The 144,179-nt window shown below is 42.3% G+C and overlaps 1 protein-coding gene and 1 pseudogene across 2 annotated transcripts; one reads left to right on the top strand and one right to left on the bottom strand.

Moving 5' to 3' along the window:
• Window positions 1–59,595: 59,595 nt before the first annotated feature.
• Window positions 59,596–121,537, bottom strand: RNF182 (ring finger protein 182). 2 transcript variants are annotated; one of them, XM_078055714.1, is made up of 2 exons: window positions 121,458–121,537; window positions 59,596–61,909 (listed from the first exon to the last, which is right to left on the bottom strand). In XM_078055714.1, exon 2 carries the CDS (start codon window positions 61,697–61,699, stop codon window positions 60,956–60,958), a length of 744 nt encoding a protein of 247 aa, XP_077911840.1. In that variant the 5' UTR covers window positions 61,700–61,909; window positions 121,458–121,537; the 3' UTR covers window positions 59,596–60,955. The 2 variants fall into 2 exon arrangements, with proteins under 2 accessions (XP_077911840.1, XP_035956042.1); XM_036100149.2 differs by lacking the exon at window positions 121,458–121,537 and adding an exon at window positions 74,514–74,591.
• On the top strand, window positions 79,494–80,075 carry LOC118540828 (rRNA-processing protein FCF1 homolog pseudogene; annotated as a pseudogene).
• Window positions 121,538–144,179: the final 22,642 nt, after the last annotated feature.

The raw sequence follows: 144,179 nt of genomic DNA, 5'->3' as shown, positions 1-144,179 counted from the left end.
GAGCTTTAATGTGGGGTGAGAAGCAGTGTAAACACTCAAGAACTGTTGTGTCCTTGCCACTTGTAAGTAATTATACGAAAGCCACAGCCTTTTTACTGCAACAAATGACAACTCCGTATAAAACGGACAGTTTAAATAATTCAGAATGAAACAAACAATTAACCAGCCCCGGAGAAGGAAGCGCTTACCGGAAGCACTTACTGAGCCTCAAGTGGGTGGTCTACATCCCATTCTTTCATTCAGCAAGTGCTGATATCTCTCCAAACACCTGTCTTCGCTACATCATTCTACAGCCCTTCTCTCTGCTGCTCGTGCAAACACAATTCTTCCTCTCCACCCCCCCCACCCCACCCCCCAGCCAAGAGAACACTGCCCATTACCAGGTTCAACGACAGACGTCTATAGAGGCAGCTGGGTCTTCAGTAGTCCCCTTCTCGCTTGGTATTGGCAGTCAGTTTGGGCTCCTCCAGGGCCTTATCCACGCAGCTCAGGAGGCAGAATGAAGTGACCTCCCCAGGCCCGGAGAAGAATCGCTCATCAGGATGGTTCCAGAGCCTCTCTCTGGATGCTTAATAATAAATACTTCTGGTGGCGTTGCCCTCCCCCTGATTGTGACACACGGAAGGATGACAGAAATCAAGGGGGCCAACCTGGTCACAGAATGACTGCCCCTGACTGCAGCTCTATTCAAGGAATTGGTTCTTACACAGCCAGTTCAAAGAAGGGCACATGACAAATCTCTCAAAGGTCAGTGGAAACAGGCACAATCTGTTTTAAAGTCTCAGTAAAGGAAAAAAAAAAAAAAACCCACAGGGTTAGAGAACATACAAGATTAATGATCTCCCCACAGTGCAGGGAGAAATCAACACCAGCTGGGGGATGGATCCGTCAGAGGCAATGAACGCCATGAGCAAAGGCTGTTGATAAGTTCATTTGGTGCAGAATTTGAAACATGATTTATAGATGCACACAGCACAGAGTATCCCTCTTCGCAGAGTATAAATACCTCCAGAACACTCATGGTCCAGCTGCAGAATTCAAATCTTTGTGGCTTCTTATTTTGCCCTAACCCTAAACCCTTGTTGCCATACAACTGAAAGGATATGAAGCAGAATAATTGTTAATATTGGGGGGGGTTAATGGGCATTAAGGAGGGGCACGTGTTGGGATGAGCACTGGGTGTTATATGCCACTAATGAATCGTTGAACTCTACATCAAAAACTTACATTGTACTACATGTTGGCCAACTGAACATAACGAAAAATAAAGAGAAAATCAAGTAGTAATAAAGGAAATGTGTGTGTAATATGCATTTTTATAATAAAATCTTCTCAAAAAGTCAACTTCTTATTTACAAGGACATTTGTTTATTCCAATATTTTAGAGGTTGAAATACACCAAGTATGTATTATTTCCATGTACTTGCATAATATATTCATTATATTGAAACTGAAGCTGATGGGAGATTCTAATTTAAGTTTTGTTGATACGTTGGATGGCACACATTCCTTTTCTTTTTTAAAGATTTTATTTATTTATTTGACAGAGAGACACAGCGAGAGAGGGAACACAAGCAGGGGGAGCAGGAGAGGGAGAAGCAGGCTTCCTGAGGAGCAGGGAGCCCAATGCGGGGCTCGATCCTAGGACCCTGGGATCATGACCTGAGCCAAAGGTGACGCTTAACAACTGAGCCACCCAGGCGCCCCAAGACGGTACACATTCTTAACTTCCCCACTGTGTAAGGCCAAAATCTCTATAAATGGTGACAGGATTTCCTATAAAGAAAATAAATTCAAACTGTGTTGATATAACTGATTTTAAAATATTTTTTCCCAGACATTAGACTGAATTAACTTTAGAACTTAAATCCACAAATAATCTAATAAAACTAGGGTTTGAATCCATAAGTCATCTAAATGTAGACAGCATTCAACTTCCTTCCCCAAAGCTTTTATCAGAGCTTATCGTGTTCAACACAGTGAATGGCCTTGCCTTCCCCGTCTCCCTGCACATCCTCGTGATCACAAGGGGTCGAGGAACAAAAAGTTCATTGCCCACAAAGGAAAGTGGGAGACAGCAAGAGGATAAAGATTACCCACAAATGAGGGCAGCTCTGCCCAGCTGAGGGCCAGTCAGGGGCCTAGCATCTTCGGATGTGGCTAGAAGTGGATTATCAGTTGGAGATTCGGTACAGGGCAGCAAAACCTAGGCATCCAGATCACCCAGCTGGTTGATGGGTTGGAATCCAGTGTGGCTAATTCCTCTCCCAAGCAAAACAAAAACAAAAACAAACACAGACTGTGGCTAGGTGACCTCCAAACCATGAGTTAGCTCCAGTCCCAACTACATTGCAGCCAGCCCCAGCAACGGAAATCCAGATGCGTTACGGGGGCTTTCTCAGTAATAGTAAGCAAAAATGAAATCTCCAGTTTATGACTTTAGCCCAGAACGTTTTTAAAAATGGCAAAAAGAGGGAATGGCTTTATGCTTAAGAAATGAAGTGTACCACAGCTCATGTATGGTCAGCTAAAAATAGGTAGCTAGGGGGAGCCTGGGTGGCGCAGTCGGTTAAGCATCCGACTCTTGGTTTCAGCTCAGGTCATGATCTCAGGGTCGTGGATTGAGCCCTGCATCAGGCTCTGCGCTCAGCCTGGAGTCTGCTTGAGATTCTCTCTCTCCCTCTCCCCCTGCCCCTCCCCCTGCTCGTGTGTGCACACACACTCTCTCTTTAAAATAAACACATAAAATCTTAAGAAAAAAAACAAATAGGTAGCTAGGTGATTTTAACCTGAAATTTGTATTGGAAAATGAGAAAAAGAGGGGCTCTCTGAAATACCTAGAGTTTCCAGATCTTGGGGAGAAAGTTTTTTGGAGAAGTTTCAGATAATATCTTCTTCTTATAAAATATGAGTTATAGGTATAAGTGGGGTGTGTGTACATTGTGTACCTGTGGACGTGTGTACATGTGGACGTGTGTGTGTGCACATGTGTGTATGTGTGTGTGTGTACAGAGAGAGATGCTCTTCTCAGTGGCACGTCCCCTTTCTCTTTCCATCTCTTTGTGTTTCTGTCCGGATGCAGCCGGCCATCCCTCCCCTCCCCTACACCACGAGGCCCACTTCAACTTCTCCTGATTGGCTATAAACCAGGCAAAATGAACTTTAATCTATTTTTTAATTCGAACAATTTTTAAAGAATCTTACTCTCCCTGATGTTTTTTTCCCCCTGTGGCTTCAGGAGCCCTTTACAGAGATTTGGTTCTCCCACCTCCATTCTGCTGAGACCACATCATGAAACCCCGAGAGTGGGGATGAAATTAACATTCCCCCATTAGAAAAGAGAAAAATAATCAAATGTTGACACTTCAGTATTTTGTTTACATACACAATGGATTTAGTTTCTCCAGAGCTCACTTACATCTCAAGTCGCCCTGACATTTGTGTGCCCACGTCCACACTGGCCCTTCAGCTGGGAAGGGAAGGCATGCTCAGTTGTCCCCTGGTGATGGCAGTGAATACATGAAGTATAACAAAAAGCTACTCCCTCCCAAAAGAGAAGCACTGGGGTGGGCGGAGGGGCTTGTGGCCATACTTCCAATTTTAAAAATCAGTCCTGGAGCGCCTGGGTGGCTCAGTCGATTTAGCATCTACATTCGGCTCAGGTCATGATCCCAGGGTCCTGGCTTCGAGCCCCGCATTGGGCTCCCTGCTCAGCAAGGAGTCTGCTTCTCCCTCTCCCTCTGCTGTTCCTCCTGCTTGTGCTCTCTCTCTCTCTCGCTCTTGCTCTCGCTCTATCTCAAATAAATAAATAAAATCTTAAAAAAAAAGAAAAGGTTTGGCCATCCAGAGCTAGGGGGTCCATCCTGAGGCCACGAGGGCTACCAAAGCAGCCTTTATGATCCCACTGTTCACGTGGAGCCTCGAGACACACCGCACGGTCTTCCGGGGAGGGAAGAGAAAGCCACATCCTGGCAGCCTAAGGAACTCTGCACTGACATCTTGGGAATTCGCTGGGCCTGCCTGGGGAGGGTTGTCGATTCCAGGCACAGACCCAAGAACTAGAAAATGTCAGGCTTTGTTGAGCCAGTCCCTCTCTTGACTGAGCACGGGAGTCTGGAGGCCATACAAATGGGCAACTGCTTAAAGCTGAGCGGATCCAGCAGCCTTTCTCCAACCCAGCAGCGGGAGCGAAGAAAGAGTTAGGAGAGAATAAATCCCTTCCAGTCATCTTCTTTCCCTCAGGTAGGGGAGACATTACTTTTCCATGCACATGAATTTTTCCCAATGTGAATGATGAGAACCCGTGAAGAGCCACACCCCAGTCTTGCTCCCTACTTTGCTTTCTGCAATTGTTTTGGGCGGGGGGCAGAATTGTGTGTACGTGTGCTTGTGTGTTGGTGTATCAGGTTCTTGGGGCTGTCGTAACGAATCCGCACAAACTGGCTTGAAACAAGAGAAATGTATTCTCTCACCATTCTGGAGGCGAGAAGTCCCAAATCGAGGTGTCAGCAGGGCCATGCTCTCCCCGAAGGCTCTAGGGAAGGACCCTTCCTTGCATCTTCCAGCTTCTGGTGGCTCCAAGCGTTCCTTGACTTGTGGCTGCTCACTCCAGTCTCTGCCTCAGTCTTCATGTGGCTTCCTCTCTTCTGCGTGTCTGTCCATATCTGCTCTTCTTCTGTCTCTTTTGAGGACACTTGTCATTGGATTTAGGGGCAATTTGGATAATCCAGGGTGATCCTATCTTGAGATCCTTCATATAATTACTTCTCAAAAGACTGTTTTACCAAATAAATTCACAGTCACAGATTCCTGGTATCCACCTGGTGTCCACGTCCTTTTTTTGGAGGGTAGGGGGGTGGGGGAAGAATACCATTCAACACATTCCAGATGGCAAAAGATAACAACAAAATGAAAAACTATTTAGGGTCCAGGAATAAGGAACTGGGATTTATAGAACCGTTCTCCCAGTCTGCAAGGTATGAGTCCTGCCCTTCCTTGTCTCCATACAGAACATCAGAACAGGGCCCCGCACACCACTGCGTCTTTGGAATGTCTCAATGTCGATCAGTTGGAGGCCTTAGGATCAAGAGGACATAGGGCCCCGCACCAAACCTACACCTCTGTTGGGTGGTACACCATGGAAGCATCAGTGTTTATAAGGAGATGGAAAACCCTTCTCCTTCTTAAAGTAGGAAAATCAATTGCCTGTGAGGAAGCTAAGGCCTTTTTCTCCAGGGCCAATTCCTCAAATGGGTACCACTGAGAATGGTACCTCTTGAGAATAAAGAATGAAAAATATGTTGTATATTTTGAAGGGCTCTGTAAATGCAAACCTTCTTTATATCATCATGCCATGATTCAGAGGAAATAAACACCCCTCTGTGCCTGGAGATCCCGAGGGTCAGGGCCCGTGGCAGCAACAACGGCAAGCCCCCACCCCAGGCTCAGCGGGGATGCGCGCAGTGCTGGCATTTCCCACCCATAACCTCTTATCATCTCATTTTCCTTGTTTTTAAATGAAAATAATCACACCCCCTTCTCCGCTTGCTCTGCGAATTAATGAGTAAAATATGTGTGTAGGACCTAAGGTCATAGAGCCAGGGCGTGGTGGCTGGGGACTCAGCCCCGGACCTTTCTGACGCCAAAGCTGGTGAACTGAACTACAGTGTGTTTTTTTTTTTTCCCCTTTAGCGTGACTGCACAGCAAGGGACAGTTTCTACCAATGGGAGACTCTTTTGCACTCTGGGGTATCATCTTCTTCCCCTTTAGGTTTTCCACCTGTGCACACTCAAGAGTCTTTTAGAAAAATAAGGAACAGGTAGATCCTCAGAGGGTTAGACTTGGTGACGTGAAGGCTATTCCTAGCGGGGTGAATCTAGCATTCTCTGGCTTCATGAGCCCAAGGTTCTAAGCCATGGTTTAGTTGTGCCTCCAAAAGGTTTTGTGGAAAAGGGGCTGTAGGACATTCGACATCAGGCTGCTCTTCCAAAGGTATTTCTGGAAACCCCGTTAGGGGAGGGAAGTCTGCAGAGAGGTTCAACCTGGTTGGAGAGAGGGAAATCAGAGTATAAATAAGAGCATAGAACCACATGTTAGTAGAAGTGAAAGCTATCAGGAACAGGGTGCACAGGGGAGTAGAGAATCAGGTGGATGTGCCTTGTTCAAGCCCCAGCTCGAGTCCACCCACCTCCTTGAGGCTGACTTCAGGGCCTGCTGCTATGCTGGCCTTAAAGGAGGCTGGTCTTAAAGGCGTGGCCTTTCTGGTGGCCAGGGGGCAGCTGACATCCTCTGTGTCCTTTAGCCAAGAATTTGAGACAGTGACTCTAGGGTGGGATGCTATGCATATAAAAGGATAAAGAATTGCTAAGTAAATGTGCCTGATGCCCAAGTGCCCCAGAAGTCACATGCTGGCCCACAGGAGTCACATGCTCAAATAACGCCCTGAAAACAGTGGGCCAAGGCCTGTGTTCTAGGACTCCCCAAGCAACACTGTCTGGTTCTTGTCTGCTCCTCCAGCCCACATCCTGTCACCTCCATGGACTGGACTCTAGCTTTTCCAGGGCTTCTGTTGTTTCCAGAACCACCTTGCCCAAGCTTGAACCCTGGACCATCCCTTAATTCTAAATATAGATTGTAATGATCGGCAGGGTTTGGGTGGAAGCTTCGGTTGCTCTTGGAGCCAATGGGCCAAGCCTTCCCCCAGTCTCCACTGGACACTGCTCTCCCTAGGCCCTATTCTATGACTGTGATGAAAAGCCCAACCTAGCTCCCCAAGGACTATGTCTTTCTAATTTGGAGTCCAGATGGGTCTCTTCTGAGGCTTCCATAGAAGGGGGGAAAAAAGTTGTTTCTAGAATGAAATCATATGAGATTTGCAATTCTGTCCTCACTGAAGACACTTTAATTATGTAAAACATTGAGATTCTTGTTGTCTTAAACCACTTTATTCCAGAAAACGATCTGGGATTTATGCGTTTCATAACCAAAAAGTCCATTAAAGTGTTATTCTGCATGTAATGAAGAAGTCCGTCCTCTATGGAGAAAAAGAAACGCTACAGGTATCTTCAAAAAGAGCGTTCCTTCTCCTATATTGCTGTTTCTTAGGAAATGAGAAAAAGAATGCTAGACTCCCCTGGAGCACTCTGTTATATGCAAAGAATGAAGGAATGGAAGGAAGGAAGAAGGGAGGGAGGGAGACAGAGAGAGAAGGCTCTTGATCAATTTACAGCACTTGATCATATGTATAGTATTTTAGTTCTTTTGATTACTCATTTGTCTCTCATACAGCAAGCAACTAAAGACAGAAACTGTCTCTTAATCAATTGTATATCCCTGTATGTTTAATTGGGCTTAACAGGTGGTCAGTGAAAGGTGGATGGATGGATGGACAGATGGATGGATGGAAGAGTGCATGCATGCATGGATGGAAAGAAGGAAGAGCATGGATAGACGGATGCAGGGATGGATAGAAGGAAGGAAAGGCATGGATGAATGAATGGATGAATGGGTGGATGGATGGAAGAATGGGGGAAGGAACAGCATGGATAGATGGGTGCATGGATGGATAGAAGGAAGGAAAGGCATGGGTGGATGGATGGATGGATGGATGGGTGGATGGATGAATGGGAGGAAGGAACAGCATGGATAGATGGATGCATGGATGCATAAATGGACAGAAGGAAGAAACAGCATGGATAGATGGATGCATGGATGGATAGAAGGAAGGAAAGGCATGGATGGATGGATGGATGGATGGAAGGAAGGAAGGTAGGAAGGAATAACATGCACAAAATAATGTGTTAAGGTAGACAATTATTTTTTTCCTTCCTTCATACCATTTGAAATGAAACATAATTCTATCAGCCTTTATCTTTTGTTGGTGATTTTCATGGAGGCAGGGTGTTGGGATAGTGTACAAATTTCCGGGTTGCATTTGGGGGCCTGGTGTAGCGTACAACATGCAAGTTCTCACCACCAGCATGAGAGGGACCGAGCTGCCAGACTGCAGATCCTGGAGGAGAAACCATGTGGGATATTTTTTAACCTTCCATGCCTAACATCCATCTAAGCTTTCATAGAGTGAAGAGCTCTCTCACATAATGATCTCATTTGGATTCTCCCGGCTGCCTCCCAGGAGTCTACACTAGACATCTCCAATCTGCACAGGAAGAAAGTGAGGCTAACCAAGTTACATGACTCATCCAAGGTCAAGCAGTTGGAACTTGAGTCTAGGTTTTCTGACTCTCAGCCCAGGATTTATCCCGTTTCACCACAGGTAGAAATACATTACCGGTTTGTGTCTTCGTGTCACAGAAAACAATGGTCTTTGTTCAGTTTTAAAGTCTTAAGAGTCTATATGGCCAAAACAGATAGCAGTCACCGACTTGATGCATCAACAGTGAGAGAACAAGCTCTCTCCTGCTCCCTGGGCAATAATTCTACTTAACAGTCAACAGAATGTTGAAAAGTGATCAGACCAACTGGAGACAAAACACAAAGTATACTTGCACTGCCAGTGCGGGAGAAGCCCTTTGAGGATGCCCCTCTGAGCATCAAGCTGGTGAAGGAAAGGCCCCCGGACCAGGGAGTGGGGAGCCCTCTTGTGAGCCCTTCCAGTCCACAGTGACCAGCTCGTGCATCCTTGGTCAGGCCACTGTCCAGCGTGCAGGAAAAGAAGAGCAAGATGAAAGCAGACTCCCAGAGGTGGTGTGGGGAGGGGGTATGAGGCTGGGCTGCCAGGCTGCACTGGGACAGGATCGTGGGCCTGAGGGAGAGAACGGGCACGTGTGGGCCACCCTTGCTTAAAGGTAAGCTCCGGGCTCTGGTGATGCGTGCCCGCACGTAATGCCGCCAGGGCATGGCTCAGGGCAGAGACTTCAGTGTACAGAGAAGCAGAGGCTATAGGAGTGAGAAATGCGCTAAAAGCCAAGCAGGGTCAACCTTCCCCACCTCCATCCTGCCCACCCCCACCCCGAGCCCCTGGTGGGCCCTTAGGTAGCTTCCTTACTATCCTGCCTGTAAGATCCACTAGCCCCTTTGTGAAGAAGATGATGTGGCAGAAAGAGAACAGGTTTCTGACTCACACAAGCCTAGCTAGCTGCTGGCTCTCCAACCCCTGGCTGTCAACTTCGTTCAGGTCGTACAACTCTGCGGAGCCCGGTCCCCGCATCTGCTTGGGGGAAGATGGAAGTACTCCAGCGTTGAGAAATACAAACCCTCTCTGCAGCCTTCGAAGGATCTGGATAAATGGAAAGCTTCAAGCACTCATCTAAAGACTCCTTAACCCCTTCAACACATGGAGCGCTCACCACGCCAGGTGGCGGGTTGTGCGGGACGCGGTGGAAGAGGCCCCACAGCGAAACTATTCCTGATTGAGAGTAATAAAAAGAAGTAAGACGTCAAGGCAGGCATGCAGTGACCCAACTGTGATTAGTGTCTCCGAAAAATAATATCCCTGAAAAACGGTATTACAAATTAGGAATCCAGTTGGCAGCAGGATTTTTTAAAAATCGAACTTGTACACTCAGAGCTAGTCCTGCTTTGCATTAAACTATGAAATGTGACTCAGCTGAATCCTGGGTCACCGGTTTGCACACTTGCTTTCTGATTGTACCCAATTTTCAGATCTGGATTGTCTTAGCAGTACCATTACTTGGAGGCTCCACAGAGCTATGTGTTTAAAAAAGAAAGCAAGAAAAGGGGGAAAGGAAGGGGACGGGAGGGGGAAGAAGGAAGACGGAAGGAAGGAAAGAAAACAGAAGAAGAAAAGAAAAGCCTCTCGATTTCGTGGGGCGCGTGTTCCTTCTGCTTTCAAGTTCTACCAATTCGCTCTAGCACAGAGTTTTCTTGGCAGCTTTCTGCTTCCCATCACAGATGGTCGGGGAAAGTCTGACTGTTGACTTTCTGGCTCTTCTTTCTTATTTCCTCTCCCCACAGCTAATTTAGGAAAGTCTACATGATACCAGGACTGTCAGCCCTGCCTCATTTCCTGTGCCTTCGCCTTCTCCAGCCACCCACAGCCATAGCTATGACCCGTCCCCTCCCGAACCGTAGCCCCGACTTACAAAACAGGAAGAAGTCAGCATCCTCGGCCGCACAAGCCAGCGTGGCATGGAATTAAGTGACTGCCCCCCGGTGGGGAACCAGTGACCCTGAACTTCTGGGCTCCTGCTAGCTCCAGCTACCTCAAGTCTGAGCACCCCCTGCTCTTGCAACTGGATCCACTCCATGGAGCTGGGCTACTCCTTGGCCCTGCCTACTCCCCCTCGGTGCCAGTCCCTCACTCAGCCTAGGCAGGGCAGTCCTAAAGTCTGTAGTCCATAAGCCATAGCTCGGCTCCTACCCCCTCCCCCGGTGAAGGGCCACTCTCAACGTCTGTCAGTAAGCAAACAAGATTCCACAGCCGAAGTGGACCTGTCTAGGATTACAAGCACCGCCCGGGACCAGCATCTCTGCCTGGATACACCCCTGAGCCACACGCTCATTTCCTTCACTTAGCTTCCAGAAGGCAGTGAGTGGCTAGTGCCCCAGGGCAGGCTGGGCAGAAGAGAACCTTCTGCTGGATGGGGGGAAGGGGTGATGGGAGAGCAAAAGAGATGAGGCAGGACACTTCTCAGCCGTTCCTGATGATGAATACCCAGCTGGGTCTGTGGGAATGGAAAGAAAGTAACAGCCTCCTCGACATTGCAGGTAATGGGACAGAACTCCTTACCGACGGCTGGCATGACAGGACCCCCCGCCCACCCCTGCGGCCAGGGAGAGGCAGGGAACCCTGAGGTAGGTGGCTACCCAAAGCTAACAGCTGCAGCTGGGCCCAGACTAGAGCCTACTCCTTTAATAAAGGACTCTGTATTGGGGCGCCTGGGTGGCAGAGTCGGTCAAGCATCCGACTCTTGGTTTTGGCTTAGGTCGTGATTTCAGAGTCGTGAGATCGAGCCCCGAGTCGGGCTCTACACTCAGCTCAGAGTCTGCTGGAGATTTTCTCCTCCCTCTCCCTCTGCCCCTCTCACTTGTACACACTCTCTCTCTCTCTCAAAATAAATAAATCTTAAAAAAAAATAAAGGACCCTTTATTAATACAGCTCGGACCCATGACTCCCCTGCTTAATGACTTCCGATGGCTTCCTACTGTTTGCAAAACAGCTTGTTCCTCAGCTTCCTTTACAGTGGGGATCGATGTTGTGTCAGGGCTCTCCAGAGAAACAATCAAGAAGTGTGTGTGTGTGTGTGTGTGTGCGCGTGCGCAGGCGTGCGCACGCGCAGAGAGAGAGAGGGAGAGAGAGCATGGGCATGCATGGAGAGAGGGAGAGAGAGATTTTGAGTTATTGGCTCATGTGGATACAGAGGCTGACAAGTTCTAAATCTGCAGAGTGGCCAGCAGGTTGAGACCCAAAGAAGTGATGTTGCAACTCAAGGCCAAAGGCAGTTTGCTGGTAGAATTTCCTCTTCCTTGGAGAAAGCCTGTCTTATTTCCATTAAGACCTTCAACTGATTAGATGAGGCCCACCCACATTATAAAGAGTAATCTGCTTTACTCAAAGTCCACTGATTTAAATGTGCATCTCATCTAAAACATAGCTTCACAAAAATATGTAGAATGGTGTTTGGTCAGATATCTGGGTACCATGACCTAGCCAAGGTCTCACATAAAATTAGCCATCACTACCCTGGTTCTCCAGTTTCTTTTTCCAACACGGGCCCTTTTTCTGGCCACTCAGAGGCTAGTAACTATTCCTCGGGTACACCAGGACCTGAGTAGCCTTGAGTAGACCTTGTCCATCCTGGTGCACTCCCAGAACGCTGTTTCTGTGTCTTAGCACATTTCATTGTAATGGGGTGTGTACCTGCCTGTCTGTCCACTGGATTTTTCTACATCCTCAAAGACATTTTCAGTCTCTTATTCCTCCTCATGCTGCCGGCCTCTAACACAGCAGCTGGAACTCAAAGACCTTCAGCGGCTGTTTGTGGAACAAAAATGAGTCCAGAAAGCTAAAGACACCCCCACGAGGGATGAGGGCGGATGGAATTAACCGAGGTCTGAGATGGACGAGGAGAGGAGAGCCCAGAAAGCCGCAATGATGCCCAGATTCACTTCTGGCTCTGGAAATCACAGAAGGCTTTCTCGAGGAAATAGCGTTTGCATTGTGGCTGGAGAATCATGCGATTTCAACAGGTAGAGATGGGGGAAGGGCATTCCAGTGAACGAAGGCCTTCAGTTAGATCACAGAAGTGGGAAGATGCGGAGAATGTTCAGGAAAGTGGACAGGGTTTTCTTAGAAGGCAGGCTACACGAAGGTGGGGTGGGTGGGTGGCTGGGGTGGGAAGGAAGCCGGGAAGGCAGCAGGGACCAGATTATGGCAGGCAGCCAGGCCAGGCCAGGCTCCGTAACTACCTGGATGGATTCAGATGCGGTGGTAAAGCTTCAGAGGCCGTCTACACCCGCAGGGGTTGGGCAGCGACCTAACGGTTGGAGCTGGGCTGTCACTGCTGCCTCTGCCGGGCAGGTTATTAGTTCGAGGTCGCTAATGTGCCAGTCCTCAGGGGTGAGCTCACTGACACGTGAGTTAGGTAAGGGCCAGGGGTGGGCGCGGGAGCCGCCTTGGGTGTCATTCATTTGCTAACCCCCGACGGGGCCATAGACCCGACTGCTCCAGTTGCACTTGGTGGTGTCATTTAGACACTGTCTGAAAGAAGTGAAGGAAAATGTTCCAGAAGCTGGGAGACCCAAGCCAGGGCGAGGCTTCAGTCCTGGCCGCAAATGCAAGCCGGCAAAAGGGTGGGCGGGGTGGCTTCACCAGCGTGGTTCGGGACGCGCGTGGGAAGGCGGGCTCCGGGGCCTGCGGCTGGAGCGCGCACCTCCGCGGGGCCCGGGGTGCTGGGCCCCAGTGGCCTCGGCCTCCGCGACGCCCGGGGTGCTGGGCCCCAGTGGCCTCCGTGGGGTCCGGGGTGCTGGGCCCCAGTGGCTTCGGCCTCCGCGACGCCCGGGGTGCTGGGCCCCAGTGGCCTCCGCGGGGTCTGGAGTGCTGGGACCCGGTGGCCTCGGCCTCCGCGGCGCCCGGGGTGCTGGGCCCCAGTGGCCTCCGCGGGGTCTGGGGTGCTGGGACCCGGTGGCCTCGGCCTCCGCGGCGCCCGGGGTGCTGGGCCCCAGTGGCCTCCGCGGGGTCCGGGGTGCTGGGCTCCAATGGCCTCAGCCTCCGCAGACTCGGGATGATCGCGGCCTCGCCCGCCGCCCTAGGCCTCCGGTCCCTGCGCCGCTGGGTGCGTGCCCCCCGCCCCCCCCCCCCCCCGGAGCTCGTGCAGGCCGCCCCGGGGCTCACTCGGCCCAAGCAGCCGCAGACAGGCGCTGGTGGCCGGCTTCTTTGCGGGGCTAGTTCCCGCACTTCCCCAGCCTCGGATCCCCACCCCCAGTTCAGTCTCAAACATGGTTGCAAAGGAAGAGCTCCCCAAACACCTGTTTCAAGTGACTCACCTGACCTTCGGCCTCCAGGGAAGAGCGAGTCCCCACCACGCAGCTCAGTTGCTCGTGGATATTCGATTTTCAGGGGGTCTCACTCCCAAGAGCTGTCGGGAATGCGTTTCCGGTGGCCTTGGTTTCATGCGGGCCCCAATCCTGCAGGACATACGGTCGCTGTTCTCTGGGGCCCCCCACCCCTGGTCAGCCAGGGCCGCAGGTGAGCCCCCTGCACTTCGGACGCTGGGGGTCCCGGGTGGTGTGGGCCAGGGCCGGACCCCGGCCCGCGTGTGGCGCCACTTGGCGTCAGGCTCTGTGCCTGAATGCTCAACGCCAGTGTTTTGGGGTCTAGGGCACAGCCTGCCCCACTGTGTGCGGTCCCAGGCAGGGAGATGGCAGGTGCTTGGTTCTGGCCCTATTTTATTCCCAGCTAGGTTTTAAAGCCGGGGCTGCAGTGCTTTGATGGGATGGAAGCAGAGCTTTAGGGAGAAGAAAAACAGCAGAGGACCAAATATTAAGGTCTATTAAGGTCTCTCAGTGAGGAAAAAATAAATAAAATTATTTTTCCATATTAAAGAAAAGGAGCGGGGGATCCCTAGTAGGAAATTAATGAATGAAGGTCTTACTAACCATGGAAGTATTTTGTTACTCCCTACAGGTTGCATTTCACAATTATTACCTCTCTTCCTTTAAAAAAAACAAAAACAAACCAAAAAACCCAAACCTGGTCAAAAGTTAGGATACATTGTCTACCTTCGGTCTTATAAAGCTTTACAGAGGCAAACCTTCTCAGAAAGATCATGTGGCAGTTTCTCTGAGCTCTGCTCCTTCCAGTAAAACCGCAGGTAGCAGGTGATTCCAGGGGATGTGCTAGAGGTCCCCCCACTTTCTAGGATGAAGTAGTGGAGCATTCCAAACTCCTCCTCCCGGCAAGAAAACCAATGAAAGCTGATTGAACCACAACAGCAACAAGGCTGGATTTTGACCCCTAAGAGCGAAGGGGGTACGGGAGCTCTGTAAGCAGTAAGGTCCCTCCAGCTCTGCCCCCTGCACTCCAGAGCTCCCAGTGTGAGGGGGACCACACGGGGTGCTAGAACAGGAAGCGTAGATCCTTCCCGAGTTACGCCCTGCACTGCATCATCGGACTTAGTTCTTACTACAGCCCCAAAGGTTAAAGATGTACCATGATTATCTCCATTGTTTGCATAAGAAGACAGAGCCCAGAGAGGTTAAGTAACTTGTCCAAGCTCACACATCTGGAATTAGAACTCAGGACTGTCTAAGCCCAGAGCTAGAGACCCAACCTTTCTTTAACTATCTGCCTCGTGTTCCTTTCTGTCCCGGCCCTGCCATCTGGCCCCTCAGGAGTGGGAGGGACAGGGTGAGGAATGTGGTTCAGAACCTAAGTGTAAGGAGAGAACCAGGGACACAGATATGAGCAAACCATACTCCATTCATTCCTCTGGCAATGACACCAAGGTTAACCAGCAGTCCTCTCCGTACCCCCGGGAGTGACCCTCTCACTCGATGACTCCAGCTAGCCGTAGATAACCTTTTGCCTAAATACAAGAGTCCCCCTTTATCTGTGATGTCTCTTTCCACGGTTTCAAGCATCCACAGGGGGTCCTAGAACGTATCCTCAGTGGATAAGGGGGGAGATGCTGTATTCTGGGTATTACAAATGTAAAAGGAAACCATCACACCTAGTGAGACCCAGCATAAGACAACCAATTTAGTACATGTGAGTCTCCCTTCTCGTCTCTTCTGGAAGGTGCAGGGAAACAGACGATAATCTCCTAACGGTGCTGTTTTTCTTCATCTTCTCTACTCTTTTCTCTGTTGAGCTACCTGGACAGTCAAAGGAGTGGGAATTGTCAGGAACAAAAGAAATATGGAGGAGTGTCCTTTTCAAATGTTGAATCACTTCCGAAGACCAGTTGAAAAGGCCGGTGCATAAATCTGCACCCTTTGGCCAGGCTGTGTGGTTTGCCTGCTTCTAGATACTCCGTCCAGAGACCCGACAAATCCTGGTCTCCGCTTGGTGATCTGTTGAGCTGCCCCAAGAACAGGTACTCAGCCTGATATGCAGGGTTTGTGTAAATCAAGCAGAAGTAACACGGGGCCGTACACTTGGCATCTTTGTTTCCATCAGTTGAGAGAGTAAGTGCCTCCATTCATGCAAGCAAACCTTAGCAAGGCTTCCTTTCAAGCCATCTCCTGTGTCCCTCATTTTCTACATTGTGTTTATGACTTTCCAAAAGCTTGGTGGAGGGAGAAGCTAAAGCTTCCATCCACTCTCCAGGTGTAGGTTATATGATACCTGGCAGCCTCCTTCCTGGCAGGGTGGTGGGAAGGCAGAGAGCGGTTTCTCATGACTGAGAGCAGAGGGGTGTCAGGATGGCTCAGTTGCTGGTGGTGCTTTAACCAAAGACTGAAGTCTCAAAAATCACCCTGCCTGTGCACGTCATTAATCCCTAATGAGAAAACAGCATTTACTTATTCCACGTGGTCTCGGGGGAGCACAACTACAGAAAATCTACCCTAATGCACAGAATCAAAATGCTTGCCTTTGAATGGTCACCTCTTGTGTTGTAGTGGGTTTGGCTGTGTCCTGTTCCTGGGGCTGCTCCAGTCCTGCCCCCTAATCTCTTCTTGGGGGAAACATACCCACACATAGCTGATGCTTTCTCTCTGCTATAAATCAAAAGAATTAAAGTGCACCAGAAAAAGGAGAACTTTGGAGAAAAAGTAAGCAGCTGCCAGAGCAATTTATATAAGAGACACACACTCAAATATTGGTCTACTCCCAAGATCTACAAAACCTATTTATAAATCCGCAGTTGAATTGCTTGTGAACGCCTTTGCACAAATAAATGCTGACCAGGAAAGATTGGTTTGAAGCCGAAAAAAACATTCTTAAGGGACAAAGGATGATCTACAGAAGGAGAGAAATAATTCGTAGCACTGTTTTCACCAGGCCTTCTCCGCCGTGCTGCCTTGAGTGAGTTGGTGATGAAGTTAATTTCAGTATTCATTTGTAGCAGACATCTACCTACTTTTTGTTTATGCTGCGCGACTTCTTTTGGGGAAATGCCGTTCCCCACCCACTGTGATTTCCCAGAGCTGGCATTCCTGTAATCCTGTCGCCAAATGGCTTCCAGAGATCTTGCCTCTTGTGCTCACACCCTCATGTAGCCCCCCCGCCCCCCCAACACGGTACCAGAGTTGGTCTGTGTGACCAACAGAATACAGCAGAAATGATGTCTGTCCCTCCCAAGATTAGGTTATAAAAGACTGCAATGCCATACTGGGCTCTCCCCTCCTCTCTCCCCCTTCCCCACCCTTCCCCACTTTCCCCTCCACTTCCCTCCCCTCCTTTCCTTTCCTCTTTCTTTCTTAGATCAGTCACTCTGGGGGAAGCTAGCTGCCATGTGGAAAGGCCATTCAGGCAGCTCATGGGTGAGCTCGGAAGTGGATCCTCCAGCCCCAGGTGAGCCTTGGGAAGACAACAGCTTGCCTGCAACCTCGCGACACACCCTGAGCCAGAACCGCCCAACCCAGCTGCTCCCAGATCCCCGTCCCACAGAAATCATTTGAGATGATAAAGGCATTAAGCTGCTAAGCTTTGGAGTAATTTGCTGGGCGGCAACAGATAACTAATACGTTGGCCCATCAGATTATACCAAACTCCCGAAGACCTCAAACACTGTGATTGGTCCAGAGGAAGAAACACAACCTAAGCAGAGCCAATCAGAATCCTTTTCAAGAACTGATATGGAGACTGGATGACAGAGAGTCAGGCCATTTTCTTTGGAATCTCAACCAGAGATCCTACTCTCTAAGGGGCATTTGAAAGTTGAGGGGTGAGGGGAACATATTTCGTAGTCAGGGTGTATGGAACCACTCCTGGCATTTGATGTCCCTGCAGTGCGTGGGACAGTCCCACGCAACAAAGAATGACCAATTCCAAATTGTTGGTACCTCCACATTGAGAAACCCTGGGCTAGAACCTTCGTGGCTTTATTTTGTTTATGTGTTTGTCTGTTCATTTATTTGGCCATATGGAGATCTTCTATGAGAACAAAGTAAATCTGGATGTCCGCAGAAACCAAGATATACTGAAAGAAAGATAGAGTCCTGATGATAGAATTTGAATCCCTGAGTTCACGCATACCTGAAGCTGGAAGTTGTACCCTTTGATCTTCCCCACTGCACGAGCCAATACACTTTCTTTGATGCCCAACAAAAGAGGTCAAATTGGGTTATTGATATTTGCCACCAAAGGAAGCATTCCTTTGTCGTCATTCCGCCATCCATTCATGCACATAATATTTATTGAGCCTTTACTTTAGGTAAACCACTGGTTTACATCCTGCAGAGACACAGTTAAAAGATGGCACATTCCAGAACGACAAGGAATTAACTAACAATTATAATACAGAGTGATATGAGATATTTATACACACCTCACATTTTTTTTTTAATGCTAAGAAAACACAAAAGAAGAAAATCAGCCCAGTCTAATGGGAGGAGGAGGTAGTCAGGGAAGATTGGCCCCAGATGTAAAAGGAAAGTGAGACCTTCTAAAGGACTGTTTGGGAATGCCAGCAGAGAGGGTAGAGGAGCCTTGCTTGATGAACAACAAGTGACTCATTGCACAGGCCAAAGCTTTTAATATATCCCAGCCCTGGCTACTGAGGCTGAGATCACAGCGGTTCACTTATGGGCCATTTGGGAAAGCACAAAGTAATAAGACAAAAGAGCATCGATCCAATAAACTGTCCCATATAAAGCACTCGGGTCTTTCTCTTTCTCCACTTCTTTATGATCTCCGGTATTTCATCTTGAGAAATAAGTCTCCATTATGAAAGCAACTCCGTTTTCTTAAAAGGGATAAAGAGAGTAAGATAGCCTTTCCCCACCAGACTCAGGTCAAAGTAGGCAAAATCATTTTCCTCACACCGTACATTATTACATCTCCTTCGCCCGGTACACAGAATTGTGGCAGGCGGTTACATGCTGTGAACTGGCGGGTCACAATGACTCCCCTTCCTAGTCCCAGATAGGAAAGAAGTAGTGTTGTTGCATGTTAAGGAGGCTCTCCATCTCTTGGAGGCACTCAGACTGGGTCTTGGGTGTGAGTAGAGAGAGGAGCAGCCGCTGAATTTCTTTTCCAGAGACTTCCAAACATTCCCCAACTGGCTCCCCAGCGCTGGAATGTCCAGGTCCTCCTTCAATCACATCATATTAACCAGGGGTCTATGAGGACAAGGCATTATTCCAGGCACCACAGAAAATGGGGCCAGAAAGATACGGTCCTTGTTCTCAAAGAACATACAGTCTTCTTGGGGGGGTGATCATGATATGACAAGAATCAGAGGTGGCAGAGCTGGCTGAAGCAAACGGGAGAAGGGCTAGGAGGCAGCTCACGGCTGCCGGGCTGGGCCTTGAGCCAGGCCTACGGAATAGGTAGAGTTTGATCAAGAAGAGAGAAGGAAGAACATTCTCCTTAGGCCAGAAAGATCAGCACCTGGAGAAAGAAGCCTAGCAGCCAAACTGAAAAGTCAGAGGGTGTGTGCTGGGGAATAGGGTTCGTAGAGCTGCGCGAGCCAGACTGGGGGAGGAGTCAAGGTCGGGGGCGGGGGGGGGGGGGGGGGGGGCTCTTGGTCTGTTGCTCTCAGCCTCAGATCCATGCTTCGTCACCTGCTCCATGATAAAGGGGCTGTAAGCGGCTCTCCTTTGCAGCAAATGCAGTAGAAAGCTTTGTCAATACAGAGCTCTGGGTCCAGCAGGAGGAAGGACCTTGTCCTTCTGGTTCCAGTGCGGGATGTTGCAGTCTCCTCCCCACCCCACCGGGGCTGCCTGGCCCCCAGGGGCTGGCCCCAGCCCTACACCCAAAGCTTGGCACACAGCCCCAGCCCTGTGGTCACGCACGGGGACCACCTGGTCACAATGCTCCCGATGTAGAACCTGAGCTCCCCAGTCCTTGAAGTGCCCTGTCAGGGAGCAGGCTTCTGACACCCCACTGCCCTCTGTGACCTCTCCTGCCAACCTCGGCCCGCCTCCACCATTGCCCAGCAGCAGCGGACAAGCAGAGAGCATCCCCCCACCCAGCAGGCTGTGGTCACACCCTCTCCAACATTGTTAGAAACCCAGCCTAGGAGCGGGGTCCCCTTCCAAGCTTGTCCTCCCACAGATGCTCTCCATTAGCCTTAGGGAGTTCTGTGGGGTTCTTTACATCTGTGTAACACCTCCCCTGTTGTAGTTAATACATCTTTATATTAAATTTCCCACATTCAACCAACAGTGTGGTCTGTTTCCCATCTAACACCGGCGGGCAGAGGAGTCTAGATGGTGTGCCGGGGGAGGGGTGCTGAGAGCAGGTGCGGGGAGCATGGCGAGGGGAGCAGCAGGTATGAGTGCTGCTTCATTCCTGTCTATCTGAACATCTCAGAAAGTGAAGGAGACAGAGCACAGGTGCAGGGGAGAGAGGGGAGGGGAGCATAAGAGGCACAGTCTCTGGGGTCTCCACCAGGCTCCCCAGCAGCCCACCTACCCACCAGCCTCCAGGGACCCCCAGGGACACGCTGCGCCCTGCAGATGCAGCCTGAGTGTCAGCACGGTGAGGTGTAGGGACCGCTGAGTCTCCCAAGGGCTTGGAGAATGCATTGGAGCAGGGGTGAATGGAGGAGGGGGACAGGGCAGAGCTGAGCTGACTGGCTGGGGGACCAGACAGCCCAAAGGAAGAATGGACAGGGGCTGGAGGCAGACGAGGTCGAAGCCACTAAGGATGGGGAGGAGGGGGTCACTAGTTCTTTCCAGGAAACCTTCCTTAAGAAAAGAGGACATGGAGGAAGGGAAGGACTGGCCCCTCCCGGGCATGCACAGCCCCAGCCAGTCACTGGCCTCTCTCACCCAGTTGCTGGCTTATTAGTAGGAGACTAATGCCGACTGCATTCGAGTATGGTCTTAGGGAGGAAATGCAACACCCCCAGCTCCCTGTCTGGAACTGACAAATGCTCATTATGTTGGAAAGCAGAGAGCAAGGGATGGGCACCCCAACAGGTAAGCTTGGCCCCGGGGGGGAGGGAGAGGAGGGGCAATGGGCCACCTGCAAGGACAGGGCTCCTTGGCCACATCCAGTCCTGGGGCGGGGGAGGAGGGGTCTCTGCGTGAAGACAAGGTGTCAAAAAGAAGGGTTGGACTTTAGCACAGCTTCTCACAACTTTAGGGCTTGTGGGTTTTTGAAATTCCAAACTAATGGTACTAACACCTTTTTGGATGTTACTGTTCTTTTTCTCAGGGCAGGGTCACTGTATGGGGTTATTCAAAGGATGTGAATAAATTTTTTTCATGGCAATCCGCTGCCTTACATCGGGGTGGGCAGAGGTCACCCCGCTCTGCGGGCGACATCCAAAAGTCAGGAGAAAATGAAAATGTTACCTTTCTCTGGGGACTTCCTGCCTCTCTCTCTCTTTTTTTTTTTTTTACCTATGATCTTAGAGAATTCCCTACAGGTTAATTAAAAGCTTTACTTTCCAGCCTCTGGTGTGTTGTGCTAAATGTATTTGTTGGTTTGGACGTCAACAGCAACTGATATTTGTGAATAGCTTATGCAACATCAAAGAGTAAAAGATGTCACAGTGAGTAACTGCCTCACCTTCAGTGCTTATTAAAATAATCGAATTCTACATAAGAAGCACTTTATTAAAAAGCTCCAGGTGGGGGAGCCTGGGTGGCTCAGTCGTTAAGCGTCTGCCTTCAGCTCAGGTCATGATCCCAGGGTCCTGGGATCGAGCCCCACATCGGGCTCCCTGCTCGGCGGGAAGCCTGCTTCTCCCTCTCCCACTCCCCCTGCTTGTGTTCCCTCCATCGCTGTCTCTCTCTCTGTCAAATAAATAAATAAAATCTTAAAAAAAAAATTTAAAAATTTAAAAAAGCTCCACGTGAATGAATACATTCAAACAATGCAGACTTTTAAATAAAGCTCTCCTCTATTCACACTTGTGTATTAGATTATGATCACGCATTGACTGGGTCAAGAGTAACTGACAAATATTATGTGATTAAAAATGATTATATCTAAGTCTTTGATAGAATCTTCTCTCTTGGGGCGCCTGGGTGGCTCAGTTAGTTAAGCATCTGCTTTCGGCTCAGGTCATGGTCCCAGGGTCCTGGGATCGAGCCCCACATTGCACTCCCTGCTTGGCGGGGAGTCTGCTTCTTCTTCTCCCTCTGCCCCTCCTCCCCACTCATGCCCTCTCTCCCTCTCTCTCTTAAATAAATAAATAAAATCTTTAAAAATAAATAAATAAAAAATTTTTAAAAAGAATCTTCTCTCTCTCTCTCACACACACACACACACACACACACACACAACCACCACCCCAGATAAGAGGCTGAACAGATTCATTCATCACACTCTATCATATACATTAAAAAGAAGAATCAGGGTATTGGTCAAGAGTTTCAGTCTCTTAAGCCAAAATTCTAAACTTCGTTCAGATTATAAATTTGCTGCTACTGCTGATGATGATAATTTTTTTAAAGTTTCAAGACAAAAACAGAAATTTTCATTAAAATGCCCTTTAAGGGGCACCTGGGTGGCTCAGTCGGTTAAGTGTCCAGCTCTGGGTTTCAGCTCAGGTCAGGATCTCAGGGTCGTAGGATTGAGCCCTGCCTTCGGCTCTGGGGAGTCTGCTTAAGGTTCTCTCTCTCCCTCTGCCCCTCCCCTTGCTCACTCGCATGCACGAGCGTGCGCACTCTCTCTCTCAAATAAATAAATCTTTTTAAAAAAATTTAAAAATGCACTTTAAAACAATTTTCCCTTTGAAAAATAGCCCTAGTCAAACTTATTCTAAAACCCGGCATTTCCCAGGAAGAAGGTCACGCTAATTAAATCTGAGTCCCTTGGTTTATCAATAAATAATTACCATTAAAAACAAATTTCATTAAGTCCTTCTCCAAAGTTCTGAACCCTCCACTTCTATTAATTAGTTAACGATTGTACAAGGTATTAGGGACCCACTTGGAAACGCTGGAGGGAATGTGAGAGTCATTTGGCTCTTGCTTACTGGGCTTCTGCAGTGAGTCAATACGTAGGGAACAGGGAACGAGGACCCAGCTTCGGTGGCATTGCTGGGACCACCAGAACCCGGCCCCGGCTCCTGCAGGTAACTCCCTCCGCGGGCACCACCATCCCATTGATTCCACCACCCCTGCCTCATGTCCACTTTGGGCCAAAAGCCATGTGTTTCTGGCACATCCTGGGGCCGTGTCAGCCTTGTTTGCATGCCAGGCTTCGCCTCACGTATTCAGCCTACCCCTGGCCCACGAGGCAAACCACAGCAGGCTGAACACATGCCCAGGAAGCATGCTTGCTTTGGAGCCGGGGAGCTGGCCGTTTCCTTGTCCAGGAGTGAATCCAAAGCCCTCTCAAAATAAAAAGTAATGGAAATCCTGTGGAAAACCAGAAGGAGAGAAAACATGAGAAGGATCAGTTATAAGTGGCTGAGAAAGTGACAAGTAATCATAACCAAGTGTGTCTTGAGATTTATTTTTTTAAGATTTTATTTATTTATTTGACAGAGAGATACACAGCGAGAGAGGGAACACAAGCAGGGGGGAGTGGGAGAGGGAGAAGCAGGATTCCCGCGGAGCAGGGAGCCCGATGCGGGGCTTGATCCCAGGACCCTGGGATCATGACCTGAGCCGAAGACAGATGCTTAATGACTGAGCCACCCAGGTGCCCCATGTCTCAAGATTTAGAATCCAAGAATCTCGGGACTCAATGGAACCTTTAAAGTTATCATATTAGGTAAGGTAACTGCGAGCTGCTAAAACAAATAAACCCAGAAATCTGAATAACTTAACAAAATAAGAGTAAATCCACACAGGAGGTAGGGAGAGGTGGTTTGGTTGGTATCTAGGAAGAAGAGGAAACAGGTTGATGAGCAACCAGCCAAGCTGGACGATGGTTCCGTAGGACTCTTTCACACGTCCCCGTAATCACCTGTAAGCAGATGGCATTCCTGTCTTTGAACACCGGCGGGGAGGAGTGCCTTGTCCCTACCTGGAAACCAGGTAGTATGCTCAGGGTCCAAACAAATGAGCAAATGAAAGATGTGACAGTAGGGCAGGTCCTGCCTGGGGCTAGATAGCTTTCCACAACCTATAGCAGAAGAGAGATACACCAGCTGGCTTTAATTCTGAACTGACCCCAGTATTGTCAGAAATGCAGGCTCTGCGATCATAACTTTGAAAGCTAGTCCAGTTTTCTTCTGGAAGACCTTGAGCAACAGAATCAACAGAGATAAAGACCTAGAGCACTTTTTGAGAATTTAAGGTTGAGTGAATAACACCAGATCATTGGTAAAACTCATTACGTAATCAATTCCTGTGTCCTCAATTGTTTGCAGGAACGCTGGGACGCTTTGTAACCTGTAAAGGTCTAGGCACAGGTAAACAATTGTTATTGCTAATTTGTATCAACAGGTATGTATTAATTCAAATTACTTGTATAATAAGTGTACTAGTGAATTCACTATTCCTTGGGAAGACTGAAGAAAAAAATGACAAACACACACCCCGCCAGCACGTCCTGCCGATTCACTTCCGCGTCTGCAGATGCTGCCTTGTCCTCTGGGCTTCCCAATGCTGTGCAGCAGCCCACCGCCCCTGGTTTCTGATTCCCTGTACAGGTTACTGTAACTAAATGTGATCCTCTTGTGATACCTGCCACCTTATTGCGGATTGATCTGCGGGGCAGGGCATGCTGATTCCTGCCACCGACCGTAGCTGTTGCATGCTACAGACAGGGGAACGAGGGGGTGTTAACCGTGGTGAGCAGCAGGATAGAAAAATGCAGCCAAGCGCTCTGGGGTAAAGAGGGAAGAGTCTACTTGAGCAGCACCCACACGCGTAACATGCTTTTCCTGTCCTACATCGGGGGACCCTCTAAATCTCACGCCGGAGAGCCCCATTCTCTAGAGGGCATTCACAGACAGCCGTCGCCGGGCAGAGGGCAAGAGCAGTGCTTGCATTTGAGCAGACTCATGTCTCTGACTTTCCTGCACGCCTCAAACGTGTGCACAGGCTCAATGGGGACAGGGTTAGTGAGGATTTCGGAAATACAGCAGGCGACACCTGAGCAGCCTTGGCAGCACTGGGGTGGGGGTGGGGGTTACAGAAAGGACAGCAGAAGTGGGAGCCACCCAGGGCTGTGACCTTTGTTGCAGGGGGGACTGGGTGTCTGCGAGCTTGGGGTTGTGTCTCCCAAAGGCGGCCAGTGGGAAGGAACATAGCCCTGAGAGCAGGTGCAGGAGAAGACCTGAGGCTGTCATGCCACACATTGGTCTCTGCTGTCTCCTGTATGACTTAAATAAAGGTGCCATACTATGGAAAGGTAATGGTCTTAACGGGGATTTCATGGAAGCAACTTACTCTCAATGATGTGGACGTGTCCATTTGCAGCACAGTACTGAAAAATTTTTCTCCCCTTAAAAACAACAGTGGGGGCGCCTGGATGGTTCAGTCAGTTAAGCCTCTGGCTCTTGGTTTTAGTTCAGGTCATGATCTCAGATTCCTGAGACTGAGCCCCGTGTGGGGCTCCGTGCTGAGCAGGGAGTCTGCTTGAGGTTCTCCCTCTCCCTTTGCCCCTCCCCTCACTTATTCTATCTATCTCTCTCTCTAATAAGTAAGTAAATCTTTAAAAACAACAACAATAAACGTCACTCCAGCATTTATTTCTCTAGCTTGCCATGTGTTAGATTCAATATAACCAGAAGCATCTTTGCATGCTATCTGAGGCTAAAGGCGGCTTCAAAGATCTCAGTAATATTGAATACAAATGTCTGAGGGAATGCAAATTTTTTATCAAGCCCACAAGAATTTGTACAACAGGAAAACAGAAAAAAAAATTTTTTTCTAATGGGCTCAGAGCATTTTAACGCATTCCAGGTAAACTACTAACAACTTTATGTGATAGGACAGGTAGAAACCAAGGTACCCATTTTACAAATGGGGAACAAGAAACCCAGAAAAGACTTTCCCAAGCCCAATGGCACACTGTGCAGGGGAAATGAGGTGACAGGATCCCGCTGCAGACAAGCACCTCAAAATGTTTTCTGATGATGATAGGAAATTAAAGGCCTCTGAATCAAGGCTGAGAAAGTTGTCAACTCCCCTAACTTTCTTTATTGACTCTCTAGACACTGCCTTTATCTCAGAGAGATGCTTCAGAGTGCAAGAAAGGACTTGTTGAGCAGCAATGAAATTGAATCAGTTATCAAAAAACTCCCAAAAAACAGAAGTCCAGGACCAGACGGCTTCCCAGGTGAATGCTACCAAATATTTGAAGAGGAGTTAATACCCATTCTTCTTAGACTATTCCAAAAAATACAAGAGTAAGGAAAACTTCCTAATTCATTCTATGAGGCCAGTACCATCCTGATACCAAAACCAGATAAAGACACCACAAAAAAAGAGAACCACAGGCTAGTATCTCTCATGAATATAGATGAAAAATCCTCAACAAAATATTAGCAAGCTGATTCCAACAATATATTTAAAAAAATCATACCCCACAATCAAGTGGGATTTAACCCTTGGATGCAAGGGTGGTTCAATATTTGCAAAACAATCAACCTATGTCTCATCAATAAGAAAAAGGATAAAAAAAATGATCATTTCAATAGATGCAGAAAAACATTTGCAAAGTACAGCATCCATTCATGATAAAAACCCTCAACAAAGTAGGTCTAGAGGGAATATACCTCAACATAATAAAGGCCTTATAAGAAAAATCCACAGCCAACATCATCCTCAGTGGTGAAAACCTGAGAGCTTTTCCCCTGAGATCAGGAACAAGACAAGGATGTCCATTCTCACCACTTTTATTCAACATGGTACTGGGAGTCCTAGCCACAGCAATTACACAACATAAAGAAATAAAGGCCATCTAAATTGGTAAGGAAGAAGTAAAACTCTCACTATTTGCAGATGACATGATACTCTATGTAGAAAACCTGGAAGACTCCACCAAAAGACTACTAGAACTAGACTAGACTAGACTAGACTAGACTACTAGAACTACTAATGAATTCATTAAAGTTGCAGGATATAAAATCAATGTACAGAAATCTGTTGCGTTCCTATACGCTAATAATGAAGCAGCAGAAAGTGAAATTAAGAAAACAATCCCATTTACAATTGCACCAAAACAAGAAAATATCTAGGAATAAACTTAACCAAGAGGTGAAAGTCCTGCACTCTGAAAACTTTAAAACATTGATGAAAGAAGTTCAAGAAGATGCAAAAAAAGGAAAGGACATTCTATGCTCATAGGTTAGAAGAGCAAATATTGTTAAAATACCCATACTACTCAAAACAATGTACAGGAATTGCAATTTAATGCAATCCCTATCAAAAAACCAACAGAATTTTTCACAGAAATAGAACAATCCTAAAATTTATATGGAACCACGAAAGACCCCAAATGGCCAAAGCAATCTTGAAAAAGACAAACAAAACTGGAGGTATCACAATTCCAGATTTCAAGTTATATTAAAAAGTGGTAGTAATTAAAACAGTATGGTACTGGCATAAAAACAGACACATAGATCAATGGAATGGAGGAGAAAACCCAGAAATAAACCCACAATTATATGGTCAATTAATCTTCGACAAAGGAGGATTGATTATCCAATGGGAAAAAGACAGTCTCCTCAAATAATGGTGTTGGGAAAACTGGACAGCAACATGCAGATGAATGAAACTGGACCACTTTCCCACACCACACACAAAAATAAACTCAAAATGCATTAAAGAGCTAACTTTGAGAACTAGAACCATAAAAATCCTAGAAGGGAGCCCAGGCAGTAATGTCTCTGACATCAGCCATAGCCACAGTTTTCTAGATACGTGTCCTGAGGCAAGGGAAACAAAAGCAAAGATAAACTATAGGGACTACATCAAAACAAAAAGCTTCTGCACAGCGAAGGAAACAACAAAACTAAAAGGCAATTTACTGAATGGGAGAAGATATTTACAAATGACATATTCAGTAAAGGGTTAGTATCCAAAACATACCAAGAACTGATACAGCTCAACACCCAAAAGACAAATGCACACATTTCTCCAAAGAAGACATACAGGTGGCCAAAGACACATGAAAAGATGATCACATCACTCATCATCAGGGAAATGCAAATCAAAACCACAATGAGATATCACCTCACATCTGCCAGAATGGCTAAAATCAACAACACGAGCAACAACAGGTGTTGGCGAGGATGTGGAGAAAAAGGAACCCACACGCACTGTTGGTGGGAATGCAAACTCTTGCAGTCCTTGTGGAAAACAATATGGAGATGCCTCAGAAAGTTAGAGATAGAACTACTCTACAATCCAGTAATCACACTACTGGGTATTTACCCAAAAAAATATAAAAATACTAATTCAAAGGAATACAGGCACTCTGACGTTTATAGCAGCATTATCTACAATGGCCAAGCTATGGAAGCAGCCCAAGGGTCCACTGATAGATGCATGCATAAAGAAGATGAGGTATATATATATGTATATATATGTGTGTGTATATATATATGTGTGTATATATATATATACCAAAAAACATATATAATAAAAATATATAAATATAGGGGTGCCTGGGTGGCTCAGTCATTAAGCATCTGCCTTCGGCTCATGTCATGATCCCGGGGTCCTGGGATCGAGTCCCATGTCGGGCTCCCTGCTCCGCGGGAAGCCTGCTTCTCCCTCTCCCACTCCCCCTGCTTGTGTTCCCTCTCTCACTATGTCTTTCTGTCAAATAAATAAAATCTTAAAATATATATATATATATATAAATACATATGTATATATAATACATTTGTATAAGATACATATAAATATAAATATATATATATTACTCAGCCATAAAAAAAGAATGGAATCTTGCCATTTGCAACAACATGGGTGGAGCTAGAGAGTATAATGCTAAGTGAAATAAGCCAGTCAGAGAAAGACAAATACCATATGATTTCACTCGTATGTGGAACTTAAGAAACAAACGACCAAAGGGGAAAAAAGACAGTGAGGCAAACCAAGAAACACACTCTTAACTCTAGAGAACAACGGGCTGGTCAGCAGAGGGGAGGTGGGTGGGGGGATGGGGGGAGATAGGTGAACAGAATTAAGGAAGGCACTTGTGATGAAATAAAATAAAATAAAATAAAATAAAATAAAATAAAAAACAACAAAAAAGAAAGGACTTGCTATTACATAAAAAAATGGGCATGGAGCAAACATGCTCTTGTGATCATTCTACAGATAGGGAGACTGAGGCAGAGAAGGCAAATGGCCTCCTCTGAACATAGCAGTAGCAGATGGCAGAGCCAGATAGGACCTCAGCTCTGATTCCTCCCCCATCCCCCCCAGGCTGAGGGACTCAGAGCTGCACCCTCTCTCTAAGCCCCGCTTCGACAGAAAACAGACAGGCAGGACTAATGGCTGTTTTGGTTAAATCTGTGTGATATCTGCTCAGCCTCTGCTAGGAGATCTCATTGACGTTTTGATTTCTAAAATGTCAAAACATGTAAAGGATCATGAAGTTCAAATTAAATCTCAGGCGAGTTGGAGAAAATTATCAGTTTTAAAAAGAGAAGACAGAAAGAAATAAGAAGGAAAAAACCACCCCACTTAGTGCCACTCACATGTGACAGCAGGAACCACCGTGGGCAGGGCTCTGTCTTCAGTGACAAGATCGGGCAGCCCCCCCAACCCCGAAAAGGCCTCCACTCACCCCAGCCACCACCAAAGCACTTGGTGAAGAAAATTACCAATGGCAGCCTCTGGAAAACGTTTGCAGAGGTTGCAGGGAGGGTGCATGATCCAAAACGGTATCATGGGAACATTCAGGAACATTCAAATGAGGGTGTAAGACAGGTGGGGATAACTCTGCTTCCCGAGGTACCTACTTCACTCATTTTGCTTTGCCGGGCCCGGCTGAGGCACACCGAAAATGAGATACAAGAATCCGAGAGAACAAATCAGGAAATCTTTTGTGTATTTGAAAAAAAGCAATAGACTAACAAGACGAATGTTGACACACCGTGATCAGGGTGTGCGTTCAGCTCTGTTTCCGCAGAGAGCATGGCGTCTTTTGTTTCAAGAGCCCAAAAGGCAGATCTGGGTGTGGAACTGATGGCCCCTTGGTGGCAGGAGAAGACCAATGGGGTGACCAGTGGGGGTGCCTCCCAAAGCAGGGGAGGGCACGGAGGGGCCTCGTCTAACATGCGTGTGCAGGGTCGCTGCGGACTTCTACCCATCTTCAATTTTCAGGTCAGTTTGAAGATAGAAAGGGGTCTTTTTCTGTCTGAAAAAGAAAATAGGTATAGGGAGTAAAATCTCAATGAAGTGCAGAACCTGGGATGCAGAGTCCCCATTCTAAGGTGCAAATTACTTCCTCTGCTTTGGGCGTTCCTTTGTCTCCCGTGGAGTCACCGTGGGATCCACCTTTTATTTGGGACCAAGAGCAATTCCAGTGATGAGTTACAAGAGCCTTGAAATTCTACAGATGAGGGCACCTGGGTGGCTCAGATGGTTAAGCGTCTGCCTTCGGCTCAGGTCATGATCCCAGGGTCCTGGGATCGAGCCCTGCATCGGGCTCCCTGCTCAGCGGGAAGCCTGCTTCTCCCTCTGCCTCTCTATCTTTCTGTCTCTTATGAATAAATAAATAAAATCTTTAAAAAAAAAAAAGAGAAATTCTACAGATGAGTCCTTGCTGGAGGAAAGAGAAGACACCAACCTTCTATTGGCAGTGTATCCCTCAAATTTAGGGAAGTAGATGTCTGTGGTCCTTATTTTTATGGAAGTGTCAGGGAGAGCAGGAAGCATGGCTATGTGCCCGTGACTGTTGATAGAAACACCCGAGGGATTCTCTTAGTGCTGCCCTGATGACTTAACCACTGGGGCGCTCTGGGCTGGTCACCCATACTCATTTCGAAAGTAGCCCAGAGTCCTTTGTTCCGGTTATAACATCAGAATCTTAATAAGAGGATTTTCTTTCTTTTTTTTTTTTTTTTAAAGATTCATCTATTTATTTGACAGAGAGAGAGAGGGCACAAACGGAGGGAGCAGAAGAGGGAGAGAGAGAGAAGCAGACTCCACGCTGAGCAGAGAACCCGACTTGGGACTCGATCCCAGGACCCCGGGATCAGGACCTGAGCCGAAGGCAGACGCCCAACCGACTGAGCCACCCAGGCTCGCCATAAGAAGATTTTCCATTTTACTCATGTTCAGAACACTTTAACATGGAGTTAGTCACCAGGGCAAGAACAGCAGGTTTTTCTGAGAAAAGTCTCAGCAACTGGGCAGTGTTTCTTAGAGCTATCAATGGTTTCTCCCCATTCCTACCTGGGAGGATTGGCATTTTCCGTTGCTATGAAGATTTGCAGTGGAGTTGAACAAGTGCCCTGGCTTGTGCTTTCACTCTGGAATTTGAAATAAGATTATGTATTCTGATGTAGGCGTTGGATGTCACACAGCTCTGCATAAAGTAAGAGAGCTAGTAAGCCGGGCGCCTAGGCTTGTTCCTCAGATCTTTCCATTCACGTTCCCGCAACTCACTGATTTCCAGCAACAGAAGCCCCAAGTTTCTTTGATTAGGATGATTCAGAAGACAGCAACCTGCATAACTGGCCTCCGTCACTTAGCAGCCTACAGGATAATTCTGCGCCTTCAACCTGAACTCCCATTTTCATCCAAACTTGGGCTCCTACACACAACTTCATGATGACTATGGCATATGATCTGCACTGGAAGTGTCATGGGATAAGAAATGAGAAAACAGGGGTGCCTGGGTGGCTCAGTCAGTTAAGTGTCTGCTTTCGGCTCAGGTCATGATCTCAGGGTCCTGGCATCGAGCTCCGCGTCGGGCTCTCTGCTCAGCGAGGAGTCTGCTTTTCCCTCTCCCACTCCCCCTGCTCCCCCTGCTTGTGCTCTCTTTCAATCTCTCTCTCAAATAAATAAAATCTTAAAAAAAAAAAAAAAAGGAAATGAGAAAACATGGCCCCTCCATACTATTTCTCATACAAAGCTCCACAGCCCAAAGCATCTGTCTTCATAGTTACTCAACCAATACCAAGTGAACGGCTTCAACTGGCAGAGAACCAAGTCCAATAGGTTATGTGACTCATAGCACAGCCTTTGAGGAGCAGGAGCTCATATCCTTGTGCCTCAGTTTACAAAAGAAAGATACAGGATGAAAGAAACACAAGTTATCTGAAAGACATTTGGAAAATACTGGCAGTTATAAAGCAAAGAAATTAAAATTGCCTTAGTCTATGATCTGTCAATAACTACCGTGAACATCTTGCCTTAATCTACTCCAGCTCTTTTTCTGATTTCCCCCCACAGTTGAAATTGTACTAAATACATAAACTTATTTCTTGCTTATTTCCTTTTAACATTAGAAGAAGAATATTCCCGGGGTGCCTGGGTGGCTCAGTCATTAAGCGTCTGCCTTTGGCTCAGGTCATGATCCCAGGGTCCTGGGATCGAGCCCCGCATCGGGCTCCCTGCTCTGCGGGAAGCCTGCTTCTCCCTCTCCCACTCCCCCTGCTTGTGTTCCCTCTCTCGCTGTGTCTCTCTCTGTCATATAAATAAATTAAAAAATCTTTAAAAAAAAGAAGAATATTCCCTCTATTTCCAGAGAAACCCTGTGGGCATGACGTTCTCCTCATTAGTCGTTTTGCCTTCATCCTCCTGTGATAGATTCATTCATCACAGTTTAAATGCTTTTGTTTCAAAGTTTCATTAGTTTCTGATTAAGTAAAGTGATGCTCTGGGGTTGCTGAGTTTCACACAAGTTTGTCTTAAAATCTTGAGAATAAGATGGATGGGATAGGACCATCCACACACACACACACACACAGAGAGAGAGAGAGAGAGAGAGAGAGAAGGTTCCAAGGGTGAGCAGCTGACGTTGATGGGGAAGAAGCCTCACACACACATACACACACACACACACACACACACACACAGGGAGAGAGAGAGAGAGAGAAGGTTCCAAGGGTGAGCAGCTGACGTTGATGGGGAAGAAGCCTCCCTTCAGATTGGAAAAAGTGCCAGAATGTCAGGCTGGCAAATGCAGAGCCGAAGAGACAGTGGAAGGATTATTGAGAAAATCAAATTTACTGCTGATCTAAAGACCAGATTATACTTCTATTAAGTATGACCAAGTCCAAGAATCTCTAGCTGAGAGGTAAGCACGGTCGGTAGGCGGTTAGTCCTCTCTGTTGGTAAAGGAACCCAGGAAAGTTAAAGGATTTCTGAAAATCAGGGTTAACACACTACACGTGTTCCCTCTAAGCCCAGACATGGGGAGTAGCTGGGTTAGATGAGCAATCACTAATAGCGTAAGTGGCTATTAAGCTTAATTAGACTTTTCTATTTCTTGAAATCTGATCGAATCACAGAGTCAGAAGTTGTTGTGGGTTGAATCACTTTTGCCCCCAATTCAGGCTGACGTCGTCCTAGCTCCCAGACCTCAGAATGTGACTGTATTTGGAAATCGGGTTGTTGCAGACGTAATTAGTTAGGATGATGTTATACTGGCGTAGGGTGGGTCCTGACCACTACGACCGGGGTCTTCATGCAAAGCGGAGATTTGGACACAGAGACAGGCGCACATGGGAGCACCACGTGCAGATCCGAGTTACATTGCCACAAGCCGAGAACATGCTAGAAGCTGGGAGGGAGCCTGGAACGCACGCCTCCCTGGCACCCCAGAGGGAGCGTGGCCCTGCTGACACCTTGATTTCAGACCCTCGGCTTCCAGAACTGTTGTCGAAGCCGCTCGGTTTGTGGCAGCCCCAGGAATACAGAATAGGGAAGGAATCCTGGAAGTGCCTTCACCCACCTTCCTATTGAAATAATGCAGCTCTCCCTCCCCGTATGGATAGGCGCTCACTTCAGCCAACCTCCACGGGATACTTGGAGGGATGCAGAGGCCACTGTTCTTTCGTGGGGCAACACATTCAGTTATGAATAGTTGCAATTATGTCATTGGGTGGGGTAGCATGCTTTTGCAACATAATTATCAGCAAGACTGACTGACATTAAGTTTTGCCATTTCTATTTCTTATATAAAGTTCTCTTTAACGTTCGATACAAGGGTAATGCATCGAAAAGTATGCACGAATCTTCAGCCTAGCCTATAACCCAGGCACCCTCGTTTGCTCAGAGGGGGCAAAAGTACCAGGTGCTTCGATGGAGGCTCTGGCCTCCCTAATACAAACCAAAAAGGCAAGAACACCCTTTCCACTCTCGGCTGCTGCCCGACACAGCGCCCGTGAAGAACAAGTCAATGGTAACAGATTGGCCAACTGAGTCAGAAAAAGCACAATGCACGAGCCAGAGCACAGCATCTTCCTTTCTGGCTACAAAAGATCAGGGGAGGAAACAGAGCTGGGAGTCACGGAGTAACGCCGGCAATGGGAAAATCCCACTGGAGCAGTCAAGAGGGCGTGAGAACCATCTTTGATGCATTCCATGACATTCTTTATTTCCAACAAGCCACATTTCCAGAAGGATGGGGAGCTAGACTCCTGCCATTTCCCCCTCAGGCCATTCAACAACGGCATTTGTTGAGAACACATCAGCCGCCGTAGAAAGAAACAACTGGAGCCACAGGGCTGATTAACTCTCAGGAGCTAAGAGTCGGTGCTTGGAGGCTACATGACTCATGCTCGGAGATCAATGCTTTAGGAAGAAGTAACAAGCAGATTTCATTTCCAGAATGCCTGGCTCGGGATGCTGATGAGAAATCCTGTCCCTACTCTGTAATATGGTCTCCCACCAGCACCCGACGAAGAGATCAAGCCATCTCCTAGTGGGAAACAGAGTCTGTATTTTCACCCCTCGGGCCTATTCAGGATGTTCCAAGCCCCTCTCCACTGGGTGCGCCTAGACCCCTTGCTTCACACACTCACCTTCAGTAAAATTCAGCAAACGTTCACTGAGTGGTGTTCACTCTGGGCAAGCCCCATGCTAGGATCTGTAGAAGCTACAAAAAGAAGATCCAACGCCCTGAAGGAGCTCGGGGAGGAAGCAAGACGATTACTCTGTCTTCACCGGCTGACATCAGTTCGTAGGCTGACGTTTCTATTTCTCTTCCATAAAGCAGGCAGAGAGACCCCAGTCCGTATTCTGGCACCAGTGTTTGCTTGCTGTGGGACACGAGGCAAAATCCTAGGAGGGATTTCGCCCAATGTGACAAACTTGATTTGGAAATTCATACGAAAAGCCAAGGATCAGCACTGGCTGAGACAACTGGAAAGGTGACAGCCAAAGTTAGGGGTCTTTCACTGCAAGATACCAGATTAATGGCTGTGTGGAGCTATCGTGATTAACACAATGTGGCCAAGGGGGTATCACAGCAGAAACACACCACAGTGTGAGAGCTTGTGACGGTGCAATCGCGGCATTCAACCGGAATCAAAATCAATCGGAAATCATGGACTCTGAAAAATGGTGTTGAGACAACTGATTGGTCCAAGGAAAAAACTAATTTCATCCCCCAAATACTGCAGTTTTCTTCTCCTTCTGGGCCCAGGAGGGGGCTGCAGTTCGCTGCCTCCTCTGAAGTTAGACGTGGTGGGCATGTGACTTGCTTTGGCTACTGAAATGTGATCAGAAGACACAAGTGTCACCTTCAAGCGCGGCCCTAAGCGCCAGCATGACTCGCCACATTCGCCCACTTGCTTCAGGGATCCCGGAGGCCGATGGGGGCTTATCTAGATAGGGGGCTGTGATGAGCAGAGACTCTGCCCACCCACCGTGGGCAACAGTGTAAATGAGACATAAATTTGGAATGAAACCTCTGGAATTTGGGGTTGTTTCGTTAGGATAACCTAGCCTCTCCTAAAACAAAAATAAACCCAAAATTAAACTCCTAGTGATTAGGGGCACCTGGGTGGCTCAGTCGGTTAAGCAGCTGACTCTTGATTTCAGCTCAGGTCATGATCTCAGGTTGCGGGATCGAGCCCTGAGTCAGGATCCACACTCAGCGGGGAATCTGCTGGAGATTCTCTCTCTCTCTCCCCCTCTGCTCCCCCCAAATAAATAAATAAATCTCTAAAAAAAAAAAAAAAACCCTCCTAGTGGTTAAAAACCTGGATGTGGAAATTTTAAAATTTTTAGAAAAGGATACAGGCAAAGATCTTTATGACCACAGAGTACAGGAGGACTTGTAAAAGTTTTTTAGAATTACAAACCATAAAGGAAAAGATCAATGTATTTGACTGCATCCAATTTAAAATCCTCTGTTCGCCAATAAACACCATGCACTGAACAGATGAGCCGCAGACGAGAAAGGATACTGGCAGTGTGTATAACTACTAAAAGATGAGTGTGAGACATACATAAAAGCACCCTGAAGATCAATAAAGAAAAGACAAACAAGCCAACAGGAAAAAAAAATGGGCAAAAATATGAAAAGACAAGAAACACAGGAAAACGGCTGAAATCATTTAATCCTTGAAGAAATGCACAGTGACGCGATTTAAACCATTTCACACAGTCGGTTTAGCAGAAATTAAAATCTTGCTAATACGTAGGATTGTCAAGGATGTAAGGAAAAGCTGCACTGAAGAGCAATTTGGACAAATCTAGTGAAGCTGAGGACATGCATACCTCTCAACCCAAGAATAATCATTCTCCTCAGTGCATTTCCTAGGAACCCCTGCACTTTTGCACAAGGTGACATGTAGTCGGGAACATGCTTTGCAAGCTTGTTTTTAATGGCAAGCAATTAGAAACAATTCGAATATCCACCACCAGCAGAGTTGATGAGTAATGTGTGATACATAGGGTAGAATATATACCATCACTTGCAACCGTGTGGATAAATCTCAAAAACACAACTTTATTTATTTTTATTTTTTTATTAACATATAATGTATTATTTGTTTCAGGGGTACAGGTCTGTGATTCAACAGTCTTACACAATTCACAGCGCTCACCATAGCACATACCCTCCCCAGTGTCCATCACCCAGCCACCCCATCCCTCCCACCCACCTCCCCTCCAGCAACCCTCAGTTTGTTTCCTGAGATTAAGAGTCTCTTATGGTTTGTCTCCCTCTCTGGTTACATCTTGTTTCATTTTTCCCTCCCTTTCCCTATGATCCTCTGTCTTGTTTCTCAAATTCCTCATATCAGTGAGATCATATGGTAATTGTCTTTCTCTGACTTATTTCGCTCAGCATAATACCCTCTAGTTCCATCCACGTCATTGCAAATGGCAAGATTTCAGGGGTTTTTTGATGGCTGCATAATATTCCATTATATATATATATATATATATATATATATATATATATATATATTCTTTATCCATTCATCTGTTGATGGACATCTTGGCTCTTTCCACAGTCTGGCTATTGTGGACATTGCTGCTATAAACATTGGGGTGCACGTACCCCTTCGGATCACTACATTTGTATCTTTGGGGTAAATACCTAGTAGTGCAATTGCTGGGTCGTAGGGTAGCTCTATTTTCAACTTTTTGAGGAACCTCCATACTGTCAAAGACACAACTTTAAACAACAAAAACAGTTAAGTTGTAGAAAGTCGTGTGGTGTGTGTGTCGTTTATACAAAGTGTGAAAATACGTACACTTTAATAGATACGTACGCAAGCAGCACATGGTAAGGGTATGGAAGCCTGTGTGATAACTATAGTCAGAGAGAGTGGGTAATGGGGTCAGGAACATAGGTTTCTGATGCATATGTATTGCTTTAATTATTAAGAAAAATTGAAACTAATATAGAGCAAATTTAGATTGGGTTGAGATTGGATCAAGTTGAAAGGGGGTCACAGATGATCATCATGCTGTTCTCTATTTTTCCCCTGATGGAACACTTTTTTTTTTCCATGATTTTCCAAGACCTCCTATGAGCAAATGACAAGATAAACCTCAGAGCACTGTTTTACTCACCACCCCACTCTCATGTTAATAAACTTAAAATTAGTAAACCTTAATCCTAACATTTCTGTACCTCTTTTGAATAAGCCAGTCTCTTAAGACAGAGTTTCTCAAATGTGGCTACACATGGGAATCTCTGGGGCCCCTGAGTCCCAAACCCAGAGGTTCTGATCACAGGCATACCTTGGAGATATTGCAGATTCGGTTCCAGACCACACCCCAATAAAACAAATTTCACCATAAAGTGAATCAAATGAATTTTTTGGTTTCCCAGTGCATATAAAAGTTGTTTACACTCTACTGTAGACTATTAAGTGTGCAACAACATTATGCTAAAAAATGCTAACCATCATCTGAGTTTCCAGCAAGTGGTGATCTTTCTGCTGGCAGAGAGTCTTGCATCCATGTTCCTGGCTGCTGACTGATCAGGGTGCTGGCTGCTGAAGGTGGGGTGGCTGTGGCACGTTCTTAAAATAAGACAGTAATGAAGTTTGCTTCATCCATTGACTCTGACTTTCATGAATGATTTCCCTATAGCTTGTGATGCTGTTTGATAGCATCTTACCCACAGTAGAACTTCTTTCAGAATTGGGGTCCATCCTCTCAAACCCTGCCGCTGCTTGATCAACTAAGTTTATGTAATATTCTGAATCCTTCATTGTCATTCCAACAGTCTTTGCAGCATCATCACCAGGAGAAGCTTCCATCTCTGAAAACCACTTTCTTTGCTCATGCATAACAAGCCTCTCCTTATGAGATTTGATCATGAGATGGCAGCAGCTCAGTCCCATCTTCAGCCTCCACCTCTAACTCTAGTTCTCTTGCTGTTTCCACCACACCTGCAGTGACTTCCTCCACTGACGTCCTGAACCCCTCAAAGTCATCCATGAGGGTAGGAATCAATGTCTTCCAAACTCCTGTTCATGTCAATATTTTGACCTCTTCCCATGAATCCTGAATGTTCCTACTGGAATTGAGAATGGTGAGTCCTTTCCAGAAGGTTTTCAATTGACTTTGCCCAGATCCATCAGAGGAATCACTATCTATGGCAACTCTAGCCGTACAAAATGTATTTCTTAAATAATAAGACTTGAAATTTGAAATGACTCCTTGATCCACAGGCTGCAAAATGGATGTTGTGTCAGCAGGGATGAAAACAACATATATCTTGCTGTCCATCTCCACCAGCTCTTGGGAGACTGGGTGCATTGTCAATGAGCAGTCATATTTTGAAAGGAATCTTTTTCTCCTGAGCAGTAGGTCTCAACAGTGGGCTTAAAATATTCAGCAAACCATGTTGTAAACAGATGTGCTGTCATCTAGGCTTTGTCGTTCTGTTTAGAGAGCACAGGCAGAGTAGATCTAGCATCATTCTTAAGGGCCTGAGGATTTTCGGAAAGGTGAATGAGCATTGGCTTCAACTTCAAGTCAGCAGCTGCTTTGGCCCCTAACAAGAGAGTCAGCCTGTGCTTTGAAGGTAGGCATTGACTTCTCCTCTCCAGCTGTCCAAGTCCTGGATGGCATCTTCTTCCAAAAGAAGGCTGCTTCATCTACATTGAAAATCTGTTGTTATTGGGCGCCTGGGTGGCTCAGATGGTTAAGCGTCTGCCTTCAGCTCAGGTCATGATCCCAGGGTCCTGGGATCGAGTCCCACATCGGGCTCCTGGCTCAGCAGGGAGTCTGCTTCTCCCTCTCCCTCTGCCTCTCCCACTGCTCATGCTCTCCTCTCTCTCTGTATCTCTGTGTCTCAAATGAATAAATAAAATCTTTAAAAAAAAAAAAAAAGAAAATCTGTTGTTATTTGCAGCCACCTTCATTAACTCTCCCAGCTCGATCTTCTGGAGAACTTGCTGCAGCTTCTCCAACAGCACTTGCTGCTTCACCTGGCACTTGGTGTTACAGAGATGGTTTCTTTCCTTAAACCTCATGAACCAACCTCTGCCAGCCTCAGAATTTCCTTCTGCAGTCTCCTCACCTTTCAGCCTTCACAGAACTGAAGAGAGTCAGGGCCTTGCTCTGGATTAGACTTCGGCTTAAAGGAATATTGTGGCTGGTTTGATTTTCTGTCCGGACCGCTCAAACCATCTCCATAGCAACAGTAGGGCTGTTTTGCTTTCTTACCATGTGTGTGTTCACTGGATTAGCACTTATAATTTCCTTCAAGAACCTCTCTTTTGCATTCACAACTTGGCTAAGTGCTAGACACAAGAGGCCTAGCTTTCAGCCTATCCTGGCTTTTGACATGCCTTCTTCACTGAGCTTAATCATTTCTAGCTTTTGACTTAAAGTAAGAAACATGCAACATTTCCTTTCACTTGGTCACTTAGAGGCCACTATACAGTTACTAACTGACCTCATTTCAATATTGTTGTGTCTCAGGGACCAGGGAGGCCCGAGGAGGGAGAGAGAGACAGGAAACAGTCAGAGGAACAATCAGAACGCACACAACATTTCTCAACTAAGTTTGCCATCTTATATGGGCAAGCTTTGTGGCTCCCCCAAACACTTACAATAGTAACATCAAAGATTACTTAACACAGATCATCGTAACAGATATAATCATCTGAAATGCTGCAAGAATTACCTAAATGTGACACAGAGACATGAAGTGAGCAAATGCTGTTGGGAAAATGGTGCCAATAGACTTGCTGGATGCGGGGTGGCCACAAACGTTGAATTTGTAAAAGAAACAGTATCTGCAAAGCACGAGAAAGTGAAGCACAATAGAATGAGGTATGTTTGTAAACTGACCTGAGATGTGGCCTGGGTGTTAAGAGCGTTTAAACCTTCCAGGTGATTCTAAGTGCAGCCAATGTGGAGAACAACGGCTTAGGAGAAATGGTGGTTCTAGAACTCAGGTTCTAGAATCCGTGAGGTTCTCCAGCATAATGCGGATAATAACACTTATTTGGGGGAGATTGTTAGAAGAATTAAAAAAGAATGATGTGTATAAATTACCCAGCACAGTATCCGATTTATAGCAGTAATAAGCAGTTTTTCTCCTTAAGATTGACAAAATTCTGCTGCGTTTTATAGAAGTGAAAATTAATTACTGTCCTGGATGATCTTACAAGAAATGAACACCAAGCAGATTGCCCAGATCCCGGGAGTGGGCTGAGCGTCTTCACACCATCCTCCGCCCTGTGCCCTAGTCTTCCCTCTCTCCTCCTCCCACTGTGAAACAGCCTGTAATCCTACTGCTCTCTCAGCCTACCTTATCCAACCGTGCTCGGAATTTTGAAAAGCCACAGTGGCATGTTTATACCCAAAATACAGCCCTTCAGCCAACAACTTGGTCTGCTGGACTCTCAATATTTCTTCTTAACTGGTATCATTTTCTCAATGTGTCAAATAACACCAAGGAAGTGATGGGTGGAAAATGCTTTCTTCTTTCTTTTTCTTTTTTTTAAGTCTTTTACAATAGAGAGAAAGATGCCATATTACAAAGCCACAATCTTTTAAACTACCTTACTCGTGGATGAGACTTCTCTTGACTTCAGAAGATGGGACTCTATTTTCAAGGTCTACTGTTTCTCGTTCTGCATATCATGTATTACAAAAACAATATTATATATTCACCATTTTCAAAACTGCTTGTTTTTTCAAATCCCTTCTTTTACGTATGTGAGAAGAGAGAAATGAGGAGTCTAGCTATCCAAGCGATAAGGGACTATATGCATGTAGGCTCTCAGGTGGTCTTGCTGACCAGACCACATTCTGTGCCTAAAGCAAATGTTTAGTGTGTCTACCATATACTAGATGTGCTCAAGATAAAGCAGTGCATAAGATCTAGCCTCTATTCCTCACTGATATGTGGAATTTGAGAAACAAGGCAGAGGATCATAGGGGAAAAGAGGAAAAAATGAAACAAGAAGAAACCAGAGAGGAAGACAAACCATAAGAGACTCTTAATCTCAGGAAACAAACTGAGGGTTGCTGGAATGGAGGGGGTTGGGAGGGATGGGGTGGCTGGGTGATGGACATTGGGGAGGGTATGTGCTGTGGTGAGCACTGTGAATTGTGTAAGACTGATGAATCACAGACCTGTACCCCTGAAACAAATAATACATTATATGTTAATAAAAAATAAAAATAAAGACATAGCCTCTATTCACAAGACACTGGTAAGACATTTTTGAAGACTAGATATAGGCTTAAAAAGATAATTCATGGGGCATCTGGGTGGCGTAGTCGGTTGAGCATCCAACTCTTGGTTTCCACTCAGGTCATGATCTCAGTATCCTGAGATCAAGCCCTGCATCAGGCTCTGCACTCACATGGAGTCTGCTTGAAATTTTCTCTCCCTCTCTCTCTGTCCCTCCTGCTTGTACTCTCTTTCTCACTCTCAAATAAATAACTAAATCTTTAAAAAAAAAAAAAAGATAACTCATAATACAAGACGGTTAACAATTTAAAGCTAACCATCTGGAGAGATGATACCTGTGAGAATTCTGTGGAGAGATCAAGCTGCGTGGTGTAGTGAGGAGATCATTGGGGCAGGGAAGAGTGCTTGATCTGGACATTAAAGGATGGATGGTCTGCAGCCCAGAGGTTTGGTTCCAAAGTCACTCACCCCTTCTTCATTGCTTCTAGATCCCTGATTATGTTTGGATTGCAATGTGCCCATTCTGGAAAATAAGTCATGTCTTTATGGTACTCCTGTTGTCTTTGCAGTTGATGGATCTAGGGATGGGTTTAGAGTACAGTTTTGCTCCAATTCTGGGAAATATTATCTTGCTGTCTGCCCCAGTCATTTTTTGCTTGCTTGGATCCCTGTCCTATGAAGATATGATTCTGAAAGCTGAATCAGCCCTCTAGTAAACATTATGGGGGGTGGGGGAGGACATCACCACGACAATGAAGGTAGTAGAATACAAGGATGAACAAGTCTGGGTCACTGGTGATGTTGCAGAGCCCTTCTGTCAACCTTGGGACTGCTCACCTCCACATTTTCTGTTATGTGAAATAACTATGCCTTTATTATTTAAAACACTTGAGTTGGCTATTCCATTACCAATACAGGTGGCTCGGGAATTCCAAGGAGAACAGCAAGAGCTATTAGCATGGTTGGGGGATGATGAACCGACGAATTTTATTAAGTAAACTAGAGGGCTTGATCAAAGCAATAAACACTGAAATCTTGTGAGAAAAAGCACAACATTCAGAACCAGATAAACCTGGGGTCCAATCCTGGCTTTGTCATTTATGATCTATGTGACCATAGCAAGTTCTCCCACTTCTCTGCATCTAGAGTTCACATCTGTAAAATGGGCAAACTTATTTATACCTTGCAGTGAGTGTTATTGTGCTAAACACTTATAAATAGCAGGTACTCTATAAATGATAACATCATTATTATTAGAAGAAAAAATTGAAAAGTTAGGTTGAAGCCAAAATATGGAAGGCTTTGACTGTCAGGCTAAAGGAAGCCCTTTACTGATAATAGGAAATCCTTGAAGGTTTACATTTTGCAGATTTTATATATACATAAATATATAAAAACATATATTTATTTTTTTAAAGATTTTATTTATTTATTTGACAGAGCGAGACACGGCGAGAGAGGGAACACAAGCAGGGGGAGTGGGAGAGGGAGAAGCAGACTCCCCATGAGGCAGGGAGCCTGATGCGGGGCTCGATCCCAGGACCCTGGGATCATGACCTGAGCCGAAGGCGGACGCTTAACGGCTGAGCCACCCAAGTGCCCCAAAACATATATTTATTTTAAGTATTAATGCTAGCCAGATTAACATGTCCTCACACTGAAAGACTATTGACTGCAGTTCCTAGTATACAATACAAAATGTCCAGCTTTCAACAGAACTGCCACAATTCACATGCAGAGAAATACAAATGACTCTATATCTATTAAAGAAATTGAATCAATAATGAATAACCTTCCAAAAACAGAAGGCACCGGCTTATATGGTTTTCTGGTTATTCTACCAAACATTTTAAAAAAGAAATTATACCAAATATCCACAATCCCATCCAGAAAATAGAAGCAGAAGGCATACTTCTTCACTCATTCTATGAGGCCAGCACTGTTCTAATATCAAAACCAGATAAAAGGCATTATGAGAAAGAAAAACTACAGACCAATATCTCTCATGAACATAGATGCAAAAATCCTCAACAAAATATTAATAAATCAAATCCAATGATGTGTAAAAATTATATACCACAACCAAGTGGGATTTATTACAAGCATACAAGGTTGGTTCAACAACCTTGAAAAATCAACCAATGTAATCCACCACATCAATGAGCTAAAGAAGAAAAAACATACAATCATACCAACTGATTCTGAAAATGCATTTGACAATATCCAATACCCATTCATGACAAAAACTCAGCAAAGTAGGAAACGGGAGAATTACCTCAAGTTGATGGGGAGCATCTAAAAATTCTACATAGCATCATACCTAATGTTGGACTGAATACCTTCTCCCAGAAATGGAGAACCATAAATGTAGTCAACTCATCATTGACAAAGGAGCAAAGGCAATTCAGTAGAGAAAGTCTTCAACAAATGGGTCTGGAATAAATAGATGTCCACTCACAAAAAAAAATTAAAAACTACCTTAAACCTTTCACAAAAATTAACTTAAAAAGGATCATAGACCTCAATGTAAACCACTGAACTATAACATTTCTTGAAGAAAACAAAGAAGAAAAATCTAGGTGATCTTGGATTTGGTGGTGAGTTTTTAGATACAACACCAAAACCACAATCCATGAAAGAAACCATTGATAAATTGTGCTTCATTAAAATTAAAAACCTCTGCTCTGAAAAAGACAGTGTTAAGAAAATAAAGAGACAGGCCACAATCTGGGAGAAAATATTTGCAAAACACATGTCTGATAAAGGGCATGTATCCAAAATATACAAAGCAGTTCAAACTTGTGCAGTTCAAAACCATGTTGTTCAAGGGTCAACTGTGATATTGTTGTATTATAAATATCTGAAACAGCCTCTCGGAAGAAGGTGGCGGAGGGAAAGATGGTGACATAAGACACTTAGGAAAAAAAGCCAGTAAGAATAAAGCAAAAGGGGGGCACCTGGGTGGCTCAGTTGGTTAAGCTGCTTTCTCTTGATTTTGGCTCAGGTCATAATCTCAGGGTCCTGGAATCAAGACCACTGTCAGGCTTCACGCTCAGTGGGAAGTCTGCTTGAGGATTCTCTCTCTCTCTTTCCCTCTGCCCCTCCCCCCCCATGCTCTCTCTCTCTCTCTCAAATAAATAAATAAATCTTTAAAAAAAGAAAAGAATAAAGCAAAAGGAAATGTGCAAAATCAAGGTATGTGGTTAATTGATAAAGTTGTATTCCACGGGGATATGGATTAACAATTCTGATAGTGATATACATGTGTACTGGAACTGACCAATGAAGCACATAGATGGTGGGTGGTGGTGGCCAGATGTCTCACCTCTGGAATGGGATTTAGTTGTTAAGCAAAGGGAGGAGACTAGAATGACCCATGCGGTGACGGATTGGCACTGGAGACAATAGTATGAGTTCATGTTTAACTTAATGTATAGATGGTTACATATGAAATATTTATAGATTTGTGTATATACAAAGGTAGCCTAGAAGGGAGCCTAGAAGCTAACAACACCCCAGTCATGATAGCATGGTTCGTGCCTGTAACTCGGTTTCTAGTATCAGTTGCCAGTAAAAAGACCCAGGTTCTCTGGGAAAAGGCTGATGTTAGGACTGGGGCAGGAGATGTACAAGATGAGCCTGGAACATCCTATAGGGCCAGGAACTAAGGAAGTGCTCAAAAGCTAAACCAACCAAAAATCCACAGTGAAGGGGGTACGTCAAAGAGAAACAAGAACCAACTAAAATAATTCCCAATGGCCCCAAATGGAGCAATTTGAGAAACCAAATAAATAAAGTAGCATTGGATTAAAACCCAAATTATAAAATACATATCCACGAGTCCATACTGAAATAAATAAATGATTGGATAAATAAATGAAGAACAGACAAATCTCCCACAAAGAAAAATCTCAAGTAGTTGATGCCGATCCTCCACCCTCAAGGCTCCTGCTCCTGAAGTGTGAGCTGTCCAGAGTAACTTCCTTCCAAACAGGACAATATGGAAAGAAGGAAAAAGAATAACTGTACACCTGAGAAAGCTGACACAGAAATCTCAGCCATGTAATCAAGGTCAATATCGGCCAGGATAATTCATAGTATGTACCACAATATGATGTGGTGAAATTAGTACTTTCTCTCCATGGTCTTCCACCCAAACGCCCAAAACCCCAAGTCTAATCATGAGGAAAATGTCAGACAATTCAAAATAGCTAAAACTCTGAAAACAGTCGAGGTCTCCTTAACACTACCAATGACCCTCAAACAATGTGGGGGTTAGGAACACCAATCCCCCGTACCAGTAAAAATCTGCATATAGCTTTTGATTCTCCCAAAACTTAAGTACTAAGAGCCTACTGTTGACTAGAAGCCCTATCAAAATATAAACAGCCAGATAACACATATTTTGAAGATTTTATTTACTGATTTATTTGAGAGAGAGAGTGTGTGAGCTGAAGGAGGGGCAGAGGCAGAGGGAGAGAGAGAATCTCAAGCAGACTCTGCATGCTGAGTGCAGAGCCTGACTTGGGGCCCTATCTCACAACCCTGAAATCATGACCTGAGCCAAAATCAAGAGTCAGATACTTAAATGACTGGGCCACCCAGGCACCCCAAAACATAATTCGTATGTTATATGTACTATATACTGTATTCTTACAATAAAGTAAGCTGGAGAAAAGAAAATGTTGTTAAGAAAACCATAAGGAGGAGGGATGCCTGGCTGGCTCAGAAGGTAGAGCGTGCGACTCTTGATCTCGGGGTCATGAGTTCAAGCTCCACGTTGGGCATGGAGCCTACTTAAAAAAAGAAAAGAAAACCACATGTAAGAGAATATACATTTAGAGTACTGTACCATATTTATCAGAAAAAATCCACTTATAAGTGGACCTGCACAATTCAGACCTGAATGATTTATTCCAGGGTCAACTGTACTTGTCAGTCTCCCTCAAATTGTCAAGGTCATCAAAAACAAAGAAATTCTGAGAAATTGCCATAGCCAGCAGGCACCTCTGGAGACTGACTGCACGAACTTGGATGGGTTCCCGGAAGAGAAAAAGGACATTACGGTAAAACTAAAGAATATTACTAAAGAATTAGGGCAAAAGCAAATAAAGCATGAACTGTAGTTAATAATAATATAGCAATATTGGTTCATTAATTGTAACAAGTATACCATATTAACATTAGATATTAAGAGGGGAAACTGAGCGGAGAGTATTTGGGAATCCTCTCCATTATCATTTACATTTTTCGGTAATTTTAAAGCTTTTCTAAAATAAAAAAAAGTTGATTTAAGAAATATTTAATTGGGACGCATGGGTGACTCAGTGGGTTAAGCGACTGCCTTCGGCTCAGGTCATGATCTCAGGGTCCTGGGATGGAGTCTTGCATCAGGCTCCTTGCTCAGCAGGGAGTCTGCTTCTTCCTCTGCCTGCCACTCCCCCTGCTTGTGCTCTCTCTCTCTCTGACAAATAAATAAATAAAATCTTAAAAAAAAAAAAAAAGAAATATTTTCTCGGGGCTCCTGGGTGGCTCAGTCAGTTAAGCATCTGCCTTCAGCTCGGGTCATGATCCCAGGGTCTTGGCATCAAGCTCGGAGTCAGGCTCCCTGCTCAGTGGGGAGTCTGCCTCTCCCTCTCCCTCTGCCCCTCCCCCCCACCCATGCTCACTCGCTCTCACTCTCTCTCTCTGTCAAATAAATAAATAAAATCTTTAAAAAGAAAAATTTACTTAATGCTGTTTAGAAGCATGGCAATACACATCTCTCAGAGTCTCCATCCCAAATCAACAAAAAGCTAGGATCTAAGAACGGGAGGTCAGCCAGTCATAGAGAAATAAGCTAGGAGTTGAAGTGCACTATTTAAGTTATTAACATAATCAACAGAAAAATCACCAAAAGCATAACCAAGAAAACTGGAGAGAGATTAAGTGAAACGTAACATAAGTTAAGTATTTCCCCTCTTAGAGAAGGGAATCAAGTACTGTGTAAGGTAGATACTTTTTAAAAAAAAAAATTTTTTTTAAATAGTAAAAAAGGAATACTTCTAGAGAGTAGAGCTGAGTTTAGGGAGAGAAAACTTTTATTTTTCACATGGGAGCGCCTTGCAGTCGGCCGCTAGCTGAGGATAATTGGGACGCTGTGACAACTGGCTGAAATAACGCACCCGAGGCAGTTCGCCCCGAGTGTGGCACGTGGTCCGCGCTCGGTAAATCCCAGACAGGCTTGTCTTCGCGGGGCTTCCAGAAATGCATGCTACAGGGGAGGCATCGGGGCTCAGATTCCACAGAGACCTTAATTCACAAGCACAAGGTAACTTAAGAAGTGCAGGAAACAACTTTATTGCTCAGCAGAGTGCATTACTTCACCTTTAGTACCGTGAAACATACAGGGTATTAAAATTCCACAACCCGGTGGGAAGCTGTAACTGGCTGGTGTCAATGTCAATGTCAGATACTTTTAGAGACAACAGACTCCAGTCTCACATTTACCTGCATAATTGAAAACAAATGATGCCTGACAAATGTTTAATTATTTCTGAATTTTATATGAGAACGATGTCAGCATCGTGCAAAATGAGAGTTTGATGAATAACTTGGCCACGGTGAACCTTTGAAAAGAAAAAGACTGGCTTTGATGATCGGAGATTTTCAGATTATGAGGTCATTAATCATCACAAGTGTTATGTCTCATTTCTGCTAGAGAGTTATTTTATCCCTTTAGGGCCGTAGCATGTTTATTAGACTGAAGTTAAAAAAGAAAATGATTTCTGCTCATAGGGATTCAAATTTTATTAAAAATAATTTCTAAACCAGCAATCATTTTTCCTTCTCTCCATTAAATATAAGAAAGAGGAGGCTTTCAAAAAACCCAGCCAGGCTGTCCTGCACATTTTCCACATTCTAATATAAAGATAGTAACACCCACTGATAAAGAATCTTTCTGTTTGGTGAGATTGCTAGTGAGGATGTGTGTGTCTCCTGTGATTCTGAACTCCAAGTGGACCCACCCAAGCTTCAGGTGGAATCAGTCCATGGCACTGCATGTTTTTGAAATGTTTGAACCCTCCTTGTGTTGTGTATACATCTCGACCACATTCTAAGAGAAAGTTCTAAAATGTCTAGAACCCATAAGAGCTCATTTGGAATCACCTCAGCTCACAAATATAGTCAGCATACATTTTACCGAAAGCTGCCCATAAGCCTGCAGCAGGACCAAGTGGCAGAAGCAGCAAGGAGAAGAAGGAATGTCAAAAAGAAGCAAGTTTGGGGCACCTGGGTGGCTCAGTCGGTTAAGCGCCTGCCTTCGGCTCAGATCATGACCCCGGAGTCCTGGGATTGAGCCCCATATCGGGCTCCTTGCTCAGTGGAGAGTCTGCTTCTCCCTCTCCCTCTGCCTGCAGCTCCCCCTGCTTGTTCTCTCTCTCTCTCTCTGACAATAAATAAAAATCTTTAAAATTAAAAATAAATAAATAAATAATTCAAGAGCATTTCTAGACCAAAGAAATGATTTTCCATGTGGAAAGGGCCTATTGAACACCCAGCACAATGAACGCAAAGAATCTGTGTAACAGTTGTTACACCGTGAAATTTCAGAACAGGACAAAAAGAAGATCCTAACAGTTTCCACAATGGAAAAAATAAAGATCACATACAAAGACTTGGAGATTAGAATACTATAGAACTTCTCCACAGCAAACTGGGGATTGCAAGGCTCAGAAGGAATGAGGGAGAATGATTTTTTTTTTTTTAATTTAAATTCAAGTTAGTTAACATATAGTGTAGTATTGGTTTCAGGAGTAGAATTCAGTGATTCATCACTTACATACAACACTCAGGGCTCATCCCAACAAGTGCCCGCCTTAATGCCCATCCCCCATCTAGCCCCTCCCCCAACCACCTCCCCTCCAGCAACCCTCAGTTTGTTCTCCTAACTATAGAGTCTCTTGTGGTTTGCCTCCCTCTCTGTTTTTATCTTATTTTATTCTGAGGGAGAATGATTTCTAAACAAGTTGTGAATCAAGCCTACAGCTAGGATTGAGAGATTTTCAAACACACAAGGTCTTAAGATTTTTACCTCTTATGCCTCTTTTTTTTTTTTTCTGCAAGCTGCTCCAACATAAATAAAGCAAGAAAAAGATGGCATGCAATTCAGAAACAGAATTCCCAGGATGAAAGAAAGTCCCTGTAGGCCAGTTGAGCAGAAAACAACTAATCCAGATTGCATGGAGACAATGAAGGGCTCCAGGAGGGCAAACTGGCAGATTAGCTACCATGTTTGATGGGAAGGAAAGGTCTTTCCTGAGTCACAGAGTCTCAGGATGATTCAGTTGTAAGTACAGAGAAATGGAAGTAAATTCTTAAATGAGGCAATTAACTCCAGGGAAAATTAAAATCGGAAAATTAAAATAAGAAAGAACATGGCGGTGGTTGACAGGGGCTGAGGGGTGGGGGAAACAGGGAGTTGGTGTTCAATGGGCACAAAGTTCCAGTTTTAAAGGATGAATAAGAGCTGGAGATCCGCTGTACAACAGGGGGCCTATAGCTAGCAATTCAGTATCACTAGGAGTAGATCTCATGTCAAGTAAGGAGGTGACCGATATGTTTATTACCTGGAGTGTGGGGATGGTTTCACAGGTATACACACATCTCCAAACTCATCCAATTGCATTTATTAAATATGTCCAGGGGTTTTTTTGCATATCAGTTATACTTCAAGAAAAGCTGTTAAAAAAAAAAGAAAATGTATTCGCAATACACTAGGACCTCAGCTATGAGCAGTACTACGTAGTCATTCACAACCTAAGCACTGAATATTTATTTTACCAAAACTTGCAATTGAACTACGTTGAGAAGTAAAGAGTGGGAGCGTGTGTGTGTGTGTGTGTGTGTGTGTGTGTGTGTGTGTGGTGGAGGGCAGATAATAAGAAATGAAATCCTCACTTTCCACAACAGAAAACAATGAGCAAAATCGAAGAAAAAAAAACCAGCAAGGAATTATCATATATGTACAGTTTTCAGGAATATGGAAGTAAAGAGTTAAAAAGATTTTCAAGTAGAAAGTGTTTGCCCTTCAAGGATCAGGAAGGATGGGGCAGGGGCATCTGTTTTTCATTATATGACCTTAGACATTTAGCTTTTGATGCCATGAACATGTTTAACTGATAAAAATAGAAGTTACTTTTTAAAAAAATTATCAGTCCCTTTGAGAAAACAGTTTCATTACAGTCACAGTTGTAAAAGCCAAATGTGCGCAATTTGATGTGAGCCAGAGGATGCTGGGCGGGGAGGACATGGGGGATGGGGAAGGAGAAGAGAACCAATCATGGGAGTTGAGGTCCAGGCACTGCAGGACCAGCACCTCAGAGGAGCATCTCCCTGGACCGCAGAGTATCCCTACATACCATGCCTCAAAGACCATTGCCACTATCCAGGTAAGGGTGTAAATGAGGGTCGTGCGTATTTACAAAGACTCTCTCCCTGGCCTGTCTTAATCAGGTTCCTCTGAGCCCTCTGCTCAACTCAGCCCCACTTGGGATTTCCTCTCGGACTTTGTGATGGGGTTTTGGAATATAGGTGAGGTTCAGTGGGGTAGAGTCTAGAGCCGGTGACCAAGAAAGAATTCTTAAGATGTTTTTGGTGCAAAATGGTGGTTTATTAAAGCACGGACACAGGACCCAAGGGCAGAAAGAGCTGCTGCCCCAGGGTTGTGAGGGGTGGCTGATTATATACTATGGGGTTGGGGGAAGTGAGGAAAAGGAGGTTTCAAAAGGATTTTCATATGTTAAAGACTCACAGGATACTGGAGACCTTGCCATTGTCAAGTGAAGGTTGTTTTTCCCTCTAGCAAGGCATCAACATGAAGATAGTTGGGAGCTTCCTGGAGGAACATTACATTCTGCCCAATTCAAGTATCTGCCAATGGGCTGCAGGTTATAAGAACATTTCATTGTATCTACATTTCCTTCTGGAAGCCAGGTTATTGATAGAAATGCTTTGTTCTTGTAAATTGCTAAGACTTGTGTAAACTGAGGAAGACTCCTGTCTTGCAGGGTTGTGATCTCTATAAGTTAACTCTTTGTTTTTCCTTTCCTTAGCTTTAGGGCAGCCAGGAGTGCCTGAGGAATGTCACATAGATCCCATCTGGAGGGGGGGTTGTGGGGTGTCAGCTTCTGCTTTGTCCTCAGCTTGCCTTCTGTTCCCTCAGCATTTGTAGAATCCATTTTGAACAAGAAAAATCACCCACCCTTGGTGTCTGACCAGCCTTAATATCTTATCACTCTGGCCTGCCTTCAGCAAGAATTATTTTGAGTGGGTCTAACAAGAATCCCCCTTGCCCCTGATGTCTCCTCTTAGTAACTTTCTATCCACTGACCCCCATCCTGCTCCTTGGATAAAAATCCCCACTTGTCCTTGAGCCAGAGTTGAGGTCATTGTCTCTCAGCCACTACAAGACCCCATTCAGTGGGTCCTTCACCCACCTGGTGGCTCCCCACCTCCCCCGCCCCGCTTTATCCATGCTTGAACAAGTGTCATTGAATAATTTTTTCCTTAACAGTTAGAAAAATATTTTTTTCTTTAGGAATATGGAAAGAAAAGATCAATGTGAGAGTCTGCAGATCCTGATGATTTATCACACATGTACTGACCTCTTACCTTAATACCCTCTTCCTTCTCCTAATGATGACAGCTGTCTGCTTGTGTGTGATAAAGCTCTTAGTGTTGTATGGGTAAGTTGGCAGAACTCAATCCAGTGCTTTGATCTTTCTTCTCCAGAACAAAGAAGGATGTTGAATAATTCTGATGATCGTCTGCTATCTTCATTACAAATTTTTGCATCTAGACATAACTTCTAAGGAATAGAATAATCTCCATCCCGCTGCATATTTTGTTGTCCATAATTTGATAATGCATATGGAAAAAATAAGTTGACCGATATTGACTATCAGGAAGTGTAGGGTAAAAAGCAAGCTTGGACCTCAAACACATTGCTTGGAATGTGGCTCCAGCATTTGTCATGTGACTCCTTCGATCAATTCTCAGGGTATAGGTCTGTAAAATAAGGCGGTTGGACTGTGATCTCTAAAATCTTTCCCACCCTAACATTCAAAGATCAGAAATTGAAATCTGGTACATGTTTTTCAAAATTTGGAACATTGGGCTCCATTCCTTGAGAATTAACTGTGGAAGTTTTGTAGGCTCAAAAAATAGCCAGTAGTTCATTATTCTGCTGGGGACCTCCTTCTGCATGTATTTCGATATTTCCCTACATGTAATGTAAAGACATGCTGACGAAGGGCATAGAGCCAGAGTTTCAATGTGTCATTCCATACAGCTCTGATAAGAATATAAATTGCTTAATTTGGAAACAAGCAGTATTATCAACATTTTACTGTCCCCGCTACTGGAAGCCTGTTCCTTTCCTCCTTTGCATTTTGGCGTCCTACTTAGACCCGCTGCCAAATTATGACTTTCCTCTTGACTGTCTTTTTAATTCACACACTGGTTCAGTGATTTACATCTGCAGTCAGATTCCACATGACTGTTTTATCAATTCTCTAGTGAAAATTTCATAAAATGTGCCCCCACAGAACACTAATTCCATGAAATATTAATCGACGTTTGAGAAAAAGTTTGGTGGTTTCTTAAGTTTGAGAAAACACTGGATTAAACCATTAAACAGGCTTCTTTCACTGTCTTACCCGTGCTTTACTGTGCTGATGCTCAGTGAGGATCTTTAAGAGGAAGATGAGACTACGCACAGCTCCTGAAACACATACAGCCACGAAGCCCTCTCTTGCTGAGCCATCTACTCGGACATGTCCACGTCATGCATTTTGGAATTAACTGCTTTAATATGATACTCTTTCCAACGCCGTGATTGTCTTTATATTTTTTCACTAAAGCATGACAAGCATGGACTCTGTCAAAGAGTCAAGGAATATTTGTATTCTATGCATACTAAGTAGTCAAGGATATGGGTTAAATAATGAATCTAAGTGTTTGATCCAAAAATCTGACAAAGTTCCCACTTGGAAAATAAAGCTACAGGTAAGGAAGAGGAGTAAGTAATCAGCAGTGTGGTCTTCCTCCCTGACTCCAAAAACAGAAGTTAGTATTCTTAGCCTTCTGGTGTCATTTCACTCTACCCCCCATTCCAACAGCAAGAAAAAGCCCAAAAAATTATGGTACATTTTGCTCCCTTTCAACTGGTGGTTAGAGCTCGTCAAATTACAGGCTGGAAATAGTTCTATAATTTTCAAAACTCTAACCAAAGATAAAACTTGTAATAACAACAAATTTAACCGTAGAAATACATTGTTCTAGCTAGAACATCTTGAAAAAAAAAGCACACCAAACGGAAGCAATGTCAACAACCAGTTCATCATGTAGCTTGGGATAATCTCTGTTGCTTAGTAATGGTGAACACTGTAAAGGAGGAAATAATTATGTCCGAGACAAGCAGTTGAACCCATTATTCTACGAGAAGTCAGAAATATAGTTTGTTAGAGGTCACAAAAATATTTTAAAATAGTCCTTACATAGATAATTACTGATAGCACAAAAGACTAATGTGGTTCTCATTCACAAATCTGTTTCATAAATTGAAGACTTAGGGTGTGTGTGTGTGTGTGTGTGTGTGTGTGTGTGTGTCTACACACACATGCACACATGCAGGAGGTGTGAAGGAGCATGACAGTGAGGAGCACTAGGTTCTTCCATAAGTGGCATTAAAGAAATCAAAGAAAATAAGAAAGAAGGAAGAGTGCAGGAGGTTTTGGCTCAGGACATAACAAAAACAGATGTTCATTTGTTGACTAGAGATGTTATTTAGCATTAAAAATAACATTTCATAGCTAAAGTGTCATTTTAATCCAATTAAAATTCCATGTTAGAAGATAAGCTACTTATCTATAGATATGGAACAACAAAAAGTCTACATTTATTCTAAACTATCGAGAAAGAATTTGAGATGAAGCCAGCTCTCAGAGTTACCTTGCTGTAGTCCAGTACACATTTATTAGCCAGGGTAACTCATGACTGGCTCAACCAAACTGGAATTGTATTGGCAAGAATTAAGGGGAGATGTTAAGTTTAGAATCATGCAGCACACATTTTACTTAAGAAAAATGCTTATTAAAAGCTTTACAAATATATCTAAAGACTACAGAATTTATTATGTGAGCTGACAGAAGCTCTGCATGTATTCCACTTGCCACTCAAGGGACAGAAAAATCTAAAAATGGGAGGGTGCGTATAGAAAAGTTCCAAAATAATATCATGACTAGGAAAATACAGTGAACTTTATGGAAGAATCCACTGCCTGGAAAGGATTTTAAGAGGGAGAAAATGGTCAGACAATAAACAAGAGGTATTCTGGTCAAACAGGATGACTCTGAATATAAACTGAGGAATGCACTAATTATTAGAAAAACAAGAAAATAAGCTATCTGAAGTGAAGCGGTCAAGAAGATCTGACAAAGACTGAGGCAAAGGAATATGGAGTCTTAAGGGAAATGATAAGTAGTCCCAACACGATTGGAAGATAACCAGAGAGTTGGTTAAGTAACTTAAGCCAGAGAGTCATAATGTGTTTCAGATGAGTAGTTCAATATCCAGGTGGTATTTTGAAGGTTTGAGGCTAGTCAAGCACATTATTTACAATTTTTACAAAATGTTATTTCACAGAAGATTTGGGTTTCTTCCTTCTCTGAGATTACAGAAAGTATCTCAGGAGATAAAAGTTTGTTAGCCCTTTCAGCTTATTCCTTCAATAATTGAGTGACTCTAATGATGCATTCCAACCTTAAGATTCACTGAAGCTTTAGACAGGTATAGGCTCCTATGAGTCTCCCTCCTCCACAGCATGCCTGCCAATAGGCCACTGGACCAGCCCCTCTTGAAATCCTCCAGTGAACGAGAAGTTACTTCTCACAGAATGACACGTTCCAAATCTTTGGGAAATGAAATAACCGATTCAAGTAAGGAGCATCAAGTAGAAATTGTCAAGGAAGATGATATTTGCATGAGGTCCAATTATCCCCCCACAGATGACTGGGGAAATGAGAGGCCTGGATGTCACCACTTTAACTGACTGATCAGACAGCACTTCGAATAGTGGCGCAGACTTCCAATCATGCCTCCCAATGTGGTGCAGTAACAAGTACAGAGCACCATCTAAGAAAAATTCTTGCCCTAAATCTGAATGCAATCAAAATCCTCTACCTAACTTCCAGTTTACAGGAAATCAAGTGATAAAAGAAGAATTTCTGACCATTTCCTCACCACCATAAGGAAACAGACACCCAGAATTTGAGATATTGTACAAGATAACGGGTCTCGTTTCTTCAAGCAGTGAGCATCACGAGGAAAACAAAGTGGGGTGACTGTTCTGGCATAAAAGAGAATAAAATACATAATAACCAAATGCAGTGTGCGAATCTTGATTAGCGCCTGGCTTGTGTTTTGTGCTTTGAGCTATAGAAGATATTTTGGGACTAGGAAAATTTAATAAGACTGCATATTAAACAATTAGACAGGTATTTTTGTCTTAGATATCATAATGATATTTTAGTCAAATTAGAGGAGGTCTCTTATTTTTTGGGGGGGGGAACCAATATGGCAAAAGGTTAAGTGCCCACTCTTAAGAGGTGAGTGTACCAGTGATAATTATGTGATTCTCTGAACTTTTTCTTCATGAGAAAAGCTTGACAAGCCTTTTTTTCAATAAAGTAATCTTCATCTGCTTCCGTTTGTGTTCATCTAATCATGCTAATTCCACCTCTTAGCTCTTGGCGCCTGTGAGCACACGTCCTCAAATGTCTGCAGCTCTCTTTCCTGGGGCTCAGGCTGCACCAACGCAGTCCCTTTGCCTGTTCCTCTACTCATCATTCAAAGAGCTCAACCTTGACCCTCCGCTCTCTCCCGCTCTCCATTTCTCTACTTCCTTGGCTTCCGTTTGCTATTGAAACACGGAAGACTCTCAAACGTAGGCATTCTGGCCAGACCACTGATCTGAGGTAAATGGATCTGAACACTGCCAAAACAAAACAAGACAAAACAAAACAAAACAAAACCAAAACCAAAAAACTTTCTTACCTAAAGCACTGAACTTCATGGGAAAACCAAGATCTGAAATGACCTATGAAGTCACAGCACATTCTTCTCTCTTACAAAATTCCCACCATCTCGGTTTAAAGGGAAAATGTTAATATGATGCAAATCTAATAAACTCCTGGCTGATTAAAAATGCTTGTAGAGTGTTCCAGGTAAGTGAATGTTTTCATTAAATCAAGCTTCGACCACTTCTAAAAATACATTACCACACAGTCCTACTTAGTATACACAATGGGCAGGGCATAATTTAACTTCTGATTTTTTTTTAATTCCTAAATTTAAAGCACCTTCAGGTCAAAAACCATAAATATCTGTATACTGAGCATACTTGAGATTTGGACTATAGCACAAATTTACATGACATAAGCAACTGAGTTGCACCTGCTTTGCCTCTAGGACTCACTTGGAATTTATACAAACTTCAACATCCAGTTATCCGCATACATTTTTTAAAAAAAATCTTTTACACAAAAGTAAACCTGTCAGGGTAGACCCAATACTAAGCCTCTAGCTCCCCCACAGAAGAGTAAAAATTCATAAATTGTTAAGAGGCTGAGAAGTAAACATCTAATGGGCAGAGATGTGGAAAATACACACGACTCAAGTTTCAAGGGCCAATGGTGAAACTTTTTCAGAGATCTTACCTGTAACCAAGCCTTCCACTGGTTTTAAGGAAAGCTCCAGAATAATATGTGGTGTTTCTGTGGTGTTTCTAAGGAGTTAAGGCAGATATTTGCTTTTTGCCAAGAAGAGTGAAAAAAAGAACAAGTCTCAAAAAATGTAGAAACACAGAGAACTGTGGTTCGCCCTCATTCTATTCAGGTTAACTCTTTTTCACACCTTCTGTACTCTAGGACTCACAGAGGTGGTCCTTATACTGTGGTATCACTTTCCCTATCAATACAGGATTTCCTTTGGCATCTGCATCTACCGGGATGACATATTAGAACATTTCTTCAAAGTCAGGGTGTCTGTTTACAACTAGGCACATGCTCATCACTTGTGTCTCTCTCAGCGGGTAATCATGACTCATCGAAGTTATGACTAGTGCAGGTAATGCCTTTCCTTAACCACATCCCTTGCTCATTTATGCAAAGATTTCAGAAGTGAGTGAAAACCATTACCCTTGATTAACATGTGGTGCAAACTCACTAATTATCATAAACATGTAACCGTTACATACTCCCAAGTGATGTCTACTTTGCCTAACAATGGTCATATTTAAAGATCGGGTAATTATAAAAATTTGCCCAGATCACAGAAGGCTAGTGAGTCCCCAGCTAAAATGGACACCGTTTTTGCTGAATACCTAGGCAGATTCTGGAAAATAAATCAAACAAATTAAAACCAAAAACTTTATTTATAAAGATAAAGACAATGGTTTTGTTTCGTCTTCCCAAATTCCCTCCCGTTTTGTTTTTGGTTTGGTTTGGTCTTGTTTTTAAGTGTAAGGCCTTTCAGAGGCGGGACCAGTTAGATCAACTTTGTCAGAAAGTTCTGAAATCTTCATGTGTCTGCTAAAGGCACTAGCTTCACCAGAGTTTCTGAAAAGTTCATGTTTGCAATTATCTAACATTAACAGAAATCCAAAGTAATAACTGAATCTCAACCATGAGTCAGAGAAATCAAACTTCTGGTGTCAAAACAATAATTTAATGGACAAACAAAATATTATCACAGTGAATAAAATATTGAAGCAGTGTCCTGTTTTCATTCAACAGCGTAAAGAGTTTTTTTTTGCTTTACATTTAAAACTCTTTAAAACCAAATTAATTTACTGGCAACTAAAAAAAAAAAAGACTATCACAATATACAAAGAAACACAAATTTAGCACTGCAGACATTATACAAATAAGCAAAATACACAGTACCCACATCCAGAGCTTTCTAGAAATCTCATCATATAACTCACCAATTTATTTGATGTTACATGTCAGACAAAATGAACATTTTTTAAGAACCTTATAAATATATAAATCCAAACCACAAAACACCTCCTAAACATTGTATTTACTCTAAGTACAAATGGATTTTTGGAAACTGTATTCACAATGCTATCTAACCTAGATTTTATGAAATTATAAATGTATTTAGTTATAACTTGGGGCTTCAATTCATTGGACCACACCCCAGTGTGGTTTCCCATCATACTCACCTTGGGCGTACATATTCTCAAAGTCACGAGTTAGAAGATTAAAATCAAACTACCATTCTAAAAATCAGTGTCAATTCTTCCTGAATAAAGAAATCGGACTGGTCCACTGCAACTGTGTCACACAATAAATGTTTCATCACAAACAGGTCGAAGTCATCTTAGTAATGCCCTTTTCTAATGATAATAAATATTTTAATGTTAATTGTCAGTAATGGGTTTTAAGAACTGAAAAGCTTTTTTTTCTTTTTTTTTTTTTTTTGACCCAGTTTCTGTGGACATTCTATTCCCTCAAACCTAAAATCTGCTAAACAATTTCTTCTCATAAATATATACATTCAACTTCTCCTACGTCGTGAAAAGGAGTTCATTAACTCAAGTCACACAGCTTAGGCTTTTATTTGAAATAAATTATGCAAGAACGTGACTCCATGCTAAAATGGAGTTTAAAACAAGAGGAAGAGCAACATGTCAAGTTGAGCTCTGTCACCTCCATTTGACTGCCCTGAAGGGTCCTCTCAAGCAGCGCGGCGGCTCTGTGTGTTCCCTGCCCATCGCTTTGGCCAAGTGCAACCCCATTTTGCACAGAAGCCTGAACCATGATGTTCTGGTACAATCCAGCACAGTACAGCAAGAATACTTGGGTTCTCAGCACTTCAATCTGTGAGCTAGAACATCTCAATAATTATTTCTGGGTTTCCACTGCCACAATTTACCCCAAACTGTTATAGGATTAAGTTAAATAAGTCCCTAGTAGAATTTGAAATACAATGGGGGAGGGGGTCGTGGAAATCCTCATATGCCTCTAACAACTAATTGAAGTAGAACCTCATCCAGGATAAGGGGTGGGACTTGTTGAACAAGGTGGTTAACAAAACTCAACTCAACTGTTTGAGGGCAAGACTCAAATGAAGATTTCCATGAACTGTAACTGCTCTATGAGAATTTCAGAGAAGAGGGAGGAGAGAAGAAAATAAATATGGAGGAAAGGGGCTCAAAGACAAGTAGCCATATTCTGTCATGAAGTTTGCTTTGATGCAAATTCCGCAGTATGTTTAATTCTCTTTAGAAATGTGGCAAAACAGGTATTTAATTAAAACCACACAAGGGCACAAGGCCGAATTTCCTCTTGGCAAAGGAGCATGTCAGAAGGAAGAAGCACCTCACTGGAGCCCCAGACCACAGACAGTGGCCTTAACTTGCAAGAGAACACCTGAAGAGGATTCAGGGCACAGCCAACAACGGGGTGTGGGAGGGGGTGTGGAAGCAGTGTGGGAAGGGGTTCGGGGAGGGGGGTGCAGAATGGGGGTGTGAGGGGGTGTGGGAGGGGGATGAGGGAGGGGGTGGAGGATGGGGGTGTGAGGGGTGAGGGAGGGGGCTGTGGGAGGGGGGTGGAGGACAGGGGCATGAGGGGGGTCCAGGAGCAGTTGGGAAGGGGTGCGGGGAGGGGGGTGCAGGACAGGGGTGTGAGGGGGTGCTGGAGGGGGTGTGGGAGGTATGTGGAAGGGGGGTGGAGGACCATGGCATGGGAAGGGGGTGTGGGAAGGTGGTGCGGGAAGGGGGTGCGGGAGGGGGATGCGGGAGGAGGGTGCAGAAGGGGGGTATGAGGGGGTGCAGGAAGGGGGTGCAGGAGGTGTGTGGGAGGGAGATGTGGGAGGGGGATGTGGGAGGGGGAGCAGGGCAGAGACAGGTCACATTTTTCAAGTAGATGTGTCTTGGAACAGCTTTCCTCTTGTGTCCAACCTCCATCATAGATTATCGAGGATTAGAGGAACCAGTTCATCCGTAACCTGCCACAAAGACCCCTACTACAGCCTAACACACCTCTCCCCTGGTGCCTGTCCAGCAGGGTTAAGTGAAATCCCACCCTTTCTGTGGGCAGACTCACAAGAAGAGCTCTGTGAAGGCTTAGCTTATACATTTTTGCATCTTTGCTAACACCTAAGTAGAAAGGAACATTTTTTTATGTCCAGCACACAGGAAAACCAATTGAGTCAAAATTTTGATGAAAAACAGACCACAAACATTTGGCCAATGGCTTTGTTAATGTCATGGACACTAGTCATGGAGAATATAAAATAAATAAATGATAAATTACCTAACTTCAAGGATGGCAATGTGTGTCAAATTTCTTAGTCTGCATATTAATTAAGAAGAAGGTGCCATACAGTCTAGAAATTCGTGACAAACGCACTGGCAAAACCCATACACCATGAGAATAACAAGGCTCGAAGGGACAAGGCTGACAAAGACGACCCCAAGGGTGACTTTCTTAGACACCAGTAAGTAGATCCCTAAGGGTAAGGAGCTGAAGTAGAGCAAACCTAGCAGCCAAACCAACACCCGGATAGACGTCTGGAAGAGTAGAGATGTACAGTTCCACACAGTCCAGTTGTGTGACACGGTGGTAACAGAGTCGAAACTCGCAGGCCTATAAAATTCCACCACGGGAGTGGAGCTCAGAGACGGGGAGCTCTCCCTCTGCACCTCCATGATGGTTATGACCAGGCAGTTGGAGGAAGTGTGAGAAGGACTGACGAGAGACGCCAGCCTCTTGGGGGTCAGCAGCAGCTCGGTAGGGTTTTCGGGCAGGCACTTCTTGCCTTTGCCTCCACAAGTCAAGTTTACCAGGATGTTGTTGTCATCGGGCAGGCTACTAACTTCATCATCTGGCAGGCAGGTCTCAAACCTACAGAAAGGACAGACAATGACGCCTTGCGGGGAGTCCCCAAAGTCGATGATCTTGTAGAGGCATTTGGCACAAACCCTGTGACAACACTCCAGCACTTTGGGTTTCCTCTGCTTCAGATTGTACCGATTATAACAGATCTTACACTCGAGCTCGTCAGAGACCTGAGCCTCTGCTGTGTCGTCTGGCGGCTGACTGGCCATCTTGAATCAAGTCTACGACCTCCCGCCAGAGGCGACTCGCTGAAGAATGACTTCAATTAAGGCGTCTCTCTGAATATCACATCATCCAAATCAGGCGGTGATGCAAAAAGGCAGGACAGGTAGTGACAGAAACCAGAAATCTTCCAGGCATTTTCAGCTTCTACATTCACTCTGTCTCAAACACATATTTTAAAAGGCCACATGAAGGGTCTGCAAAGGAAAAAACAGATTCTAATGTAGTGAACAGTTCACTGAAATGTGCTTCATGGAATTTTCTGAGCTCCAGTCGTTAGAAGCAATAGGTTTAAAGGTTAGAGCCCCGGGACAGGAAAGTGTTGTCTCCATGCTTAGCTTTCTCAATCCACAAACACGATAGTAAAGGAGGAATTAAGATTCCTACTGGTGTAAACACATTCTAGAGCACCATGACTATGACAAAATATAGAGATTTTCTCTCTAAGACTAGTAACAAATTCTGGCCTCTCTGAAAATAAAATGGGTCACGTATCAGAAACAGATACATTTGCAATCAAATTCCATTCAATATAGACTGATTAATTCAGATTATCAACAGTATAAATACCAGTTATCTAAATGCCCTCAACAGTACTTAGGAATATACAAAAGAAGGAAATCTTAAGGATAAATTCACTTAAGGAAGAATGAAGCAAATGACACCTGACAGCCAAGTCTAACTCTCAAAAAAGAGAACTAAACACACACAACACATGCACAGTCACATCTCCAAGCACAAAGAATCGCGCATGCGCGGCTATCAGGAAGAAGCACTCAATGTTCACCTACTTGCCTACTTCATTTCCTGTAAACTCTCTCTCTGTAGTGAACGGAAAGCATAATACAGTCAACAGTGCTCACTGTTGGTCCTCAGGTGCTGTCACTGGCTTTGGACCAAAGGCTGAGGGTTGATTCCATGGGCATGGTCAGCCCCCAATTATTAGTACTAATGAAGGGGGCAGCAGTATGGGATATCTCCACATCATCTCTATTTGGCTTTGATGTATGTGACTTTTTGGTAAAAGATTTGTCTTAAATTATGTTTTGCTTGGGAAAATATCAAAATGTATTTGAATTTCTGAGCACATCCCCCAAGCACTGTAGTAGAAGGTTGCCTCGGCAGTTCTGAGAAGTAGAGCAAAACTACGCTGGGATCAACTTTGCCGTGGGTTGTCCTGCGTAACAGGGAAGAGGCGGTGGGTGGCTCAACTTGAAATACATGAAATTATGAATAGTTGGCTCGTGAATACATATTACCTTCCTTTTTGTGACTTCTGCTAATTTTTTAATTGACTTCATATAATACAAGAATGCATAATGGATAACAGTTGCAAGACATTCCTGGTGGGAAAAGGAAGTTAATCAATAAATAGAATCTCTAGTGCCAACAAAAACATATAGATAGGGTTTACTTTATTTTATTTTTTGAAGTTTTATTTATTTATTTATTTGACAGAGAGAGAGAGCAAGCACAAGCAGGGGGAGCGGCAGGGAGAGGGAGAGAGAAAAGCAGACTTCCCGTTGAGCAGGGAGCCCGATGCAGGGCTCAATCCCAGGACCCCGGGGTCATGACCTGAGCCACAGGCAGATGCTTAACAACTAAGCCACCCAGGTGCCCCCAGATAGGGTTTTTTAAAATAGAGTTTACTGGGGCGCCTGGGTGGCTCAGTTGTTAAGCATCTGCCTTCGGTTCAGGTCATGATCCCGGGGTCCTGGGATCGAGCCCCGCATCGGGCTCCCTGCTGAGCAGAGAGTCTGCTTCTCCCTCACCCTCTGCCTGCCGCTCTGCCTACTTGTGTCTCTGTGTCAAATAAATAAATAAAATCTTAAAAAAATAGAGTTTATTATATATGAATGCATGTATTTCAGAACTGCTATCATAAGGTCAATTTCTGTATATCCACTCTTACACACACACAGAAAGTATACACAGACACAGACATCCACTCTTCTGTGCCTTTTCCTTCCACGTGCCCTGAATGTTTTCTTCATTCCTGATCCTGTTCATGAAACATGCACCCATATGGTCACAAAATGTGACTGTATCTTGCCCACAATCCTACAAAGCTGGCTCCTTATTCTCCTTTGGATGAACATCTATCTCCAGGAGGGGAGTCACGGACCAAGAAGGTGTTCTATCCCTGCCACCATTCCCAGTCTTCACTCTCACCGAACGGACCCGGGCCCTGGGCAGGTTACTGCAGATCCACTTCCTGGACAGCTCCCATGCATCAGGCCTCCTGGTCACCACGCGCAGACCGAAGACCCATCCAAACGGAATATTCTGTTCTTTTCTCTCTCTACCCTCCCACTCAGTCTTAATGCCTTCTCAAATCCAGGCATACTGAAACTGATGGTAAGGGCAGAATTCACAGCAGCGATTGCCTCTACTACCATCAAAAGGACTGGTGTATGTGAAGGTGTGTAAAAAAGGAAAAGACAGTACGTAAACATATACATAAAGACATCCGGAAAAGAGACAGTAAAATATTCAGTGAAGATAAATAAGCAAAATTATATCAGAAGCATTGAAAGCTAGAATATGCATCTAGAAACACCAACAAAAGGCTTATGTGTAGGGGCGCCTGGGCGGCTCAGTCGGTTAGGCATCCCCTGCTTGTCTTCGGCTCAGGTCGTGACCTTGGGGTTGTGGGATTGAGCCCTAAGTTGAGCTGCACGCTCAGCGGGGAGTCTGCTCGAGATTCTTTCCCTCTGTCCCTCCCCCCATGTGCACGCACTCGCATGTATGCTCTCCCTCTCTCTCCAATAAATAAATAAATCTTAAAAGAAAAAAAAGACACCTACTTTAATTCTAAGACTAAGCCAGCAAACCCACCCCACCAGCTTGAAATACTTCAAGTCCTGCCTGTGAGAGAGGCACTTCCGGGCAGGACTGACTGACAGCCTTGAGCTCTGGTGCAGCCCTAGAAATGCAGCCAGCACAAGGGTTTCTTCCTGGAATGCCATGAAACAGCATGGTGATCATTCCTCTCAGGAAGGCAGGGTACCAACTGCAAGAGTTCTTAAAAAATAAATACTTCATCTGTCTCATTGTGACGCTTAGGGTCCCTCAAAGGATTCGATTAATAACCTAAAATCTGTAACTTCATAGGGTTGCCGTTGAGTCAGAGTTATCAAAAAGCTGTGTGTTCCCACCCTGCCTTCACTCCTGACAAAAGCTGGGGACAACAACTGTAATGTGGAGTCAATGAAGCAAGACCCAAAAGAGCACATAGTCGATGATTCCACTTCTGGAAAGCTCAAAAACCAGGCAAATCTAAGCTGTGCAGATGCGAGTTTTGGTGGTGAAACTAAGATGAAAAGCCAGGAAGTTAGTAACATAAAAGTTGGGATCGCTGAGGACTTTGAGGGGGTGGAGCAAGCGGTGTGGGGAGGGCACCAGCTGACAGGCTGACAGCGCCCTGCGGCCTGACCTGGACGGTACTCAGGAGGGTTGGGTTTGTGATACACCATTGGGCGATACGTTTTTCTGTGTTATCTACCACAGTAAAACATTCTTTTAAAGTGTTATATGTGACAGTAAAAAATAAAAGAAGGGGAGGGAAGGGGAGGGAAAAGAAATCTCTGGCTAAATATTTTAGGTATTTTTTATAGCCCGAATTTTTCTGTCAGTAGGTATTTTGGATCAACTTATCATCTTTTCCTCTATGGTCTGTAATTCCATTATTATTATTATTTTTTTTTACAAAATAGAAATGTCACTTATTAATCACGTAAATATCCAGGCACTACTGTAAGTCAATATTAAAATGGATGGAATCTCTAAGATGAGCGCATCTGGTGCACGCATTCCTTGATGAGAGCAACTCCTAAAAGTCTGTCTCAGCAGGCACAGGGCAAAGAATCTGGCACACTGAAATTGCCTCAAAAATAAATACGTGTGATTACTTGAGATGATGATGGATGTGTTAACTAACGTCATTGTGGTAAACATTTTACAATACATTCAGACAGCAAATCATGTTGTACACCTTAAACTTACACAGTGTTATGAGTCAATTACATTTCAATAAAGCTGGGGAAAATACAAAAGGTTTTCTTTTCCTGGAAAAATACATGTTCAAATATATGAAGTTGATATTCCTTATTCATCACTTAACAGGCACTGATCCTTTTGTGAAACATCTGGGGTAAGACTCTACACATAAATAATTATCTATTATAAATCTTGGGGATATCGGACAAATGTTTACTTTCCCTGCCCTAAACGTAGGGTACTTACTGCTTGACTCAAATCCACTTCCTCCACTACTTAATTCCTTTCATATTAAAGACGCAAACTTGGCTTATATTTGAAGCAAAGCCCTCCAGTGGACACCTGTTGTTTTTGTCTACCTGGTATCTTTTTCTTCTTTAGACTGAACTGCTCCCCCTTGTGCCACCACGTCTCTGGGGAAGTGTTCCCCACTCACTCAAGCCCCGTGATTGTGCTTGCACTCTCTACCACCCGCTATACCTCCCGTCTCTCCAAAGGTGTGAGTCTGTGACCCAGGCCTGAGTCATCACAGGACTCCATCATTCCTGCTCACGGGGACTAGTCAGGGTGGGCAAGTGACTCAGACTGAAGTCAATGCTCTTCCCAAGGACTTTGTTATGTGAAGCCAGGGGAAGGAGGAACATGCCAGGGGCCAAGGGAGGGAGCACAGCCCAGAAAAACATGTTTCAAGGAACTGTCATGCCATCAAGAGGGAGAATAAGAGAGAATCAAGCCAAAAATAAAGAGAGAAATACAGGAAAGCAGAAAGCAGAGATATAGACAGATACCTGATGATCACTGCCCTGGGCCTGTGTGAAGGCTCCCAGGAGCCAATAAATTCCCTTTTTTGCTTATGCTAATTTTTTGGTTGGATTTCTTTTTCTTTTTTTTTTTTTTTAAGTTGGATTTCTGCTACTTACTTAAAACACAAAGAGCCCTGGACACAGTTACCGTGTTGTCTTTGATTTGAGAATTTATGTTTTTAGCTAGGTTCCTCTTACTAGTACAGAAATTATAAATAATAAAATTGAATAATGTACTTTAAAAATTTCATTTGTGTGTGTACATGCACATACACATATTCAAATTTAATAAATACGCAAACATCATCATAAATGCCATTATTTATTAGTAGCGTGTGTGTATGTTTATTCGGTTAATGTCTCCTCCATACTCCCTCCACCCATACCAGCCTCTATGCCTCCCTCTTCCCCCAGTAACACTTAGTAACTACCTGGTATGTTTTTCCCATATATATTTCCATGTACACATATCTATCCATGTACATGTAATTATACAGATGCATAGAAGCACAATTTTTCCATCGTTTTCTGACTACTATGTAATACCCAGTTTTCTGCATCTTGCCTTTCCCATACAATAATGGCTCATGGAAAGCTCTCAGTTCAACTAATAAGAGCCTTAAATTCCTTTTTTAATGAACGCATATCTCACCATTTGGATATATTGTAATACAGCCAACAATTCCTCTCCTGGCAAACATTCATTTATCCCCATTTCTCCCTAACACAAACATTACGGAGGAGCACAACCTTGTGACACCCTTACATAAGGGTGTTTTTATTTATTAAGAGATAAGGAGTGGAATTCTTTTTTTTTTTTTTTAAAGACTTTATTTATTTATTTGACAGAGAGAGATAGTGAGAGAGGGAACACAAGCAGGGGAAGTGGGAGAGGGAGAAGCAGGCTTCCCGCGGAGCAGGGAGCCCGATGTGGGGCTCGATCCCAGGACCCCAGGATCATGACCTGAGCCGAAGGAGACGCTTAACGACTGAGCCACCCAGGCGCCCCAAGGAGTGGAATTCTTGAGTCAAACAGATACTACCTCTGACCTATGTCGCCAGACTGCTCTCCAACAGGAATATAACACAGACTTCGACCACTAGTAACAGGAGGACTCTTATCCCCCAACAGCAATGGATGTTAGTGGACTATAAATTTTTGCCCATCTGAAGGGTGACAGACCATGATTTGGGTTGGAGTACCTTCTCACATATCGGCCTTCTGTGTTTGCTCCTCTCTTAACTACACCTTCTTATTTGCTTATTTTTCTATTGGATTGCTGGGCTTTTCTGGTCAGTTCGTAAACGTTGTCACGAGACATATTAAACTCTGTCCTCCGTATTGCAAACACTTCCTCAAATTTTACCATTTACTGGCTTTGCTTAATATCTTTCGAAATGCAGAATATCTTACTCTTTGGACAGTCATATGTTTATCCTTTCTCTTGTAGCTTCTAGGTCTCCAATCTTAATACTGCTTCTAATATTATATGTGTGGTTATTTTCTTACAAAGTTTGTCTTGCTTTATTTTTAACTTGTTTTCAGCTTTATATACGGTATAAGATACAATCTTAATTTTATTTTCTTCCAAATTTGGACATTTATCTTTGGCAAGGAAATAACCCATTTCTTCTGGTTTTTCAAGTTCGTTGCCATAGCGTTGAATACAGTTATCTCTGCTGTCTTTTTTGATTCGTTCCTGCCTCTCTGATTACATGTTTATTCTCGTTTCTGGTCTCGCAAATTTTTTACTCTTTATTTCCTAATCAAACACATAAATCTTTCTATCTATTTTGTTTTTTCAAGGAACTACTGTATGTATTTGTCCTTTACATTATTTTTTGTTTTATTAACTTTGGCTTTTATCTTTATTATTCCCTCTGTCTAATTTATGTTAGTTTTGTCATTCTTTTTTCTCACTTCATAATAAGAGTACACTTTGTCTTTATTCTTAAATAATGAAAACATCTAAAGCCTGTAAAATTTCCACTAGCTACAGCTTTCACTGTATTCCACAGCTTTTGCAATAAATTGTGCTCCTTTGATTGATTTCTAGATATCTTGTAAATTGACTTTTGTTTTCTCCTTTGATGCTAGGGTTGAAAAGAATGTTTTTAAGTTTCCAAATAGTAAAGGTTCTTTTTACTACCTCCTGTTATTTATTTCGAATATTACTGGATTTTGATCAGAGAACAGGATCTATAAAAATCCCTTTTCCTTTGAATTTGCTAAGGTCATCCTTGTGGTCAAGTATATGATCAGGTTTTGTAAGTGATCCAGAAAACGAATATTCTGTACTGAAGGGATCTAAAGTGTCACATATCCATTGAATCCATTTTTATTTATTCAATTTCTCCATCTCAGGGTTCTATACAAGGTTAATACAGGTTGAGACAAGCAAGAGATGTTTATTAAAGTGTCTCACCATAACTATTATTTGCATTTCTAATACTTTTGCTTTATAGATTTAGTGGCTATGTTATTCTATATATAGAGGTTTATTTACCTCCCTCATAAACTATGCCTTTTAAAAAGTATTATGTAATATCTTTCCTTATCCTGCTTATGCCTTTAACTTTAATACTACCTGTATAACCCTCATATTGCTAGTTCTTCTGACTCTCTGTCTTTGCCTGGGATCTTTGTCCATCCTTTTATGTTGGCTTTCTATCACTTTGTTTCAAGTGTTTTTTTATAAACACCAGGTAACTGGGTTTTGCTTATTAACTCAGTCTAACAGTATCAAATGTTTCATTGGGAAAATTCAGTTCATTTTCATTTTGGTTAAAAATTAGGTGATGGCATCTCTGATTCTAACAAAGCAGCAAATTTCTTTTACCCTGACAGGGAAATGGCAGCTTGGGTATGTATGTGGCTTTCAGGCTGCTGACTTTCTGTCTCCATGGTCTACAGAAGTTACTCTACCATCTCTAGCACACTATGTCATCCATGAGAAATCAGGGACTGGTCTGATACTTCTTAATGGTAGGTAATTTGGGGGCACCTAAGTGGCTCAGTCGGTTAAGCTTCTGCCTTCGGCTCAGGTCACGATCCCAGGGTCCTGGGATCGAGCCCCGCATCGGGCTCCTTGCTCAGCAAGGGAGCCTGCTTCTCCCTCTCCCTCTGCCCCTGCTCATGTGCGCTCTCTCTCTCTCTCACTCGCTCACTCTATCTCTCAAATAAATAAATAATTTTTAAAAAATAAATTTAAAAAACGGTAGGTAATTTGTTCTCTTTGCCTGGAAGCTTCCAAGATTTTGCTTTTTATTCATAAGAGTACAAGCATTTTCCTAGTATCTACAGAGATTTTTTTTTTTTCATAAATCTTGGCTGGAACTTAATGAGTCACTTGAATTTATAGACTCAAGTCCTGATTTTTAAGCTCAGAAAATTTGTTTCTTATATTTATTTAATTACTGCCTTTCCTCCATCCATTTCTTTTCCTCCTTCTGGCTTTCCTGTTAACTCACATGTTCTATTTCCTAGACCCCTTTTCTCTTGTGATTTCCATCCTTTTATATTTTTGTTCTGTGCTTTCAGATTCTTCCACTTGCCTGACCAGGCTACTAATTCAAGTCTCGGGAATGATCATCACCTCCTTTAATTCATTTACTGAACCATTTGATTGAAAAATCACGCATTTCATCTCGAGGAAGTCTTTTTGTACTGCATTTAAATCTCCTTATGTGCTCTTACTATTTTTTGTCAGGTTGTCATCTGTCTCCAGCTGCTGCTCTACGGCGTTAACCACGTGTTCTCTCCGTTCTCATAGACTGTCTTCTCTTTGGCGGTGGTGCCATTCCTGGCGCCATTACTTCTCTTTGTCCTATCACTGGGGCTCAGGTCTGATTGTTGGAGGACCCATGTGGCTGCACTTCTATAAGGAGTGGGAGCACGGTGGTCTCTATTCCTGAACAGCAACTCCTCCTGTGGCAGTATGACAGTAGGCAGGCACCAGGGCCATGCCAAGACACCAGGAGGGAGGACTTTATGCTCCAGAGTCTCCTCAGACTCTCCCAGCCTCCCAAACAGGAGGACTCAGCCCAAGTGTTCGTTTTCTCCTCGGTCTCTTATGGGACACACACACACACACACACACACACACACACGCACACAGAGAGAGATACAATGGAGTGAGATTTTCAATCCCTCACCCTCTGTAGTTCAAGCTCTATATCGTATCCCATGCATTCTGATCCTCCCCCAGGACTCATCAGATGCCCATCTTTATTGCCAGCCCAGCCCAGTCCAGGAAGAAAGCCCCCACCTGTTCCCTGTCACCCTCAACTTCCACGCAGCTCAAGGCTTCACTGCACTGAGTGCTCAGCTGGCTCCAGGAATGGTCTGAGTCAGGAGAGGCAAAGGAGAATTGAGAATGGCAGGATAGTGAGCCATTTTACCTTGCTATCTCCCCAGAATCCTCAACCAACTATAATTCCTGGATTTCTTTTTCAAATACTTATCCAGTTGGGAAATGTGGGAATTTGTGATAAAAGCTTAATTGGGGGAAAACATGGCAGTCCTCATAATGTTCGGTGACTACTATGTAAAGATACTGATATTTATCTGATATTTATCTCTAAGTTCACAACGATTTTTGAAATTCAGTTTTTAAAAAACTTCATCCTTCTGCATATTCTTTCGTTTTCTTTCTTCTATAGCAAATTGTCTTACCCCAAGAACACATAAACTTGACACCAAGAGTATCAGAATCCTTTTACTTTTTCTTTGGTTATCTTGCCAAAATAATACCTCTCAAGTTCTACTTTTTATTTCAGAGACTTGTATTAGCACATACAAGTTATATCAAAAAGCCGCTAGATAAGAATTATTCATATTTTTCTATTTCAGATATTCATATATACTTTTAAAAACTTAACACTATTTGTGGTCTTTCCTGTTTGGGTCTTAGGCTATTTTGGGTCTTCTTCCCCAACTTTTAGTGATATAATACTTTCATTTCAATTTTAAATTTATTAGTAGACCATTTTACTTAACTATCCTTTGCCCTTCCCCTATCACATATAGTAGATTGCACACAAATAGGGTTGTAATAATTCTCCATAGCCCTTTGCAATGTGACTTTTCCTTCATCCCATCAATAGGTGGAGGAATCTGCTTCCCTACCCCTGAAATCTAGGTTGGCCTTTTGACTTCCTTTGACTAACAAAGTTGAGTGACTTTGTGAGAGTTCTGAACCCTGACCTCAGGGTGCCTTGTGGCTTCTGCTCTTGCCTTCTTGGGACACTGGGATGGCCATGTGAAGAAGCCCAGGCTAGTCTCCCTGAAGATGAGAAGCCCAGACAAAAGCCAGCACCAACACCAACATCAGTCATGTGAATGAGACCATCATCGAGCAACCAGCCTCTGTTGAACTGCCAGGGATTATAGCCATGTGAATGACTGACCCCAAGACGGATCAGCCGAAGAATCATCCCTACTGAACCCAGTAGAATATATTGATCCACAGAATCATAAGTAAAATGGCTGTTATATTAAGCCACCATGTTTTGAAGTGGTTTGCTTTACAATAATAGATAACCAACATGTCATGCGAAACTATCCCTTTCTGACCTAATTCAAAACTAATCTCTGTCCGAAGAAATTATTTTCCTCATTTATCATGGCAATCACTCCTACCTTGAAGATTTACTTTCTTACGTACTCTGAAGCTGCCTAACCCTGCAGCTCTGGCAATTTTTGTTTGTGTTAGAAAATTCTTGGTCAAAATATAGTTCTTGTATTTTTTCTATATATAAACTTTTATAACTTTTATTACCATAGTTTCTGGTAATTAGTATATGTGCTGTGGAAGCAAGCACATAGTTTCTGTTAATTAAAAGAATCTCTATAAGAAGCTCAAAAATTTTAGAAATATTGCATAACCTTCCCAACAGTGAAGGGCAATTATAATCCTCATTTAATAGATGTGTAAAGGCCCATAGAAGGTAACCGTTTTCTCCAAGATTCCATAAGTCAAGATAAAGGAAGCTCAAAAAACAAGCTGTCACTGTGATCTTATTTTTGGCCTATCCAGGGCTCTATCCTGTGTATCACTCTACTGTCTGTACGAGTTAATTTTCTATGTCTCAGGGTGAGTTTAGGTTCTTCAAAGTCTTTCTCATACATTTCATTTAGCCTGAATCATGCTCCCAGAGTCCATCAACCATTTTAATTTGGCACCAACAGGACAGCTTATATTTTCTCCCCTTATGAAACAGCAACAACTGCCAGGTTTCAACTCATTTCCTGGATCCTCCTCCCATCCTGGAAAATAAACATTATTAACATTGCTTTCTCCATGATGAGTCAAGGTATTTTAAAGGGCTCTCTAATAAACAAACAAACAAACAAACAAAAACTCATACAAACTAAGGTATCATCATTTCCATGATCTATGGTTTCTGTTTTTAGAGTCGGTGCTAACGATTTGCTTCTGCCTTTAATTTCTTCTTTTGCAAAAGGAGCCTCGCTCTTCAAACATTGTCATTTCATGAGCATTGCTTTTTATGACAGCCTAAATTCTTTGACTAATAATTCTATCCCCCAACATACAGGAAAGATCTGGGCACTAGAACACCATTCTTCTTTGTGAATGATCAAGGGAGAACATTGGTTGTGGAGTTTTTTAAAAAATATATTTACTTAGGGGCACCTGGGTGGCTCAGTCATTAAGCGTCTGCCTTCAGCTCAGGTCATGATCCCAGGGTCCTGGGATCGAGACCCACATCGGGCTCCCTGCTCCATGGGAAGCCTGCTTCTCTCTCTCCCACCCCCCCGCTTGTGTTCCCTCTCTCGCTGTGTCTCTGTCAAATAAATAAATAAAATCTTTTAAAAAAATATGTATATATATTTATTTACTTGAGAGAGAGAGACCGAGAGAGGGAAACAAGCAGACTCCCCGATGAGCGCAGAGCCTGACATGGGTCTCAATCCCAGGACCCTGAGATCATGACCTGAGCCAAAATCAGGAGTTGGACACTTAACCGACTGAGCCACCCAGGTACCCCAAAAACATGGGTTTTTAAGCTCAGCTATTGACAAATAACACCCTTGCCATCTCGCTGATGTCAAACCTCTCATTCACAAAAACCAAATCTTAGTGTCTGTGGTAATTGAATCTCAAATTAAGCTGAAACCATACATGTGGCATCTACCTTTAAGAAAGTCCAGTTTTGGGGCATCTGGGTGGCTCAGTTAAGTGACTGCCTTTGGCTCAGATCATGATCCCGGGGTTCTGGGATTGAGCCCCACATGGGGCTCCCTGCTCAGTGGGGAGCCCGCTTCTCCCTCTCCCTCTACCACTCCCCCACTTGTGCTCTCTCTCTCTCAAATAAAAAAAATCTTTAAAAAAAAAGTCCAGTTTTTTCACCTAGAGATTTGTAACTTGGCTTCCAGTTCAAGTTTGAAAAACTCTCATTATCATTAATAATTACGAATCACCAAAATGTTGGTCTCAGCCCCAGTTATAGTTCTCCCTTGGGAAACATTAGCAATATTTGAACTTTCTTATTATAGCATAATAGTCTCAGAGTTCAGGTTTTTGCTATTATGCCTTTTCATTAAAAACAATCTTTTTTGTTCTAATAAAAGGCTATAACTTAGAAAACCCTAAAAGGATAGGCTCAACAGATGGCAAGCACTCATTCTTAAAGGATCAACAGCTGACTCTAAATGAATTTAACCTGCAACACCAATAACCCTTAATGGTTGTTTAGCGGCATACTGAGAATTCCAGAAACTTCCCTCAAAGACTAAAACTCTTATTTTACCCCTCCTCCAAGACCAAGCAATTTAATTTGATAGGGAATCATAATCTATTAGAATACAGCCAAATTAATGATCTAGAATTCCAGGCAATTAATTCTGGATAAGAAGCTACTATTTATACATATGGAGAGATTAATGATGCATTTTTTGATGCGTACAATCTTATGACGCTAGGGTTTTAAACCAATGAATGTCCAGCAACAAGGGGGGAAAATAGGTACTCCTCACCCAAGGCATAGTTATCCACATCTGCAACCTCAGGGCCCTGGACATACAGGAGCATGCCCATCACTTTCAGGCAGTCTGAAATGGAAACACATAGGGATCTGGAATCAGGAGACCTATATTTGCGGGCTGGCTCTGATATTGACCGGTTATATGATTTTGAGCTAAGGAGATCAAGAACGCTGCCTCACAAGGCTGTCGTGAGGATTCAATGAAATCATACAGGCATAAATGTTTTGCAAAAATAAGCACTATATGGGTGCTATAAGAAATTTAGAAATAATGTATCCATTGATATTTTTAAAGTACTGCAGCCTTCTAAACTGGTCGTACATATAAGACTCCACATTGAATGCAGTACCAAAAGATACACAGGTTTTCTGTCTCTAAATAGAGCGCCCTGCAAGTAAAGCATAATCTTCTGCAATTTTGCAATTCATAATATCCTCCACTACCTGATGAATTAAAAAAGAAATTTCATTACATTTTTCTTATTTATTCTATCTACATGAGGCATTAGCAGGTAATGAAGAAGTCTTATAAGTTTAGATTGTTTGCTTTGTACCTTCCTCTTTACTTGGAAGGGGCAAAGATATGATTTAAGAAGATCAAGGGTTATTAGGAATACAGGCTGCAAATTACATTATTAAAAGTGACTGAATCCTTTCCCATTAAACAGATCTCTTTGCTATTAATGCCTTCCTCCATAATTTCCATTGGCCAAGGCTTAATAAAACTCTCTAACCATATCAAGAAAGAATAAAATATCTAAAGAAACTAACATAGGTGCTTTGTACCATTTCTACAATTTCAAACTTAGGTGGAAGTAGCTTAATTATTGTGATGCCAATTCCGGCAAATGAAACTAATATTACACACACACACAGACATGCACACACACACACACACACACACACACACACACACACACATGCAAATATTCCCTCTTCTTCCAAACCAATGTAACTACCTTTCTTTATCTCTTTTTTTTTAATTTTTATTGTTATGTTAATCCCCATACATTACATCTTTAGTTTTAGATATAGTGTTCCATGATTCATTGTTTGTGCATAACACCCAGTGCTCCATGCAGAACGTGCCCTCCTCAATACCCATCACCAGGCTAACCCATCCTCCCACCCCCCTCCCCTCTAGAACCCTCAGTTTGTTTTTCAGAGTCCATCGTCTCTGTAACTACCTTTCTTTAGGAAGACAGAAGTAATATATCTACTTGTCAAAAAACAATACAGTTATACTCCGGAAACCATTTTGAAAATGAAAGACTTTTGATATATTTTTATCAGTGTATTAGTAATTGATAGAAAAGTTGTATCCACTGCTATGGAAACTCACTCAAAAGAGCAACAGTTGGATTTAATTCTTGATAGACTCATGATCTAGCTCTCTTTTGTCACTCTCTCCTTCATTTAATCATTCAAGTATTCTCCTCATGCCTATTTTGTGTCAGGCTAGATGCCAGATGCTGGGGATGCAAGGACAAATAAGATGAGATTTCTGAAAGCAGAAGCTGATTATAAGGATCCTTTTCTGCCCTCATCTTATTTCACCTCTCAAGCGCTTTCTACCCAAAGACCACCCCTTTCGTCCTGAAACCCTCTCTTCTCATTTCTTCAGTGATTGAAGCACTGTCCCAGCTCTCTTCCTGACCGCTCTTTCTCAATGTTCTCTGCCAGTTCCTCTTCTATCAAATCTCTAAATGCTGGAGCATCCTAGCACTTGGCCTTGAGCCACTGTTCTTCTGTTTGCAATCTTTCCCTTGGATTGTCTCATCTACTCCAACAGCTTTCAATACCATCTGACAATTCCCCCCAGTTTTATATCTGCAGCTCATAACTTTCTTCTGGGTTCCAGACTGCCTACTGAACACCACCACTTGTATTCTTATAAATATTTCAAATTCGGGGCACTTGGGTAGTGCAGTCAGTTAAGCATCCAACTCTTGATTTCGTCCAGGTCATGATCTCAGGTCATGAGATTGAGCCCCACGTGGAGCCCATTCAGGATGGAGTCTGCTTGACTTTCTCCCTCTTCCTTTGTCCCTCCCCACCCCCCACTTTCGCACTCTTTCTCTCTCTCCAAAAGAAATAAATTTTTAAAAAATATATTTCAAATTTAACCTAAGTCTAAGACCAGTCTTAGTTTTCATCTCTAACTCCCACCCAACACAGTTTTCCCATCATAACAAATGGCACCACCATTCTCTCAAGTTTTCAGCCAAAATGACTCCAACTAGGAGTCATCTTTGATTCTACACTGTGTCTCATCCTCACATCCAATCTATTAGCAAGTCAACTCAACTCTGCTTCCAAAGCATGCCTCTAATCTTCCACCTTCATCCGACCTTCGACCTTTCCACTATAAAACTGCCTCCTAACTATTCTTCCCACTTCCAAGCTTGCCCCACTACAAACTGTTTTCCTTGCAATAGCCAAAAGTGAGTTTCCAAAAATATCAATTAGATTATATCTATTTCGTATTCAATAGTTTTCCGCTAAGTACAGATTAAAATCCAAACTCCATACAGCAAGGCACGACGGTGTGGCCCCTGCCTTCCATCCAGTCCCACCTTGAACCACCGGCCACACTGCCTTCCTGTCACATAGGCCTTTGTTAAGTTCCGTGAATAGTCCAAGCTCTTTCCTGCTTTAGGCTATGTCCTTGATGTGGATTGTCCTTGCCAAGCTCATTCTCCCTTACAGATCTCAACTTCAGTATAAAGTCTTCAAGGAGCACCTCCCTAATTACCTCATTTTTAAAATTCCTTACCATTGGGACCCCTGGGTGGCTCAGTCCATTAAGCGTCTGCCTTCGGCTCAGGTCATGATCCCAGCGTCCTGGGATCGAGTCCCACATCGGACTCCCTGCTCAGCGGGGAGCCTGCTTCTCCCTCTCTCTCTGCCTGCCACTCTCCCTGCTTGTGCTCTCTCCCTTTCTCTGACAAATAAATAAAATCTTAAAAAAAAATTAAAATTCCTTACCATTTATTTTCTATCATAGCACCGTTTTCTTTCTCCAACAACCTTCTACAAGCTCAATTTAACTAATTAATTTGTCTGCCCTCAATCTCCACCACTGGAATGTAATTTCTAAGAATACAAGAGCCTTTGATACGTTGTTTATCACTATAGCACAAGCACCTATCAGAAGCCAGCACAGAGTAACTACTTGCCAAATAAATAAATATATTGAATGATCTCCAAGATTCCTCCACTCTCCATCCATCCGTGATAGTGTACCACACCCTCCAGAGGATGTGACAAAGTCAGCACTTTGTCTTGATAGTCTTGAATGCTATACATTTTTAACCTAGATTTTTAAATTATAAATCTAGGGGCGCCTGGGTGGCTCAGTCGGTTGGGCGTCTGCCTTCGGCTCTGGTCATGATCTCAGGGTCTTGGGATCGAGCCCCACGTCAGGCTCCCTGCTCCGCAGGAAGCCTGCTTCTCCCTCTCCCACTCCCCCTGCTTGTGTTCCCTCTCTTGCTGTGTCTCTCTTTATCAAATAAATAAATAAAAGCTTTAAAATAAATAAATAAACAATAAATCTAATACCCCATCATTTCCATGAAGAAATATTGAATCTGATCAGCTGAACTTCCCAAAAATCTTTAACTATAAAATATGTATGTCAAAATATTCATAAATCATAGCATCTGGGAAGCCTTTAATATATGTTGAACAAATGAATGAATTCCTTTATCTTCATCACTGAAAATCCGCAGTTTTCATACCTATTTGTCCACTGTCAGCATCGGGTGTAGGCTCAAAGATATGCATTAGTACCATTTATAGGATACAATTCCTTTAGGACTGTTGCTCTGTAAATGTCCAGACAGCAACCTGAGAAGGTATATGTTGTCTTTAAGACTATAATTTCTCTAAATGTATCCTTATATACTTAGCAAAACAGTCATCGTTACTATACCTAAATACAGCTTTCTCAAAATTATTATAGATACAACAAAAGCTAGAAAGATGTTATTTTATAATATTACTCTAAAATAAAAACAAAGTGACAAAAATATTTTTCCTTTTCATCTTTCCCCAAAGTGTTTTGCTCACTTCCCATAATTCTAAAGGATCTATCATCTCTTCCCCAGCATTAATAAAAATGTTTAAAATACCTCCTAAAAGGGAATATATTTACAGTTACCAAAGTCCAACTGCGCTCTGACTCAGCAAAATGAGAACAATCCAGTTAATGAAATGCTTCAATTAATAAGGGGCAAAAAGGTTTATAAAGGGGAAAATATCACTTCTAAATCCTACCACATTTACTATATGTCTTAATTCAAGATTGGCAAGGAGAAGCAGAACTACAGTTAGATTTTATTGCATTTATTTGCCCTGAATGGCGTTTCTCAATAGGCTTTTCAGACTCAATCTTAATGACTGTATCACCCCACCACACGGCTACATAATGCATTACTGGATTGACATATACTTGATGGTGAAGATTAGGATACAGTGAAAAGCTGCAATTTTTTTTTTTTTGATGAAATAAAAGTGATAGTTGTACAGGAAAAGAAGCACACCGTTAGGGAAGATAGTTTTATATTTATTACATATTAAGGTTAAGCAATTGTGTTGTGTGACAGACATATTAAACACTCATATTCTCAAAAGGCAAACCTGGAAGAGCACGGCTTTCTTTTTTATCAGCCCAGAAAATAATTGGCTTAGGGAAGCTTTTAAGTTATGAAAAAAATAAATTCCTCTTTATTTTATGGTTGAGAGAAAAATACAGCTCAGCTGCTGGCATCCCTGAAGGTGGTCAGAATGAGTCTGGAAAATCTTCACGGAAAGGAGGGAAATGTGTAGTGGGACAAGATATGTTAAATACAGAAGTAATGTCATAGAGTAGTCTAAAGCAAAGGACAGCCCGCAGAGACTGGGCCAACGCAGACAGGATGTAATGGAAGCGGAAAATAAATAGCTATTAACAACAAGAGTGCAGTGTGAAATGAGGAAGCAAAAGAAAGCAAGGATGTATGCAACCATGAAGTGAATGCTTAGTCTCAGAGATGAGAGGCTTAGAGAAGGATAGATTAAGACCCCTAAAAAGAAAGATCACAGTGCACTCAGGGAAAGAGAAGTCCCCCAACATCCTTCCTATCTATTCTTCCAATAAAACACACAGCAGGGCCCACCTTACCACATCCTGGTTGATACTAACTTTATCAACCCTTCCAATAAAGCCAAACTCAACTTACAACAGTCAAAGATGGACTGTCTGTATGCCAAGTGTATCCTTATATAACTGACTATGTAATGGCTGAAATTGAGAAATTGGGGCAAAAGTATCATGTGGCTCTAAGGATTGTCAAGGATCCAAGATTTGAATGATTACCATGCACACACAAAGGAAGCAGATGACTGCTTAGTATAGAGAGTAACTCAACACAAGTGTTATACTGTGGCCACAGTTGACTGGGATCTTAAGGGAAGGATCCAGAAGATCCCTGGAGTTCCCATCAGGGACATTTCTAACCATAGGTACAACACTGAGCAGATGCCAATTGATTATGGAGCCCCTCGGTTCTAATTCTTAATAGAGTTCCTCTGCCTTCTTTTACCAACTTTTCCCGTTACCAATTCTTACAGCAATATGCTATAGCATGAATTATTATTCCACTTATTCATTTGCTTTGTTATGAGCTGAGTATGGTTAAATACACTCACTTTCTGATGTTGTTTTGAAATTGATATTTTGTATCATTTTAAAATCTGTTGCATCTTGGGCGCCTGGGTGGCTCAGTTGGTTAAGCAACTGCCTTCAGCTCAGGTCATGATCCCAGGATCCTGGGATCGAGTCCCACATCGGGCTCCCGGCTCAGCGGGGAGCCTGCTTCTCCCTCTGACCCTCTCCCCTCTCATGCTGTTTCTCTCTCACTCACTCTCTAATAAATAAATAAATAAATAAAATCTTTAAAAATAAAAAATAAAAAAAATAAAATTTGTTGCATCTTTTTATAAATCAGATGACTGCCACAAATAAAATTAAATTAAATTAAAATAAATAACTCCTGAGAGATAACTTTCAGAAAGCTTTAAACCCATCTTCAAATCAAGAAATCAATCCCATTTGCAACTGCACCAAAAATATTAAGAGACCTAGGAATAAGTCTAACTAGAGAGGTAAAAGATCTGTACTCTGAAAACTATAGAACACTTATGAAAGAAATTGAAGAGGACACAAAGAAATTGAAAAGCATTCCATGCTCATGGATTAGAAAAACAAACACTGTTAAAATGTCTATACTACCCAAAGCAATCTACACACTTAATGCAATCCCTATCAAAATACCACCCGCATTTTTCACAGAGCAATAACAAGCTTAAAATTTGTATGGAACCACAAAAGACCCCAAATAGCCAAAGCAATCTTGAAAAAGAAAAACAAAACTGGAGGCATCACAATTCCAGACTTCAAGTTATATTACAAAGCTGTAGTCATCAAGACAGGATGGTACTGGCACAAAAATAGACACATAGATCAATGGAACAGAATAGAGAACTCAGGTATAGACCCACAACTATATGGTCAACCAATTTTTGACAAAGTAGGGAAGAATATCCAATGGAAAAAAGACAGTCTTTTCAACAAATAGTGTTGGGAAAACCGGACAGCAACATGCAGAAGAATGAAACTAGGCCACCTTTCTTACACCATACACAAGAATAAATTCAAAATGGATGAGAGACCAAACTGTGACAAAGGAAACCATCAAAATCCTAGAGAAAAACACAGAAAGAGCCTGTGTTCTAAGACCTCGGCCATAGCAACTTCTTACTAGACATGTCGCCAGAGGCAAGGGAAACAAAAGCAAAAATGAACCATTGGGACTTCATCAAGATAAAAGTCTTCTGCACTGTGAAAGAAACAATCAACAAAACTAAAAGGCAGCCTATGGAATGGGAGAAGATATATGCAAACGACATATCTCATAGTTAGTATCCAAAACATATAAAGAACTTATCAAACTCAACACCCCAAAAATAAATAATCCAGTTAAGAAACGGGCAGAAGACAGGAATAGATACTTTTCCAAAAAAGACATCCCGATGGCCAACAGACACATGAAAAGATGCTCAACATCACCCATCATCAGGGAAATTCAAATCAGAACCACAAGGAGATACCACCTCACACCTGTCAGATGGCTAAAATTAACACACAAGAAACAAGAGGTGTTGGCAAGGATGCAGAGAAAGGGGAACCCTCTTGCATTGTTGGTGGGAATGCAAACTGGTGCAGCCACTCTGGAGAACAGTATGGAGGTTCCCCAAAAAGTTAAAAATAGAACTACCCTGCAATCCAGCAATTACACTACTAGGTATTTACCCAAAGAAGACAAAAATATTAATTCAAAGGGATACATGCACCCCGATGTTCATAGCAGCATCCTCAACTATAGCCAAACTATGGAGAGATCCCAAATGTCCATCAAATGATGAATGAATAAATAAGATGCTGTGTGTATATATATAATGAATATTACTCAGCCATCAAAAAGAATGAAATCTTGCCATTTGCAACAACATGGATAGAGCTAGAGAATATTATGCTAAGTGAAATAAGCCAGTCAGAGAAAAACAAATACCATATGATACCACTCATATGTGGAATTTAAGGAAAAAAAAAACAGAAGAACATATGGGAGGGCGGTAAGGAGAGAAGGAAATAAACCATAAGAGACTCTTAACAATAGAGAACAAACTGAGGGTTGAAGGAGGTGGGTGGGGGCTGGGCTAGCTGGGGGATGGGGATGAAGGAGGACACTCGTCATGATGAGCACTGGGTATCGTATGTAAGTGATGAATCAATGAATTCTACTCCAGAAACCAATTTTGCACTGTATGTTAACCACCTAAAATATAAATTAAAAAAAACACACACAAAAATAAAATAAACCCATCTTCAAAATCTTTTCACTGATCAACCAGCAGCCAGGGGCTCCATGAGTGACATAAGTACATTTAAAAGGTATCTCAAGAACATGAGGTGCTCCCTTCCCTTGGATTTTATTTTTATGTGTTAGAAAAAGTCAAAGTTGAAACATCTTATATTCCACAACAAATACAGAAATAGAAACATCAGAGCTCAGGATGAGATGCAGAGTTCCAAAAGTCATCTGCATGTGGGGAGTAACTGAAATCATGAAAATAAGACTGGCAAACCCATGAGCTTCCCAAGGAAGTCAGAGTAACTTAGAAAGACAAATGCTGAGGATATATAAACAAGATCTGGGAACACTGTTAACGGGCTGGGAAAAGAGAAGAGAGGAAAAGAATCATCAAGAAGATGAGAAGGGAAAAAAAAAGGTCATCTGTAAATCCAAGGAAAGAAAGGGTGAAGGGAAGTGTCAAAGCAGCAAGCCTGCCAATTGGACAAACAATTAGAGGAGTCCACACATGACCATAAACATCTAAGGAGATGGGTCTGGGGTGAAAGTTTGGCCAGGGCAGAGGGAAAAAACACAGGCGATGCATTTGAAGAACTGAAGTAACGGAGAAAAGAAGCGAGGAAGAACATTATCAGAGCCAACTGAGCCAAGTGAAATATGGCTGATAGATCAGGAGAGTTTTTTGGTATGTACCAAAACTTGAGCTCTTCAAATATGCCCGTTTTTGGTTTTTTTTAAAGATTTTATTTATTTGACAGAGAGAGACCCACAGCGAGAGAGGGAACACAAGCAGGGGGAGTGGGAGAGGGAGAAGCAGGCTTCCCGTGGAGCAGGGAGCCCGATGTGGGGCTCGATCCCAGGACCCTGAGATCATGACCTGAGCCGAAGGCAGACGCTTAACGACTGAGCCACCCAGGCGCCCGAAATATGCCCGTTTTTTCCCCACTTGGCACTAATGAGAAAACATATGGCATGAAATCTAATGTCACATTGTAGGCTAATGAAATAATGCTGCATTCTGAACTTTTACATGGCAGTCTGGCTCCACACCAGGTGACCTCGTCATGCTAAAAGCAAGTCTATTAACCGAGGTCAAAATGCGTAAAACTGCGCGAAAGAATCCGATTTCTGAGTTTAACAGACAGTAAATGTTTTCCTTACCCAACTAAACTGAAAACCGCAGCGTCCTGGGCGGGACAGCGGCGGGAAGAGGCCCCTGCCTTGTCGGCTACTGAGCCTCAGTAAGGGCCGCGCTGCGGCAGCCCGCGGGCACACAGCGGGCGTTTGCCTCCCTGTCGCGAGCGTGCCCCGCGGCGCACACCGCCCGGTGGCCTGCCTAAAGCCTGCAGGCCTGGGCCATCCTCACAGCAGCTCCGTGCTGAGCCCCAGGGCGCCACATCAGTGCAACGATCGGACAGACGGCCGGCAGGCTCCTGGCAGGCCACCCCTCCGGGGCAGTGCCCCGCAGACGACAGAAGGAACCACGAGCCCAATCTTGCTGAGAAAGAAGGCCTATTTACTTAGCCGGAGCTTCAGCCTGAGGCACAGGCTTCAAGCTTCCCACACCTCTGGAGGGAGGCTCAGCAAACCCAGGGGACAGAAGCCGGGAGACACCATCCTCGCGCAGCCCTGGGGCCTTCCTACAGCTACGACTCTAGCCCCACAGGGCTGTATGTACTTGCATACTTAGGAGCTGCTGCCTGAGGGTCTGGCTCCCAGTCGGCCTGCAACTAGGTGTTAAACAAGATTCGTCCCCTTGATCACGGGCAGATCTGGGCACATCCACATCAGTGAGGCCAATCAGGCCGTTTAGACAGTCACAAAGGTTTGAGAGACAACCAGGAGCTGGGGCAGGTTTGAACAAGAAGGATCATCCCCTACAGAAGGCCAGTCCTTCAGGACTGGGAGAGGAAGCTAGCTGTTAGACCTAATACAAGAAACAAACACAGAGAGTCAAGCAAAATCAAGAAATAGAGAAACATGTTCTGAACTAAAGAACAAGACAAAACCTCAGAAAAAGACCTTAATGATACAGAGATTAAAAAATCTACCTGATAATTCAAAATGATGGTCCATAAAGATGCTCGCTGAACTTGGGAGAAGAATGCATGAACACAATGAGAACTTCAACAAAAAGACAGAAAACATAGAAAAGTACCAAATGGAGGTCACAGAGCTGAAGAACACAGTAAATGAACCGAAAAATACACTAAAGGGGTTCAACAGAAGGCTGGACGAGGCAGAAAGATGGATCAGTGCACACTGGAGGATAAAGCAATGGAATTCACCCACACAGAGCAACAAAAAGAAAAAAGAATTTTTAAAAATGAAGATAACTTAAGGGATCTCTGCAACAACATCAGGTGGAATAACAGTCACATATCGGGGTCCCAGGAAAAGAAAAGAAAAAGGGGCAGAAAACTTATTTGAAGAAATAAAATCTCACTGGAAAAGGTAAATATATAGTAAAGGTAGTATATTAATCATGTATAAAGTTACTACACAGGTTAAAAGACAAAAGTAGTATAATTAACTAAAACTACGATAATTAGTTAAGGGTTCCATAAAATAAAAAGATGTGAAAAATGATATCAAAAGCACGGTGGGGGGAGTAAAATGTAGAGTTTGCGGTGTTCAAATTTCAGTTGAACTCAAAGCAGACTGTTATATGCCTAGGAAGTTTTAATAAGTGAACTTTACCATAAACCACAAAGCAAAAACTTATAGTAAATACACAAAAGAAAAAATGGGGAAGAAATTGAAATGTAATAGTAAAGGAAGTCATCAAACTACAAGGGAAGAGAGAAGAAAGGAACAGAGAGGGACTACACAAACAGCCAGAAAACAATTAACAAAATGGCAATAAGCATATACCTATCAATAATTATTTTAAATAACTATTTTAAATAATAAAAACGGACTAAATTCTCCAACCAAAAAACATGGAGCAGCTAAATGAATAATAAAACTAGATCCATCTGCCTACGAGAGACTCACTTCAGAAGTAAGGACACACAAAGACTGAAAGTGAAGGCATAAAAAAAAAATACCCCACGCAAATGGAAATAAAATGAACCCTAGTATAACTACACTCATATCAGACAAAATAAACTTTAAAACAAAGACTGTAACAAAGGACAAAGAAGGGCACTACATAATGTTAAAGGGATCAACCCAACAAGAAGATATAACATTTATAAATATATATGCACCCAAACATAGAAGCACCAAAATATATAAAACAAATATTAAAAGGTAACACAGTAATATTAGGAAATTTTAACACCATACTTACATCAATGGGTAGATCATCCAGACATAAAATCAATAAGGAAACTATGGCTTTGAATGACATATTAGACCAGATGGACTTAACAGATATATACAGAACATTCATCCAAAAGCAGAAGAATGCACATTCTTTTCAAATGCACATGGGACATTCTCCAGGATAGATCACATGTTAGACCACATTATAAGTCTCAGTAAATTCAAGATTGAAATCAGATCAAGCATCTTTTCTCATCACAATGGTATGAACCTAGAAATCAACTGCAAGAAGAAAACTGGGAAAACTACAAATATGTGGAGATTAACCAACATTTTATAGAACAACAACTAGGTCATAGAAGAAATCAAAGGAGAAATCAAAAAATACCTAGAGACAAATGAAAAAGAAATACAACATACCAAAATTGATGGGATACTGCAAAAGTGGTTCTCAGCGGGAAGTTCATAGCAATACAAGCCTGCCTCAAGAGACAACAGAAATCTCAATGAAAAATTTACCTTTACACCTAAAAAATAACTTAAAAAATAAGAAAAGATAATGCTCAAAGTTAGTAAAAAGGAGGAAATAAAGAAAGAAATAAAGATCAAAACAGAAATAAATTAAATAGAGACTAAAAAAAATAGAAAAGATCACTGCAGCTAAGAACTGGTTCTTTGAAAAGATTAACAAAATTAACAAACCTTTAGCTACACTCACCGAGAAAAAAATAGGATTCAAATAAATAAAATGAGAAATGAAAAAGATGTTACAATTCATACCACAGAAATACGGATCACATAAGAGACCCGTGAACAATTATATGCCAGCAAATTGAACAGCCTAAAAGAAATAAATAAATTCCTAGAAATTTACAATCTTCCAAGACTAATTCATGAAGAAACAGGAAATCTGAATAGACCAATTACTAGTAAGGAGATTGAATCAATAATCAAAAAACCTCAAAAACAAAAGTCCAAGGCCAGATGGCTTCAATAATGAACTCTACTAAACATTCAAAGATTTAATACCTATCCTTCTCAAACTCTTCCAAAAAACTGATGAGGAGGGAAAGCTTCCAAACTCATTTTATGAGGTCAGCATACCAAAACCAGACAAGGGTACCACACACACACAAACACACACACACACACACACACACACACAATTACAGGTCAACATCCCTAATGAACATACATGCAAAAATTCTCAACAAAATACTAGCAAACTGAACTCAACAATACATTAATAGATCATACGCCCTAATCAAGTGGGATTAACTCCAGCAAAGCAAGGTCAACACCTGTAAATCAATGTGATCTGCCACATGAACAAAATGAAAGATAAATATCACATAATCATCTCAATAGATACAGAAAAAACACTTGACAAAGTTCAACATTGATTTACAATAAAAACTCTCAACAAAGTGGGTATGGAAGGAACATGCCTAAGGCCATACATGACAAAACACAGCTAGTATCACAATACTGAAAAGCTGAAAGCTTTTCCTCTAAGATTATGAACTAAACAAGCCATTATCCCCCCTGTTATTCACCATGGTGTTCAAAGTCCCAGCCACAATTAAGTAAGAAAAAGAAATAAAAGGCATACAAATTGTAAAGGAAGAAGTAAAAGTGTCACTATTTGTAGTGATGACATGGCACTATAGATAGAAAACTAGAGATGCCATCAAAAAAACTGTGAGAATAAATCAATTTAGTAAGGTTGCAGGATACAAAATTAATATACCAATATGTATTGCATTTCTATACACTAATAATGAACTATCAGAAAATGAAATCAAGAAAACAATCCCATTTACAATCACATCAGAAAGAATAGAGAGCCCATAAATAAACCTGTGCTTATATGGACAATTAATTTATGACAAAGAAGGCAAGAATATACAATATGTAAAGGACAGTGTCTTCAACAAATGACATTAGGAAAACCAGACCACTACATGCAAAAAAATGAAACTGGGCCACTATGTTATAGCATATAAAAATCAACTCAAAATAGATTAAAGACAGGAATATAAGACCTGAAACCATAAAATTCCTAGAATAAAACCTAGGCAGCAAGCTCCTTGACATTTGTCTTATGATGTTTTTCTGAAGATCTGACCCCAAAGGCAAGAAAAAGGCAAGCAAACATAAATGAGACTACATCAAACTAAAAAACTTCCACATGGTGAAGGAAACCATCAACAAAATGAAAAGGCAACCTACTGAATGAGAGAAGATATTTGCAAATCACGTATCTGATAAGGGGTTAATATCCAAAATATATAAAAAAAACTCATATGACCTAATAACAAAAGCAAAACAAAAAAGCCCGAAGAATCCAATTTAAAAATGGGCAAAAGATCTGAATAGAAATTTTTCCAAAGAAGACATACAGATGGGTAACAGACACATGAAAAGATGCTCAATATCACCAATCATCAGGGAAATGCAAATCAAAACCACAATAAGATGTCACCTCACACCTGTCAAAATGGCTAGTATCATAAAGACAAGAAATACCAAGTGCTGGCGAGGATGTGGAGAATATGGAATCCTTGTGCACTGTTGGTGGGAATGTAAATTGGTGCAGCCATTATGGAAAACAGTATGGAGGTTCTTCAAAAAATTAAAAGTAGAGCTACCATATGATCCAGCAATTCCACTGCCGGATATCTAGCTGAAAAAAAATGGAACACTAATTCAAAAAGATGCATGCATTGCTATGTTCACTGTAGCATTATTTACAATAGCCAAGATATGGAAACAATCTATGTGCCTATCCATGGGTGAATGAATAAAGATGTGAGATATATAGAGATAGAGATAGAGATAGTGGAATACTACTCAGCCATAAAAAAGAATGATATTTTACCATTTGTAACAACATGGATGGACCTTAAGGGAATTTGCTAAGTAAAATAAGACAGACAAAAAACTACATGATTTCACTTAGATTGGAATCTAAAAAATAAAAACAAATAAAACAAAACCCAGACTCATAGATAACAGAGATAGGTGGCTGCCAGAGGGGAAAGGTATTGAGGATAGGGGTGAATTGGGTGAAGGGGACTAAGAAGTACAAACTTTCAGTTATGGAATAAATAAGTCATGGGATGTAATGGACAGCATGGGGAATACAGTCAACAACACTGTATTAACTTGTAAGGTGACAGACGGTAACAAGACTTGTTATAGTGACAATTTTTGCAATGGACACAAATGTCAAATCACTCTGTTGTACACCTGAAACTAATATAATATTGTATGTCAATTATATTGCAATTAAAAAAAAACCTACAACTGAGACATTCTGGCCCGGAGCTAACAGTACCTCCAAAGTTCCATATGACGGCAATGTGACTACCAAGAGACACCAGCAATAGGGTTCTCCTGGGTGTCTACAGGGCCTAAGTCTAGGAAGACTGAAATATCAAATACGCTTAATATCCATAATTTCATGATGATACTTAAACCAAAATGATCACCTCTGGAAGATGCTGAGAAACCAACTCCTTATTCTGAAAATAGATTAAAGGGAAAGACTCAAGCCTTTATCCTGCCTTTCCTTTACAAACAGTTCCTTAGAGTAATCAATAATTGATGAGGTGAAATTCTTTACAGAGGCACTTCAATTAACAAAGAATGACAGAATTATTATATTATTTTGCAACCCCTAATGAAATAATTGGTTGTAGGTCAGGAGTTGGCAAATAATGGCTAGCGGGCCAAATCTAAGATGGTAAATAAAGTTTCATAGGAACACGGCCATGCCCATAATTTACATTTGCCTAAAGCTGCGGGCCCACTGCAATGACAGAGACCATATGGTCTGCAAAGCTGAAAATAGTCACTACCCAGCCCTTTACAGAAAAAGTCTGCTAATGCCTGATCTCGACGATAATTATCAATGGTTGCTAAAACCATTAGGCAAGATGCAGATGAGAACATTTATAATGGAGGGCTCAGGCTGACAACACCTGTGCTCACTGGTCAAACTTCACCCCACAAAGGTGGGGCACAAGGTATTATGTGTCCCCGATGCCATGCATTAGAAAGCACATACCCCACCTCTGAAGTCTTCTTGCCAAAAAATTAAAAATCTGATCAAACCTCTGGTTCTAATTACCAGTTTACAGGAAATACAGCAAATAGAAAAATAAATTAAACTACACCATGGGGATACAATTAGCAAAAATTCATACTGTGGGAAATTCTACAGGCAAAGGATCTGGCTTCTTCCATAAATAAATTGCAAGGAAGAGTAAAAGGTGAACCTAAAGATTAAGAAGTCCTAAGAGATCTGAACCAACAAATATACGGTCAATTAATCTTTGACAAAGCAGGAAAGAATACCCAAATGAAAAAAGTCTCTTCAACAAATGGTGTTGGGAAAACCAGACAGCAACATGCAGAAGAATGAAACAGGACCACTTTCTTACACCCTACACAAAAATAGATGCAAAATGGATTAAAGACCCTAAACGTGAGACATGAAACCATAAAAATCCTAGAGGAAAACACAGGCCATAGGACATCAGCCGTAGCAACTTCCTTCTAGATAGGTGTCCTGCTGCAGGGAAATAAAAGCAAAAATAAACTATTGGGACTTCATCAAAATAAAAGCTTGTGCACAGTGAAGGAAAAAATCAACAAAACTAAAAGGCAGCCTACGGAATGGGAGAAGATATTTGTAAATGACGTATCTGATAAAGCATTAGTACCCAAAACATATAAAGAACTTAATAAAACTCAACACCCAAAAAACAAATAATCCAATTAAAAAATGAGAAGACATGAACAGACATTTTTCCAAAGAAGACATACAGGTGGCCAACAGACACATGAAAATATGCTCAACATCACTCATCATCAGGGAAATGTAAATCAAAACCACAATGAAATATCACCTCACACCTGTCAGAATGGCTAAAATCACCAACACAAGAAACAACAGGTGTCGGTGAGGATGTGGTGAAAGAGGAATCTACGTGCACTGCTGGTGGGAATGCAAACTGGTGCAGCCACTCTGGAAACCATTATGCAGTTTCCTTAAAAAGTTAAAAATAGAACTACCCTACGATCCAGCAACTGTACTACTAGGAATTTAGTAGAGGTACCCAAAGAAGACAAAAATACTAATTCAAAGGGATACATGCCCCCTGATGTTTATAGCGGCATTATCTACAATAGCCAAGATATGGAAATAGCCCATGGGGCCATCAACTGATGAATGGACAAAGAAGAGGTGGTATCTATATATAATGGAATATTATATATTATATATATATACTCAGCCATCAAAAAGAATGAAATCTTGCCATTTGCAACAACATGGATGGAGCCAGACAGTATAATGCTAAGTGAAATAAGCCAGTCAGAGAAAGACAAATACCATATGATTTCACTCATATGTGGAATTGAAGAAACAAAACAAACACACAACGGGAAAAAAGGAGAGAGAGATGCAAACCAAGAACCAGACCCTTCGCTATAGAGAACACACTGATGGTCACCAGAGGGGAGGTAGGTGGGGGGATGGGCTAAACAGGTGATGGGGATTAAGGAGGGCACTTGTGAGTCGCATCAGGTGTTCTACGGAAGTGTCGAATCACTATATTGTACACCTGAAACTAGTATTACACTGTATGTTAACTAACTGGAATTTAAATAAAAACTTAAAAGAGGGGCACCTGGGTGGCTCAGTCAGTTAAGCGTCTGCCTTCCGCTCAGGTCATGATCTCAGGGTCCTGCGATCGAGCCCCGAGTCAGGCTCCCTGCTCAGCCAGGAGCCTGCTTCTCCCTCTGCCTCTGCCCCTCCCTGCAGCTTGTTCTCTCTCTCGCTCTCACTCTCTTTCTCCAATAAATAAAATCTTTATTAAAAAAAAAAAAAGCTTAAAAGAAAAAAAAAAGTCCTAAGAGATTTATCAACTAAATCATGTGCAGTCCTTATTTGGATTCTGATTCTCCCATACCAACTGGACAAAAAATTTACAAGACAATGGAAAATCTGAATACTAATCTGATACTTGATAGCAGTAAGAACTACTGCGTTGCTTCCTGGTGTGTTTAACAGAGTTGTGATTAGACTCTTTAAAAAGGCAAGTCTCTTTACTGTTTTAAAGACACATACTAAAAAAAGAAAAGAAGAAGAAGATAGTAGGAGGGGAAGAATGAAGGGGGGGAAATCAGAGGGGGAGACGAACCATGAGAGACGATGGACTCTGAAAAACAGACTGAGGGTTCTAGAGGGGAGGGGGGTGGGGGGATGGGTTAGCCTGGTGATGGGTATTAAGGAGGGCACGTACTGCATGCAGCACTGGGTGTTATGCACAAACAATGAATCATGGAACACTACATCAAAAACTAATGATATAATGTATGGTGATTAACATAACAATAAAAAAGTCAAAAAAATAAAAAATAAAGACACATACTAATGTAGTCACAGATGAAATAATATGGCATCTGGGCTTTGTGTAAAACAATCCAGTAGGGAGGGGGCAGATAAATGAAGCGAGATTGGCCATATGTTGATTGTTGTTAAGGATGAGTAATTAGTAAAAAGGGATTCATTCTGCCATGTTTTCTACTTTTGAGTATGTTTCAACTTTTACATAATAAACAGATAAATTAATACAATTAACAAAGCTCTCTGTCTTTACTTCCAACATATGTGTTCATGGATGTTTTGTTTCTCCCTCTGTCCATCCACCATGTAGATCTGTTCATACCAAATATTTATTGAATACTTACTCTATCATGGCCCCTGTGTTAGGTTCCAGCAACGGTCTTACCTTCAAGGGATCTACAATGCAGAGGTGGAACCCAGTAAGAAACTCAGCTACTATACGACTGAGGATAAATGCTACAAGAGAAGGACCCAAAGTATGCTAGGGGAACAAAGCAAAGGAGGAAGGAGCTACAGGTTTCTGTGTTCCTCATTCCTACCTCTTAATATTATTTTGTAATAGTTAGTCTATCCTGACTTTCCAGTTTCTTCTCCTAAGGAATAGACTGCCTTTCTGAGTGGCCCTGACTTACCAGAGGTTTCGAATCCCTATTCCATGACTCCATGAAAGCGAAAGACTGGATTCTACCTCCACCTCATTCCCTGTAGGCCCTTAATATCTGTGGTGATGGACTCTCACAACCCCAAACTCCTATCTCTGCTCACTGCTGTCCTAACTCAGTCATGCTCACTGGTCATTAACAACCATACACACACACACACTCACACCCAATGCAGGGCTAACCCCTCCTTTCACATCTTCACTAGTAACTCACCTGTCCACTGTGTGACTGAATGGTATGAAGAGTCCCCCAAGGTTTCCACATCCGGGGATCCACTGGTATCACCAGAACGAAAGGGACACCAAAAGGGCAGAGGAAAACGTGGGATTACATCAAACTGAAAAGCTTCCACACAGCAAAGAAACAACAGAGTGAAAGGCAACCTACAGAATGGGAGGCAATGTTGGCCAACCATGTATCTGATAAGGAGCTAATATGCAAAATATATTAGGAACTCCTACGACTCAATAGCAAAAAACTAATAACCTAAAAAAATAAGCTAAGGATTTGAATAGACACATTCCCAAAGAAGACAACAGGTATGTGAAAAAATGTTCAGTGTTACTAATCAAGGAAAAGCAAATCCAAACCGCAATATCACTTCACACCTGTCAGGTGGCTAGTGTCAAAAATCAGAAAATATCAAGTGTTGACAAGGATGTGAGGAAATTGGCATCCCTGCATACTGCTGGAAGGAATGCAAAATGGTGCAGCCACTATGAAAAACATGACGGAGGCTCCTCAGAAAGTTAAAAATAGAACTAGCTGGGTGGCACAGTCAGTGAGACGTTTGACTCTTGGTTTCAGTTCAGGTCATGATCTCAGGGTCGTGAAATCGAGCCCCGCATGGGGCTCCACGCTCCCCACAGAGTCTGCTTGGGATTCCCTTTCTCCCTGTCTTTCTGCCCCTCCTGCTCATGGGCTCGCATGCTCTCTCTCTCAAATAAATAAATAACCTTAAAAAAAAAAACAAACCCAGAACTACCGTATTATCCAGCAATCCCACTTCTGGGAATTCATCCAGAATTGAAATCAAGATCTTGAAGAGATATTAGCACCCTCTGTTCACTGCAGTACTATTCACAGTAGCCAAGATAGAGAAACAACCTAAATGTGTATCAACAGATGAATGGATAAAGAGGCATATAGAGAGAGAGAGTAGAATACTATTCAGCCACCAAAAAAGGGAAATTCTACCATTGTCAACAACATGGATGAACCTTCAGGACATTCTACGAAGTGAAATAAACCACATTATAGTAAGTGAAATAAACCAATCACAGAAAGGCAATTCTGCATGATTCCACTTATATGAAGTCTCTAAATAGTCAAATTCATAGAATCAGAGTGGAATAGTAGGGAGAGGGAAATGAGGAGTTACTAATCAACAGGCATATGTTAGATAAGCAAGTAAGTTCTAGAGATCTGAACAACACTGAACCTATAGTCAACAATATGGCATTGTACACTTAAAAAGTCGTGAAGAGGGTGGAACTTGTGGTAAGTGTTCTTACTACAATTTTTCTAAAGCGTTACTTTAGCGCGCGCACACACACACACACACAAAAAGCAGAGGAAAATTGTCAGGATGAAATTCAGGCACAGCAATGACAGAGGGAAAACAACAAGGGGAAAAAAAACCCAATTTACTGTTTAATACCCCAAACAGCATAAATTAATGTTTTGACAGAAGAGAAGTGGTATTACTTCAATCTTTGAAAATTTTAAGACACTGTAATGGACATATTTAGGCAAAAATTTGTAAAGGTTTTTTAGATCTGTGTTGTCTTGTTATCATTGTCATATCGCTCTTACTTTATTTTTGCCAAAACTGTAGTGGGGGCGGGGGGGGGGTCACTCAAAAGAGACTTAGGGGATTCGGGCAGAACTGTCTGACACGAGAGCTCTCCTAAGTCACCTGATGGGGCTGCCGGGGAACAGCTGAGTCACTGTCCCCTCCACCGACAGGCAATTTCGCCCCCTGAGGTTATTTTCTATGAGAATGCAGTGGCCACAGTGTGGCAGTTTGACCTTGGATAAATACATCCTGTGATAATGACATCTTAGGGTAAATCCCCAAATGGGGCCACAATAATTTTTGGTTAAGCCAATCCCAGCTTTCTCTAATGAGCAAGCTCTGGGATCTGGAGGAAATCACTTGGGGAAATCACTTAACCTTTTTTGGGTCATGGCTTTTTCATCTGAGGAATTAAGATCCTGGGCTGGATGGCTATAGAGACCCTCTTATTCCAGCACTACTGGGATCTGTGATTAGGAGCAGCTTTTCCATATGCACTGGGGTGTTAGCAGTAATTCCAATGACTACTGAGAGCATTTATATCTCGGTAAAGCAAAGCACTACTAAACCTCTTACTTTCTCACTCAATGTTTATCAAGCCTTGCTAAATTTTCTTCTTAGGATCTGGTACACAGTAAAGAGCTTATCAGTGCTGTTATTAATGTAAGTTGTTTCTAAGAAAAGCAAGTTGCTATATAATACTAAAATACACGTTAATAAGCAGGTATTATAATGTATTGGCACTTTGAAGTCAAATGACTCTGGGTCTGAACACCAACTCCAGCAATCACTAACGAGATGACCTTGATCATGCTACTTAAAATGTCTGAGCCTCTGTCTCGTGATTTAATGTGGAGACAGTACTGACTTCACAGGGTTATTAGAAGGATTAGGTAAAAATAACAGATGTCATGTGCCTGGCTAAAACAAACATCAGTTCATTCTCCCCTAGCTAGTACCGGACATTAAATTCTAGGTATCCCTGATTTATACCTCATTTTCGGTTTCATCTTACATTTCCATTCATAAAACACCCGTGTTGCCCTGTGTTATTGACAAAGACTCTCTCTTTGACCAAGCTTTGTTCAGGCTCCTCTGAGCCCTCTCCTCAATCAGGCTTCAACCTTGGTCTAGGAAAACTGCAACCTTCAGCACGAACGATTTCATCCTCCACCCTAAGAGACTGAAACAATCACTAGCATAGTTTCTATCAGCCCAAGGCCATGCTCCTAGAATGAGGACCTCCGGTCCCTAAACCATCTGCCTGAGAAAGCTCACAGCTGCCAGAGAATTTACTGTTTGTTCTGGCCAAAGCCTGACGATAGGCCGCTGACCTCCCTTTTCTAAGAGCGCTTACTTTAAAAAGCTTGCACCTGTAAATCCCTGTACTGCCCTTTTTGAGATGTTAATCTCCTACCACCCCAAATGTCTCGTTAAGTACCGAGATGCCACCTCTTTGAAATGCAAGCATCCAGGGAGGTACCTCTCCTGCCCCCCCATTTCTGTGGGAGGGTAACAGCCTAACTAGGATGGGCACCTTGCTCCAATTTGCAAAACTACTCCTGTCCTAAAGAGATGAGAAATTCGTTCCTCCTCCAGATGAGGGCCAGTGAACAAACCCCGATGGCCTAACCAGACAGACCAAACCCTCTTAAAGACTTTTTGGTACCTTTCCTTATGCACACCCCGGGATGGAAAAGGCTTCTCCCCTTTTGTACACTGAAGTCTCTCTCCCCTACTGCAGTAGGACTGACTAAAATCTGTCCCTGCCATTTTTAACAGGTGTCTGGTACGAAATTTTTCTTGGACATGATTTACCAAGCCAGTGTTTATGGAATACCTCCCACAGGTCAGGTACCGTACGTCTAACAATGAGCACGATGCTCATAACATAAGCACCTTCCTCACAGGGCTCACAATCTACTGCAGGGACAGAAATATATGCAAGATACAGCAGTTTCGAGGCAGGGAGAGAAGTGAGGGCAGTGCACCCTTCTCCTGCCCTCTCCATATTCATTTATCTCATAGTATAACTTACTGCCTATAAAACGTTCTATTTCTGGGTCTCCACCAAGGAACCATGGACTTGTTTTTTGGAGAATTAGACTAATCCTAAGGATTTCAAAAAAAGAGAACAGGGAAAGGATTTTCATATGTTCCTAGAAAGTTGCTGATTTATCTATTTTTTTATTCTCCAGGGTACTATACATATCCATAAATTTAATACCTTGAACAACAAAAACAAAATTTATTTTAAAATGTGATAGCCTCGGGGCGCCTGGGTGGCTCAGTCGTTGGGCGTCTGCCTTCGGCTCAGGTCATGATCCCGGGGTCCTGGGATCAAGCCCCGCATCGGGCTCCCTGCTCCGCAGGAATTCTGCTTCTCCCTCTCCCACTCCCCCTGCTTGTGTTCCCTCTCTCGCTGTCTCTCTCTCTGTCAAATAAATAAATAAAATCTAAAAAAATAAAAAAATAAAATAAAATAAAATAAAATGTTATAGCCTCAACTTTTGAGCTTTATTAATTCAAAATCAATGGCTATCAAAAACACATCCTTAAGATCATTAGAGTTCATCATAATAGTGGTTGTTTACTATAGGGGTATACAGAAAAACAGGACCTAACGTATTTAGGTTATTAATTTAGAGTTAATAATCAAAGTTTATCCAGCCCTATACGAGAGTAACACTGGTATATCAGAGTAGGTAAATGTAATTTCTGTGGACTTAGTAACTTTTTTGAAAACTTTTTTTTTTTTTGGAGCAGTTTAAGGTTCATAGCGAAATTGAGCGGAAGGTATAGAAATTTCCCATATACTCCCTGCCTCTATACATGCATAGACCCCACATTATCAACATCCCCCACCAGAGTGGTATAATTGACACAATTAATGAATCTTACCTAATAATTTTTTTAAGATTTTATTTATTTGTTTGACAGAGAGAGACAGCGAGAGAGGGAACACAAGCAGGGGGAGTGGGAGAGGGAGAAGCAGGCTTCCCACGGAGCAGGGAGCCCGATGCGGAGCTGGATCTCAGGACCCTGGGACCATGACCTGAGCCAAAAGCAGACACTTAACGATTGAGCCACCCAGGAGCCCCTTACCTAATAATTTTTAAAAGCTGTCATCAAGACTGATTTTTACCTTTATAATGTAATGAAAAGTATTAAATCCTAAAGAAACTGGAATTAAAAATTAAGCATTCTATGTCATTTCACTAAAGAACTAAAAAAAAAATTGACATTAATGAGTTAAGCTAAATATTTGTGCTCTCCTAATAATAAATTCAAATAAAGTTGGTCTTAATATTCCACAAATTACAAACAAAGATCTACACTAAAAGTCATTATCAAGGGGTGCCTGGGTGGCGCAGTAGGTTGAGCATCTGTATTCAGCTCAGGTCATGATCCCAGTGTCCTGGGATGGAGCTCCCTGCTCAGCGGGGAGCCTGCTTCTCCCTCCCCTACCCCCCTTTCTTGTGTTCCCTCTCTCGCTGTCTCTCTGTCAAACAAATAAAATCTTAAAAAAAATTATTAGGTATCCTTTTATGCAAAAAAAGTTTAGTCTCTTAGCTATTAATCAATAGTTCCCTAGTTCAAAATTTACAAGATAATTTTTTAACTTTTCTGCCTACTCTTTGTATCTTGAAGAGACACTCTTTGATGATTCTAAGGAAAGACCCTAATCTAGAGAAAAAAATTGCAATGGTCACATCTCTTTGTCAACCTATGCCAAATAAAGTAATGATGCTAAAGAATGCCTTTGGAGATCCACTTCCATAAAGGAAGTTGTTTAAATCAGACCAATCCTCCATGAAGAACCACTGAATAAAATTTACAAAAACAAAAAACTATTCAAGTTTTCCAACAGCAACCAAGCAACCAGGACTTGGCAGAGCGAGACCCTGGAGAAAAGAGAAATGCACTGAGCTGAGCCTGACCTTCTCTGCCACTTTTGATCATCAAGGCATTTGCCAATTTCTTTGCACACTCAGGGGCCAGGAGGCCAGGAAGAAAGCAGCACCTCAAAAATTCTGGCTTACTGAGCTATGCTCAGAAATAAAAGTTCAGGTTTACCAAAGGAGATGGGACTGGAGGAGCCAAGATCCCCCCAAAAAGGGAAGCGCAAAGAACCAAGACCGACATTGAACATAACATTTCCCTTCAAGTTTCCAAAACTGCTTAACAGGAGAAGCCAAAAAATCAAAGAGAAAGTGGCACACATGAAGTTAAAACACTAAGCAGAGTTTTTGGTAGATTTGTAGGGTCCGGGAAAAAGAGAGTGGAGCTCGGGGTCACTAAAGAGGAGGGCCCCAGTAAACACCTCAGGTTTGCCATTGGGATCTCTAAAAGGCTATGCCCTTGGAATGAAGGAAAGCCAAGAGTAAAATATCCCTCAAAGGGAATAAAACTCGGAATGAGATTTTTTTCAATTCCTGACTAAATAAAAATAGGCTACCCCCAACCTGTCTTCCAGAAGAAAAATAACACCATCCGGGGTTCCCACAATGTTTTCAAATACACTATCTGACATTCTATCCCAAACATCACCCATGTTAGAGGACAAGACCAAATGCCTAAAACCCGGGGTGGGAGGGGGACAAGAGAAGATGACCCACTGGTGATTCAAATACTGAAGTTCTCGGATACGGACATGAAAAGGACTATGAGGAATATGTTCAAGAAAACAGATGACAAGTGAAGAATTTCACCAGAGAACTGTAATCTGTTTTAAATGGGAAAAAGAAAGTAAGAATCAAATAACGACTGTAAATCTCCAAGATACAGTAACTGGAACAGACTCACGTGGGCAGGATGGAGTGAGGAGGCTGATACATCCTCTCCCCACAAAGCAACTATAAAGCTGCTCAGAACTGTCAAAGACAATCATTTCAGCACTCTGGAAATTTCAGCACACAACAAACTGAGAAGCATTCACCCATGAAAACAAGTGACCTTAGTTGAAATTACCGTACATACCGTAGCACTCTTGCCTGGGGCCCCTGCCCTCACCCGGCACCCTCTTCAGCGTGGTAGTTCAGCCAGGGCATACCCAACTATGACACAGTAGCTTCACGGCTACTGTCAAGGACACTCACTTGATACGAAACTGCTATTTAAAGGGCGCCCCATTTTAGGGGCGCCTGGGTGGCTCAGTCATTAAGCATCTGCCTTCGGCTCAGGTCATGATCCCAGGGTCCTGGGATCGAGTCCCATATCGGGCTCTCTGCTCCGCGGGAAGCCTGCTTCTCCCTCTCCCACTCCCCCTGCTTGTGTTCCCTCTCTTGCTGTCTCTCTCTCTGTCAAATAAATAAATAAAATCTTAAAAAAAAAAAAGAACATTAGACCTAAAATCAGCAATGATAGCCAAAACATAAATAAAACTATCAACTAACTTAACCTAACTGATATTAGTAGAAAACTCTATTCAGTGACTACAGAATACACATTCTTTTCAAGCACACATGGAACATTCTCCAGGATAAAACACAGGCTGGTCCACTAAAACAAGTCTCAAGAAATTAAAAATTAAAATCAACAAAGTATATGCCCTGATCACGATGGAACTATATTTGAGATCCACAACAAAAATAAATAAGGGAAAATCCCAAATATTTGCAAATTAAACAACTACACCTGGATCAAAGAAATCAAAACAACTATAAAAATATTTTGAGCTAAATGAAAATGAAAGCACAACGTATCAAGCTGGATGGGATATACTGAAGGCAAAGCTTAGACTTATGGCTACAAATGTCTATATCAGAGTAGAAGAAAGGTCTTTTTTTTTAAGATTTTACTTATTTATTTGTCAGAGAGAGACAGCACAAGCAGGGGGAACAGCAGAGGGAGAAGCAGGCTCCCTGCTGAGCAAGGAGCCCGATGTGGGACTTGATCCCAGGACCCCAGGATCATGACCTGAGCCGAAGGCAGACGCTTAACCAACTGAGCCACCAGGCGTCCCAGAAGAAAGGTCTTAATAACCTAAGCTTCCACCTCAAGAAACTAGATAAAAATAAACCACCCAAAGCAAATGGAAGGAAGGAAATAACAAAGATTAGAAAGAAAATCAATGAACCAGAAAACAGAAAATAATAGTAAAAACCATTGAAACTAAATGTTGGTTTGTAAAGAAGAAATAAACAAAATTGACAAGCCACCGAAGTTAAACTTACTTAAACTATCCTAGTAAAACAGAAGACATAAATTATCAAATTATCAAAATAAATAGAGAAAATCACTACTGACCCTATAGAAATTAAAAGGTTTATAAGGAATATTAAAAACAACTACATGTTCATAGACCAATACAAGGAAAAAAAATTGAATTGGTAAATTAAAATCCTCTCACAAAGAATAGCCCCAGCCCAGACGGCTTCACTGGTGAACTCTACCAAAAATTTAAAGCTGAAACAAAGTCCACTCCTCACAAACTCATTCAGAAAATAAAGGAAAGAACCCATTCCAACTCATTCTATGAGGCCAGTAATGCCTTGATTCCAAGGCCAGATAAGGATATCACAAGAAAACTATAGTGCAATATACCTCATTAATATAGACATAAAAATCTGCTTAAAAAGTACTAGCAGGCTGAATTCAACAATACAGGAAAAGACAGCTAAGACAAGTGAGATTTAATCCTGAAAGCAAAGTTTGTTTAAAATTCAAAAACCAATTAATGTAATAAATTATATTTGTAAATACAATATTAATAAGAGGAAAATTAATAAATATCAGTAAAGGGGAAAAAACACATGATCATCTCAATACAGGCAGAAAAATTTTTAACAAAATCAAACACTCATTTATAATTGTTTAAAACTCTCTAAGTATAGAAAGGGTTTTCCTCAACCTAACAAAAGGGCATCTATAAAAACAAAAAAACTACACTTAACACCTTATATAATATTGTAAGACTGAATGCTTTCACCCTTAAGTTCAAGAACAAAGCAAGGATGTCTGCTTTTGCCACTAAATAAGATGAGGTTGTCCCCTTTTGCTACAGTATTATAATAGAAATTCTGGGTTCTACAATAAGAAGAAAGGAAGTAGAGAAGGAAGGAAGAAAAGAAGGAAAAGAAGGAAGAAGAAGTAAAAAAAAAGGAGGAAAGAAAGGCATTCCGATTTGAAAGGAAAAAAAAAACAGAACTTTTTAATTTGCAGATTATGTGGTCCTATATGTAGAATATAATATAGAATCCACAAACAATTCCTGAAACTAATAAGTGAATTTGGCAAGACTGCAATACACAAGAACAAACAAAAGAATCAATTCTATTTCTTCCTATCAGCTATAAACCAGCTAATATGCTACATACTAGCAACAAACAATCTAAAAATGAAATTAACAAAACAACTTCATTCATAATAGAATCAAAAAGAATAAAATACTTAGGAATAATTTTAACAAAAGGAGTGCAAGACATACACACTGAAAACTACACAACATTACGGAAGGAAATTGAAGAACTCAGTAAATGGAGACATTCCATATTCATGAATTGAAAGACTCATTGTTGTTAAGACGGAAATTCTCCTCAAATTGAGCTACAGATTCAAAACAATCTCTAACAAAATCCCAGTAGGTGGGGGTGTTTTTGGTTTTTTGTTTTAGAAATTGGCAAACTTAAAATGTGTATAGGAATTCGTAAGACTTCAAATAGCCAAAAAATTTTGTAAGAAAAAAAAACAAAGTTGGAAGATGACTTACACAATTTGATTTCAAAATCTGATCTAAGTCCACAGTGTGATACAGGGTAAGGACAGATGATAGACAGATGATAGATAGTACAGAATTAAAAGTTCAGAAACAAACCCTTACATTTACTATCAGTTGACCTTTGACAAGGATGCTAATCCAATGAGGAAATTAGAGTCTTTTCAGCAAATGGTGCTGGTAAAAGATTAGACATCTACATGCAAAAAGATAAACAGACCATTACCTCACACCAAATGCAAAAAATTAATTCAAAATGGATCATAAACCTTAACCGTAATAAAACTGCAATCTTCTGGAAGAAAATCTAGAAAATCGCTGTATCTCATAAAAATCTGGAAAACCTCAGATTAGGCAAAAGTTCTTAGGTACAACAAAAGCATGTCATAGAGGACAACATTAATAAATTGGACTTCATCAAAATTAAAATCTTTTTGCACTTCAAAAGAAGGCACCATTAAGAAAATGACAACACTAGTCACAGATTTGGGGAAAATAGTTGCAAATCATATATCTGATAAAAGGCCTGTATATAGGATATATAAAATACTCTTACAAATCAATAAGAAGACAATGCAATTTTAAAAACGGGCAAGAGAACTGAACATTTCACCAAACAAAACTTACAAGTGGCTGATGAGCCCATAAAAAGGTGCTCAACATCATTAATCATTAGGAAAATACAAATTAAATCACAAATTAAACTCAACACATCCACTATAATGACGGTAATCAATAACTACTAGAAGAAACAGTGAAGAAACTGAAACCATCATACACCGCAGGAATATAAAATGTTACAGCCACTTTGGAAAACAGTTCATTAGTTCCCTAAAAAGTTAAACATACATACACCATATGATCCAGAAATTCTACTCTACTTCTCTTACCCAAGAGGAAATGAAAGCATAGGTTTACACAAAGACTGACATGAATTGTCATGGCAGCACTATTCAGAACAGCCAGTAACTGGAAACAACCAAAATTTTCATTAACCAATGAATGGATAAACAGACCAAAGTATATCCATACAATATAAATCTACTCAGCAATAAAAAGGAATAAAATACCAATCAATGCATGTTACAATATGGACAAGACTTTTAAGTTTCAAAAACATTATGCTAAGTGAAAGAAGCCAGATACAAAGACTATATTTGTATGATTCAATTTATATTAATTGCATAGAAAAGGCAAATTTATAGAAACAGTGGTTGCCACACAGCAAAGGAAACATTCAACAAAACTAAATGGCAGCCTACAGAATGGGAGAAGATATTTGCAAATGACATATCTGATAGAGGGTTAGTATCCAATACCTACAAAGAACTTATCAAATTCAACACCCAAAAAAACAAATAACCCAGTTAAGAAATGGACAGACGATATGAATAGATACTTTTCCAAAAAAGGTATTCAGATGGCTAACAGACACATGAAACAATGCTCAACATCACGGATCATCAGGGAAATACAAATCAAAACCACAAGGAGATACCACCTCACACCTGTCAGAATGGCTAAAATTAACAACACAGGAAACAACAGGTGTTGGCAAGGATGCAGAGAAAGGGGAACCCTCTTGCACTGTTGGTGGGAATGCAAACTGGTGCAGTCACTGTGGAGAACAGTATGGAGGTTCCTCAAAATGTTAAAAACAGAACCACCCTATGATACAGCAATTGCTCTACTAGGTAGTTACCCAAAGGATACAAAAATACACATTCAAAGGGGCACATGCAACCCGATGTTTATAGCAGCATTATCAACAGTAGCCAAATTATGAAAAGAGCCCAAATGTCCATCAACTGGTGAATGGATAAAGAAGATGTGATATATATATATATATATATATAATGGAATATTACTCAGTCATCAAAAAGAACAAAATCTTGCCATTTGCAATGACACAGATAGAGCTAGAATGTATTATGCTAAGTGAAATAAGTCAGTCAGAGAAGGACAAATACCATATGATTTCACTCATATGTGGAATTTAAGAAAGAAAACAGATGAACATATGGGATGGGGGAAAAGAAAAAAAGGAGAGAGGGAAACAAGCCATAAGAGACTCTTAACCATAGAGAACAAACTGAGGGTTGATGGAAGGAGGTGGGTGGGGGATGGACTAGCTGGGTGATGGGGATGAAGGAGTGCACTTTTTATGATGAGCTCTGGGTGTTGTATGTAAGTGATGAATCACTGAATTCTACTCCTGAAACCAATATTGCACTGTATATTAACTACCTAAAACTTAAATTTAAAAAATAAATAAAAATAAAATAAAACCCTATTAAGCAAATTTAATTAAAAGCTTGTACAAAATACCATCATTTTTTTAAACTAAATGTAAAATTAAATATTAAAAAAGAAAAGAAACAGTGGTTGCCTGGGGTTAGGGCTAGGAGCAGAGATTGCAAATGGGCTCAAGAGAATTTTGGGGGTGGACAAAGTTTTCTAAAACTCAATTTGGTAATGGCTGCAGAACTCTATAAACTAAAGTCACATCATTCAATTGTACACTTACAAAGAGTGAATTTTATGGCATGTAAATTATACCTCAATAAAGCTATAACAATAAAAACCCAATAGATTTTTTAAGAGCAGTTTAAACATTAAGAGAAAGCATTAGTGTATTAGAAGATAGATCATTAGAAAAATTTCCAAATTAAAGCAAAGAGGGAAAAACAGACAATGGAAAACACAGAAAATAGTTTGAATCAAATCGGACATAGTGAAGAGGTCTACTATACATAAAACTGCACTTTCAGGAAAAGAGGAGAGAGACTGGACCATAAGAAGTAATATCTAATGAGATAATTGTCAAAAATATTCTAACACTGATTTAAGAGGCTCTATGATCTTCAAGCAGGATAACTAGTAAGAAAAACATGCCTAGGCACATTATAATAGAACTCCTTAATATCAAAGAAATAGAAAACAAAATTTAAAACAGAGAAGAAAGCACATCGTCTTCAAAGAACAAGGAGACTGACAGCTGATTTCTTAAACAAAAATAATAGAAGACAGAGGATGATAAAATTATATCTTTAAAGCACTGGAAAAAAAAACTGACAACCTAGAATTCTATATGCAACAAAAATACACTTCCAGAATTAAGACAAAATTTTAAGTTTCAAACAAAAATACAAAGAAATGCTAAAGAGGGGTCTTCCAGCAGAAGAAAAATAATCCCAGAGGGAAATACACTTACTTACATGAAGGAATAAAAAGAAATAGTAAATACAAATAGATATTAACTGCCCAAAACATCAATAACAGTATATTGTGTGGTTTTATTCATACATGAAATTAAAATAAATGACAGTAACAGTAGAGAAAGGAACAGGGGCTAAAGTATTCTTAGAATCCTGCATGGTGAGGGAAGTAGTGAAGTGCTGAGAGTAAATTCCTAAGTGAGGATGGATGATTCTACAGATAAACTATTAAGACTAAGAAGTCAGTGTAGCAAAATCCTTGGAATCCAAGTCAATACACCAAAATCTAGTGTATTTTATATACACAGGCAACATAAAATTGGGAGGTGAAACTTTAAAGATGTTATTTTCAACAACAACAAAAAGAATCAACCTAATGAAAGATGCTACAGAAAGAACTTGAAAACATTACTTTGAGGAATTGAAGACAACCTAATTAGATAGAGAACTATACTGTATTCATTGATTAGAAGACTCAATATTGTTAAGATGTCAACTCTCCCAAACTGATCTGCAGATTCAATGCAATTCCAATCAAAATCTCAGCCAGTGTCTTTGTGAAAATTGATAGGGTGAGTCTAGAATTTATATGTAAATGCTAAACACCAAGAAAAGGCCAAAAGGAAATCAAGAAGAAAATCAAAATTGAAACACTTACACTACCTGGTCTTAGGACTACAATAATTTAAGGTATTTTGTTAGACAAATAGCCCAATAGAACAGAATACAGAGAGTCCAGAAACAGATTCACAAACACAATTACTTGATTTAGGATAAATGTGCCATTGTAATTTAGTGGAGAAAGAATGATCTTTACAATAAGTAATGCTGGGTCAACAGGGTAACTACATAGATAAAAATCATCTTGACCCCTACCTCACGCCACACACAAAATACAATGCCAAGAGGGTTATAGATCGAAATGTGAAAAGTAACACAGTAAGACTTCTTGAGAGCCCAGGTGAATATCTTCATGACCTTGAGGCAAGCAAAAATTTCTCAAGACACAAAAAGCATAAATCTAAAGGAAAGATTTATAAATTGGAATTCATTCAAATTAAAATTTTCTGTTCACCAAAGGCATGGCATTACAAGATTAAAAAGCAAGCCCACAGTATAGGAGAACTTCACTTACTGGGAAAGTACAAATGAAAACCAATGAGCTATCACTTTTTTTTTTAATAAAGATTTTATTTATTTATTTGACAGAGAAACACAGTGAGAGAGGGAACACAAGCAGGGGGGCTGTGAGAGGGAGAAGCAGGCTTCCTGCTGAGCAGAGAGCCCGATGTGGGGCTCGATCTCAGGACCCCGGGACCGTGACCTGAGCTGAAGGCAGACGTTTAACGACTGAGCCACCCAGGCGCCCCTGAGCTATCACTTTTTACCCACCGCTATGACTTAGGATACCAAGTGTGAGCAAGAATGATGTAAACAACTGGAACTTTCATACACTGATGTTGGGAATGTGAACTGGTACAACCGCTTCAGGCAAATGTTTGGCAGTATCAGTGGTAACTCATATACATAACCCCTGATCCATCGCAATTCCAGGTATACACTCCACAGAAATGCCCACATACACACGTATGAGACTGTTCATGGCAGCACCCTTTTAACCGAGAAAAACCGGAAATGATCTAAATGGCTATGAACAGTAAATGGATGAAAAAAAAAATGTGGAATATACAATAATAAAATACCATCACGTGGGAGAAGAAAAACCAAATATTACTACATCCAGCAGCATGGGTGAACATCACAAAGAAATGCTTAGTGACCCAAAAAAGTACATATTGCATGATTCCATTTGTATAAAGTTTTACAATAGGCAAAACTAATCAGTAGTGATAGAATTCAGGCTAGTGGTCACCTTGCAGGTGCAGGTAATGACTGAAAGCAGCAACGAACAGATTCTAGGATAATGATAATATTCTTTGTTTTGATGTGAGTAGTGATTACAAAGGTGGCTTACTTTTAGGAAATGCAAAGCACTATAACCTTATGACTTGTGCACTCTTCTGTACCTGCAAGTTAATCTTCAATGACAAAGTTTACTTAAAAATAAAAATGATGCTGGGATGGCTGGGTGGCTCAGTAGGCTAAGCATCCAACTCCTGATATCACCGCAGGTCTCAATCTCAGGGTGGTGAGTTCAAGCCCCACGTTGGGCTTCCAGCATGAAGCCTACCTGCCTGCCTACTTATTTACTTACTTACTAAATAAATAAATGAATAAATAAACAAACAAAAATGATGCTTCCTTATATCTTTACACGGTATATATAACATAAAACAGGTAAAAGAATGCTGTGATTTTGAAAAGTCTACACGCAGCCCCAGGGAGATTTTTCTAGAACTCAAATCTGATCATTTACTCCCCTGCTGAAAAGAGTTTAAGATCTTCCTAATCTGGCCTCGCTGGGGCCATCCTTCATTCAGCATAGATACTAATTATTCCCAAATCATGTTTGAATGCCTCTCCTACATGCTTGCCCAGGCATCATATACCCTTCACCTCACGCTCTGGTGTAATGACCAGTCACTGTTAGTTGCAGCAAGGTGTTCACTTTTGGGTCTCATATGAGGGCCCAGCACAGAGCCTTATACGTGGTGGATATTCAATAAGTACTTACTGAAAAAATGTAGTAAAGTCAGCAGAATCCTTAATGCACTTACCAAAGAAATTCCTCCTTTCTACAACGCAGGAGTTTTACATGGGCTGTCTAAATTTTTCTCCTCTTTTAAGCTGACTTTGTCTGGCAGAAAAAAAATCTATCATTTATAGACCAATCGACCATGACCTAGAGGTTAATAATCAAACCATTTAAATTTACTGCAGAACAAAGAATGATTGAATCTCAGTCCAGATATAAATTAGAGCTCTAAAATGCTTTAAGCTCTTCCTAATTATGTGTCCCACTGTCTGAGTAAAATTGTTTAAAGGTTTCAAACTCTTCCATCATTGTCTATAGAGACAGGAGAAGAGAAAACATTTCATCTGTTATGTTGCTAGCTCTATACCAACACTGCATAAATCAGTACCATGGCTCATTTCAAATGCCCCATTATAGTAAGCGAGGATGGTCTTAAATAAATCACAGGCCTATGTCTGATTTTTTCTAATTAAATGTTTTAAAACATCTTTGGTATATACTCAATGTAAGATACCCAGAGTAACATTTGTACTCATAAATTAGCACAATGAAGAGATCGTAACAACCTCAGTAGTTTTAGTGACATCATATGGTTATAACTCACATGCTATCATTTTTGACAACCAAATGTTCTCATAGATTCCTTGTGAAAACACCTTCCACTCACTAACATGTAGCCTGTCGCAGATCCACTATCAGAGTAAGAGTCAAGGGCTGGAAACTCTAATCTGAATATCTGAATAAAGACCTGCATATTATGACTTCACTGATTTTTTTTCCTGCTAGCTGTAATAATTTCCTTGGCCATGATGCATACTTCAATTTTATATGCGTAATATCAGAAAAGCACTGAATAGTTACGTCAACATATTATTCATTGTTTCTCATAATCCTTATCTAGTTACTCAAGTACTAGGTCACTGAGATATGCTACCAGGCTCTGGACTAAACACTGAAAATACAACTTTAAGAAAAAAAAGGAAAAATTGCCTCTTTCCTCATGGAGCTTACAGTCTAGTGAGGGCAATATCAACCAAATAAGCACATAAATAAATGTAAAATTACAATTGTAATAAGTACACCACATCTCACCGGGACTACTGCAATAGGTTCCTAATAATTCTGCCTGTTACCAGTCTTGCTCACCCATGATCCAACCTCTACGTGCAAGAATATTTCTAAATGTAAACCAAATTATTCCCATTTCCCCAACTGCTACCCCCACAAAAAGTCCTACAATTGTTTCCCATGGCACATAGAATAAAACCCAGTCCTTGCCACAAATTACAAAACCTTGAGCAATCTGGCCACTCCTTCCCTCTCTGACATCATCTCATACCATTCTCCTGGCTTCTCTCTACCTCAGGGCCTTTGCACTTGTTCCTTCTGTCTGAAATTGCTCTGCTCCTGAAAAAGGCTCCCTTTGTCGCTCAGATCACAGCTTAAACGTTATCTTGCCTCCTAATCTAACGTAGCACCTACTCACTTGCCTTAGTTTAATTATCTGTGTTGTATTTGTCCCTTCGGCTCAGGTCATGATCTCAGGGTCCTGGGATCAAGCCCTGCATCCGGCTTCCTCTTCAGCAGGGAGTCTGCCCCTCCCCCTGCTTGTGTTCTCTCTCTCTCTCAAATAAATAAATAAAATCTTTTTTAAAAATCGCTAAAGAATTATTTCATAATAATAAAATCAATAAGGTATAAAAATGTATTCAATTAGTAACAATTTTATTTTCTTAAAGGTTTTATTTATTTGAGAGAGAGAGAGAGAGAGAGCACAAGCAGGCAGAGCTGCAGGCAGAGGGAGAGGGAGAAGTAGGCTCCCAGCTGAGCAGGGAGCCCGATGTGGGGCTCGATCCCAGGACCCTGGGATCATGACCTGAGCCGAAGGCAGATGCTTAATGACTGAGCCACCCAGGTGCCCCCAATTAGTAATAATTTTAGAAAAGGAGCTACTATATCATATTTAACTTAAATCCCACCATTTAATCATATCTGTTCTTATTTTTCTATCCTGATTTCAATAGATTGCTCCATCTAAAAAAAGAAAAAAAAAACTGCTACATGAAAAATGTTTTATAATGCACATCAATTGATGAAAATTTATTTGTAGATTTAATTTAATAAGAAATCCTTATTCTATTCATTAAAATATTACTGATGCTATAGTATGACATCTTAATATGTTACACTAGTAAATGTTCTTCTGGGTTTGTTTGTTTGTTTTTAAGATTTTATTTATTTGTCAGAGAGAGAGCACAAGCAGGGGGAGCAGGAGCAGGAGAGGGAGAAGCAGGCTCCCCACTGAGCAGGGAGCCTGACTCAGGGCTCAATCCCAGGACCCTGGGATCATGACCTGAGCCGAAGGCAGATGCTTAACCATCTGAGACACCCAGGTGCCCCAGAATTATTTTTTTAAAGAAATGATTTAAAATGATCTTCAAGTACTAGTTTTCATCTCTTAAGGGAAAAAGGCATAAATGAGAGGTCATGGGATGGAGGGAAAAGACGCCAAATAGCGTCGGCCTACCTTTACTAAGTGCTTTTTATCTGTCATCCGTGTGGTGTACCCCACGTGCGTCCATCCATCCATCACCTGTCTTTACAACAACCCTACAAGGTGATGGAACCACGCCCCCCTCGCAGTTCAGGTCCCCCAGCTCCTGGGCTCTTGCTGGTACTGTGCAAATACATTCTCTTATAAAACCAAAAGCTCACAGCTAAGTACAGGATTGACAGCTTCAGAACTGTGCGAACAGGAGTCTTAACAGACAGGGTTGTTTACCGTGCTCCTTAAATTTAATTTCATACTGTCACCATCTGTCCGTCGGAAGAACTTCCTACCTTATCCCAACAAATTTACTTGTTCCCCAAAGAATCCAAATTCTCCGAATTATTCAATCTCGGCCCTCGCTTCAGCGGTAGAGTTAAATCTAATTACTTCCTACCCGCAGACTGATACCAGTTGCAAGATGCGAAGGGCAAAGCCAGGGTTCCAGCCCGGATCTGACTACCAGGAAGCCCGGGTTCTTGGCGTCCTTGCCAGGGAAGCGAAGCACCGTACACCGATGAATACCTCTTGATTTCATTTCCATCTTTTAGCTCCTAAGAGCTGACTTAATGATATTCACTAAGTCTATTCGCTTTCTCAGAGGCATGGGTACAAGCTCAAAAAGAAAACGTTCATAAGTGACAGAGATGCGTCAGATACAACAAATGGCAGAATTTCTTAAATCCCAGGGAATGGGGAAGTGTTTTGTAGTTTCTCTAGTCCTGTCCATTTGTCACCGATTAAATGAAAAGCTTTGCTGAAGCCCAACTCTGCAACCCCTCCCCCCCCAAAATACACTTAACTTCAGTTAAAAAAAAAAAAAAAAAAGATAAATCAGAAAACTGTTAGACTTGATTTTGCAGCCTCCAGCTCTCGGGATGCCCTGTCTTTTAAAATGTTTATTATTATAATTAGTATTTGAACATCTCCAAGCAAACTGCTCATTTAAGCTTATAGAGCAGTGGGCTTTCCGTGTTTTCCTTTTATTTTTTAGCCCTCCAATTGCACATAAGAAATTCTAATTCGTGTTAACATTAGCAAGGGTTCAAAAATTGTCTCCAAATGGTTTATATTCACTTTTACAAAGCCTCTGAGAAGAGAAGGGAACTATACAGTACATTTTTTTAAGACTTCAACAAAACCATTAAAATATAAAGATATTATTAAAAGCTCTCCACCGATTTGAAAAAGTCTCTGCCATGGAAATGTTCATGTCTCAGTGATTATAGAGGTCTCAAGTTTCACCAAATCAATAATTCGGATCTGTTTACTAGAATAGAGGATGGTATTTTCTGTGCTCTTCTCTGGGATCACTTACTAAGCTACAGAGACAATCATTTGACCACACCAAGCAGAGAGAGGCTTGACTATGGAACTCTAAAACTCTCCTACAATATTCCAGGGTTTTCCTAAAACTGGTCCCCTCTGCTGGAAAATTATTTTATTCATTCAAAAAGTGTTTATTGAGCACTTATTATGTTCCAGACATCATTCTAAAGGCTAAGAATATAGTAGCAAAAAATAAAAAATAAATTTTTTAATTAAAAAAAAAAAGAGCCACAGTCTTTACGGAATTTTACACAATGGAAGAGTAGGACAAACAGATATATACTTTTTGTTTATTTACATGATGTGCCAGGTGGTAACAGTGCTTTGGGAAAGAACAGATAATGGGGAGAGAGAGTACTGGAGACAAAAGTCACAATTTTGCACAGCGTGCTTAGGGAAGGCCACTCTGGTAACATCAGGGTACAGACCCGAAAGAAACAAGGGAGTAAGGCACACACTATTTGGAGAAAGAGCAGTCCCAGCAAAGCGGACAGCAGGGCTAAGGTCCGGCAACCCGAGCAGGCTCAGTAAGTTCAAAGATCAAGGCTTCTAACTTCATCCAGACCTCCGGCATCCTAGGACAAGGACCTCTCCCTACCTGACAGAGAACATGTTGCTCTGACCCTCTGGGGCGTCCACCCTGGGGTATATGACACGTACAGAGTGATTCTTCATTTCATAAAATAAAATAAATTCAGGGGATAGATGATAAGTCCATTTAATTTTGTTTCTAATTCTAAAAATAGATGCAGAGAAAGCGTTCACCCCTCCTTCTGCCCCGAAACCCTGCCTGGTGTCTGCAGCGGTAAGCATAAGCCAGGGTGTATTGTGCTTGGTTTTCTCCTGAGAACTCCCTCCTTCCTCCAATGGACCACACGCACCGTTCTGAACCTGCCAGGCCAGGCAGTCCTCCAGGGCCTCTCTTCCCAAAGCACCGGGCAGCGAAGAGCATCTTCACGGCAGCAGGAAATGGTCTTTGTCTGCCCGTAATTAGCAAAGCAATCCTCGTTGATTTCGGATTGTGATTTATTAACACAAATCATGTTTTTAAATTTACCAACTCTATTCAACCCCGGATTAGCTATTTATTAGCATCTTATAGATGAGGAAACAAGAGTGACTGTGAAAATCAAGAGAGACTGCTTGTGTAGCATACTTTATAGATTACCTGGCACCAAGTAAGTGCTCAATAAATGGTAGCTACTACACTATTTATTAAAAGAACCTACAGAACTCTGCTTCATTACTTGCTTTTACGGGGACACCTGTCCCTTAATCTTACTTTTCATGTAGCTTAAATAAGAAAAGATCACTGAGGGGCGCCTGGGTGGCTCAGTGGGTTAAGCATCTGCCTTCAGCTCAGGTCCTGATCCCAGGGTCCTGGGATTGACTCCCCTTTTTGACTCCTGCTCCTGCTTTGAATCCAGCAGGATTGACTCCTGCTCAGCGGGGAGTCTGCTTGTCCCTCTCCCTCTGCTCCCCCACGAGCTCTCTCAAATAAATAAAATCTTTCAAAACAAAAAAAAAGACCAAGGAAGTTAAAATGCTTAATCAGTCTTAATCACTTTAAATGGAGTGGGGGAGAGGGGTAACAGGGGGCAAAACACTGAAATTACTATAAGGACAAATGTAAATGATTTTCAAAGACCCATTTTTTTTGCTCTTTGACTAGAATAATCAAAAGTTTATTCATAATTGCTAGAATAAAATTAAGCTAGCTACTATTTTTTAAGTTTTTATTTAAATTCCAGTTAGGTAACATACAGTATAATGTTAGTTTCAGGTATACAATTTAGTGACTCAACACTTACATACAACACCCTGTACTCATACAACAAGCTAGCTACTATTTTTTATGCTTTTTATATATAACCTTTTGAGACATGAATATCAGAAATCCAAGTACATTGAAACGGAAGTGTGATATGTGATTTCTAATGTTGTTTTTCAAATAACTAAAACTCAAATTAATTTTATAGTGCCCTAATGATACATTAAACTTGAGTCAGTTTCCTAAGGCCCTAAAAATTGATTTTTTTAAAGCCCTCACTACTGACTTTGGAACTAGAGTAGAATGTAATAATTTTATATCACATAAAAAACCTTTTAAGTATTCAATTAAGAAAAATACACTTGTACCTACCCTATCTTTGGAAATGAGTAAGACACAGTTCTTGTTCTTCAGAAGCTTACAATCTAGCATGAAAAAACAGATATATGTATTTTTCAACACAACATGCCAAATTGTTTTGTTTTGGGTTTTTTTTAAAGGGATACACAGAATTCTCTTGAAAGAGAGTTAAAAAAATGAGTATCATGGGGCGCCTGGGTGGCTCAGTCGTTAAGCGTCTGCCTTCGGCTCAGGTCATGATCCCAGGGTCCTGGGATCGAGCCCCACATCGGGCTCCCCACTCCGCGGGAGGCCTGCTTCTCCCTCTCCCACTCACCCTGCTTGTGTTCCCTCTCTCGCTGTGTCTCTCTCTGTCAAATAAATAAATAAAATCTTTAAAAAAAAAAATGAGTATCACTTAGTCTTTAGGGCAGAAAGTTAGCTAAGGAAAAAACAGGTGAGCCCAGATTGAGGCTAGCCCACAAAAGGCAATGAAAAATAGACAAGCATTCAAAGATATACTTACGTATACAGCAAGTTAACACCATAGGGAATATGGATTCTGTTAACATTGAATACAAATAATAAGTGAAAGGACAACTATCTTCAGAAAGTATCTTTTTTGGAAATCAATCTATTCTAGTTTCTTTTTTTTTTTAAGATTTTATTTTTAAGTAATCTCTCCCACACAACGTGAGGCTGGAACTCAGAACCCCAAGATCGAGAGTCATGTGCTCAGACCTATGGAACAGAATAGAGAGCCCAGATATGGACCCTCAACTCTATGGTCAAATAATCTTCGACAAAGCAGAAAAAAATAAGCAATGGCAAAAAGACAGTCTCTTCAATAAATGGTGCTGGGAAAATTGGACAGCTACACACAGAAGAATGAAACTTGCCCATTCTCTTACACCATACACAAAGATAAACTCAAAACAGATGAAAGACCTCAATGTGAGACAGGAATCCATCAAAATCCTAGAGAAGAACATAGGCAGTAACCTCTTCGACATCGGCCACAGCAACTTCCTTCAAGACACATCCCCAAAGGCAAGCGAAATAAAAGCAAAAATGAACTTTTGGGACTTAAAAAGCTTCTGCACAGCAAAGGAAACAGTCGACAAAACAAAGAGGCGACCCACGGAATGGGAGATTTTTGCAAATGACACTACAGATAAAGGGCTGGTATCCAAGATCTATAAAGAACTTCTCAAACTCAACACCCAAAAAACAAATAATCAAGTCAAAAAATGGGCAGAAGACATGAACAGACACGTCTCAAAAGAAGACCTATAAATGGCTAACAGACACATGAAAAAATGTTCCTCATCATTAGCCATCAGGGAAATTCAAATCAAAACCACATTGAGATACCACCTTACACCAGTTAGAATGGCAAAAATTAACAAGGCAAGAAACAACAAATGTTGGAGAGGTTGTGGAGAAAGGGGAACCCTCTTACACTGTTGGTGGGAATGCAAGTTGGTACAGCCACTTTGGAAAACAGTGTGGAGGTGCCTCAAAAAATTAAAAATAGAGCTCCCCTATGACCCAGCAATTGCACTCTTGGGTATTTACCCCAAAGACACAGATGTAGTGAAAAGAAGGACCATATGCACCCCAATGTTCATAGCAGCAATGTCCGCAATAGCCAAACTGTGGAAAGATATAGATCTTGCCCTTCAACAGAAGAATGGATAAAGAAGATGTGGTCCATATATACAATGGAATATTACTCAGCCATCAGAAAGGATGAATACCCAACTTTTGCATCGTGGATGGGACTGGAGATTATGCTAAGTGAAATAAGTCAAGCAGAGAAAGTCAATTATCATATGGTTTCACTTATTTGTGGAACATAAGGAATAGCATGGAGGACATTAGGAGAAGGAAGGGAAAAATGAAGGGGGGGAAATCGGAGGGGAGACGAATCATAGAGACTATGTACTCCAGGAAACAAACTGAGGGTTTTAAAGGGGAGGGGGTGGGGAGATCAGGTAGCACAGTGATGGGTATTAAGGAGGGCACGTACTGCATGGAGCACGGGGTGTTACACGCAAACAATGAATCATGGATCACTACATCAAAAACTAATGATGTACTGTATGGTGACTAACAAAATATAATAAAATTAATAATAACAATAATAAATTTTTTAAAAAAGAATCATGTGCTCTACCCACTGAGCCAGCCAGGCGCCCCTATTATATTTTCTGTATACAGAAAAGAACACTGGTACATGTCACAATATGCTATGAAGAAATCCTTCTTGTTTTAGGACTTTAGGCTTTGCTTCTCATCATTAAAATGAGAAAAAAAGCCCAAGTGCCATAACAATGAGCACCATTATTTCTACACTTTTATACAAACATATATATACACACACACACATCAGTGAACTGAATAAAAGCAAAGCTTCCTGCATTCCTTCACATAAAAAAGAAAAAAATTGGATTCCAGTATGTTTTGTGTACCTTTAGGTTAATACAACAGAGAGCAATCACATCAGTCTTCTCCATCTCATATTGGAGATCATACAAGTACCTCCCTCATAGGGTTCTCATGAGGTTTAAATAGGCTAATAGTTGTGCAGTGCAAAGGATAGGGCCTGGCTCAAAAGAAGCTCTAGTGAGGGTTTGATTGACAGAAAAAAGATGCAACTGCAATCATACTAAACAAGGTCTGAGGAAGCCGTATGTAACAAGAGGAAATGCCAGATAAGACCACACAGAAACCATTTATTGTAGATTTACAATTCAAGAGTTTGAGTAAGCATCTGTTCTTCAATATAATTATGTCTGACATGTCACAGAATGATAAAATTGTGTAAAATGCCATGTCTCCATTGAATGACTATGGTTATCAGAAAGGGAAGAAGGTTCATAATGGACTGATCCTTAGAAACACAATTTCTCATGTAAATACATCAAATATGTTAGAAAAATAGACACTTTTAGAGTTCCATTACTGGCTTGGCTATCTAACTGGTCTACCTGACCAATCGGATTACATAAGACACCCACGAAGAAAACATTTACTCTTGTACCTTAATTTGTGGTTTATAATATTCAAAGTGCACTTAGCCACAGTTCAAGGGAGTCACTTTTAGGTTAGTCAGGAGAAAAGGTGGGGGTAAGTGACCAGGACCGGCATCTCTGGCATAGGAGTAGCCAGCCTCTGAAAACCATGGAAACAGTGCTCGGGTAATCTCTTCAGGGGTTTGGACCATAAAGTGATAAAGAGATTATTAATGCCATCAGAGTCTTTTTCCCTCCCGTCCCCTGGAGCATTAAACCTTGCAACCTTTCAGTATGTATTAAACTCCCTTTTTAACATCTTTTTTTTTTTTTAAGATTTTATTTATTTATTTATTTGACAGAGAGAGACACAGCAAGAGAGGGAACACAGGCAGAGGGAGAGGGAGAAGTAGGCTCCCAGTTGAGCAGGGAGCCCAATGTGGGGCTTGATCCCAGGATCCCGGGACCATGACCTGAGCCGAAGGCAGATACTTAACCAACTGAGCCACCAGGCGCCCCCTTTTTAACATCTTTTAACTCACTGAAGACTCCACCTCATGGTCCTTCGGTTTTCACTTGAACTGATTATAAGGTAAAGAAGCAAGGATCTAATGTAAGACACTTAGGGAAATGCACAATTCATCACCCTACAGAACCCCAGATTTTCCTATTCACCATACAATCCTATAAATGTCCAAAATGTAAGATTATAACATGTGTTGGGTTTTTTTTTAAATGCACACTATTATAAACTAAGTTTCCAATATTCTTCTGGTTGAAATTGAAAATCATATTTTTTTAATGCTCTGGGGATATAAAATTATTTAAGAAGATTAAGGAATTAACTTCCCATAAGAAAAAAGAAGGCTGAAAACTAGGCCAAAGGAGAATATTTGGATTTTGTACATCACAATTTAGAGATAAAATACAAGAAAGAATCATAATAGTTGGAAATAAGTAATTCCTCACCCCTAGAGCTCAGAGGACTTTGATCAAGCAATACAGAATATACAATAGAAAACACTGAATAAACATTTGTTGACTGATGTCCAAAACTGTACTATATAATTGCTATCAAAAACTGACAGGTAAGGAAATCAATCATTGACCTTGAACTGTATTTATAACACTCCCATCAAGTGCCAGACAGTATAAATGTATATATTTTCCCCCCAGGCACTGGTGGTTTACCAAATGGTTAAGACATCTTACCTTCATTTTAATTGGGAGCACAAAAAATAAAACATATGCCCAACAAACATTTCTCAATCTCCATCAATCACTATTAATAATCCATGTCACAAAACACCACTTCCTGTCACCACTGCCATGTGCCTCCCATGCCTTGTCTCCGCACCATCGTTATGATCAATACCCACCCTGCACAGCAGGTCAGTTAACCTTGTATTTATAGCATTTTTTCCTCCAGGTCTCAGGGGCCATATTCCTCTCCCCAGCCACAAATCCGCGCCGAAGTGTTTTGGTAAGGAAGAAATCATTAAAAAACTAACATCCTTCACAAATGTACTTTTATAAATGTCGCAACACATTGTACTGGATGCCAAAGTACCAACCAGTCAGCATATTAGCACAGGGCCACTAGAAACTGCAAGAGAACGCTGACCCAGAAACAGCCAATAAAGGCTTTGGTGGCCTTTGGCTGCCCGTGACAGCTCGCTCACAGGGTTACAAAACAAGTGACTTCAATGGCATGAGTATAATGTTAATCCTAACTTGACCGAGTTTTCCATCTGTGGACAGGAACTAGGACCAGTTTTACTTCACAGAATTAAGAGTCTTGAGCCTAGGAATGCGGGAGAGAAGTCACGCTACTGTGAAAAGGCGAGGGTGACAACGAGGAGTTTTTACACCTGAGGATGCATGCGCTGTGCTAGTCCCTACTTCCACCAGGTGGCTAATCTAAATCAAGGCCATAAAGCACACTTTTCCTTTGCATTTCCAAGGGAGATGCTGAGGCGAGGACAGGTACTGTTTTTCTTTCATTATCGGGGTACGCACATACCTCAGAACGCTAGCAACATATATGAACATGCCAAATTATTGTTCCTTACTGCACTGATAAAAGCTCCATTTCATGCTTCAGAGCCGGCGTAAATGAACTACTACCAAGTGATGTCTGCAGTCCATGACTGTTTATTCCTGATGTTTACTGACTTTATGTTTTGGCAGAAAGAGAGACAGCTTTAAAAATGCCAAACTCTCTTGAATCTTGTGCCTTGGGTTGAGTTAGCAAAGGCCAAACATGTGTCCTTATTGTGCTGAATTAACCTTGGATGCCTCCATCCTTCAGAATACAAACTAAGGACCACAACATAAATGTTTAGGCTAGAACCCAGAGCGAGGGTTCCATCCAGCTGAAAAACAGGTCCAGAGCCCTTGCACCTGAATGCTGGATTTGCTAATGAATATGTGAACAAAGCTGTACTCTTGGTACCTCCCAGCACCAAATAATTATTTTTACTACAAGACATGAAACGACATTCTGTGCCTATATAATATGCCTAGGCTTCAATATTCTGATAGCCTTTCATGCTTAAATGAGAAAAACTTATTTTCTCTTCTGGTTACCTTCTCAAAAACAGATCTACTTCATTTTAATCAATGTACCATTTCATTACCACCATCAAAGAGTATTTAGCAGAGCATCTGTGAATCACTCTACAGGTAAAATCAGTTTAAAAACAAACCCGATTGTGAAATAATCTGCAAATTGTTGTTGCAACTTAATCCTTTAGTTTTCAATACAATCTTCTAATGAAGTAGCATTACTTAAAATCGCCAGCAAATACAAACTGACTTAGAAACCTAGTAATCAGCAAGCTAACAGGTGTTGAAATCCCAAAAGAGAGAAGAGGAATATTAGATAATCACTTTACGCCTGACACCTCAAGTAGCTTTAATAGCCATAATTCTAATCAACTTAACTGCAATTTGAAATGATCCGTGCCATTGGTTTCTTTTCACGAACTACCTTTTAGCAAATATATAATTTCTCTAATTCCATATAATGTTCTCTGACTGACCTATTCCAACTTATGTACTATTTTACTCAATTTGGAATACAATTTAATTAGTTGAATCATTTTCCAGTTACCAACCGACCTCTCTCCCCCAATTAAAACAAATAATACTAATATATTATTTCCTTCTGGATGGATGAGCTCTGTTTCTGCAAATGAATACTGCTGTCTCTGGTATTATCACACGTGTTATCTAAGTAGCCACAAAACAGTCTTTAAATCATATTCATTCTTTGTGTCTGCAAAAAAACTAAGAATCATGAAATGATGATGACAAGGCTTGGGGCCGTTGAGAACGGACGGAGGCACCCAGAACTTGAGCAATTCCCCAGCCCGCACCCACACGCTCTTGGCAACAGCATCTTAACCCTCTCCCTGCCCTCAAAAACACAGGTGCAAACACCGCCCAGCTACCTGCCTCCAGAGGGGCTCTGCACTGCTTCCTTACACAGAAAAATGCAAGGCATTTTGCAGTTCCTTAAAGCATGAACACAATACCTTCCAGAAACAATAGCAATGACACCGGTGCCAGGCACTAACCCACAAAGTACCGGTCCTGCTATTAACTCTGGTATTGCTGGATGGGAAACCCGGGCTGCCTTTCCCATTGCGTTACAGGTGTAACTACACCTTCCAAAGATAAAGGTCGTGGTGTTCAAAATCCACACGAACTTCAGAAGCACCAGAATGCTTCGGTCGCAGGCACCCAAGTGTGGGCTCACTTTCCAGAGACTGTAAAAAATGTCTCGCTTCTTCCCGCTGCGAGCCTCCCCATCCCGTCCTCCAAGAGGATCAATTAGCCAACAGGCGAGTCCAAAGGGAAACACTGTCCTATCTTTTTGGTTGTTTTCCGAAAGCCTGGCGAACGCGCCAAACAAAACCCGAGGAGAGCCCCGCGGTGGGCGCCACCGGCCCTCCGCGCACCGCCGCTCGGGGAAGCCCCGCGCCGCGCACCCCGTCGGAGCCCCCGCCGTGCGCCCGCCCGCGGACGCTCTGCCCGCCCCGCCGGCCGCAGCGCGCCGGTTGCCGGGCGCCGTCCGGGGCGGCGGGCGGCCGGGCGGCCGGGCGAGAGGCCCCGGCGCGGTGGCGGCAGCGGCGTCGGGGGCGCAGCCGGCCGGAGCCCGGCGGGGACGCGCCCCTCGGGGACCCGGGCGCCACCGCGCCCCGCGGCGGGCGGCCCCCCATCCCCGGGCGCCCCGCCCGAGCCCTCCCCGGCCGCGGGCGCGCTCGCCTTACCTGGCCCGCGGCGACGGTGGCGGTGGCGGTGGCGGCGGGCGCGGGGCCGGGAGCCGCTCCGGCGGCGGCGGCGGCGGCGGCGGCGGCGGGGCCTGGGAGGGGAGGGAGGCGCCCGCGGAGGAGGAGCTCGGGCGAGGAGCGGGCGGGCGGCTTTGTTTCCACTGCGCCGAGCCGCCGACCCTGCGTCACCATGGCAACCGCCGGGGGCCCGGGCCCCAGTGGGGACCCCCCGGCACCCAGGGTCCCGGGCGCGCGGGGCCGCCGCCGCGACCCCCACCCCTTTCCTCGGCAGTCTGGGTGCTCCGAGGGGACAAGGGACTCCCCCCCCAACACGGAGCCGCCACCACCACAAACACACCCCCCTCTCGGTCTCCCTCACCAAATCGTTTGTCTCGCCCCAGCGCGAGGGGAAGGGGACCGAGACGAGCCAGCCCAGGGCCAATTCTTATTTCCATCCTGGCAGGCACCCGCCCCCCCGCCTTGATTTCCCGCACTGGACATTCCAAGACCCCCCACCACACCTTTCCTCTACGGAGCTGCACCCTCAAAATGGAAATCCACTGAAGAGAGAAGAAAGAGCCGTGCAAACTGCTAAAGTGTTGAGCAACTGGTACTCCGTGCTCCTGTTGCCACTGCCGCAGCGTGCGTGGAGCTGCCAAGGGGCACCATACCTCCTCCCGCCCCTCTTTCACCAGCATCGCCCCACCTGGGTCTGCTCTCACTCCCTCCAAACCGTGCCTCCGTCCTGTGGAGGGCTCCAGAAGGAGAGATGGGCGGGGTAGGGGGGGTGGGGGGGGAGTAATGGGCTTTGTTTTTTATTATAAACAACAGGATACACTTGTAACCTCAGAAGCTGAAACTCAACTTTCAGGCTGCCTTGTGAATCTCGGCTGCAGCCACGGCTCAGCTCCTGGCTCTGAGTGCTGAGCGTCTACCATGACCGCGGGCTCACTCTCCGCCAACGACCTGCCATGCACTACAGACCATGGCATGGCCCTCCCCAGAAGAGGATGGCGAGGCTGACCTTGGCACCTGCCAGGCGTCCCTTCTTAAGGAAATTCTTGGAGAGGGAGGAAAAGTACTAGCAGACGCACGGCAATGCTTCCTCTAAAAGACAGAGCTAGAGGACAGCTACCATGGGGTGAGTGAGTCATCACCCCATACTATGTTTTCTTGAAAGATCAGTTCCTGAATCCAAAACCCACAGTGTCTTCATTTAGACCCCAGGGAGCATGGCATTTATTTTCTGGCATTTGTGAATCACCAAAGGAATGTCAGTAACTTAAACTAAAAAAAAAAAAAAATCCAGGGTAGCTGATGTTCTCTGGGTTTGCTACCTATCTGAGAAGCTATAAAGCAGAACAGTGTTATTACCAGTTGAAGCCATACATATTAATCAATAAAAATATAGGATCCATTTTATGGTGGAGAATAGAAACAGCTTGTTCCTCAGGAACGTTGGCCAGTTTCCTGTAACAGGAACATTGGTACTTCCAGATGAAGTCAAGAGACAAGGTCTTTCTGACAGGCTGTTAAGCAGTTTGGCAGTATTTCTCAAAATTTAAGATGTATAGGGGCGCCTGGGTGGCTCAGTTGGTTGAGCGTTGGACTCTTCATTTCCACTCAGGTCATGATCTCAGGAGGGTGAGATCAAGCCCCAAGAGGGGCTCCAAGCTCCGTGCAGAGTCTGCTTGTTCTTCTCCCTCCCCCTCAACCCCTCCCCACGCTCTCTCTCTCAAAAATAAATAAATAAAACCCTTAAAAAAAAAAATTTAAGGTGTACCTACCTTTCACCCTGCTATCTCAATTCTTAGAAATCTGTCATGCCCAAATATACAAGTGTGCAATTATAGATGGACAAGTATGTGCCATGCAGCAGTTTTGTAATAGCAGAAACTTGAAACAACTTGTATATCCATCAATAGTCATGTGGCTAATTTGCAATGACGTGGATGGAACTGGAGGGTGTTATGCTAAGCGAAATAAGTCAATCAGAGAAAGACATGTATCATATGACCTCACTGATATGAGGAATTCTTAATCTCAGGAAACAAACTGAGGGTAGCTGGAGTGGGGGGTGGGGTGGGAGGGATGGGGTGGCTGGGTGATAAACACTGGGGAGGGTATGTGCTATGGTGAGCGCTGTGAATTGTGCAAGACTGTTGAATCACAGACCTGTACCTCTGAAACAAATAATGCAATATATGTTAAGAAAAAAAAAAAGAAGATAGCAGGAGGGGAAGAATGAAGGGGGGGAAATCGGAGGGGGAGACGAACCATGAGAGACGATGGACTCTGAAAAACAAACTGAGGGTTCTAGAGGGGAGGGGGGTGGGAGGATGGGTTAGCCTGGTGATGGGTATTAAAGAGGGCACGTTCTGCATGGAGCACTGGGTGTTATGCACAAACAATGAATCATGGAACACTACATCAAAAACTAATGATGTAATGTGTGGTGATTAACATAACAATAAAAAATAGTCATGTGGCTAAATAAATTTGGCACATTCATACCGTATAATGCTATGCAGCCATTACAAATAATAAAATATATAGGATACATAGAAATATACTGATTTCTTATTTTAAAAAAGAGGGGCTGCAGAACAACGTGTATGGGGTGATACATTTCTGTGTAAGAGAATTTCTAAATAGATAGATAGACACATAGACATAGTCATATAGATAAAGGTCTGGAAGAATACATACCTAATTATTAACAATGGTTATCTCTGAAACTAGGGTAAAAACTGAAGGAACTCTTACTTGTTACTATATACAGCTCAGAATTATTTGAAGTATTTGTTGTTGTTTTTTTTTCAATGAGCAGGTATTAGCAATTTTTCAATGAAGAATTTAAAAAAGGCCCTTACTAAATGTTTGTTGACAGATACATTACTGCCTGGCTCAGAACAGAATATAGAACAGTGAAGGCCTACTAAGTTGGCCGGCCCTACCCTCAGATGCTAAAAGCTTGGAAAAATCCATAGTGGGCCCACACTTAATGAACTCCTTAGTGACCTGGTGCTGCCTTAGTCTGTGAGGTATTCTTGCAGACATTCCCTTTTCTCAAGATTTAGTTTTATCTGAAGGTCTGCACCATTTTAACTTTTAGACAGAATGACAAAATTGTAAGGAAACTACCCTTCGAAAATTTGTCACCTTACCTGCCAGGGTAACCCGTTTGAATGGGTTATGGCAGCCATTAATCCGATTTAGTTAAGTCGGAAATGAAGGTACTAAAGCTGAGAAATTTTTCTGTGGATTCATGACTAGCCTTTCTTATTCTCATCATTTTTGAAATATGTAAAATAATAAACTGACTTTCCTAGAAAGATTTTCCAGAGCTGCACTGTCCAATTCAGTAGCCACTACAAGTCACACAGGGCTGTTGAGCTCTTGAAATGGGGCTGGTCCAAACTGACATGCTCGGTAAGTACAAAGGACACACCAGATTTCACAGACTTGGAACAATAACCCCAAAATATCTCATTAAGAATATTTATGTTGATTATGTGTTGAAATGTTTTTAACATGTTGGGTTCAATAAAAATCTAATTTTAAAATTATTACATTTGTTTCTTTTCACTATAACGTGGTTACTAGAATGTTAAAGATTACGTATGTGTCATGTTGGCTAGTTCTGTTTTAGAATGAGTGTTTCTGCTAAAATATCATCAAGAAGTCCAAAGTTAGCTATTCTTCTTAATTTTTTGTTAAAACAAAAAACGGTTACCTCATTAATGCTTCCCAATCCATAGATTTGCCATAGTATAGCAATTTATGTTAAATAATGTCAACTTATTAGAAAAAAAATGTTATATACAAACGTTAGCTCATTTGCTTGTATTTTAGAAAGACTTTATCACAGACACTAAAGCTTGATGACCCAGGCCTGAATCCCAGCTTTACTGTTTATCAGCTACATGACATGGGCAAGCTGTTTAATACATCTGATCCTCAGCTTCCACATCTGTAAAATGGAGGTGATAGTGGTACTTACCTCACCGAGTTGTTGTAAGAATGAAATAAATAAGTGCATGGAAAACTCTAATTATAATGCCTGACCATATAAATGTTGAATAAATTTCAGTGTGTTTTTTCCTTATACTTTGTCTCTATACTTTTTTCTTATACCATAGCTCTGTCACCTAGTATATTAACCTTCAATTCAGGTTAGTCTATATTTATAACAAATCTTTCATCTTCCTTTAAATAAGCTGATTGGAACTGTGGCTGATCCATCAAGATTTAATTCTCTTCAACCCTGAACTGGTTATAAAATTACTATCAAAATCAAAGAGATATTTTGATCGATTTTAAGTTAGCAAAATAAGAAGTTTCAATTACCAGATCAGCATTCATGATAATTTTGATAAATATTAAAATTTCCAGCTTTGGGCGCCTGGGTGGCTCAGTTGGTTAAGCGACTGCCTTCGGCTCAGGTCATGATCCTGGAGTCCCTGGATCGAGTCCCGCATCGGGCTCCCTGCTCGGCAGGGAGTCTGCTTCTCCCTCTGACCCTCCCCCTTCTCATGTACTCGCTCTCTCTCATTCTCTCTCTCAAATAAATAAATAAAATCTTTAAAAAAAAAAAATAAAATTTCCAGCTTTAGGGGAGCCTGGGTGGCTCAGTGAGTTAAGCATCTACCTTCAGCTCATGTCATGATCCCAGGGTCCTGGGATGGAGCCCCACATCGGGCTCCCTGCTCAGCGGGGAGCCTGCTTTTCCCTCTCCCTCTGCCTGCCTGTCTGCCTGCTTGTGATCTCTCTGTCTCTCTCTGTCAAATAAATAAATAAAATCTTTAAAAAAAAAATTTCCAGGTTTAACAAAATGCAACAAATATCCTCAAGTGGTTTATATTCTGTTTATTTTCATCAAATCCCTAATGTGTAAAATAAATAAGATATCGTTCATCAAACACTTGTATAAAAATGTTCCTGTTCTAATAATTTGGAATCTGTCTTCCCAAATCCTTATTTTTTTTCTCAATTATAAATCATAATAAGAGCTGATATTCATTACACACTGGGTACAAGGTCATACAGGTGTTTAGAAGCAGAATTACTAGACTCTTAACCACACACTAAGAAATATCTTTAAGTTATTTGAGAGCTTGAGCTCAAATATGCTTTATTTCATTAAGCCACAAGTTTTGAAAAAGGCAGAGAAAAAAAGCAAACTTCAATGTGTCCTCATTACAACCTCATTAAGCGACTACTTCTCGACCCCTGCCTTCCGGGCCTATTCTGATAGTGTAACGAGGTGAATGAACGCATTCAAAACACTTCGGTTACCTATGTCTTAAAATTAGCTTTCTTCCTGGATAGTTTTAAAATTTGATTGGCTCGGGCCATTCAGAAGGCTTGAAAAAGAAAAACACCCTGCCGAGTCTATAGAAGCTGAAAATCAGGAACTCACAAATTCCTCTCCTCCCATAGCTCCACCAGGACACCAGACAAATCTGCCCTAAAAGGCAAATACTGACGGTCATATCCCTGCAAGAAGAGAAAAAGGCACTCCTTTATACACTGCCCCTAAGCAGTATGAGCATCCTTGGTGCCTTGAACTAAAAACCAACCTGTGGCCCTACAGGAGCGTTTTAGGTCATATTTATTTCAAAGACTCCAAGAGACGCCCAATTTACATTCTCAATTCCTTCATCATGGTGAATCTCTTCGAGAAATAAAAGGTCCTGCCAAATCACAAGCAGGTCACCTAACTTGAAATGAGGTCCCTGTATAAGTGTTTCTTGACAAAAGATTACAGACTCTCCTAATGGCTTTAGCAAGTAAAAAAAATAAAAAGACATCCAGCTTTCTTATCGGTGGCAAACAGTTCCATAACTGCTTATAGAACGGAAGGAGACTAACTTCTCCCCTGCAATCCATTCCACAAGGATAAGATGAATTTTGAAATTACATTGCTACTTAACCAGGTATTGTGAAAAATATTGTCAATATTGGTAGCGGCAATATATTGAACCACCGGGCTATCTGACATATCAATATCAGCATGAGAAAAGTTGCTGCTAATTAGAGGAATGTATCCTCTAAGAATCCCAAAGAACACAGCCAAAAGTAGATGGGATCGAGAAGCACTGTCTTAGACATCATTTATTATCCCCTTGTGTTTATTGGGTAGCTCATTCAAAAATATATACATATTATTTGCCAATGGGGAAAATGGCAGGTAAACTGAGAATTAGAGACACAAATACATCACAGTTCTTTGCCAAGAGCTCCCTATGGAGAGATTCAACATAATATCTCCGCCAGCAGTATAATTTGATATTGATCAAATCACATTAAAGTAAACTTTTGCTGTGCTTGAATCTGGTTTAAATAAATTTTGTTTGAAGCAAATTAACTTCCGGCTTTGTTCAAAAATGTTGTATTCAAGGAGTTAGGGTAAAGGTGTTGCTTCCTTTGCTTGAGTCATTAAGTAAGTAGAGGCTCACATCTCTTTTCAGGGGTCCCTGGCATCAGACCTCCCCCACACTCACAGCTTATCTCGTTTCGGTGGCAAAAATGTGTCAGCATATCAACCAGATCCGATATTATCTGTTTTAAATTCATAGTTCATTTACTTATTGATCCCTGACACAGCTGCAAATTAGCTCTTAGCAGAATGGAAATGATTTGTTTCTAGTTTCCTCGTCTATAAAATGAGGGTATTGAAGCCTGCTCTTATCCCCGGTAATGGATTGCATAAGTCTGAATTAGATCGTTTAGTAAAGCTCATTGATCAAAGGTTCTATGCAACTCTAATGCCATAATACTATTGGAGCGAGAGCCTAGAAGCGATATCAAAGGGAAGCTCTGTGCTGTACACATCATTCCAATAGTAAAATTGTTTTAAAGGCCCTCTTTGTGACTAGATCTTTTGAACATTATAAATTAAGAATTCAACCCCATCAAAGGCAAGCCAGGGTATTATGACCAGACAGGCTCTTCGTGGCTGAGGTACGCAGCATGTCAAAGGAAGGATACATGGCGCCATTTCCACTGATGCCTTGCCATCACTTTGAGAGCATGCCTTGCTTTGCTAGATTGGCAGAGATCACAGAAAATAACCAGATGCAGGCTTGTTGACCGTAACCACATGTGGCTGCCCAGGCAGTACTAGAGAGATCTGGAACAAGCTCTGCTTAGTGGGGTGGGGAGGACTCTAGGCAAAGGGCAGGTTAGAGTTGCCAGATAAAATACAGATGTGCAATATTTGGGACATACGCATACTAAAACGTGTATTCTTTGTGTGTTTCTGAAACTCAAATTTAATTAGACCATCTCTGTTTTTATTTGCGAAAGCAGGCAACCCTAGGCAGAGCACAGGGAGGATTTCACCAGGGGCAGATGCAGCTCCTGGGAAGAACCTATTCTAGTGGGCAGAACAAGGGCTCTACTCAACACGATCACAGTGATGGCTAATTATGGCAGTGCAGCTAAGTGGCTGGCCAAGGAAATGGGGACAGACATGGGGAGGCTGGGGAGAGGAAGAGCACAGTTATTAGAACTGGGCACAAGATCAAGGCCACACTAAGAGGAAGCTGGCTCTGAATCCCAAATCACTGGGCTACAGCGTGGTTCTCAGTGCTCCTGCCTCCAGACCATTCACAAAACCAAACCCTCCAATCCGTCATGCTTCACTTCAGATTTCCCAGAGGGGTATCAAATTTCCCAACAAGGAGATAGGGTCTGAAAAACCCACCCCAAAGCCTCAAAAGTGCACCACCTCCACCATGAATGAACAACTGGCAATCAGCAATTTTTGGAAGATGACTCTAGTTGAGGGAGAACACATTGCCATGAGCAAGATGAAAGCAGGGAGGTCCACGATACACTAGGGCAGTAGACGAGGTGAGAGATGATTGCGAGTTGGAGTGGACGGGTGGTGGCAGTCAAGATGGGAAGAAGACTCAAGAGGAGGAAAAACAGAGAAGTCTTACTAAGGGGTTTCCTCCAGGGCATAAGGAGGAGGACAGTGCCAAGAACTCGTCTTAGGTGTCTGGCCTGCCATGACAGATTCTGTGTTGAAGGAGAAGACCCCAGCCAATTTGATGATCTCCTCTGGCAAAAAAAAGCTGAGGGAGGTGGAAATGGAAAGAGCTGAGATGTCACGCTGCACGACTAACACCAACAGTGTTGCCCATCCTGGGGTGAAAGGAGGAGAAGCAAGTGCAAAGAGAGAAGCAGAGACAAGAGTCCTGTGGCTCCCAAGAGGCCGACGGGGTGTCTCACAAGCTTTCTTTCTGTTCTTTGAACCCATCAACCCACATTCCCATCGGAGTCCCCTGCCCTGCTCTTCCCTAACTTGGAATGCTCTTCCCCCGGATCGACCTCCCTTGTGTCTTTCGGCTGCTCACTCAATGACACCCAGTCAGAGAGAACTTTCCCGAATCTGAAACAGCACCCAGTTTCTCGTGATCACATGGCCCTCTTTTATTGTTTTCCAAACACCATCTTCTGACATTGTCACTGGCTGATGTGTATACGGGCCACCACCCCACCCTCTAGAATGCAAGCTCGCAGACCACAGGGACTTGCCCCTTCATGCTGATTCCCCAGCTTCTAGGATAGCACCTGTAATGGTGGGAACCCAGTAAACACCTGGTGAAGAGTCTGTCAGCAGATGGCTTCCCAGTTCCAGGTTCTAGTTCACAGGGAACCAGCTGCAGTTTGTTTCCTAGCCAGGTCCTTACAGTCACCTTTTCTTTTCCTTCATCTTCAACTGGCTTCTGCTCCTTACCAACAAAAGGGCTGTACCAGGACGCACATAGAAATCTCAATCAGCAGAGGGGCTGGAGGAAGGCCAGGGAATGAGCCAAATATGTCAACCTCTAATAAGGAGAAAAGCCACAGATTTTTAAAAAATTAGAACAGATATGTCAAGAGGAGAATAATCCACTAAGATAGTAACCTACTACCTGTTGATGAACATCAGCCAATTCAAAGATTGTGTTCTTTGAGAGACCTAGAGGTAGAGAAGGGGCAGCCTAGCCACGAGGGAAGGCGGGCTGCAGAGGGCAGAGGAGGGTGAGAGTCTGTGACAATGGAGAAGGTAAGCACTCTTTGGCACTCCACAGATCTTGCTTTGGGCCACCAAGGAGGTATTTTTCCCACTGGCTCTCCAAGCAACGAAGGAAAGGGAGGTCATTCCAGGTGGAGGTAACAACAGATGCGAGGCTCTGAGGTGCTGAGCCAGCATATCAAGTTCTGAGACCTTGATTCGGTGTGGCCAGAATTCAGGGTGTTTATGGGCTCGCGGCAGGAAATGATATTGGGACAGTAGCAAAGAGCAGATTGTATGGAACTGTGTAAGGAAAAGTCGTTTTCTTTAGTAAAATTAAAACCCAGGGTAATAAAATCTATAGCTCTGGAAAAATACTTTCCTGGTGAACAGGACCTCACAGAGCCTAACTCAGTCCCCTCCTGGATTTTCCTGCCCTGTGCAATATTAACTCTCAATATGAACAGTCCCAGGGGACCCTTGTCCTTCCAGCTGAAGAGTTGGGACTTTATCCCCTCGGTGACCACACACACACACACACACAAACACACCCTTCCTTAAATGCTCTCTGACATCCTCTATGAGCTTGCCTTCAAAGGACCTTAGCAAGTATTACAGCTGACCGTGATTAATAATGAAGTGTATTGGAAGTTAAGAGGCCTGCTGGTCCCAGGCCAGGTTCCCATGGATGGATATCTAGTGTCACCAAGACCAGCACCATTGTTAGCCTCATCAATGACAGCTTGCCGGGGAAAGGCAGGGAGCCAGGAATCCTCCAAGGCTGCCTGTTGTGTAGGCTGATGGAGACTGTGGAATCACAGGGGGCTTCAGTTAACTCATCGAACAGGAAAGACATTCATCAGAACAGTTTGACTTTAATAAAAACAAAACCTGTAGGCTGGGAGGGTACTCAGTCCTTTCAGAAACTCTCTTTATAGAGGAAAGCCTGGGTGAACTTTTTTCTTTGCCGTTTGCACTGGCCATTTGCCGCATTCTATCAACTCAATCTTTAAAATATTTAAGTTTTGAACCCACCTTCCTCCTCACTTTCATTTCCATAACCCTAGTAAGGGCTTTACGTATCGTATGTGAAATGTCACGGTAGCTTCTTAACTGGTCACGTGATCTCAGTCTCCCCGACCTTTAGTCATTCCCCCATTGTTGCTGGCTTGAGTTTCCTAACATACCACCATGCTCTGCTCCTAAACACTCTGTAACTCCCCATTGCCTATAGATGACAGCTTTCCCCAACTTTTTTGCTCTCTATAAACTGGCACTAACTTATTTTTCCCATGGTAATGCCTACTACAGTGTCTTCATGCCACAGCTAAACTAAAATATAGTGTCTTTCTGGAGTGACAGGTTTATTGTGCTTGGAGTGCCCTTTTCTCTGACTCTCCCCAGGTTCAAATATTACCCACCCTTCACTTGAAATGCCACCCCCATCTCCATGAAGCAAACTCCCATCCCTTTTTTTTTTTTTAAGATTTATTTACTTATTTGAGAGAGAGAGAGAGGTGGGGAGGGAAAGCACAGGAGTGAGGGGAGGGTCAGAGGGAGAGAATCTTCAAACAAACTCCCTGCTGAACACAGAGCCTGACATGGGGCTCGATCCCAGGACCCTGAGATCATGACCTGACCCAAAACCAAGAGTTGGACCACTTCACCGACTGAGCCATCCAGGCATCCTCTTGGTGGGATAGAATCTCTCCCACCTGGTACCTCCCATAGCACATGACCTTGCATCTCTCTTGTAGAACTTACTACCTTGCAGTTTGTGCTAGAGTGGTATTTGCATGTCAGGAATGAAAACTCCCAAACCGCAAAGTTGGGTGTCTTATCTTTGAATGCCATGTACCCCCTCGCATGGCATCTTCCCTCCTGACATGGTGTCGTGCCCTCCATTGGGAGTCATTTATTGAATTAATTAGTTAAGTATTTCACCCCAGGTAGAACTCCCAGTCCAGGTGTAAGGTGCATGGGGGTCACTGCTGTGGCATTGTGCTCAGCCATCAGATGACCATACACATGAAGGCTTTCTCTTGTCATTCTGCTCTGTATGGGAGGGGGTGCCTGGTTGCTCAGGGTTTTGGGTGAAGGCAACCTGAAGATCTGTAAAATCTTTTTTTACAAGTGGGGCCTGGAAATTAACTCATCCCGTTGCTTTGACAGCGCTCTCATTGGCACAAAAGCACAGCTTTGGAGTTGCAATCTGAGCTTCCTTTCCTGTGTCCCTAATTACTCACATGGGCTTCTTTTGTTGGAGGTTTTCTCCTTTCTTGGACTTTTGCCCTGCTTAACAGCCTTGAACACCCTAGCGCTAGAAACACATTTGTTCCATCAGCTTTTACTCCGAAAGGATTTTATAGGATCAATTTGTTTAGGCAAACTTTTAATTTGGTTTTGTTTTCTCTTCAGGGACTTTATTTGTAAAACTGGGATGTGTGCGCACAAAATCAGATGATTAAAGTGATTGAAATGCCAGGGAGCAGAAAGATAGCTCAGCCTCAGGGGACACTGGAACAAACTAACGGCATCTACCCCAGATGGTTGTCTTGACTGTTTTCACATTTGGCAGCAGAACGTTAAATTACTCAAGTGCCTGTGTCTTTGTCCGTTTGGGCTGCTATAACAAAAAGACCTTATACTGGGTGGCTCAAACAGCAAACATTCCTTCCTCACGGTTCTAGAGGCTGGGAAGTCCAAGACGGAGGTGCTGGTAAATGCACCTTGGTGAGGGCCCACTTCCTGGTGCATAGACGGCGGTCTTTTTGCTACAAGCTCAGATGGCAGAAGGGGAAGGGACCTCTGCGGGGTCTCTTTTATAAGAGCACTAATCTCATTCATGAAGGTTCCACTGTGATGACCTCAGCGCCTTCCAAAGGCCCCGCCTCCTAATGCCACCATACTGGGGATTAGGTTTTAATATATGAATTTTAGGGGGACCCACTGAGACCATAGCACCTTGGAGCAGGTAGGATCCTTTCCACTGCAAAGAAGGAAATAAGTGACTAAAAGGAGTCCAGATAACGGGTGTTTATTTCATAAAACAAGACATCTAGAGGAAGACAATTGTGCAAGAAGACAAGCCTGATAATACCAACCAAGGACGAGCTCTTGCCATCTTCCTGCTTTACTCTCCCAGTAAGCGGGCAACGGCCCCCCTCATAGTCACAGAATGGCTGCCGTGGCTGCCCTCTCCACGTCTTCACTCAACCACCTCCAAACAGGAAGAAGTGTGACGGGACAAAAGGCCTCACCCTACTCCCTTTGATCCCGGGAGGAACATCTTTCCCAGAATTCCTCAGCAGCTTAAGTCTTTGCGGACCGAATTGCGTCACATGTTCTTCCCCGGGCCAATCACAGCTAGAGGGAAATTCTAAAGCCATGATTGGTGTAGGCCAATGACGTCATGCCCTGGAGGGGCGCACAATGCCGGGTGAGAAAAGCAAGGGTGTTGTTGGGCAGGCAACCCATTGCACCTGCCAAGGGCTGCGTCCTGCTCGCTGTCTGGTTCAATACCCACAAGGTACTGTTTAGACGGGAAATCAGTACTGATGGGAGCGACCGAAGGACTTTCCATAGAGATTAACCCAAACCCAATCAAATAATGGTAATAACTGTTATTGCTATTTTTTTCATCATCATCATCCAAAAGATGATGAAGAATAGCTGAATCTATAAAAGCAAGACAGTCTCCCTGATCCATTTAAGCTGTGACTTGTTTTATTGTCCCGGCTATTTTCACACACTGTTACTGAAAACATTTATCTTCTGTGTACATCGATTAAGCTGAAAGGCTACCACTATTCATTCCTTTTCACGTGGATTGCTAAGTAAATGGCGGCTTATGTATAATGACTGGGCCTGGAGGCTTATCCTGCCTTGTGGGAAAATTCCTCTCCATCTGTCCATTACCGGGAGCTTTCGCTCAACCTGAGTCACCCAACCTTTGTCACTTCCTGCCAGCCCGAGGACAGCCGTCATTTATCTTTTATCGCCGCTTCACAGTGCGCTTCCTTGTATCCTCACTTGTCGCTGTTGTTCTTTCTCCCCTCAAATTTACTTCACTTACTTTTTCAGGGATTGCTCTTCGCCTCGCGTCTGGCATTCCCACGTTCACTGCCATGTTCTTTTGAACACGTTGCGATCTCCCATTGCCCACACATCTCTCTACCTTCCCCTGATGGAAACCTGCAAGGTTCCAAGTCCAATGTGAGACTACAAATAGCAGAGGGCCCTTTGAAGCCCGGCTCCATTTTGAGCCATTCAAGAGACAGCAGTGCGAATGAATGGAGCAATCGAGCCATTTCGGGAGGAACGACTGAAGTGCCAGGAGCAAGAGAAATAAATATAGTTCAGGCTCAAAGAAAACTCAGAAGACCGTGGGCCAAACTGGCTGCCAACGTCGTCAAGAGACAGGAGGAGCACGGAAGCTGTCGGAGGTCTGTTCCAGAAGGCTGGCTTAGGTAAATAAGGAGATGCTCCCTGCAAGATAGCGCCGAGGAGCAACCAGGATGGGGAATTTGGTCGTCCGCTGATACGGAGGGCTTTCTTTGATACGCTATGACTTTAAGTCACTTGAATAGAATGTCAGAGTTTGTTTCTGGTTTCTCATGCCTGCCACCATCCACCCACCGCCTCGCTAGATTTAACAGCCAAGCAGAAATGGAATATGGAATACCTAATAGTTTCTCATATGAGCATCACTCTAACTTCAGGCGGGAGCTTTCTGCAGATTTAGTCCCCTTGAAATCTTCTTGTAATACATAACGAAAAATGAAATGGGCACTATTTCGTGGGCACGCTTGCATATTATTTCACCGTATGTCTCACAAATTCCCAAATCCCCAACCAATTTCGTTGCCCGCGCCTTCATTTTCTTCTTTGTAACACTCCTCCACCACCATCTAGGTGTTCTGACCTACCTCTCCTTCCAGACTCACAAATAATAAAACTAAGAAAAAAAACTGTCTTCCTGGGTACCGCTCTGGCTCTGTCCTAGCTAACCCTTTTGCACCTGGATGATAGGATGCAATGGAAAGTCCCAGACAGGCAGCGGTAGACAGAGCTTCTGTGTCAGTTCCACTGTAAGCGTGCCCTTTTTTCCCATATATAAAATGAGGACAGGATTAACTAGGTGATCACACACACAAAGATCTTCTCTCTCAAAGGCAGAATTTCTAGGACTCAGAGCAGAGATTTGAGACCCTCTTAGTTCTACCCAAGAGAGTCTAATGCAGCCTCCGACAAGCTAAGAGACCTTGGCCAAGATCCTTCATCTCCTGTGTCTACAGTTAGGTCCCCCTAACTGTAAAATAGGGAGAATTAAAGTACCGTTTTCACAAGATTGTTGTGAAGATAACAAGAATTAACATATGCGAAGTGCATAGAAATGTACCTGGCAGTTAAGTTCTACATAATTAGCTCTAGCAGACCATGGATTCTTTTTTCTTTTTTTTTAAGATTTTTTATTTAGGGGCACCTGGGTGGCTCAGTCCTTTGGGCATCTGCCTTCAGCTCGGGTCATGATCCTGGGGTCCTGGGATCAAACCCCGCCTTGGGCTCCCTGCTCAGTGGGGAATCTGCTTCTCCTTCTGCCCCTCTCCCTTGCTTGTGCTCTCCCTCATTCTCTCTCTCTCTCAAATGAATAAATAAATAAAATCTTTTTTAAAAGTTTTTTTTTAAGATTTTATTTATTTGACAGAGAAAGCATGAGTGAGAGTACAAGCAGGAGGGAGGGGCAGAAGGAAAGGGAGAAACAGGTTCCCCAATGAGCAGGGAGCCTGAGGTGGGGCTCCATCCCAGGACCCTGAGATCATGACCTGAACCGAAGGCAGACGCTTAACCGACTGAGCCACCCAGGTGCCCCTGGATTCTTTTTTTTTAACAGCTTTATTGAGATATAATTCGTATACATACAATTCACACATTTCAACTATATAATTCCATATATTTACAGAGTTGTGCAACCTTCACTAGAATCAATTTTAGAACATTTTTATCACCTCCAAAAGAAACCCCATACTCTTTTGCTATCACCCTCCTATCTCCCCACATTCCACCCCCATCCCTAGGCAAACCCTAATCTACTTTCTGTGTCTATAGATTTGCCTATTTTGCACATCTCATATAAAAGGAATCATACAATATGTGGTTATTCATGACTATCTTCTCTCACGTGGTGTGGTGTTCTCAGGAGTTACCTATGTTGTGATACACATCGGTTCCTCATTCCCTGTTATTGCTGAATACTCCTCCATGGTATGGATACATCTGTTCATCAGTTGATGGACATTTGGGTTGTTTCCACATTAGGGCTACTATGAACAATGCTGCTATAAACATCCACATACAAGTTGTTGTGTGAACATTGTCATTGCCCTTGAGTGTAAATCTAGGAGTAGAGTTGCTAGGACCTATGGTGACTCTATGTTTAATTATTCAAGGAACCACCAGACTGTTTTCCAAAGCAGCTGCACATTTTTCATTCCCACAGGTAGTATGGAATTTCTCCACATCCTCACCAATATTTGTGGTTTCCTGACTTTTTGATTCTAGCCATCCTTATGGGTGTGAAGTAGTATCTCATTGTGGCTTTGATTTGTATCTTCCTAATAGCTAACGATGTTGAACACTTTGGCATGTGCATAGTGGCCATTTGTAAGCTATGGATCCTTATAAAATACCTCATGTCCGTGCTTCAGGAGACCTTATACCACCAGAGATGCTCTGAGAGCAGATCTGGATCCCTAGGTTCCCATGAGAGTTTGAGAAGACCCAGTTCATACAACTTGGCCCTGGCAAGGTGAGGGTACTGACCGTGTTCTTAATGTTAAACCAATGAAGGAAAACTAGAAAAATAGGATAGTGCATCTTAAATTCACCGGGCTCCCGTTTAGCTTCTATTTTCCTACGCAGGCCTCTTCTATTGCTATGAAAACTCTTTTATTCCAGTGTCTTCCAAAGGCCCCAATTACCATAATTTTAAATTCTGCTACCTTGACGTCTTTTTCCTGTGTGTAAGCCCTCCCATTATAAAGTCTTCAAGGGTATGGAACGTTTATATCTTTCATAATGCACACAGAAGTAATCTATACATACTAAGAAGGTCAAAGTCTTACTGTTTCTCAAGAAGGAGCCTCCTGAAACTAGCCAGAGCAGTTTTAACCAGATTTGTAAACCTGAACAAGTTCATTCACTTCCATTTCCTCATGGTCAAATGAGATTCATAATCTCTAATTTATGGAGCACTTGTGAGTATTAAATGAGATGTATATAAAGTATTTGTGCTAGACAAACAATAAGCACAAAATAGAAGAAAAAGCAGGTATATCCCTATCAATCAGTTTATGCTGATTTAAATTACTGTCTAAAAATACCTGCAGGTTGACTCTCCACCCTCGTGGGGCTGCTGGTGTACATCAGGACTTGGGGGCCACCCCAAAATACAATTTGCTGGGAGGCTGGGAAATAAGAGACTCCAGACCCATAGAGACCAAATGGATAAGACTGAATTGTCAATAAACTTTCATTTCACCACACTTGTTGAGTTGAATGAGTTGAGTTGCATGAGACGGCAGAAAGCACTGAGCCATCCAGGGAAGCCCAAGGCCACACGCCCTCCCTGCCTGGCCCGGACTGCTCTTCTGTGTTGCTAGGGTTCTTCTCTTAAGTCTCAGAAGAAGAATCAAAACAGAACAAAGTTCTCCAGCTCTAAAAAGAGGAGCCTCATCTCAGACAACTAAATAAAGCATCCTCCAGAGATGTGACATGCTGTCTTCTACATTCCTCCCTTTACCATGGTTTCACGACCCTTGGGCCTGCCCCGGACCGGCTGGGCCTGGCGGGTTAGCAGAATGATCGCCTGCTGCCATCTATGGGTAGGACATTAAAAGTGACCAAAAGGAAAAGGAAAATTTCTCCTATCCATTAGTACGCGTTTAAACGTGCTTCTATGGAGAGTACCAAAGAAGTTTTTTTTGCTCATGCACTGATTTTCCTAAATGCAGAAATATAAGAAAAAAAAAAGACTTAGGATTTCTAGCAACCCTACAACAAGGATCTTCAAATCTGCCTGAGAACAGTGATTCATGGAGTATGCTGTTGGTTTGAGAAATGAATTGATTCTGATTTGTCTCGTCCACCAGAGACTTTAACTGGGAGCAAGTTTAAAAAAAAACAACAGAGATCAAGTTAGGTTAAGGGATTTTTTAATAACAAAAACTGTCTTTGTTCTAACTAAAAATAAGCCCATCAAAACCTATTATAACAAAGGTCTATTTGCATGGTTACCATGGAATTAGGAACTTTGCAATTATTTTAAAATAGTACTTTCTCTCCACAGCTAGAAACTTATGCATACAGAGACAGGAGAACAGGTTTTAATGAGAAAAACTCAATTGCGTCCTGAAATATTTATACCAGCTTTGCAATTAGGTATAAAACATTTACCAGTTCTGCCTCCAAACATCCTTGAAAAAGATAGAAACTGTTATCTCTGATTCACCAAAAAAACTTGTTTTGACTTACCTGGTCTGCTAATTTTAGGCAAATTAAAAAGTCCAAGGTAGGTACGCCTGAGTGGCTCAGTCAGCTAAGCGTCTGCCTTCAGCTCAGGTCATGATCTGAGGGTCCTGGGATCAAGTCCCGCCTCAGGCTTCCTGCTCAGCGGGGAGCCTGCTTCTCCCTCTCCCTCTGCTGCTCCCGCTGCTTATCCTCTCTCTCTCTCTGACAAATAAATAAATAAAATCTTTAAAAAAAAAAAAAAAGTCTGAGGTAGGTAAATAGGACAGGAAAATAGGAAATGGCAACTTTATTTGGAGAGATTGAGGCAGACACACAGTGCACACAATTCTTAAAGCATTCATCATATTTCTGGTTAATATTCTTATCTCCTAACTAGATGTAAGATCTTTGAAAGCAGCAATAGTATTTTATTTGTCCTTGTATATTCCAAAGCTATTCCTGGTGCCTGAAGTTTAAACAATAAATATTTGTGAATATTTAGTAAACAAAAATTTATTTTCTAGATACTTACTCCAGATACTATCACAGGTAAAAGGAAAGAAGGTTGGATGGATTTTAGTGTGTGTTAAAAACTGATTGTTAACTTTAGCAATGCAGGCATAATATAAGGCAGGAGAAATGGTATCTTGTTGGATGAGTAAGTTCAGACAAGGTCGTTTGATTTGACTAATAAGTGTGCCAGGGTGTAGCCTGCATTACTAAGATGTGATGCATAAAAGCTATATTTTGGTGGGATATATCAACCACGTTCGAGTAGAGCAGGTGATTACTTCCAGCTCAGGAATGTAACAACATCACCTTTGGGGGGGAAAAGTCAATTCTCATCTATTTTGTTTACAGCTATATCTCTAGCACTTGGAACAGTTCTCAGCACACAGGGCTCAATAAATATCTGTGAATGAACATTATTATCATACCCTTCTACTAGAGACATTATGTGGCATGCTTGTGAAAATGAGGCCTTCAGAGAGATGGAATGATCCTCCCAAGGTCATTTAACAAGAAACTATTGGAATTCCAACTGGTATCCAAACGCTTGATTTTAGAGATCCCAAGGTCTGTCATTAGACCGGATTGTGTTATTTGCTCAGATCTCAGATTCCAGTCTTACTGATACTAGCAAAGATATACACACAAAGAAGCAAATACAGTGAATCCACAACCTCTTCACCTGCCTTACTTACTGTCCACCTTCTGTCTGAGATGATCGGAAGGGTTCCATGATAATCACTGAATTGCATAACCATCCAAATGAGATTGTTCATCCATCTGTTAAGGGCCATCAGAGCCCCTGTGCAATGAATTTCAATTTAAGGAGCTTTATGTCCCATCTGGAGCAAGAGGGTTCATTCTGATATAAGAGAAAAAAGATCATTGTGATTTTAACCTGGTTTTAATGGAAATGACTCAATCCAAATTTTAAAATTTAAATGATGTTTAAATATTGCATGTCTCAGCACACTGAGAGAGAATGATCTTGCCAACAATTATTTTCAAAGTCACATTTTCACAGCAGTAAATACCATTAAAAATAAACCGTATATCCAAGAGCTCTCATTGCAACATTGTTTGTAAGAGGAGAAAACTTGAAACTAACCCAAATGTCTATCAAAGGAGATGCATAAAGAAATTGTGGGTGTTCATACCGTGCAGCTATTAAAAAGAATGAAGGACACCTACATGTGCCAGTGACAAGATACTCAACATCTACAAATACATGAAAAAAAAAGCAAAACCCTATGCATGTTTCTAATGCTAGCAGTAACAGCAATAGATGTCAGTATGTGCATATCGAAAAATCTGCAAGTGTATACAAAATATAGACAGTAATTACTCTAGGAAATAACAATTTCATTTTCAACCTTATTCAAAATCATCACATATTGCTTCTCTAATTGAAAAAGGCTTCTATCTCATTTTAAATATGAGTAAGTGTAATAAATACATTTCACATTAATAAACTGAAAGTTTCAAATGAAAGTTTATGCATCTACGCATCTGCATCTACGGGATAAGCTCCTTTTTGACAGTTACTGTGTGCTATAAACATTACATTGTTTATATTCTTTAGTCCACTGATGGTTAACATAGAGAGCCTTAATTCATAATTCTATTGTAACAGCAGAAAACTGGAAAAGTCCAAGTGGTTGACAGAGGAATAGTTAAATAAACTGCCACTCTCAATAAAATATTATGCAGCCATTTATTAAGAAGCGTTAAGAAGACTATGAAACAATATGAAATGCTCATATTAAGGGTGATGGTAATGATACTGGTAATAATGTTAAGAGTAAATGGCAAGATACAGAAGTGTCTATTCAAATGCTAAGAAGAATGTGGTTTAGATGGTGGCCCTCTTGTTTATTTTTCTTCCTTATGCTTTTTCATATTTTCCAATTTTCTGAGTAACCACTTATTACATTTATAATGGAAAATAATGCAATCACTCCTGTTGATGGGATATTATAGATAGCAACAGTCTTCTTACTGGCCTGGTGTATAAATTTATTCACATTTTTCTTTCGTTCAACCCTTGGGTTCATTTAAAAAAAAAAAAACAACAACAAGTTCTAATCCTTCAGCTGCCCCTAACTTTCCCAGTGCACTGGAGCAACCCACCAACCTCTCCATGAATCGCTGTAAAATTAGACTATTTCACTAGGCTACATGAGAAATCAAATAATTTATGAAAAATGAAATAGTCACAAAAGGAGTCTATTTTTCTTTTTTTTTTTTTTTAAGATTTTATTTATTTGACAGAGAGAGACACAGCGAGAGAGGGAACACGAGCAGGGGGAGTGGCAGAGGGAGAAGCAGGCTTCCCACTGAGCAGGGAGCCTGATGCGGGGCTCGATCCCAGGATCCTGGGACCATGACCTGAGCCGAAGGCAGACGCTTAACAGCTGAGCCACCCAGGCGCCCCAGGAGGTCTATTTTTCTAATGGTTAAGCTTTAGCATCACAAATGAGCACCCAGGGATCAGCAGGCCAACATCAGAAGAGTTGAGTCCGGCACAATTCAGACACTCAGTGACTTAATTTCTCCGTTTTTCAACTTTTTCACTTGTGCAATAACTGTGTTGAACTAGAATCTAAATTTTAGTCTTAGAATTTTCCTAAAATGAAGGGATTGGAAAGTACCTACTGTGGGCTGGGAAGTATTAGTTATTATTACCTTTATTTAACATATAAAGAAACGAACATTTAAAGGGGCTGAGAAAGTTGACCGAGGTGGTGACTGAGCTAGGCAGGGTTCAGTCCAGGGTGTTTGAATCCTTCTCTCTAAGATTTTGTAGGGCAGGGAGGTGAGGCTTCAGAGGGATGAACAATTTGTCCAAGGTACACGGCCAGGTAGTGCCAGGCAGACCCCGATCTCCTGATGCCAGTCATACATCCACTTTACATCTTCCTCTTTCTATATTTTTACAAGTTCATTATCATCAGTTAACAGTATTTATTTTATTTTTCCCTTTCATTTCCTCTCTTCACCAATTTGCCTTCTGGGAGTGTTTGTGGATCTGATAGTGCAGTTCACTAATTTGTTCTTCAACTACATACTTTCTACTCTGTATCCTATCTCTTGAGTCTGATACTGTAACCATATTTTTTATCTATAATCAGTATATCCTCCTATATACCATCCTGTCCCTGCAGCATGTCACAGAGATTCTCTCATCTCTTTGAGGCTCTGTATCGTGCTCTTTGGAATTCTTGATCTATTCGATTATTTCCAATTCCTAGAGTAATGCGATAGTCAGGATAGGATAGGACGTGCTGCAGTAACAAGTATTCCTGAATAGTTCAGCAGCTAATTCAAAGCTTTATTTCTCACTCACAGGCAACTACCCTTTCTCACCATGATCCTGTCCCCCGGTACACTTTTAATTAATTCTCTGCCCCAGGCATTGTTCTTCAGGATGTTTCCTGAGTGTACTCACCTACTGTTCAGGGTCTGGAGGGGAAGAAAGAGGAAGGAATGCTCAGTGGTGGACCACTAGGCTGGCTGTCTCCCTGATATTATCCCTACCCCCTGTCCGCAGCACAGGATAGATGCTGCTCTTTTTTTTTTTTTTTTTTAAGATTTATTTATTTATTTGAGAGAGCGAGAATGAGAGAGAGAGAGTGTACATGAGAGGGGGGAGGGTCAGAGGGAGAAGCAGACTCCCCACTGAGCAGGGAGCCCGATGCGGGACTCGATCCCGGGACTCCAGGATCATGACCTGAGCCGAAGGCAGTCGCTTAACCAACTGAGCCACCCAGGTGCCCAATGCTGCTCTTTATACAAAGAGGCAGGCTATGATTTTCCCAAGGCCATGGGGGGGGGGGGGTGACCCACAGGGGAGGTATGCTCAATTTCTCCCAAACTGTTGAGCACAAACCTCCTCTGCCCCAATCCCATTTCTTCCCCAGCAGCTCTCACAACCTCCTTTTCTCTCCCTAGGGGTTTCCTGCTCTTTGCTTCTCAGATTCCCATGTTGCTTTCATTTCTCTGGCATCCCAGAGTTGGGCTGGGTTGGGGGAGGGAGCAGGGGCCTGTCCTAGGTCCCTGACTTATCAGGCTCCAGAGTCCAAGGCATTTTACTGCAGCATTTCTAATGCCTCCTTGGAAATTGATAAGATCTTTAAGATAGTGAGCTTTTCCAGAGAACACTGGATTTCTCCCCCCACCCCCATTGCAATAAGGGTACATAGTATTGGCATATAGAAAGGGTTAAAAATATGTTCATTTGACCTGAATATCCAATACCCCTTCATGTGAAGAGGGAACCACTGCTCCCAAAATGTGCAGCCCCGAGGAGTGTAGCCACACCAAAGCGTATTTTACCATTCTTGGAAGAAGCTTAAACTCAGTGCCCCCTCTCTTCTCAAGCTGTTGTTCATATTTGGACAGCTTAGGAGAATGGGACAGGAGGTCAGACATGACAGTCATGAGGTGAGTTGATGGCCTAATTTGCACCCTGCCTGGAAGTTGACTTTTATGAAATAATTAGACACCAGGAAGCCACCAAATGAGATATTGCTGTCAGCACTTTTTGTTATCAGGAGAAGATATGTATGATTTGCTTATGACATATGCCTAAAATAAAATAAGTATAAACACTTCAGACCTAAAATCATCACCTAAACTGCAGTTAAAAAGAAAGCCTGATTTCTCCAACCACTTAATTGAATCACAACATCTAA

This window comes from Halichoerus grypus, chromosome 9, assembly GCF_964656455.1.
Source record: "Halichoerus grypus chromosome 9, mHalGry1.hap1.1, whole genome shotgun sequence".
Lineage (NCBI taxonomy): Eukaryota > Metazoa > Chordata > Mammalia > Carnivora > Phocidae > Halichoerus > Halichoerus grypus.
The sequence above is the reverse complement of the archived record's forward strand: the minus strand, read 5'-3'. Positions and strand labels throughout refer to the sequence as shown.

Coding starts and splice junctions, on each gene's coding strand:
- RNF182 (XM_078055714.1), bottom strand. CDS start 61,699: ATGGCCAGTCAGCCGCCAGACGACACAGCAGAGGCTCAGGTCTCTGAC.